Source organism: Quercus robur, chromosome 1, assembly GCF_932294415.1.
Source record: "Quercus robur chromosome 1, dhQueRobu3.1, whole genome shotgun sequence".
Classification (NCBI taxonomy): Eukaryota; Viridiplantae; Streptophyta; class Magnoliopsida; order Fagales; family Fagaceae; genus Quercus; species Quercus robur.
In genome coordinates, this window is record NC_065534.1 from 32,660,699 (window position 1) to 32,804,877 (window position 144,179).

General features: G+C 35.9%; 8 protein-coding genes, 1 non-coding gene and 1 pseudogene across 44 annotated transcripts in view; 8 read left to right on the plus strand and 2 right to left on the minus strand.

The window, feature by feature from the left end:
• Positions 1–7,188: 7,188 nt before the first annotated feature.
• LOC126731573 (probable disease resistance protein At5g43730) lies at positions 7,189–40,314 on the plus strand. Of its 7 annotated transcripts, none has more exons than XM_050435063.1 (3): positions 7,189–10,037; positions 10,175–10,228; positions 40,012–40,314. In XM_050435063.1, the coding sequence occupies exon 1, from the start codon at positions 7,242–7,244 to the stop codon at positions 8,250–8,252; it is 1,011 nt and encodes a 336-aa protein (XP_050291020.1). In that variant the 5' UTR covers positions 7,189–7,241; the 3' UTR covers positions 8,253–10,037; positions 10,175–10,228; positions 40,012–40,314. The 7 variants fall into 7 exon arrangements, 6 of the variants coding, with proteins under 6 accessions (XP_050291020.1, XP_050291021.1, XP_050291017.1 ...); XM_050435064.1 differs by having other exon boundaries at positions 10,181–10,228; XM_050435060.1 differs by lacking the exon at positions 10,175–10,228 and adding an exon at positions 39,825–39,878.
• Positions 8,419–10,034, plus strand: LOC126701685 (putative disease resistance protein At4g10780). The gene is made up of 2 exons (XM_050400018.1): positions 8,419–9,125; positions 9,470–10,034. The coding sequence occupies exons 1-2, from the start codon at positions 8,419–8,421 to the stop codon at positions 10,032–10,034; spliced, it is 1,272 nt and encodes a 423-aa protein (XP_050255975.1).
• LOC126701825 (uncharacterized) lies at positions 23,387–27,457 on the plus strand. The gene is made up of 3 exons (XM_050400253.1): positions 23,387–23,812; positions 23,989–24,231; positions 26,285–27,457. The coding sequence occupies exons 1-3, from the start codon at positions 23,387–23,389 to the stop codon at positions 27,455–27,457; spliced, it is 1,842 nt and encodes a 613-aa protein (XP_050256210.1).
• Positions 29,634–63,541, plus strand: LOC126731345 (disease resistance protein RPV1-like). Of its 22 annotated transcripts, none has more exons than XM_050435048.1 (11): positions 53,331–53,854; positions 54,097–54,705; positions 55,421–56,543; positions 56,688–56,957; positions 57,085–57,879; positions 57,976–58,934; positions 59,278–59,409; positions 60,516–60,729; positions 61,171–61,272; positions 61,823–62,136; positions 62,863–63,541. In XM_050435048.1, the coding sequence occupies exons 2-6, from the start codon at positions 54,158–54,160 to the stop codon at positions 58,882–58,884; spliced, it is 3,645 nt and encodes a 1,214-aa protein (XP_050291005.1). In that variant the 5' UTR covers positions 53,331–53,854; positions 54,097–54,157; the 3' UTR covers positions 58,885–58,934; positions 59,278–59,409; positions 60,516–60,729; positions 61,171–61,272; positions 61,823–62,136; positions 62,863–63,541. The 22 variants fall into 22 exon arrangements, with proteins under 22 accessions (XP_050290997.1, XP_050290993.1, XP_050291014.1 ...); XM_050435047.1 differs by having other exon boundaries at positions 61,829–62,136; XM_050435040.1 differs by lacking the exons at positions 53,331–53,854; positions 54,097–54,705; positions 55,421–56,543; positions 56,688–56,957; positions 60,516–60,729 and adding exons at positions 29,634–30,161; positions 30,404–31,012; positions 31,728–32,850; positions 32,991–33,260; positions 33,386–33,559 and having other exon boundaries at positions 57,259–57,879; positions 61,171–62,136.
• Positions 63,542–87,468: 23,927 nt separating this feature from the next.
• On the plus strand, positions 87,469–88,028 carry LOC126731645 (histone H4). Its single transcript, XM_050435065.1, has one exon. It carries the CDS (start codon positions 87,560–87,562, stop codon positions 87,869–87,871), a length of 312 nt encoding a protein of 103 aa, XP_050291022.1. The 5' UTR covers positions 87,469–87,559; the 3' UTR covers positions 87,872–88,028.
• A 1,262-nt stretch (positions 88,029–89,290) lies between these two features.
• LOC126731682 (ACT domain-containing protein ACR9-like) overlaps positions 89,291–144,179 on the plus strand; it is a 71,940-nt gene continuing 17,051 nt past the window's right edge. For 2 of the 6 annotated variants that reach the window (XM_050435071.1, XM_050435072.1), the window contains exons 1-4: positions 89,319–89,731; positions 90,432–90,650; positions 90,751–90,856; positions 91,568–91,919. In XM_050435071.1, coding sequence (XP_050291028.1) covers positions 89,578–89,731; positions 90,432–90,650; positions 90,751–90,856; positions 91,568–91,919 — 831 coding nt within the window. In that variant the 5' untranslated portion in view covers positions 89,319–89,577. Of the gene's footprint in view, positions 89,732–90,431; positions 90,651–90,750; positions 90,857–91,567; positions 91,920–92,799; positions 93,085–93,416; positions 93,838–94,946; positions 95,250–144,179 lie in introns of those variants that run through there. The other 4 variants (XM_050435069.1, XM_050435068.1, XM_050435070.1 and 1 more) reach the window with 4 other exon arrangements.
• LOC126731748 (uncharacterized) lies at positions 109,066–119,003 on the plus strand. 4 transcript variants are annotated; one of them, XM_050435076.1, is made up of 11 exons: positions 109,066–109,298; positions 113,302–113,386; positions 114,084–114,280; positions 115,669–115,751; positions 116,691–116,736; positions 116,845–116,901; positions 117,214–117,268; positions 117,346–117,446; positions 117,586–117,649; positions 117,744–117,877; positions 118,570–119,003. In XM_050435076.1, exons 1-11 carry the CDS (start codon positions 109,218–109,220, stop codon positions 118,741–118,743), a joined length of 1,077 nt encoding a protein of 358 aa, XP_050291033.1. In that variant the 5' UTR covers positions 109,066–109,217; the 3' UTR covers positions 118,744–119,003. The 4 variants fall into 4 exon arrangements, with proteins under 4 accessions (XP_050291033.1, XP_050291031.1, XP_050291034.1 ...); XM_050435075.1 differs by lacking the exon at positions 109,066–109,298 and adding an exon at positions 112,537–113,022; XM_050435074.1 differs by lacking the exons at positions 109,066–109,298; positions 113,302–113,386 and adding an exon at positions 109,462–109,663.
• On the minus strand, positions 121,685–125,435 carry LOC126731795 (THO complex subunit 4A). The gene is made up of 5 exons (XM_050435078.1): positions 125,103–125,435; positions 124,835–124,963; positions 123,564–123,632; positions 123,286–123,467; positions 121,685–122,327 (listed from the first exon to the last, which is right to left on the minus strand). The coding sequence occupies exons 1-5, from the start codon at positions 125,265–125,267 to the stop codon at positions 122,156–122,158; spliced, it is 717 nt and encodes a 238-aa protein (XP_050291035.1). The 5' UTR covers positions 125,268–125,435; the 3' UTR covers positions 121,685–122,155.
• On the plus strand, positions 125,509–125,582 carry TRNAV-AAC (transfer RNA valine (anticodon AAC)). The gene has a single exon. It is a non-coding gene; the product is annotated as a tRNA-Val (tRNA).
• On the minus strand, positions 131,285–136,523 carry LOC126692097 (cytochrome P450 714C2-like; annotated as a pseudogene).

Below are 144,179 nucleotides of genomic sequence, written 5' to 3' on the forward strand. Positions count from 1 at the left end.
CCTCGCCACCACGCTGATCTAGAAATCCAATCTGACGTGAGCTTCGAGAGAGAAGTTTGACAATGGCGAGAGAGAGAGAGAGAGAGGGGATGAGAAACAGAGAAGGAAGAGAGAGAAAAGAAAGAGAAAAAATGAGAGAGGAGAGAGAAATTGCTAGGTAAAACGTGGAGAGGGCATTAATTTTTTTTTTTTTTATACCATTCAACTACAGTACCATCTTACATTTGAGATGGTACTGTAGCTAAATCTCAAATTTTTTTTGGCTTTTCCCATATGGCATTCCAGTTGATGAGCATTTGTTGGGCTTGTATGCCAAATGTATCTTACATTTGGCATATGGCAAGCCCACTACTGATGCTCTTACAACCTATTATTTATTCATTAGATGCAAACCAAAAATAATATATTTTATTCTTTTTCTCTCTCTCTCTCTCTCTCTCTCTCTCTCTCTCTCTTATATCAGTTCTCTGCATTCTCTCTTCCTTCTCACTTCTCTCTTCTCCCTCATCCCCTCTCACTCTCCGTATCTCTCATCTCTCAGCTCGTCTCCCTTGTAAATCATATTTTGCTCACTGTAATTAAAAACAATTCAGTTATGGTTGTTGTTTGGTGGCTTTGGGTCGACGATGATGGTTTTGACAATACTGACGGGGATAGACCGACAACGATGATGGTTTCGACTGACGATACTGATGGCGATGATGGTTTCGATGACGAGGATGAAGTTTTTTAGTGGTGGGTTTTGCTCTAGTAGTGGTTGTTGGCTTCTTGCTTTGGTGTTGGGTACTTGGGTCAGGTTGATGGTTTTGAGTTTGGTTTTGGATTGGACCGACGATGAGGATGGAGTTTTTCAAGGGTGGGTTTTGCTTCGGTGGTGGATGTTGGGTACTTGGGTTGAGTTGTGGGTGTTGATTCAGTGGTGGGTTTATGGTTCAATGGTGGCAGTGGGTGGTTCGATGGTGGCTGGTGTTTTTGGTGGCAATTTTTTTGGGTAATTTTGGTGGTGATTCTGGTGAAGAAATGATGGTGGAAGGTGGCTGTGTGGGTATACTAGAGCGAGAGGAAAAGGAAGAATGGAAGAGAGGAAAGAGAATTGATTTTTTTTTTTTTTTTATCAATATCTATTATCTATACTATTATTTAAGGGGCTTCCTCTATTTGGATTTCTTATTTTTCAGTTCAAAAATGCTCCTATACCCTATATTTAAGTAGAGACAAAATTAAAGGATAATTTGATAAAAATACAACTCTAACTTCCACTAAAACATTGCCTAAAAAATAGAGTCACTCTTCTGTTGATTTTCAAATTATTTATCCACTTATAAATTAAATTTTAAAAATAAAATTTATATATATAAAATAAAAACACTTTTTTTTTTTGCTACAAAATAGGACCACTAAAAAAAAGCCTCACTTATAAATTAAAATTTCAAAATAAAAACATTTTTTTTGCTACAAAATAAGACCACTAAAAAAAAAAGCCTTATTTTACGCGCAAAGCGCGTGTGATGAGGCTAGTCTATACTATTATTTAAGGGGTTTCCCCTGTTTGGATTCCTCATTTTTTTTAGTTCAAAAATGCCCCTACAACTCCTATGTTTAAGTAGAGACAAAACTAAAGGACAATCCGGTAAAATACAACTCTAACTCCCACTAAAACATTGCCTAAAAAATAGGACCACTCTCCTATTAATTTTCAAATTGATCTATTCACTTATAAATTAGATTTTTAAAATAAAAATTATATATATATATAATAAATAAAAACACAGTTTTTTTCCTACAAAATAAGACCACTAACAAAAAAAAAAGACTCATCGCATGTGTGAAGCGCGTGTGATGAGGCTAGTATTATTTAAGAGGCTCCCATGTTTGGATTCCTTATTTTTTAGTTCAAGAATGCCCCTACACCCCTATATTTAAGTAGAGACAAAACTAAAGGACAATCTGGTAAAAATGCAACTCTAACTCCCACTAAAACATTGCCTAAAAAATAGGACCACTCTCCTGTTATTTTTCAAATTGATTTTTTTTTTTGAGAGAGTTTCAACCTATGGTGTCCGCTCCTGATGATAGCTTTTTATCATCTGACCAAGACACTAATCAGTTTTTAGTGTAAGCGGGGATTGAACCCCAAATCTCTTATACAACCTTTAGAGACTTTACCAGTTGAGCTAACTATAACCCACCAAATTAATTTATTCACTTATAAATTAGATTTTTAAAATATAAATTATATATATAATAAAAAAAACACAATTTTTGTTTTACAAAATAGGACCACTAAAAAATAAAAATAACAAGCCTCATCACATGCGCTGCCCTTCCGGTAACTAGTATCTACTTAAATTGACTAAATGGTTAAGATTAAGATTTAATGGACAAAATGTGGGTGACTACCATACCCACTAAAAAAACATGGGGGTACCATAAAATAACCCCAAAAAGAAAAGTCGAAAACCTGTCAAACAGCATGGGAGAATTTGGACACAAAAGTTAAGAAGTTTAAAGTTAATTGTCCGCTTGCCAAAAAAAAAAACAAGGTTAATATATTGTCCATATATAATAATATGGCTGCGTTTGGTTGAATGTAAAATATTTTCCGAGTGTAAAATATTTTCAAGTGAAAATATTTTCAGGAAAGGAAAATATTTTACATTCCAAAAAATGTTTTGGAAAATATTTTCTAGTGTTTGGTTGTGTTGTTGAAAATAATATAGAAAACACATTTTCTACTTGTTCCTCACATTTTCTCTGCTTCCAAACAAATATATAATATCATTTCTCAATAGATAAACACAAAAGAAACAAAACCCAACCAAAACAAATTCATCAAATCTAGTCAAATTGAGAGAAGAAGGAAGAGAGAGTGAGAGATAGATCAGTATCAACGGAGGACGGCGACACCAGATCGGGAAAGAGAGAGATCGGTGCAATCTCGATGTGATCCTGGGGTGCGATTGGTGCGATCTTAGTGCGAATCTCGCCGGAGCTTGGCGGCCTTGGCTTGGCTGGGCAGCCGGAGCTTGGCGTCAAACTGTGTGTGGAGTTGAGGTTGGTGCGTGGGTTGGAGCTGAAATGAGGTTGGTGCGTGTGTGAGGAGTGCGTAATTCCGGAAATGATTTGAAGGTAAAATGGGAACGGAAATGATTTTACGGGTTGGCAAGGAATATTTTCGGTCAAGCTCCGGCGACACCAGATCGGGAAAGAGAGAGATCGGTGCAATCTCGATGTGATCCTGGGGTGCGATTGGTGCGATCTTAGTGCGAATCTCGCCGGAGCTTGGCGGCCTTGGCTTGGCTGGGCAGCCGGAGCTTGGCGTCAAACTGTGTGTGGAGTTAAGGTTGGTGCGTGGGTTGGAGCTGAAATGAGGTTGGTGCGTGTGTGAGGAGTGCGTAATTCCGGAAATGATTTGAAGGTAAAATGGGAACGGAAATGATTTTACGGGTTGGCAAGGAATATTTTCGGTCAAACTGAAAATATTTTCAGTTTGACTTTATTTTCAGGTGGTGCCAAACATGGACCCGGGTGTAAAATATTTTCTAGAAATTATTTACACCCAAAACAAACACAGCCTATATGACAAAGCCAGAAAGTTGAGGTTGAAAGGAAGTGGAAGAGAACCGTAAGTTAAATAAGCCAAATGGCTTGCTTTGGGTGGAAAAATTTGTAGGCCATATTATTTCACTTTAAGTAGTGTACAAGTTAAATATTCTCTGTTTACAAGTAACCACACTATGTTCCATTCTATATAATCTGTTAACATATTGTTTTTGTTTCTAATTTTAATTCCAGTTCCTTACAGTATGTGTTCTTGTTTTAAAATTATAGCGAGGAAATTTCAAATGCACTGATAGCTCCGTTGGAGTGGAGGCACAACTTAGTAATTTGGTTGCAATTACTCAAGTTATAGATCCAAAACTTCATTAGCACTTAGGTATTGCCTTCAAATTTTGTTTTCTCATTCTTTATATTTAGCTCATAATCAATGTCATATATCAGTTAATAAAGCTTTTGTCCCTGTCAGTATAAACATTATATTGCAGTTGTTGTTTTGTAACTCATTGTTATTAATAAAAGATATAAGAGTTTGGTTAAATGAAGGAACAATTGCTCTTTCTTGTCAATTAGTTGACTATATTTGAATATGCTTAGGAAAAAAAATATGACTTCACTTTTATAAGCCTTTTGTAAGCTGCAAATCATGGCTTCACTTTACTTAGATGTCATCATTCCCTCTTGTTTGAATGATGAAAATTTCCATAGTAGTGCTACCACTATACCCTTCAACCTATTTGTCAAAATCTTAATTATGCATTTGTACACTATGTTGTAGCAAAATATATGCCTAACATCTGCCATGTAGGATGGATTAGATACTAATCAAGAAACTTGGCATGTCAAATTTTATAGTCCTCACCACAAATTTTATCTAAAGTGCACTGTGAGTTAATTGCAAGAGATATTACTATGCATGCAACAAGCTGGAATTTTTTGTATGTGTGACAGGTTTGTAAAACATAAGCAGATTTGTAAAACTCATCTGCCTAGAAAAAGGAAATAAAAAGGAAAAAAAAAAAAAAAAAAACTATAGCCTCGTTTTTAAAACGCGGCTATAGACAAATTCCTAACAGGAATTCAGGGGTCTTAGGCCGCACTTTTTAAATGCGGCCTAAGGGTCTGGTCTTAGGCCACGTTTTAAACGAGGCCTAAGGTTAAACCTTGGGCTGCGTTTAAAACGCGGCCCAAGACCACAACCTTAGGCCGCGTTTAAAACGTGGCCTAAGACCAGACCCTTAGGCCACGTTTTAAACGGGGCTATAGGACTTGGTCTTGGGCCGCGGTTAAAAAGTGCGGCCATAGGACTGTCAGTCCTATAGTCACATGTTTTAGGCCACATTAGAAAGCGCGGCCTAAAAAAACGCGGCTATAGGCTATAGCCACGTTTTTTTGACATATAGCCGCTTTTTAAAAACGCGGCCATAGAACCTTTTTTTTGTAGTGAGCGTTAACCCCCAATAATGATCTACCGACAGAAGTGAAGGAAAGAAAAAGAAATCCAAAGTTGAAGTGTTTTCTTAGCATGTTCTACAAAGTTTCTCTTGACTTTGTTGCCAATTTCCCATTTTCTTCAGTCATCAGAAAAGCTAGTTTCCCATTTCCTTTCCCATTTGAATGCCTTTTGCTTCACTTATTGAGTCTTCTACTCTAAATCAAGAAAGAAAGAAAAAAAAAATATTGCATTTAGATTGGAAATTTGATGATCTTTGTTACCTTCTTGGGGTTACTTTAATCGGTATCTTTGAAGAAATATCGGGTACTCAAGCCAATCATATTGCCATTTCTATAATCCAGGTATATATACTGCCACTTCTTTCTAATCTCATTCGTTTTCCCAGTAATTTTCCTTCTAAAAGCTCATGCTACTGATTTTTTATCGTGCTTATAAATTGTGATGAGATTTTTGTTTTTTTTAATGCTAACAGTCAGTAACAGACCTAATGCTTATTGTACTGAGATTGGATTGCTTATATATATATATATATATATATATATTGGTTTAAACGATGTAATAATATATACATATAGTTTACTGTAAAATTATATTTCATGACTACCTTATATTTTAAAACAAAATTATTTTTAAAAAAATTATAATTGCCTAATAGGGGCCTGTATGTTCTAAACACATATTAATTCTTCCAAAACCAAAGTAATAGAAAGTGATTAAGATTACAATTCGAGCAATTTGAATCCAAAAGGTTCAATTATTGTGAATATTCCATCAATCACATATTTAGATGTTAAGTGAAAACAAGAAGAAAGAAAATGTTGCCCCAAGGGGAGATTAATGGGTATAATCAAAGAACAATGTACCCTCTACTCTCATAAATGGTTATTTTAATAAATTAAATAATGAGACCTATCGGTTATGTGAGATAAGGAAATACCACATTATTCTACTTACAAAAATTATGACTAAGATGATGCATATATATAAAGAGATACTGCTCCACTCTCTAGCCAAATGTGAGATTTTTACATAACAACTCTCTTAGTGGCTACTCGCATATTTGTTATAATGCTTTCGATGATGCTCATGAATCATACAATACACAAATGAGTATCATATGAATCATATCGTATCTAGAATGATAAATATCAAATGATACATAGACATATGGGTTTACATTAGGGATTTTCTTTTGGGTTAAAATTTGTGCTTCGATTTGAGTTCGACAAGTTATTAGATTTTTTTTAATAAAAAAAAAAAATTAATACGTCACTTGATTGAGCCAAATAAAATAACATCTCTCTCTCTCTCTCTCCTACAACATTTGGCCACATCTGCAAATGTATTTTCTATACTATGAATAAGGTATTAACCAACAATATAATTTTTTTTTTTAATTTTGTTATTTTTTGTAAGTCTAAGAATCTATAATGTTGAGAAGAAATATAAAGAAAATGTTATTAAAATAAAAGAATAAGAAAATATAGTAAATATTGCTGATGATAAAGAAATTGTCAATGAAGAAATAATTTTGCAAGATGATATACATGATGATAATATTGACTTAAATGAAGTTGATTAGACAAGCTTATGAAAACGATGAGAAATGAATTATTATTTTGGCTTATATGCCACCTATTATCACTTTTGAATTTACAATTTATTTTTGAGTTTACAATTTTGATTTTAGATGTTATAAATATACTTTAATTTGATTTATTTAGTTAGTTTTGTTAAATATTATTATATAAGTTATGCGGTAGTGAAGTGGTGTTGGTTAGGGCAGTGGGCATGGAGTAATAACCAAAATTTCTCAGATTTGTTTAGAATAATCTTTGATTTCTATTATTTTGTTTCTTCCATTCTTCATCTCTTCCTTTCCCTTTTGCAATGTAGATTTTATGTTTTCAAGATTTTTATTTTTTATTTTTTACATTTTAAAAAAATCCATGATTGTATGATTCTTTATGTCCTATCAAACCTAAAGGTACTTATTTTCAACAACTCAATATTTTGATGAATTATATTGACAACAAATCCAAATTTGGAACTTAAATGCTTTCTTTCCTTTACAATTAATTTAATTTTGTACGTGAACAAAATGTATAACGTCCATATTGGTATATATATTATACAGGGACTTGCCAATGGAGATGGTAAGCCTAATTAAGTGATATGGGCTCCGATTCGCAAATATTACAATTATCACAGACGTGCCTATAAACATATGGAAATTCTCGAGGAAAAATGGGAAGCATTAGAATGTCGAAAGGAGGCCATAGAATCACAAATGAATGCACAACCAGGAAAGAGCCCAAAAATAGAAGTTAAAAATTGGCTCCAAAAGGTAGAAAAAATGAAATCGGAGATAGAAAACATTAAACAAGAAGCTGACAAAAGGATGTGTTTCTCACGTATGAAACTAGGAAAACTTGCATGTGAGAAGAGACAAAAGGTTGAAGAACTTCGTCAAGGAGGTGATTTCAGTGATGGTTTGGTAGTTGATCCACCTGTAACTGTAAGCCATGGAGAAAAATTGTCAACTACAACATTAGTGGGAGAATCTACAGCCAAAAGAACAAAGGAAAAGATTTGGCAACACTTACTAGATGAAGATTCTAGAAAGATTGGTGTTTATGGCATGGGAGGCATTGGAAAAACAACGATCATGAAACAAATTAATAATGATCTATTAGAAGAGAAAAAGTTCGATAACGTAATTTGGGTGACTGTATCAAAGCCATTTAATGTTATCAAGCTTCAACAGGATATTGCATGCAAGTTGAATCTAGATCTCTCAAAGTTTACGGATGAAACTACAAGGGCAAGCAAGCTAAACAATGCATTGGAAGATAAGAAAAGGTATGTGCTAATTCTAGATGATATGTGGGAAGCATTTCGTCTTGAGGAAATAGGGATTCCAGAGCCTACTCCATCAAACGGATGCAAATTAGTATTGACAACTCGAAATATTGATGTTTGTAGAAAAATGGATTTTAAGAACATTAAGATGGAGCTTCTTTCAGGAGATGAGTCAAGGAATTTGTTTTTTGATACAGTGGGGAGTAATGTTTTGAATGTTCAAGATATAAAACCAATTGTGGAGGAAGTTGTTAAAGAAAGTGCTTGCTTGCCTCTTGCAATCATCACGATAGCGGGAAGTTTAAAAGATGTAGTTGATGCTTCAGAGTGGGAGGACGCATTGTATAAGTTGAGGTCAACAAAAAAAAGTCCATGAAAATTTAGATGCTGAAATAGCTGAGAGGCTTCGATTCAGTTATGACCGCTTAAAAGATGAGAAACTTCAACGTTGTCTCTTGTGTTGCGCGCTATACCCGGAAGACTACGAGATTAGCAGAGATGAGTTGATAGAGCATTTGATTGATGAGAAAGTAATAGAAAGTATGAAGAATAGGAAAGCAGAGTTTAATAATGGTCATGCTATGTTGAATAATCTTGAAAATGCCTGCTTATTAGAAGGTGGGTCTAAAGATTTTAGAACCACTGATATTTTAGAAAAAAGGCGTTTTGTGAAGATGCATGATCTAATAAGAGACATGGCCCTCCGGATTGCAGATGCTAAGTTCCTGGTATCAGACTATGTTCCAAATGAAGAAGAATGGGGGAATGATGTTGAAAAGGTTTCTTTGATGTGCAAACGTGGTTCAAAATTTCCTAATGTGTCACCAAAATGTCCTAAGCTGTCGACCTTGCTTCTACGAGGATATGTAAACATCATCCCAGATTCATTTTTTGTGCACTTGCATGGACTCAGAGTTCTTCATGTAGATTGTCTTGAGTTTGAATCTTTACCAAATTCAGTCTCTGACTTGAAGCATCTTACTTCATTAAGGCTTATTAATAGTTTTCATATTAGGCGTGTGCCTTCATTAGCAAAGCTTACAGCATTAAGGAGTTTGGATCTTTCGGGAGGATCACTGGAAGAAATACCTCATGGTTTGGAAATGTTGGTCAATTTGAGATACCTTAATGTTGATAGTTATAACATGAACCATAAAATGATGCCACCAGGGATTTTACCCAAACTCTGTCAACTCCAAGTCCTCAAATTGCCTTTTTCTGGTTTAGAAGTTAATGGAGAGAGGAGATGGTAAGGTTGAAGAAATTAGAGTGTTTTGAAGGCCAATTTAATGGCGTTAAAGGCTTCAATACATATGTTGAATCCTTAGAGGAGGGAGGACCTAGCCATTACATATATGCCGTGAATAAAAAAAAGCCAGCTAGCCAGGTGGGAGTTGCCGAGTTTGGCGAAAGTGTAATTTTAAGTGACTGCAATATATGTCTACTCCCAAAAGACGTTCGTGCCCTAATAATTTGCGAAGGTCAACGTGGCAGTGTGTCTTCGGACCACTGGAAAAAGACTGTTTGGTTTAATAAGGGGTGTGAAGAAATAGAATACCTTAATTCTTATTTTTACACCTTTTCTCTTCAAAGCCTTGAGATTCTACTTCTCTACGAATTGAATAATTTAAAGGGACTGTTTAGAGAAGAGAAAGTCGCACCAGCACCGGTCGTCCCCCTCGGCACCTTTTCCCGCCTCAAACAATTTTCAATATGTGATTGTCCGAATATAAAGAAGCTCTTCACGCCTGGATCGTCGATGCAAAACCTGGAACAGATTAAGGTCTATGGCTGTGAACAATTAGAGGGAATAATAGGTGGGGCTGAAGCATCTGATGATGAAGTTGAAGAAGAAGAAGCAGAAAAAATTGTGGAAATATTCCCCCAATTGAGGAAATTGACATTACAGTATTTACTGGAGCTGAAGACCATATGCAGTTGCAGTAATGTAATACTTTGTGATTCTCTCGATTTTATTATGATAGAGGATTGTCCGAAGCTTAATAGATTACCTCTTTCTCTGCACCTTATTGATGGAGAACTATCTTCTCCTCCTCCTTCATTACAAATCTATATAGAGAAAGAAAGGTGGGAATTGCTGGAATGGGACAATCATGATATGAAGATGGTCCTTGAACCTCTCTGTCAGTTCATTTAATGGGTATGACTCTCTCTATTCACTTTACATCTTTGTTTTATTTGAAACGATTCAATTTGTTGGTTATCCATTTCTCCTCCTCGCTTTCTTTCTAATCTCTTTTTCCTTTTTCTTTTGGTACCCTTTACACCACCCCGCAGTGGCAGTGAAATCTCAAGGTGGGGGGAGCAGATAATTCACATGACTCTTCCTCTGTAAGTCAAACCCCGAACATACATGCCTATCCATTTTAATTATTCTTCCTATTAATTTGTTTTCATTGGTTTGCTTTTCTTTGTTGGTTTTTTTTTTTTTTTTGAAACTGAACCATTCATGTATTAATCAAATTAACCAGCATCCCAGTACAAAGCATCTAAAGCAGGTGGAGGAGATTCCTCCATCCAAATAATGTCCTCAATTACATTTCTAGCATATCTGGCCAGAGAGTGAGCCACACCATTTGCATCCCGGTGTACACAGGTAAAGTGCACAGAGTGTAGCCCAGAAACCAAGCAGTGAATGTCCGCATACAAGTGTCCTAATCGAGACAGCCTTGGCCATGCTCCAGCGATATTCTTCATAACAGAAGCATTGTCACCTTCAATTACCAATTCTGTGAACCCCGAGTCAATAGCCAGCTCCAGTGCTTTTCGACACGCTAGAACCTCTGCTTCTTCGCTGTCCACGACTTGAGGACCTTTAGCAGCCAAAGACACCATAACCTCCCCACAGTCATTTCGGATTACAGCCCCAACACCCGACGCATTGATGTCGTTGAACACCGCTGCATCAAAGTTTAGTTTGAAGAGGCTTCGAATTGGTGGAGACCACCTTTGTTGGTTCCTGGTGGTTGGTGGTGGACGGGATAACTGAATTTGCGCTTGTCTAAAGTCCCCCAAAAAGTCTTTGGCTCGTTGCTCCAGTCTTGATGGATCCTGTATTATTCCACCATGGGTAATCACATTGCGCTGGGACCAAATTAGCCACAGCTGCACCAGAAATAGTTCAAAGACTTCCACAGATAGCTTGCTCATCAATTCCTCAAATAGTTGCATGATATCAGCTTGGCCATTCCCATGCTTCTGTAACTCTCTTGAACACCCAGCCCACACACCCTTCGCAACACTGCATTCCCATAATGCGTGGATCACAGATTCATTCTCTCTTTGGCAGAGCTCACAGGTACCATCAGTTACAATACGTCGACGAGCTAGATTCTCGCGGGTAGGGAGACTATCATGCAAAGCCCGCCATGCGAAAACCTTTATTTTGTTAGGCACATGTAACTTCCATAAGCTCCTCCATACAGCACCTCCATTCACTACTTTAGAGCACTCACCTTCATCCTTATCTTCCCTCATAAGTTGTCTGGCTGTCTGATACCCTGACTTAACTGAATACTCCCCATTTTTGTTGTAAAGCCAGAACAGAACATCCTCACCATAGCTATGACTCAACGGAATGCGCAAAATAGCCGCTGCATCTTCTCTGTGAAAACTCCTTTCAATTTTCTGGCGGTCCCATACACAGCAATTCCAATCAATTAGCTCTTCAACCCTCCATTCCCACTCCTCCACCATAGGTGGGTGAAGCACTCTGTTAGTAGGATGGTTGGGAAGCCATTTATCTTGTAAAACTCTTATTGTAGACCCGTTCCCCACTCTCCAGCAGCAGCCTTGCTTTAAGATGGGTTGAGCCGCAAGCATACTTTTCCACACATATGAACTATTTGGCACATCCCCTGCATCCAAAAAGCTACACCTAGGGAAGTATTTGGCCTTGAAGCATTTGTGAACCAGCGACTCCTCATGTTGCAGCAACCGCCATCCTTGCTTTGCCAACATTGCAAGATTAAAACTCCGGATATCCCGGAATCCCATCCCTCCTTGTTTCTTTGGTTTAGACAAAAAACTCCAACTCTTCCAATGTATTTTTCTTTCATTGCCCACTTGACCCCACCAAAAGTTTGCACACATTGAGTTAAGCTCGTCACATAGCTTCACCGGTAATTGAAACACGCTCATTGTATATGTTGGAATTGATTGAGCCACCGCTTTAATAAGTACCTCCTTCCCCGCTCTTGACAACATTGTTCCTTTCCACCCTTGCAATTTTTTCCACACCCTATCTTTTAGAAAAGAGAAGGTTTGATATTTTGAGCGACCAACAAGAGTAGGCAGCCCCAAATATGTCTCAAACTTATCCACCTCCTTTACCCCCAAGCAATTTGTTATCCACTCCTTATGATCAGCCCCCATATTGGTACTAAAGTAAATGGATGACTTCTCAAGGTTTATACATTGTCCGGACGCCGTGGCATATAATTGCAACATCTCCTTGACCACTTTCACCTCCTCTCTACTAGCTTGACAAAAGACCAAGGAATCATCCGCAAAGAGTAAGTGCGAGATGCGAGGAGCCCTCCTACATATGGACACTCCATGTATCTGCCCCTCCCCTTCCGCTCTTGCCATTAAAGATGTGAAGCCTTCTGCACATAAAAGAAACAAATAAGGAGATAATGGGTCTCCTTGTCGGAGCCCCCTAGAAGGAGTAATGTTACCATAGGCTTTCCCATTGATACAAACTGAAAATGATGGAGTAGAGACACAACACATCACACGGTTAATCCAAATTTCAGGAAAACCCAACTTCACCATTATACCTCGAAGAAAGTCCCACTCCACTCTATCATAGGCCTTACTAATGTCCAATTTCAAAGCGAGAGATCCTTTTTTACCCTTTCTTCGACAATGCATAGCATGTAAAGTTTCATAGGCAACCAATACATTATCTGTAATGAGGCGACCAGGAACAAAAGCACTTTGGGAAGGAGCAATCAACTGTGGAAGAATTAGCTTCAGCCTATTTGCAAGGACCTTAGAGATAATTTTATAGATGACATTACATAAACTTATTGGCCTATAATCAGACATTTTCTCCGGTGATTTTATTTTAGGAATAAGGACAATATGAGTGTAATTAAGATCAGGTTCCATATATCCCGTATTCAAAAATTCTAAAACTGCCTTAACCACATTGTCACCCACAATATGCCAAAATTTTTGATAAAATAGAGCATTCATACCGTCGGGTCCTGGAGCCTTTGTTGGTCCCATCTGGAACAATGCCGCTTTTATTTCTTCTGCACTATAATCCCCGGTTAGAATTGTCTACATGTCATTAGTCACCTTGTGTGGGACTGCAGCGATGCAATCATCCATTCTATCACATGTACCTGCCTTGAACATATTCTCAAAATACTTGATGGCCACATCTGCAACATCCTCTATCTCCTCTAGCCAAATATTATCTTGGTTCCGGATCCCTTGAATAAAATTTCGACGTCGCCTCTGTGATGCTTTCGAGTGGAAATACTTGGTGTTTCTATCCCCATGTCTCAACCATGAAATACGGGACCTCTGTGCCCAAAAGATCTCTTGTTTAAGTAAAAGATCATCTAACTCCTTGCTGACCAAGACAAACTCAGCTTTTGTTTCTTCTGTCAGTTCAGACTTGGTAAGTAATTCCACTTGTTTTTGTAAAGCTTTAATCCTTTCTGTATCCGGATGTGTTTTAGCTGCCCCCCATGCTTGCAATTCGGCCCCACACTTTGCAATTTTTCCTTGTACATCACCAAGAGCTGAGAGAGCTTCTCCATTCGAAATCCACGCCTCCCGGACCACGTCTTCACACTCAGCCCAGAGCAACCATGTTTCTTCGAACTTAAAGCCCTTTTTGCTCCTTAAACTTGTGCGCCTATCAGTCTTAGTCTGAAGGATGATAGGCAGATGATCAGAGGCGTGAGAAAACAAGTGTGTGACCGTGCTAGCTGTGAACTTTGAACGCCACTCCTCATTCGCCACAGCTCGGTCTAGTCGTTGCCTCGTGTTTGCATGTCCAGGACGCTTGTTATTCCAAGTGAATTGGTAACCCAAAAAACCCAGATCAGCCAAGTTGCACCTCTCCAACGCATTCCGAAAGTCATCCATTTGAACATATGAGGGGGGCCTGATGCTCTGTTTCTCAAAGGAATGTAAGATGGCGTTGAAGTCTCCTATACAAAGCCACGGCCCATCTACAAACGTGGTAAGGTGAGATAAGAGAGCCCAAGAGTTTGCCTTCTGGTTATGTTCAGGCCAGCCATAAAAACAAGTCAAGTACCATTGAAAACCATCTTCCTCTACCACTGTAGCCAATATGTGATGTTCAGTAAAATTAATGACGTCTAGTTTCACTTCCGCTTTCCACAAAAGAGCCAAACCACCACCAGAGTCAGGCTTCTTGACAATGAATTTGTTAGGAAAAGGAACCTCTTTACAGTGCTTCGCAAAACCCTTTCTGTCTAAACGCGTTTCCATTAGAAAACACACCATGGGAGCTTGATCCTTCACCAGTTTGCAAAGGCTTCGAACTGTCCAAGGGTTCCCAAGCCCTTGGCAGTTCCAACTTAACAGCCTCATTGTGATCGGCAAGGGTGGTCAGACACCCCCGCCGCTGTAATGTGAATTTGATCATCTTGGACACGTCCCCTCTTTTCCACATGCATTTCCTTATCGTCCCCTGCCTCCTGCATGTTAAACTGTGATGAGTCCCTCTTCCCTAATATTTCTTTTTGTTGACATTACTCTGCAGGCCTAGGCCCACACTCCATCCTAATCACTCTAGTCCACTTGGGCCTGGCTGTGTGATTTCCCACAATGGGCCCATTTTTAGTAATTTCACCGCCAGCCTGCAACTCCCCACGTGTAGCTGGCCCTTCCAGAATAGTCTCCGAATTAATAGGAGATATGTTATCCGTAACTGACGTTTTTTCTTCATTGCTTGGTTTGATAACCGCCTGAAAATCAGTACCGGTCCCTTGATCCTTGCTCTTTCCTTTTTCATCATTTACTCCTTCAGTAGGGTTTGTAGTTTGAACACCAACCGCCGCCGTCATCTTATCTCCGCCGCCGTTCTCAGATGCAGAAAACTGACTTGGTTTTTTCTTAGACGGTGACGCATAACGAACTCCCACAGCTTTCAGCCAATCCCCATATTGGCATGTCACCTCCTTTTCATTCTTCAATGCCGCATAATGGCCAGCACAGTGGCGAATGTCATGTCCGAGAACACCACAATAGTGACAGAGCAAAGGAAGCCTCTCATACTTAAATGTAACCCAAGAACGTCCTCCATCTGATCCTGCAATATAACTACCTCTCCGGAGTGGTTTAGATAGTGGAAGAGAGACTTTAACTCGCATGAAAAGACTCTGTGCTTCCTGTTTTGGCCTTTTTTCAATCTCTTCCACGACTCCCATCCTGCTTCCCACTTCCCTCGCTACCTTGGGAGAAAACATATCAAATGGTGCACCCCAGATCTGGACCCATAAGGACAGTGAATCAAATTTTACGTTGCTCGCCGTCATACCTTTCTGCCACTTGCGCAACAGAAGCGCCTGATTATCAAATGTCCAAGGGCCCCCACTTAGCACCCTTTCCAAGTCAAATTCCGTTTGGAATTTGAATTGGAACAAACTTGCCCCCACTTCCAAAATCTGAACCCTGTCATCCAGGCCCCATGCTCTTCTCAGAGTATTCTGTGCCGCCCTCTTATTGAAGGGCTTACATGTAAGAAATTTCCCTATCAAACTCAGGTTGCAACTCTCTATTTCATCTTTTCGACCTTCATCCGGAACCGTGATCACCTCCTCTTCTTCGGTTGTTAGCTTCATATTCTCCAGACTGTTTATCACATCTTCGGCCATAATTGTATGAAAAAAGGAAAAAGAAAAGGCAAGCCCTTAGGGGAATCTAAGGGAGAGAAAATACTCGATAACGAGAGGGAGAGCTCCTACGTAGAGAAAATACTTGATAACGCGTTTCTTTGTTGGTTTGATATATTAAAAAATAATAATTTTGTTGTTGGTTTGATATAGGATACGTCATCAAGCCAAAGCCGACTCAAGAAATAATTGTGTGGCATGGTCCGCGTGGACCCGCAACTAGATCTTGGCTCTCAAATGTGTTTCCGTGTAATTCTTAGCTCTTTTGGTTCTGATTTGCTTTTTATTTGAACTTTGTTGTGTTATGATTTATGAACATGTGTTCTTCTCTTTGGCTGAGTGGGATGATCTTCTGTAATAAATTGATACTCCATGTTAATTTGTTTAGTAATTGTGAAAGGATTCAAACATTGTCTGTTTCTGCTTTAGAGATAATGTGAACTATATAAACTGTGAGTGTGCAAATGTTTCCAATTGCATAAGAGCGCACACATCCTTTTTTCTGAACTCGTAACCCAGTTAGCAGCTGCATTGGCTGTTCTTTTTATTAGATACCACAACTTGTGCTATTATTTAAGGGGCTTTCCCTATTTGGATTCCTCATTTTTTAGTTCAAAAATATCCCTACACTCCTATGTTGAAGTAGAGACAAAATTAAAGGACAATCTGGTAAAAATGCAACTCTAACTCTCACTAAAATATTACCTAAAAGATAGGACTACTCTCCTATTAATTTTTAAATTGATTTATTTACTTATAAATTAAATTTTCAAAATAAAAATTATATATATAAAATAAAAAAACGCAATTTTTTTCCTACAAAATAGGACTAACAAAAAAAAAAAGACTCATCGCACACGCGAAACGCGTGTGATGAGGCTAGTATTAGGTTTTGTTGTAGTTTATATTATTTTAATGAGTTAGACTTAAAAATAAAAACTAGGATGTGGAGTAAGTTATAAAATGAGATAGTAAAATAGATAAAGTAAGTTTTTAAGGTGTAAAATAGAATTTTTTTGGTGTAAAATAGAATTTTTTTTGACATCCCAAATGCTAGTGCTCTAACCAAATTACATTCATACAGTTAGACTTAACATGATCAATTCATAGGGCATGTTTTCATCTATAATACAAATTCCTTTAACTGATAAGGGAGGAAAGAGGGCGAAATGATCCAATTGTGGGCTAAGGCTTATCTTTTTCACAAAGTAGTTTTTTATGCCCAAAAGAGAATAGACATCTTTTGTTGCATTGGGCCTTCAATGTGGAAAGAAAAGCCTGAAAAATTTGAGCCTAGTTTCGGCTCATCTACCTTAGGGTACCTAACATAATTAAAATTTTATGATTATTTCAAAAAATAAAATATGCTAATGTTAATATGTAAATTATATCACTCGATTTAATTAAATAGAAAATATTCATTGACGGATTTATAAAAATTAGATCCACCTACCATATATATCTTTATAAGACAAGTTAGGGCTCATTTAGTTGGAGATTTCTAGTATTGTTGTTTAAAATGATGTGAAAACTGTGATTTAAAAAGTGTTGTGAAAACACGTGTTTACAATGTTAATAAAGTAAAAATATTTTTAGAATAGAACCATGTTTCAGTATGTAAAAAAACATAATTGTGTGTTTGATATGTGTTGTTTAACCAAGTGAGCCTCATGTTTTTCAAAATATTTACAAAAGTGTTGTTGAGCAACGTTATTTGAAATCTAAAATCTAGTAAGAGGAGTTTTCCTAATTCAGTGTTTAAACGTCCTAAAATGAGCAACATAATTCAAACACTCTTGAAAAAACCCCTTACCAAATGCGTTGTTTTTTTTTTAGAATCACAGTTTTCATTGTTTAAACATTAAAAACTGTTGTTTAGAATCACATACCAAACAACCCTTAATCAACCACTAAACCAATTGTATTTCCTGCCATTAGCAAAATGGTTTAGTTTTTTTATTTTTTATAAGAAATTGAAACTTCATTCAACTAGAAAAAGAAATTACATTATGGAGAAGAGATTGCTTTATAAAACAATGACTCCCTTCAATCCAAACAAAGAAATCATCAATGCCAAAAGCATATTAGCAAAATGGTTTAGTTTCTTAATTTTACTTTCAAGCCAACCTACCTAAACACTTTTGACTTGATTCAATCTTAACCGCAACATATTTAATAAATAGGACAGTGCATCTACAGGACCGTAGAATGATAAAGTTGCGTTACACTTTCAGCCATCCATTAAATGACTCAACTCTCCTTACAAAACCCGTGGTCTTTTGGCCCATACTTACTTCATGGACTCACGAGAGTGAACTTCATCTTGAAATAAAATTACAAAAAGAAAAACAAATTAAAACATCCAACATATATATATATATATATATATATATGTGTATGTGTGGCATCTTTATGTTATCACTATTTACATATTGCTCAATTCAGAAAATTTTTTTTACAAGCTTACAATTGTTTGTATTTGTTTTTATTTTTTATTAATGTGTAACCCGTGCATATGTACGGGTACAATTAAAAACAATCACAATTAGACTGTTCAAATTATATATATATATATATATATATATAAAGAGTTTCAAATTATACATAGTATTAGTTTACATTTGTTTTTAAACCATACATTTCTAAAATATGTAATAGTTTCTCATTATATATATATATATATACATATATATGATTTAGAATTTAATTGTTTTAAACTTTTCGGTTTTTACACCTAATAATTCACTTACCACAAAAATTAAAAATTTAGATAGACACATGGCAAAAAATTAGACTCTAATTGAAATCTAATTTAGAATTTAATTGGATTTTCTCTAATCTTTGGCTATATATATATATATATATAGATAGATAGATAGATAGATAGATAGATAGATTTGAGTACTTTCGTTTCAAATGTTTCAGAAAATTATAATATTTAAGTTAATCTGTATTGTAGAAATTTATTTCACAAGTAATAGGACATAGGAAACATAAACATCACCATATACATATGTTTATATAAGTCCTATATTTGCTTATTAAGGTGAAATATAAGTTGTGATAAAAGTCATCTTAATAAACAAGAGGAACAAATTCCACAAAAAATTTCATCAAATGACACAAAAATATGAATTTTGACGTAAATCTAATTTTTTACAATTGCCCCAACATGAATACTTGAGAGGATGAAAATATACATTATTGGAGTATAAATAATTGCATATTATGGTTAGCTCAACACAACAACTTTAGAAGCTCCATTCATCATTGATTTTGTGAATATTCTAAGGTGCATTGTGTCGACGCTTGGCCTCGATCAGAACAGTGGTGGAAAAACTGCCACCGTCGTCGCAGGCCCTCGTTCGACGACCCACCGTGGCGATAGCTCCCGCATGCACGGGGCCCCGTTGGAGGGCCACTCTCGAATGATGGTGTTGTGTTCGTGTGGAGCTTCGCGTGCTCTCTCTCTCTCTCTCTCTCTCTCTCTCTCTCTCTCTCTCTCTCTCTCTCTCTCTCGGTGGAGGAAGGTAGGTCTACCTTTGGCATTATGGCAGGAATCTGGGCTAAACTTTAGGTGATTACCAAAGGTCAGTAAAGTCGCCACTAATCATTAGGTTTTTCTAAGGTGTGATTGGTCACCTATTTCTAGTTGATTTTATTACCAATCCTAGGTTAAAAAAAAAAGGAATTTTTCCTAATCTAATGTGGATGGCAAAAACCCTTGATTCTTAGGTTCGGAAGTTTGGTTACATGCGGGGAAGGTGTTAGACACCCCACAACGCATGTCCAAGGACAGTCCTTTGTTTTGATAAAACCTTAATGTTTGGCAATTGGTAGTAAAAACATGATTTTTTAAGGTTTGGCTTTTAAATGGGTGTGGACCCAATCTATGCTTTCCTAAGGCATTCAAGCAAAGTGCCAGATTTTCACGAAGAAAATCCGACGACATGTCACCTTACTTTTGCGGCGAAAATTAGGCATTACTTGCCTTAGGTGACACGGACTGTGACAATCACACCGGAGAAGGGCGAGCAGGTATATATATATACATACATCATGCACAATGCATGCACACAGAGCAGGAAAGTAAATGTTTGCATCCCTATAGCATGGCCCAAAATATAAGTTCAGGAAAATAAACAGGGGTCACCATACTCTAGAGATGAGGACGAATGGTACACGGCATGATATACCTAATACAAACCATCTAGCGGAGAAAGGGAGGAGGAAGGAAAAGGGTTTAAAAGAGTACATAACCAAATGGGAAAAGCTAGACCCTAAACCTACTGACTACCGCCGCTTGGCTTGTATAGAAATGCTTGCGCCTGCGCCCTTTTTGCATACGCCTGGGAGACCGTGCCCTAGCTCCATGCATCCTCGCTCCATGTGTGTACATGCAAAGGCAAAGACAAGAAATCAACAGACAAGCAATGGAAGGAAAAGATGTGGGAAGCATATGAAAGAAGCATAAAGCGGATAAGTAGGGTAGACATGGCAAACACAAAAACAAGGATGTGAGCAAACAAGCGAAAAGGTAAACAAGCAAGCAAAGAAGCAAAAAGGCAAACAAGCAAGAGATCAAACAAAAGGTGGTGTCCGTGAGAGACAAATGTAGGTTTGGATTTAATATCCATAACTTCATTGTGTTGAAGCATGAACGACACACTAGCAAGAAAGACTCATGCATGGACATGTAAGCAAGCTTGTAAAGATGCATAGAAAGCCAACAAGTGGCGCAAACAAACATGTAAGCATAGCATTGCACAGAGCGGGAAAAGGGGAGAGGTATGCGCTAAGCAATCGGCATCATGGCGATGCCTCCCGAATGGCTACATCCAAACTAGGCCTCATGGGCATCGGATGTAACCACATAACCATAAACCCGTTGAGGGCGTCAAACGTGGCAAAGCCTAGAACAAGAAAGGCTAGCACAAGCATGGAAGATAAAGCATAAAGGCAAGCAAGCATAGACACGCAAAATGGGTGATCCAAACCTTTTGATATGGGCCTCTGTGTACGGACAATGACAAAAACCATAGGGTCTAGATCAGGTCCTAACCATTAGGCCAAAAACACAAGAAAGAAAGATAAAGCGACAAAAGGGCTACAATAGCACATGGCATGACAAACAAGGCCTAGGTCTAAGCACAAAAACATGGTAACAAGCATGTGGAAGATAGCATAAAGTATGTAGAGAGCATAGATCTAAGCACACAAGCATGTGGAAACCTGGATCTAGACATATAGGCATAGAAATGTGCATGCAAACATGTAGAAATTTAGCACATGGACATGGTGGAACATGAATCCAAGCATATGGACATGTATGGATGTAGATCTAAGCATGAAACATGGCAAAAGGCGCATAAACACATAGATCCAAGCAAGGCATGACAAGCATGTGAGCATATAACCCTATCATCAACATAGAGCAAGAAGAGGAACGAAACAAAGGAAAGCATGGCTTAAAACCCTAAGCATGTAAATCTAAACATATAAGCATGTAAGGATGTAGATCTAAGCATAAAGCATGGCATAAGACATAGCAACCAAGAAATCTAAGCTAGAAACACACATAAAACAAGAAACATGCCTAAGAAAGCAATAAAACATGTTATTCAAGCAAGACAAATGCTAGAAAAAGATTTAGAAGGTTAGGGGTGTGGATGATAGCTAGAGAAGCTACATCCACACCCCCAAACCCCAAATCCAAAGTGTGGAACCAAGGAAAGGAAGATTGGGTATAAGAACAATACCTTGTGTTTTTGGTGAAGAGAGAAGAATAAAAAAACTTTGATGTGTTTTTTGGGTGTTTGGAAGAGAGAAAAAACTTGTAGAGAAACTGGGCAGAGAGCCAAACTTAGAAAATGTCTTCCTTTTTTCGTCTGAGGGGTGCCTGGGGCTATTTATAGCCCCGATGCCCCTTTCGAGGTGGCGACCCTTCAAGGACCACCAGCCTCAAAAGGCCTCTGATTGAATTGGTTTTGACTCCCCTGGAAAGATTTTGACTTCCTGTTTCCAAAAAGGTATGGATCTTGAAAATTCAATAGTATCAAAAGTTATGGCTCTTGGAAGTTAGCGGTGCATCAATCGGTGCGTTATCGTGGTTTTCGTGATATCTTGACCATTCTAACTCCGATTTTGACCCATGAACAGTGGTTGGAATGAGATTTGATAATCTTCGCGATGGTGTTGGTTTCAACCCATTCTGATAGTCGAATCAAAATCATGGTTTTTGGGCCCACCCACAACCGACTTCGGGTCAAACTTGGTCAAAGTTGTCAAAATTCTCTGAGAAGCTCGAATTTGATGTAAAACTATGAAAAATGCTGTTTTGTGAGGGTTTTGACCTTGTTTGACCTTCGGTCAAACCTAGGGCTAACCATGGGTATTTTGGTCATTGTAGTTGAAAAAGACACTTCGGGTGCTCCGGTGCCCGAACGAGTTGCGCCATGTTGTTCTAGATGTTCTAGCTGCCCCATGGAGAGAAAATGATATTTTTAGATTTTTAGAGTCTGGCACACAAATCAAGAGCAAACAAAATACGGTATCAACACATTGGACATATAAGTCCTATGTTTACTTATTAAGGTGAAAATATTAGTTGTGATAAAAGATGTCTTGAAAAACAAGAGGAACAAACTCCACCAAAAATTTTATCAATTGATACAAAATCCAATTTCTTACCACTACCCCAACGTGATTGCCCAAAGGAATGAAAATATACATTATTGGAGCTTAAACAATTGCATATTGTGGTTAGCTCGACATAACATCTTTAGAAGCTCTGCTCATCATTGCTTTTGTGATTATTCTAGGGTACATTGGACATTCTTCTCTTTCTTTCTTCTTTTTTTATTTTTATTTTTTATTTATTAATTCTATTTACAAATACGGAGGAAAAAAAATGATATACTATTGGTTGTAATTTTTCATGCCCAGTCCTTCATATCGTATTGCTCTTTGTAATTAGTGATAGAAGTTAAGGAGGACTATTAGTGAATTTATTATCAGTCCTTACTATTCCCTCTAATTAAGTAAAACAGCTTTACCTACTTGCAGAGAGATTGAAGATTCTACACTAAAAGGAGACTTGTTCTAGTTGTGAAGGTTTCATCGATTCGCCGTTTCTTTGAAGGTTTCATCGATTCACCATTTCTCTGAAGGTTTCATCGATTCGTTCTACATCTACTGCGTACAGGTAAGTTCTCCGTCTTCTTTATGATTCTCTCAGTATTTCGGTGTCTACTTCTATTCTCTCTATCTTCTTAGTTCATATGTGCTGTGTGCTGTGTTATGTATTTGTTTCATTAATTCCAACATTTAGGCTAAAACCATATGTACCAAAGATCTAATTCCAGCATTTAGAATTTAGAATGATAAAGAGTGAGGCGTGGATTCACAAGTGTCTCTGTGTGTGTGTTAAAGTTAAACCTATCAGTCACAATTTCATGAAACCATAAATATATATATATATATATATTAATAAATTGTTTGCAATAATTCTTGCTTTTGTGCATTCAGATATGTATTTGATTTTTTATTTTTGGGGGGCTCTCTTTGGACTACCTAAATTATTTTTATCTACATATCTATTTAGAGCATGGACTCAAGACATTATTCATCGTCCACTAATGTCTTATGGAGGAATATTAATCTTGAGGATGAACTTTTCGATGTATCTGAAAGTAGTCCCCTGTTAGTTGAAGATTCTCCACTGAATGATGAAGTTGCCACTTCTAAGAAAAAATCAACACGTGGTATCAACTTCAGTGCTGAGGAAGACAAGCTACTTGTAGCAGCATGGCTCAATACCAGTGTCGATTCTGTGTATGGTAATGAGCAACATAAAACAACATTTTATGGCAAAGTTGCAAAATACTTCAAGGACCATAAGACTGATTCTACAAGTAGTGTTTCATCCCTAACAAGTCGATGGGGAACAATTAATAGGGAAACAGTTAAATTTTATGGGTCCTTAGCTAAAATTGAAGCAAAGAATGAAAGTGGAACCACGGCTGATGACAAAGTATAAATTTTGCAATGGTCTTTAATTTTTTTAGATTTACAACACAAATAAATTGTTTGAAGAAACTAATTATGTTATATTTATTTAATTTTTTTTAGATTTAAAAAGCAAGGGAATTATTTAAAGAAATTCACGGTTACTTTTTTCAATATGAACATTGTTGGCTAATGTTGAAGGATTTTCCAAAGTGGGCAACTACTATGCCTAGGGAAGATTCAAGAAAAGAAATGCCTCAAACTCCAGATTCAATAGATCAAGGAGGGGGGGTTGACGGCACTATGGTTTTCGAGAGGCCAATAGATGGAAAAGCTGAAAAGGCTAATCGAAAGAGAAAAGATGATGGGAAAGATGTTGCAATGGAATATTTGAAAAAGAAAAAGAAAATTCTTGAAGAAGGTTGTGCAGCCGAAAAAGAGAAAGTAAGTATCAAAGCGGAAAAGGTTCGCTTGCAAGAGTTGAAAGAGAATGAAAGAATTATGATGCTAGACACAAGTGGCATAAACGAAGACCAAAGAACTTTTTATGATGGACTCAAAAAGGAAATCCTTGCAAAACAAAGATCAAGTCGTTCATTTGGATGAGATGATGTTGGTGACATCTTGTTTCAACCTTATTTTGGTAGTAACTTATTTTAGGCGTTGATAAGTATATTTTGGCATTTTTTGGGTGTTGCTGATTTTAGGCCTTGATATGTATTTTGTGGCATTTTTTGGGTGTAGCTAATTTTAGGCCTTGATATGTATTTTGTGATCTTAGCAAAAAGTCTTGACTCTTTTATTATGTGATCTAAGTAATCCTAACATTTTAGCTTATATAAAATGTCATGTATTTTCTATATTTGATTTTATATTACTATAGAATTTATATTACTGTCATGCTTAATGCTGGTGCTGTGCTATTGACGCTGCTGATTGGGCTGAGAGGCCAGTGTGTAAGTGCCCTGATTCTGCTTTGGTGCTATATGCTGTATGCTGTGTTAGTGACTATTGCAGTGCTGTTTGGCATTGGTTAAGGTTGTGTAGTAGGTATTAGATATATGTGTGTGCTAGATGATAGCAAATGGGGGATATTGCCATGTATATACAGTTTCAAACCTCAAATCATTATGTGGTTGTTTACTGCTATTTATGTGTTTCTTTGGCTGCCTGAAGTCTATTTTCAATTATATGCTTCTGAAGTCTAGTAGCTGTTTATGTGGTTGTTTGCTGCTATTTATGTGGCTGTGAGACAAGTTTCTTTCTTCAATTATATGCTTCTGAAGTCTAGTAGCTGTTTATGTGGTTGTTTGCTGCTATTTATGTGGCTGTGAGACAAGTTTCTTTCTTATATGTTGCACTTTGTTTTATTTTCTTGTTCTTTTCTTTATTTTCTTGATTGTTTTGATGGAAATTTGTTTTTTATGTTCTGGGTATATGTGCTAGTGTAAATTAAGTTATGAATTGTTGTTCTTTTTTGTGTATTTTGGAGAACTTTTGGCTCAGTTATTGATGAGTGTAAGCAATTTATGTATAGTTTAGTTCGTTTTCGTTGTTTATGAATGATCTTGGGTGGTTTATGAACTAAAAGGAGACTTGTTCTAGTTGTGTGTGGTATATTTATAGCTACTACTTATTAAAATTTCATTGCTCTGGATGGGTTTTGGTATGGAAGGTTATTACAATGTAAATTGGGCGTGGTTAAATTTATCAGGCTCTAAGGACTAAGATAGATATACATGCACCTGCTTCAAACCTTTGATCTCTTTAATTGGTTACAATATAGACTAGGCTTTATAGATTCATTTGTGTGCATTGTCTCTATATGCAGCAATCTAAGCTCTTAAGGTTGAAAGAAGTGCCAAGGAAATAATAGAAGACAACAAAATATGTCTTATTGATAGTCTACTCTAGATGGTAATGAGATAGGCATTAGGGTACACTTTGTTTCAGGTCCCTCTACTTGAGGGTTACACTTTATTGCCTACAAATCAAGTTAAATGATTTTTTTTTTTTTTAAGACTTAATGGGATTTGGAAACTATCATTCTAGTCTGCAAATTGGGTTGTTGTTCTAGATATTTGTCAAACTTTTTTTCCCTTTCTTTCTATAAATTTTTGTTTGTCTTCCACAAAAAAGATAAAAGAAAAAGAAGAAGAAGAGTAGCACTTACCTTTATATATACTATGTTATTACTGAAGAGTCATCCCACTGCTTAATGACATAATCAGAAAAGTTTTTACTGCTTTCCCTTCTCCCCAGAACTCTCAGACTGATCTGCAACATTCTTCATTTTTTCTTTCCTCTTTGTATATATTTTTTCTTTTGGTCTGTACAACATTCCAGCTTATTCAGCACACTTCTGAGTATATAATGACAATTAAACCTGCAATAACATCTTAATTACAACCAAACCTTCTTTTAAAGTTATTGATTTCATTTCATATTATGTTTTTTGCATCTATATTGATAATTGTTTTCTAATGTTTTCTTCTAGTTTATCTCCATGGGTCGTTCTTTTTTTCGTGAATTGCTTGATGATAACTCAAATGAAGATGAGATAATTATAAAACTTCTCATGGGTTCGACATCACAACGTAAGCATCGTCAGTATATCGACCGTAATCATTTGGCAGGCCATAGAAGGCTTTATGATGACTACTTTGCCGAAGAACTTGTATATCCTCCCAAATTATTTCAAAGGAGATTTCGAATGAGACGTTCTCTTTTTCTCCGAATCCTATCTAAGGTAAAAGCTCATGAACTTTGCTTTATCCAAAAAAGAAATGCTGCCAAAAAGCTTGGTCTATCTCCCCTTCAAAAGATGACCGTTGCACTTAGAATGCTTGCTTATGGAGTAGCAGCTAATTTTATGGATGAATATATGAGAATAGCAGAAACCACTACAATAACCAGTATGAAAAAAATTGTTGCAGCAGTGGTTGCTATTTTTTTAGAGGAATACTTGAGGTCACCAAACAATGAAGACATCGCTAGATTGTTAGCCCATGGCCAAAACCGTGGATTTCCAGGCATGTTGGAAAGTATTGATTGCATGCATTGGAAATGGAAAAATTGTCCAACTGCATGGAAAGGGATGTATTGTGGTCATATTCGTGAGCCAACTATTATTTTGGAAGCAGTGGCTTCATATGATCTTTGGATATGGCATTCATTTTTTGGGTTACCTGAGTCAAATAATGATATTAACGTGTTGGAGCGGTCTCATGTATTTTCTGAGCTTGCACAAGGACATGCTCCTGCAGTTAATTACTCAATCAATGGTCATGATTACACAATGGGATACTATCTTGCCAATGGCATATATCCAAAATGGTCAACATTTGTGAAGACAATCCCATCTCTATTAGGACCAAAAAGAAAATTATTTGCAAAAGCTCAGGAGACATATAGGAAGGATGTAGAGCGTGCATTTGGAGTGCTTCAAGCACGATTTGCAATTGTACGTGGACTTGCACGATTTTTCTATCATGAAACACTACAAGACATTATGAAAGCATGCATAATTCTTCATAACATGATTATTGAAGATGAGCGAGATGAAGCTAAAGCAGTGGACTTAGATTATGAACAAATTGATGAGATTTCATGTACACCAATGTCACATGAGCCGACTTACGGAGTTCATTCAAGTTCATCAATGCATTAGGGATCGAGAAGTTCATTCTCAACTCCAAATGAATCTTGTTGAACATTTATGGCAATTACATGGAGAGTCATGAAAACTTTTGTTTTTGTTTATTTGTCTCCTCTTCTTTATGGAGTTGCCATTAAAACTTTTGATTTGGTTTATTTCTTTCATTTTGTTTATGAAGCTACCATTAAAACTCATTGGCTATGTTGTTTTGTTGTGTTAAGTTTAGTATTAGCCAATTGTTTTGTTGTGTTAAATTTAAGTACCATTTGTCATCAAGGAAGTGGCAAGCTCAACTATGTTTAATTCAATGGGTTCTATGTGAGTTAATATTATTGGATATGAGTTATTTGTGTAAGTTTTCTATGGACTACATTGGTAGTTTAGTTCAGTTGAAACAACTTCAACTTGATAGGTTGGCTTTTAGATTGCATATGTTTTTGGCTTTTGATATGAGCCTTGACAGGTTCAACCTTTTTTTTTTTTTTTCGAAGGTGACAGTTTCTAACTTTTTTTATTTTCATTTTTTAAAAAAATGCTTAAGAAAATATGGATATATATATATGATAGTTGAATTATGAGGATTGTTTGAAAATGCTACCGTTAGAATAAGAATATTTGAAAATATGACTCTTTAGGAATAAATATTACCGTTAGGAACAAATAATAAAGAAAGAATTAAAAAGAATTAAATAATAATATTTAAATGAAGTGATAAAAATATAGAACATCTGATAAATGAGATATTGTAAAATGATGTGGTAAAATAATAAAGTGGGTTTTTGGTGTGTCAAAATGAAAATTTTTTTTGCCACATCTGCTACGGATGCTTTATGGCTTCAGATAGAGATGGCATTAGTTGTATTTGAATTCTACTAACCCTGTCCTTGTTTTTCATTTTCACTCCCAAATAATGTCGGGGGAAGAAAATGAAACAGCCTCCTATATTTTCTAGTGTTCCTCTCAGCCAAAAAAAAAAAAAAAAAGATAGCTAGTGTTCCACAAAAGTAAAAAACGTGTGGGGCTTTCTTTGGACTAAAGTGGGATTGCGTGGAAGAAGATATTCTTATTCCTTATTATCACTTGTCTACTTTAGTTTTCTCTAAGATGGATGGGATATTATTTATATATTTTATTATATAAATTTTATAAATTAATGTATCATCAATAATGAAAAGTAATTCACTCTTATATCTATTATTATGTCAAAATGACACTAATTATATGCAATGGCTCATCATTTTGTGATTTTTTGTTATAAAATTTGTAATAATATTAATATTTTGACACAATCACATTCACTACCACATCAATTTATAAATTATTTGTTCTAAAAATTTTAGTGATTTTAGCTAAAGTTACAAATTTTACTAAAAATTATGAATAAACTAATGTGGTAAGAACATAATAAATGACACTTATAAATAACATAATAAATGAAGATTGAATTACTTTTTATTTTTATTGGTAGCAATGTTAGTTTGTTAGGCTTAAATAATAAAATTTGTAATATCTTTATAAAAAAAATTGCAATATCTCTAACAATAATATGATCTTCGTATAGGTGGGTTTATGGTTCACTCCTCCTAACATTACTCTCTTCTTTGTATGGTTTGGGTTTATTGTCTACCTTTAAAAATAACATTATTTTGTTTTTCCCTAGGGTAAATGTATGCTCACCTCTCCTATTGTCGAAGTACTGACATGGGAAGTGTTAAGCGTTCAATAGATTTCTTACAACTCACCTTCGATTCCCTAAAATTACTCATAAGAAGCTATTTACTATCTATTTACTGTTCTCAGAACTTGAATTGACTATCAAGTTTTGAAGTGGAAGTGTCAACATTAACAGTTTTCCTTTATATTTTCTTAGAAGAATCGTTATCATGCTTAGGAAAATAACAAGAAGCAACATGTCAGTGATTGGCCCTTTGCAAAGAAAAAGCCGTGCGGTGCGGAGCAAAGTGTTCCCCTTTTGCATATCACTGACGCTAAAGTTAAGGTAGTTGTTAGTAAGCCAGCCAATAGCTATAACAAATCACCAATATACAATGATTCGAAATGAAGACCATGGGAAAAGGTAGTCTTCCACTATAATAAAATTACCAATATATACTGATTCCAACGAAGACCATGTGAAAAGGTTGGTCCTCCACCATAAAAAAATTACCAATATACAATGACCATAAATGCTAAAATTTTTAATAGTTTTGACGGGAAAGGTCTAAGAAAGTAGTGTGAAATGTTTGACGGCAATCACTGGAATGGTTCTATGAAACTTCCATGATATTGCAATGTAAAAAGCATTAGTTGGCACTTGAAAGTTTATTAAGAAGATGGTCACACCGAAAAGCGAGGCTACATTATAGTCTCCTTTTGCTTGCATTCAGTCACCTTATCTGTCGTTCACTTTCCTTATATCTGAGTTTGCCTTCGTTCCAGCAACTTTAAGTTTTCCAAATCCCCCATCTACCTCTTTCTTCAATCACTCTTTAACTCCAATTCCCTCTTCCATTCGTCAACCCTTCATAACCTTACCAGATTTCACCCCAATCGGTTAAACCCATATCCAATAATTCCACAAATCTTTTTCTTTCATTCACCCACTCCCTAATAATCCAACGGTGGAGACATCTCTCCCTTCATCAGGTGGGGGCTGGGACCGTGGAACATTGAGGGATTCCCTCTTATCCTCAAACCTTGGCATCAGAAACTCTAGGTAAGAGATATTGACTTCTCTTTCATCCAATCCAATTGTGGGTCCAAAATTCATATTCTACCTAGTGTGTTAGGGTATCAGATTTCTGTTTTAAGTGTGGGAGGTTAGGACATGTAAAGCGTTCAATAGATGTTACAGCTCACCTTCGATTGCCTAAAATTACTGGCAAGAAGCTATTTACTATTTACTGTTCTCATAAGTCATAACATGAATTCACTATAATGTCGTTTTTTTTTTTAAAGGCCCAGTTTATGTGTGAGGAGTTCCTCCGGTAAAAAAAAAAAAAAAAAAAGCTTAATCCGAATGGCGCTTGTGACCACCAAAGGAGCCTCATCTTCCTCTTCCTCTTTCACCCACCAACCCAAGAACTTCAATGTTTTTTTGAGTTTCAGAGGTGAAGACACCCGTTTTGGTTTTGTAAGCCATCTGTATCACGCTTTGTGTCTCCAAGGTATTCACACCTTCATCGATAATGATCTTGAAAGGGGAGAAGAAATTTCTACAGAGCTTCTCAAAACCATTGAGAATTCAACGTTGTCAGTTATTATATTTTCTGAAAACTATGCATCCTCCGCTTGGTGTTTGGATGAACTTGCTAAGATTATTGAGTGTTGGGAAAATATTCAATCGGTGTTACCAACTTTTTACAAAGTGGATTCATATGGAGTTCGTAAATCGGTGTTACCAATTTTTTACAAGGTGGATCCATCTAAAGTTCGTAAGCAGCAAGGAAAGTTTGGGGAAGCACTAACTAGACATGAAGAAAATTTTAATGATAAAGAGAAAGTACAAAGGTGGAGGAAAGCTCTACTTAAGGCAGGCGGAATTTCTGGATGGCACTGCAATAACAGGTATTTATTTAGTGACTATTCTTGCTCGTTGGTTTTTAAGGATCTATTTGGTTGGGAGAAAAGTAATTATTACTTTTTCACTCTTCAAACAAAAGGGTAAACTAAAATTTTTTCTATCCTTCCACTTTTTTGTACCTTTCTCATTTTTTATCTTCTTATTTTTTCCATCCTGCCAACTAAATGGAACCTTAAACTTTTAATGATTTTGGGATGACCACTAAACTTTAATGTTAAATAACAACTACAGTTAATTGTTTTCTACTTTTTTTTTTCTTTAAATTTTAATGAATTATGAAAGTATTCTATTCGTGTCATAACTAAGCTAGTTAGCTACAGCTTAGCGATAGAAATAAAAGAACATAAAATTAGATTATCTTACCAATTATTAATTAGGAATTTGTCCCGCTCATTAATTAGAATACTTTAAAAGTAAAACTTAATGCATTTTTCTAAAGAAGTGGGATCCCAATAAGATTATATCCTCATCTAATCGAGCTTTTCATGCAATTTTTCGTGCTAAAAGCTAATTTGCTACCCCTGAATAAGTGACAATAGAATAATATTTCTTCAATCCATGAATTGCATACTACTTACTTTACTTCGCAATACTTCAGTTGTGATGTACAAATTAAACACCTTGCATTTAATTTACATTCTTATTTTATTTTTAAATTATCACGAGTTAAATGTCGTAAATTGCTTTGTGAATTGGCAGCAGCAACGAATGTGAACTTATCCAAGAAATTGTTAAAGAGATCTCAAAGTCTAAACTAAATCAGATGGAATTACATGTTGCTAAATATCCAGTTGGAATAAAGTCTCGTGCAGAGGCTTTAATAACACATTTATATATTGAATCAAATGAGGATATTCACATGGTAGCGATCTATGGCCTTGGTGGAGTAGGCAAAACTACAATCGCAAAAGATATTTATAACAAAATTTCACATCATTTCAAAGCAAAAGTTTTTCTAGAGAATGTTAGAGAGAGGTCACAGACAAATGAAGGCATAATATGTCTACAAAAGATACTTCTTTCTAAGATCTTAGGGAGCAGGAATTTGGAAGTGTGTAATGTATCTATTGGAATCACTATGATAAATGAATGTCTTTGCCAAAAGAGGGTTCTTATCATACTTGACGATGTGGATAATTTGGACCAAATAGAAAAAATGCTTGGAAAATGTGATCAGTTTGCTGCTGGAAGTAGAATCATTATGACAACAAGAAATAAACGCTTGCTTGGAACTCTTGGAAATGGTATTTCAACCTATGAATATGAGGTCAAGGAATTAAATGAAAATGAAGCTATTGAACTCTTTAGTAAGCATGCTTTCCAAAGTAACAAACCCAATGGAGATTATTTGGAACTTGCGCACAAAGTTATACATTATGCCAAAGGCCTTCCACTAGCTCTTGTAGTAATGGGTGCTGATCTGTATCGAAGACCAAAACTTGAATGGGAAAGTGCTCTAAAAAAGTATGAAAAAATTCCGAATGGAGATATTCAAAAGATACTGAAAATAAGTTATGATGGATTAGATGAAAATGAACAGAATATTTTCCTTGATATTGCATGTTTCTTCAAGGGATATTGCATGAATTATGATAAGGTTGTGGCTATACTAGAAGGTTGTGATTTAGAACCAGTAGATGGTATTTCAAGACTTATTGATAAATGTCTCGTGACTGGTGATCATTATAATGAATTGTCAATGCATGATTTGCTACAAAGAATGGGTAGAGAAATTGTTCGACAAGAATCACCACAAAATCCAGGAGAACGTAGTAGACTATGGCATTGTGAGGATGTTCTTGAGGTATTAACTGAAAATACGGTATGAGTTGTTTTGATTCATCTTCTCTATTTTTTTATATAATCACATTATTATTATTATTAGTAGTAGTAGTAAGGTTTTACCCATTATTTAGTAAGTATTATATTTTTGGTGATTTACTTTTTACGTTTTTCAATTAGGGGTCAGATATAATTCAAAGCATAAGGTTGGATCCGTCTGAGCCAATAGAGTTGCAATTGAATGCACAAATATTTCGTAAGATGAAAAATCTTAGATTGCTTACAATTCACAATGTACGTTGCCAAGGACACCTTGAATATCTTCCCAATGGGTTAAATCTGCTTGATTGGCCTGAATATCCATTCCCTCTGCTTCCATTTCATTTTTCTCCTAAAAATCTGGTCGTACTCAACATGGCCGGTAACCAATTAGAGAAAACATTCAAGCAGGTATGGTCTTTTTTCTTTTTTTTTGATAAATAATTTTTTAAAGTTTAAAAAGTGTGTGTGTATATATATATGTTTTGAGAATCAAAAACGTATAATTTAATTTTTGAATTTTTTTTCATCAACAGGTTTTTGCATTCAAAACCTTGAGTTATGTGGACTTCAGTCGGTGTGAATCCATTTTGAAAATACCCGACTTATCAATGAGCCCAAACATAAAGGAATTGAAACTTGCGCACTGTAAAAATTTAGTTAAGATTGATGACTCCGTGGGGCGTCTTGATAAGCTTGAAGTGTGGGACCTTAAGGGTTGCGAAAAACTTGAAACTCTTCCGAGTTGTCTCTCGATGAAGTCTCTTAGATCTTTTAATCTTACTTACTGCGAAAGCCTTAAGATGTTCCCCCCCAATATTTCGCAAGAAATGAAAAGTTTAAAGAGGTTATATTTGTACGGGACTGGAATTAGTGAGTTGCCTCAGTCATTTGGGAATCTCACTGGGATTACTGATTTAGATCTAGGAAACTGGACGGGACAGCTACATTTTCCAGGTAGCATCTATAACTTACAACGTCTTAAGACTCTCAATCTTATTGGCGAATTCACATTTCCGAAGGACGAGGAGCCACTGTGCAATTCTTACGGAGGCTTTTCCAAATATGTTTTTCCAAGCTTGAACCATCTATCTTTTTGCGATTTTTCAAATCTCTCAGAAATGGAATTTATTTTGAATTATTGTTGCCCCCCTACATTGGGAGAATTATATTTCAGTAGTACCAATTTTGTTAGCTGCCGCCCAAAACGCATTGACAGATTTCAGAGTTTAAAAGTTCTCGAAATCATAGATTGCGATAAAGTTCAGCAAATTCCAAGCCTTCCACAAAGTGTAAGATATGTATCTGCACCAGCAACCGAAATATTGGTTCAGGTATCTCTTATAGTTATTAAGAAACAGTTTCTTTTACCTTCACAAATACTTGTTGACTAATTTTGCTAAAATGTAATTTGTTGAATTCTCATGCAGATTCCAGAAATATTAAGGCTTCCACCAAATCTACCACCTTGTTTAGGTGTGAGAAGCCACATGTTAATAGGTCCATACCCCCACTCATCTTCTACAATATCCCCAGTGAGTGTCCCCAAGAAGTATGTCTTCCTTAGTGACTATAACTTTGTGGTAGATTTAATTTGGGATGAGAATATTGAGATTCCAAATTGGTTAAACCACCAACGCAATGGAAATTCAATATCATTCTTCATTGGTCCAGAAATTCCAACAATTACTGTGTGTGTTGAGATTAAAATTACAGAGGATGATCATCGCCATTTTAATTATCATGCTGTCATTTCCATCAATGGTAGTGAACGACTATTCGAAAGCTCATGTTTTAGTTATAAATATGATGACCTGCTGGTGTGTTGTTGTAGACTTCAGAGCTCATTGCAGATACTATTTGAGGACTTGAATCTAGGTGATCGGAATCTTGTTCAGATTTTTTGTGAAGCCTCAAATGATACTGGAAATTTTGTTCCTGAGATTAAATGGGTAGGGGTCCATGTAGAATGCATTTGTTCTCCTCAAAAATCACAAAAAGTTAGCAAAAAGAGAAACTGGCCCCTAGAATCAAGGATCTGCACATGTTTGTGTTTAGCACAAACCCATTGCCAGTGTCCAAAGCAGCTTTGCTCCACATATTCAACAGGACCAACTTCAGTGCATTCAGGCTATTCGGACAATTGTATTATCTCAAGTGCTATGGATGGTGGCGGGTCATCCTCGAGTTCTTTGTCATCTAATTCAGGGCTTTCTATGGACGTGACAAATGGGTCTGAATTTGATTTTGGATTTCAATCAACCCTTGGTGATGGGTTTGACATGGGTTCCTCCTCTTTAATAGATGATTCTGACTTCAGTCCATATCCACAGTCAAAGAAAATGAGACCCTCTTGATCAAATTTCATAAAAAACATTTTAAGGTATTGTTATTACTTTGAAACTGTTTTCCATTGTATTGCCTTTGTTTGATATCTTTTGTGTTTGTTATGACATTGAAATATTCATTCCATAGCTCATTGATTCTAATTTTTTTTGATTGCTTAACCTTCATTGAGTTGCAACAATTCTATTTTTGGTATGATTTGGGTTTGTTTCTTTGAATATGGTCAATAGCTTGCAGTCAATGTATATGGAGCAGAGAAGCTCTAACTAACAGGCCATCTACCTTCTTTTTTGCTCTCTTCCAAAAAAGTAGAAAAACAAAAATAAAATTAATTCTGGAATTTGACTTAATTATTTTTTTAAAAAAATTACAGGGTTGGCAGTGGCACACCATGAAGGACCATTGATGACGAACAGGGCAGCAGCATTGGCAAAATGTCTAGAAAATGTTACTAGTTGTCACACCCTGGAGGATCGTTGTGATTAAAAAAACCAAAAAGAAAAAGGTTTCTGCTTAAGTTTACCTTAATTCTGCTTATAAAAAATAAAAATAAAAATGATGTTTGCCTTAAATCATTGTTGGAACCTTTCTTTGGTGGATATTGATGATATCATGCTATTCAAGAGCTGAATATAGGTGTGTTTTTATATCCTGCCATATTTTGCAGAAATGTAGCTTTTGTCATTGGCATTGAAACGTTGCTATCGGTATTATGCTTATATTGACCCTGCTGTGCATAGTGATAAATTTGGCTATGCGAAAGATCTATTTATTTCTTTATTATTTTTATTATAATTATTATTCTTGAAACTTGAAAGTATGCTTAAAACAAGAAAGAGTCGTAAGCAACCACCCCCCCCCCCCCCCACCCTTCTTTTATTTTGAATCAATCCAAACATAGATGGCTCTTTTCCCACTTGAATTTATTATATTTTGAAGAAAATTGCCTTTTGGCTTCTCCAAATCTATATACTAAAGGGCAATCATTCATGGTCTGCTTTGCACAAGAATCAGTAATATGCTTATAGTTTATTGTAAGCTAAGAAAATTATGACCTAACTAGTACCTAATGAAAAGACATGTTTTGCAAACCTGTCTTTATTATATGAGAGAAATTACCAGCCCAATAACACAAAAAAAAGGTAAAAAGAAAAGTGTTGTAGAGAAATGAGTACGAGGTATTTGACTTTGCAAATACTTGATTGATTGGACTAGTCTTGATGGTCTTTTTTCTTTTTTGCTTGTTTCTGGAAGTGATTGTAACTTTTTTTTTTTAATTTGTTGCTTTTTTAACAAAATAAGAACTAAATGCATTATGACTGATTTAAATTATATTGGTTATGTTTTAGCTTGTGGTGAGGTGTTTTCAAGAAGTATCATCTATTTTTAATGAATAAAAATTAATTACCAATTACGTGTTACAACGATAGCCTTGTCCTCGCAAGTGTATTCAAGTAAAGAGCACTATGAATGTTTTGATGAATGAATAGTAATCTCCATGAAGATTTTATTGGGACCCAATAGATTTATCATTCTCGATAGTGAATGTCTGAGAATGAGCTCGACATCAAGTAGTCATCAACAATGCATCATAACCTCATTGATTTGTTATGAAACCAGGTTCTTAGAGGGAATAAAGTCGGTCATGGACCTGTTGCCAAGGCTTGGAATGAAATGGTCAAAACTGTTCAATGGGACATTGGTCTCATCATGACAGAGCTGCTCTGAGGCATAGATACAAACATTTGAGAAGGCAATATAATGACATTAAGGTTCTTCAATATAGTGGGTTATCTTGGGAAGAAACAGGAGAAATGGTAACTGCTGAGATTATGTGGGTTCTTATACCTAGGTGAATTGCCATTTATCCATTCTTGTATCATTAGATAATTTGGTGTCCTATTATGTTGCTTATATACAAACAAATCCAGGTGCATCCTGATGCTTGGCCTCATAGAAACTAATATGTTCCAAGTTGTCACAAATTGTTGTTATATATGTTGAAGGGGTTTTAATGAATTTACAGAATTTCTTCATGCAATGCAGATTTTAACAATGAAGACCCAATTTGATGATTACAATGTTTCTTGTTTCAACATTGAGATCTTTGCATAATTTAAGAAAGTTATTGTCTACTTATATTGGCTTATTTTCATTGTGTTGTTCCTTTACCTAGAATATCGTTTGCATTTTCTCAATTTTTTTCATTGCTATCCAAAATCTGATGTTGTAGAATTTATAATTATGCTTATTTCTACTTGATTTATGGAAATCCAGCTTCTAATGGAGGGTATAACCATGTGGGTCAAGATATTGGTTGCATATAATGGAGTCAATGAGATTTTCTTTTCACAAGCCTATAACAGGCCACAACATTTGGTGAGATTTTTGGATTCTTCTGAAGATGCAAAATTTCAAATAACTCTCGTAAGTTTCAAATTAAGTTCTTATGAATAAATATACCATAATAGAACTCTCCTAAATTACAAATATTTGTTTTTGATACACGGAAATGACAACACTGATGAAAGGAAATATTACTAAAGTCACACTCTAGACATTGAGGACTATTGGCTGGGATTGATGCTCTCTCTCTCTCTATACCATAGTTGTCAGTATCGTACGATACGCGATACGTATCGTACGATACGTATCGTATCGTTTGAAAAAAGTGTTGTATCGTTGATACGTATCGTAGGTGCATATGAATCGGACGATACAGTTGTATGTATCGTACGTATCGTGCGTATCGTACGATACATAAACAATTGGCTTAAATAGGTTTTTTTAACAAAATTTCAGCCCAAATTTAGCCCAAAACGTTTTTCCATTTTTTTTAAAAGCAAGTTGGGCTATTTTGGTAGTTTGGCCCAATACAAAAGCCTTCTTAATTTTTTTTTTTTTTTTTTAGCCCTAAAAAAATTGAACCACAATTAAATCTATTTACCCACCACATAGTCGCACCAGTCAATAGTCACTCACACGTTTTTTCCTTTGTATCTCAATTCTCAAGCTTTCAACTTTCCCAAAACCCCTTTGGCTTCCTCTCTATTTGTTTTCATCATTTTACCTTTTAGATCATCAAGTTTCAGGAGATCTCTCATCAAGGGACCACAATCTTGTCTTTTTCTTCTATTCCTTTTCCTAACCCAAAAGTCCCACACTCTCACATGTTACTAGAGCAAGATAACAACAACAACAAGTGCTGCCTCACATTGGGTCCATTGTGTGTGTAAGGTTAGTTTTTCTTTTTTCTTAGTAAAATTTTTTGATTAATTCTTTATACTAAAAAATTATTGTAATTATTTATTGTTATTAACCTATTATATTAGTTAATTTAGTTTAATATAACCGAGTGACTTATAAAAAATTAGTTTAGTATAACTGAATATGTATCAATGTATGTATATGAGTGTTTATATATAAATATTATATATATATATATATAAATATATATATATATATGTATGTATTTTGTAATATTAATATTAATACTGTGAATTTGTGATAGTGTAACTGTGACTGTGATGCTTAATTTGTGTACATAAAAATTGTTGATTGACTATAAATTCATGTGTTCATATTTGCTTTTAGGTATATAAAAAAAAAAAAGGGTAATAGGAGGAAAAGAAATAAGGAGAAAGATCCCACTTGGGATCATTGTCTACGTATCAATGATGATAAGACAAGTAGGCTTAAGCTTAAATGTAATTATTGCTCAAATGAATATTGGGGGGTAGTCATAAGAATGAAAAACCATTTGGCACATACACATAAGGATGTTAAACCATGCTTGAAGGTGCCTAAAGATGTTAAAAATTATTTTGCCAAACTTTTGGAAAACATTAAAAAAAAAAATGAGCAACTTGATGATGAGTTTGATGTTGAATGTCTTCAAGAAGATTCTACTTCTCTTCAAAGCCTTGAGATTCTACTTCTCTACGAATTGAATAATTTAAAGGGACTGTTTAGAGAAGAGAAAGTCGCACCAGCACCAGTCGTCCCCCACGGCACCTTTTCCTGCCTCAAACAATTTTCAATATGTGATTGTCCGAATATAAAGAAGCTATTCACGCCTGGATCGTCGATGCAAAACCTGGAACAGATTAAGGTCTATGGCTGTGAACAATTAGAGGAAATAATAGGTGGGGCTGAAGCATCTGATGATGAAGTTGAAGAAGAAGAAGAAGCAGAAAAAATTGTGGAAATATTCCCCCAATTGAGGAAATTGACATTACAGTATTTACCGGAGCTGAAGACCATATGCAGTAGCAGTAATGTAATACTTTGTGATTCTCTCGATTTTATTATGATAGAGGATTGTCCGAAGCTTAATAGATTACCTCTTTCTCTGCACCTTATTGATGGAGAACTATCTTCTCCTCCTCCTTCATTACAAATCTATATAGAGAAAGAAAGGTGGGAATTGATGGAATGGGACAATCATGATATGAAGATGGTCCTTGAACCTCTCTGTCAGTTCATTTAATGGGTATGACTCTCTCTATTCACTTTACATCTTTGTTTTATTTGAAACGATTCAATTTGTTGGTTATCCATTTCTCCTCCTCGATTTCTTTCTAATCTCTTTTTCCTTTTTCTTTTGGTACCCTTTACACCACCCCGCAGTGGCAGTGAAATCTCAAGGTGGGGGGAGCAGATAATTCACATGACTCTTCCTCTGTAAGTCAAACCCCGAACATACATGCCTATCCATTTTAATTATTCTTCCTATTAATTTGTTTTCATTGGTTTGCTTTTCTTTGTTGGTTTGATATATTAAAAAAAAAAAAAATTTGTTGTTGGTTTGATATAGGATACGTCATCAAGCCAAAGCCGACTCAAGAAATAATTGTGTGGCATGGTCCGCGTGGACCCGCAACTAGATCTTGGCTCTCAAATGTGTTTCCGTGTAATTCTTAGCTCTTTTGGTTCTGATTTGCTTTTTATTTGAACTTTGTTGTGTTATGATTTATGAACATGTGTTCTTCTCTTTGGCTGAGTGGGATGATCTTCTGTAATAAATTGATACTTCATGTTAATTTGTTTAGTAATTGTGAAAGGATTCAAACATTGTCTGTTTCTGCTTTAGAGATAATGTGAACTAGATAAACTGTGAGTCTGTGAGTGTGCAAATGTTTCCAATTGCATAAGAGCGCACACATCCTTTTTTCTGAACTTGTAACCCAGTTAGCAGCTACATTGGCTGTTCTTTTTATTAGACACCACAACTTGTACTATTATTTAAGAGGTTTTTCCTGTTTGAATTCTTCATTTTTTTAGTTCAAAAATACCCCTACACTCCTATGTTTAAGTAGAGACAAAATTAAAGGACAATCTGGTAAAAATGCAACTCTAACTCCCACTAAAATATTACCTAAAAATAGAACCACTCTCCTATTAATTTTCAAATTGATTTATTCACTTATAAATTAAATTTTCAAAATAAAAATTATATATATAAAATAAAATAAAAAACACAGTTTTTTTCTACAAAATAGGACCACTAACAAAAAAAAAAAAAAAAGACTCATTGCACGCACGAAGCGCGTGTGTCGAGGCTAGTATTAGTTTTTGTTGTAGTTTATATTATTTTAATGAGTTAGACGTAAAAATAAAAACTAGGATGTGGAGTAAGTTGTAAAATGAGATGATAAAATAGATAAAGTATATTTTTAAGGTGTAAAATAGAATTTTTTTGACATCCCAAATGCTAGTACTCTAACCAAATTACATTCATACAGTTAGACTTAACATGACCAATTCATAAGGCATGTTTTCATCTATAATACAAATTCCTTTAATTGATAATGGAGGAAAGAGGGCGAAATGATCCAATTGTGGGCTAAGACTTATCTTTTTCACAAAGTTGTTTTTTATTACCAAAAGAGAATAGACATCTTTTGTTGCATTGGGCCTTCAATGTGGAAAGAAAGGCCCGAAAACTTCGAGCCTAGTTTTGGCTCATCTACCTTAGGATACCTAACATAACTAAAATTTTATGATTATTTCAAAAAATAAAATATGCTAATGTTAATATGTAAATTATATCACTCGATTTAATTAAATAGAAAATATTCATTGACGGATTTATAAAAACTAGATCCACCTACCACATATATCATTATAAGACAAGTTAGGGCTCATTTAGTTGAAGATTTCTAGTATTGTTGTTTAAAATGATGTGAAAACTGTGATTTAAAAAGTGTTGTAAAAATACGTGTTTACAATATTCATAAAGTAAAAATGTGTTCAGAATAGTACCATGTTTCAGTATGTAAAAAAACATAATTGTGTGTTTAATATGTGTTGTTTAACCAAGCGAGCCTCATGTTTTTCAAAATATTTACAAAAGTGTCGTTGAGCAACATTATTTGAAATCTGAAATCTAGTAAAATGAGTTTTCCAAATTCAGTGTTTAAACGCCCTAAAATGAGCAACGTAATTCAAACACTTCAAAAAAAAACCCCTTACCAAATGCGTTGTTTTTTTTTTTTTGAGAATCATAGTTTTCATTGTTTAAACACTGAAAACTATTGTTTGGAATCACATACTAAACAACCCTTAATCAACCACCAAATCAATTGTATTTCCTACCATTAGCAAAATGGTTTAGTTTTTTTATTTTTTATTTTTTATAAGAAATTGAAACTTCATTCAACTAGAAAAAGAAATTACATTATGGAGAAGAGATTGCTTTATAAAACAATGACTCCCTTCAATCCAAACAAAAAAATCATCAATGCCAAAAGCATGTTAGCAAAATGGTTTAGTTTCTTAATTTTACTTTCAAGCCAACCTACCTAAACACTTTTGACTTGATTCAATCTTAACCGCAACATATTTAATAAATAGGACAGTGCATCTATAGGACCATAGAATGATAAAGTTGTGTTACACTTTCAGCCATCCATTAAATGACTCAACTCTCCTTACAAAACCCGTGGTCTTTTGGCCCATACTTACTTCATGGTCCGAACTCACTAGAGTGAACTTCATCTTGAAATAAAATTACAAAAAGAAAAACAAATTAAAACATCCAACATATATATATATATATATATGTGTGTGTGTGTCATCTTGATGTTATCACTATTTACATATTGCTCAATTCAGAATTTTTTTTTTACAAGCTTACAATTGTTTGTATTTGTTTTTATTTTGTATTAATGTGTAGTCCCGTGCATATGCATGGGTACAATTAAAAACAATCACAATTAGACAGTTCAAATTATATATATATATATTAAAAGAGTTTCAAATTATACATGGTATTAGTTTACATTTTTTTTTAAAACCATATATTTCTAAAATATGTAATGGTTTCTCAATATATATATATGATTTAAAATTTAATTGTTTTAAACTTTTTGATTTTTGCACCTAATAATTCACTTACCACATAAATTAAAAATTTAGATAGACACATGGCGGAAAATTAGACTCCAATTGAAATCTAATTTAGAATTTAATTGGATTTTCTCTAATCTTTGGCTATATATATATATATATATATAGATTTGAGTACTTTCATTTCAAATGTTTCAGAAAATTATAATATTTAAGTTAATTTGTATTGTAGAAATTTATTTCACAAGTAATAGGACATAGGAAACATAAACATCACCATATACATATGTTTATATAAGTCCTATATTTGCTTATTAAGGTGAAATATAAGTTGTGATAAAAGTCATCTTGATAAACAAGAGGAACAAATTCCACCAAAAATTTCATCAAATGATACAAAAATATGAATTTTGATGTAAATCTAATTTTTTACAATTGCCCCAACATGAATACCTGAGAGGATGAAAATATACATTATTGGAGTATAAATAATTGCATATTATGGTTAGCTCAACACAACAACTTTAGAAGCTCCACTCATCATTGATTTTGTGAATATTCTACAGTGCATTGTGTCAACGCTCAGCCTCGATCGGAACAGTGGTGGAAAAACTGCCACCATCGTCGTGAGCCCTCATTCGACGACCCGCCGTGGCAACAGTTCCCGCATGCACGGGGCCCCATTGGAGGGCCACTCTCGAATGATGGTGTTGTGTTCGTGGGGAGCTTCGCGTGCTCTCTCTCTCTCTCTCTCTCTCTCTCTCTCTCTCTCTCTCTCGGTGAAGGAAGGTAGGTCCACCTTTGGCGTTATGGCAGGAATCTAGGCTAAACTTTAGGTGATTACCAAAGGTCAGTAGAGTCGCCACTAATCATTAGGTTTTTCTAAGGCGTGATTGGTCACCTATTTCTAGTTGATTTTATTACCAATCCTAGGTTCAAAAAAAGGGAATTTTTCCTAATCTAATGTGGATAGCAAAAATCCTTGATTCTTAGGTTCAGAAGTTTGGTTACATACGGGGAAGGTGTTAGGCACCCCACAACGCATGTCCAAGGACAGTCCTTTGTTTTGATAAAACCTTAATGTTTGGCAATTGGCAGTAAAAACATGATTTTGGCATTGACTTTCAAGGCTTTTCATGCATGGCGGTTTTAAGGTTTGGCTTTTGAATGGGTGTGGTCCCAATCTATGCTTTCCTAAGGCATTTGAGCAAAGTGCCAGATTTTTACGATGAAAATTCGACAACAATTCACCTTACTTTTGTGGCGAAAATTAGGCATTACTTGCCTTAGGTGACACGGACTGTGACAATCACACCGGCGAAGGGCGGGCAGGTATATATATATATATACACATACATCATGCACAATGCAAGCACACAGAGCAAGAAAGTAAATGTCTGCATCCCTAGACCATGGCCCAAAATATAAGTGCAGGAAAATAAACAGGGGACACCATACTCTAGAGATGAGGACGAATGGTACACGGCATATATACCTAATACAAACCATCTAGGGGAGAAAGGGAGGAGGAAGGAAAAGGGTTTAAAAGAGTACATAACCAAATGGGAAAAGCTAGACCCTAAACCTACTGACTACCGCTGCTTGGCTTGTATAGAAATGCTTGCACCCGCGCCCTAACTCCATACGTAAGGCAAAGACAAGAAATCAACAGACAAGCAATGGAAGGAAAAGATGTGGGAAGCATATGAAAGAAGCATAAAGCGGATAAGCAGGGTAGACATGGCAAACACAGAAACAAGGATGCGAGCAAACAAGCAAAAAGGTAAACAAGCAACCAAAGAAGCAAAAAGGCGAACAAGCAAGAGATCAAACTAAAGGTGGTGTCCGCGAGAGACAAATGTAGGTTTGGATTTAATGTCCATAACTTCATTGTGTTGAAGCATGAACAATACACTGGCAAGCAAGACTCATGCATGGACATGTAAGCAAGCCTATAAAGATGCATAGAAAGCCAACAAGTGGCGCAAACAAACATGTAAGCATAGCATTGCACGGAGGGGGAAAAGGGGAGAGGTATGCGCTAAGCAATTGGCATCATGGCGATGCCTCCCGGATGGCTACATCTAAACTAGGCCTCATGGGCATCGGATGTAACCACACAACCATAAACCCGCTAAGGGTGTCAAACGTGGCAAAGCCTAGAACAAGAGAGGCTAGCACAAGCATGGAAGATAAAGCATAAAGGCAAGCAAGCATAGACATGCAAAATGGGTGATCCAAACCTTTTGATATGGGCCTCTGTGTACGGACAATGACAAAGACCATAGGGTCTAGACATATAGGCATAGAAACGTGCATGCAAACATGTAGAAATTTAGCACATGGACATGGTGGAACATGAATCCAAGCATATGGACATGTATGGATGTATATCTAAGCACGAAACATGGCAAAAGGCGCATAAACATATAGATCCAAGCAAGGCATGACAAGCATGTGAGCATATAACCCTATCATCAACATAGAGAAAGAAGAGGAACGAAACAAAGGAAAGCATGGCTTAAAACCCTAAGCATGTAGATCTAAACATATAAGCATGTAAGGATGTAGATCTAAGCATAAAGCATGGCATAAGACATAACAACCAAGAAATCTAAGCTAGAAACACACATAAAACAAGAAAAATGCCTAAGAAAGCAATAAAACATGTTATTCAAGCAAGACAAATGCTAGAAAAAAATTTAGAAGGTTAGGGGTGTGGATGATAGCTAGAGAAGCTACATCCACACCCCCAAACCCCAAATCCAAAGTGTGGAACCAAGGAAAGGAAGATTGGGTATAAGAACAATACCTTGTGTTTTTGGTGAAGAGAGAAGAATTAAGAAACTTTGATGTGTTTTTTGGGTGTTTGGAAGAGAGAAAAAACTTGTAGAGAAACTGGACAAAGAGCCAAACTTAGAAAATGTCTTCCTTTTTTGGTCTGAGGGGTGCTTGGGGCTATTTATAGCCTCGATGCGCCTTTCGAGGTGGCGACCCTTCAAGGACCACCGGCCTCAAAAGGCCTCTGATTGGATTGGTCTTGACTCCCCTGGAAATATTTTGACTTCTTGTTTCCAAAAAGTTATGGATATTGAAAATTCAATGGTTGGATCAAAAGTTATGGCTCTTGGAAGTTAGCGGCGCATCAATCGGTGCGTTATCCTGGTTTTTGTGATATCTCGGCCATTCTAACTCCGATTTTGACCCATGAATAGTCGTTGGAATGAGATTTGATAATCTTCGCGATGGTGTTGGTTTCAACCCATTTTGATAGTCGGATCAAAATCATGGTTTTTGGGCCCACCCACAACCGACTTCAGGTCAAACTTGGTCAAAATTGTCAAAATTCTCTGAGAAGCTCGGGTTTGATGTAAAATTATGAAAAATGCTGTTTTGTGAGGGTTTTGACCTTGTTTGACCTTCAGTCAAAAATAGGTCTGACCATGGGTATTTTGGTCATTTTAGCTGAAAAAGGCACTTCGGGTGCTCTGGTGCCCGAACAGGTTGTACCATGTTGTTCTGGATGTTCTCGCAACCCCATGGAGAGAAAATGATATTTTTAGATTTTTAGGGTCTGGCACGCAAATCAAGAGCGGACAAAATACGGTATCAACACATTGGACATATAAGTCCTATGTTTGCTTATTAAGGTGAAAATATTAGTTGTGATAAAAGATGTCTTCATAAACAAAAGGAAAAAACTCCACCAAAAATTTCATCAATTGATACAAAAATCCAATTTTTTACCACTACCCCAACGTGATTGCCCAAAGGAATGAAAATATACATTATTGGAGCTTAAATAATTGCATATTGTGGTTAGCTCGACATAACATCTTTAGAAGCTCTGCTCATCATTGCTTTTGTGATTATTCTAGGGTACATTGGACCTTCTTCTCTTTATTTCTTCTTCTTCTTCTTCTTTTTATTAATTCTATTTACAAATACAAAGGAGAAAAAAAATGCTATACTATTGGCTGTAATTTTTCATGCCCAATCCTTCATATCGTATTGCTCTTTGTAATTAGTGATAGAAGTTAAAGAGGAGTATTAGTGAATTTATTATCAGTCCTTACTATTTCCTCTAAGTAAAACTGCTTTACCTACTTGTAGAGAGATTGAAGATTCTGCACTAAAAGGAGACTTGTTCTAGTTGTGAAGGTTTCATCGATTCGTCAATTCTCTGAAGGTTTCATCGATTCGTTCTACATCTACTGCATACGGGTAAGTTCTCCGTCTTCTCTATGATTCTCTCAGTATTTCGGTGTTTACTTCTATTCTCTCTATCTTATTAGTTCATATGTGCTGTGTTCTGTGTTATGTATTTTTTTCATTAATTCCAGCATTTAGGCTAAAACCATATGTACCAAAGATCTAATTCCAGCATTTAGAATTTAGAATGATAAAGAGTGAGGCGTGGATTCACAAGTGTCTCTGTGTATGTGTTAAAGGTGAACCTATCAGTCACAATTTCATGAAACCATATATATATATATATATATATTAATAAATCGTTTGCAATAATTCCTATTTTTGTGCTTTCAGATATGCATTTGATTTTTTATTTTTGGGGGGCTCTCTTTGGACTACCTAAATTATTTTTATCTACATATCTATTTAGAGCATGGACTTAAGACATTATTCATCGTTCACTAATGTCTTACAGGGGAATATTAATCTTAAGGATGAACTTTTCAGTGTATCTGAAAGTAGTCCCCTGTTAGTCGAAGATTCTCCACTGAATGATGAAGTTGTCACTTCTAAGAAAAAATCAACATGTGGTATCAACTTCAGTGCTGAGGAAGACAAGCTGCTTGTAGCAGCATGGTTCAATACCAATGTCGATCTTGTGTATGGTAATAAGCAACATAAAACAACATTTTATGGCAAAGTTGCAAAATACTTCAAGGACCACAAGACTAATTCTACACGTAATGTTTCATCCCTAACAAGCCGATGGGGAACAACTAATAGGGAAACAGTTAAATTTTGTGGGTCTTTAGCTAAAATTGAAGCAAAGAATGAAAGTGGAACCATGGCTGATGACAAGGTATAAATTTTGCAATGGTTTTTAATTTTTTAGATTTACAACACAAATGAATTGTTTGAAGAAACTAATTATGTTATATTTATTTAATTTTTTTTAGATTGAAAAAGCAAGGGAATTGTTTAAAGAAATTCACGGTTACTTTTTTCAATATGAACATTGTTGGCTAATGTTGAAGGATTTTCCAAAGTGGGCAACTACTATGCCTAGGGAAGATTCAAGAAAAGAAATGCCTCAAACTCCAAATTCAATAGATCAAGGAGGGGGGTTGATGGGTTTTTGAGAGGCCAATAGGTAGAAAAGCTGAAAAGGCTAATCGAAAGAAAAAAGATGATGGGAAAGATGTTGCAACGGAATATTTGAAAATGAAAATGAAAATTCTTGAAGAAGGATGTGCAGCCGAAAAAGAGAAAGTACGTATCAAAGCAGAAAAGGTTCGCTTGCAAGAGTTGAAAGAGAATGAAAGAATTATGATGCTAGACACAAGTGGCATGAACGAAGACTAAAGAACTTTTTATGATGGACTCAAAAAGGAAATCCTTGCAAAACAAAGATCAAGTTGTTCGTTGGGATGAGATGATGTTGGTGATGTCTTGTTTCAACCTTATTTTGGTAGTAATTTATTTTAGGCGTTGATATGTATATTGTGGCATTTTTTGAGTGTTGCTGATTTTAGGCCTTGATATGTATTTTGTGGCATTTTTTGGGTGTAGCTGATTTTAGGCCTTAATATGTATTTTGTGATCTTAGCAAAAGGTCTTGACTCTTTTATTATGTGATCTAAGTAATCCTAACATTTTAGCTTATATAAAATGTCATATATTTTCTATGTTTGATTTTATATTACTATAGAATTTATATTACTGTCATGCTTAATGCTGGTGCTGTGCTATTAACGCTGCTGATTGGGTTGAGAGGCCAGTGTGTAAGTGCCTTGATTCTGCTTTGGTGCTGTATGCTGTATGCTGTGTTAGTGACTGCTACAGTGCAGTTTGGCATTGGTTAAGGTTGTGTAGTAGGTATTAGATATATGTGTGTGCTAGATGATAACAAATGGGGGATATTGCCATGTATGTACAGTTTGAAACCTCAAATCTTTATGTGGCTGTTTACTGCTGTTTATGTGGCTGCCTGAAGTCTGTTTATGTGGCTATTTACTACTATTTATGTGTTTCTTTGGCTGCCTGAAGTCTGTTTTCAGTTATATGCTTCTGAAGTCTGGTAGCTGTTTATATGGCTATTTACTGCTGTTTATGTGGCTGTGAGACAAGTTTCTTTCTTATATGCTGCACTTTGTTTTATTTTCTTGTTCTTTTCTTTATTTTCTTGATTGTTTTGATTGAAATTTGTTTTTTATGTTTTGGGTATATGTGCTAGTGTAAATTAAGTTATGAATTGTTGTTCTTTTTTGGGTATTTTGGAGAACTTTTGGCTCAGTTATTGATGGGTGTAAGCAATTTATGTACAGTTTAGTTCGTTTTTGTTGTTTATGAATGATCTTGGGTGGTTTATGAACTAAAAGGAGACTTGTTCTAGTTGTGTGTGGTATATTTATAGCTACTACTTATTAAAATTTCATTGCTCTGGATGGGTTTTGGTATGGAAGGTTATTACAATGTAAATTGGGCGTGGTTAAATTTATCAGGCTCTAAGGACTAAGATAGATATACATGCACCTAGTTCAAACCTTTGATCTCTTTAATTGGTTACAATATAGACTAGGCTTTATAGATTCATTTGTGTACACTGCCTCTATATGCGGCAATCTAAGCTCTTAAGGTTGAAAAAAGTGCCAAGGAAATAATAGAAGACAACAAAATATGTCTTATTGATAGTCTACTCTAGATGGTAATGAGATAGGCATCAGGGTACACTTTGTTTCAGCTCCCTTTGCTTGAGGGTTACACTATATTGCCTACAAATCAAGTTAAATGATTTTTTTTTTTTAAAGACTTAATGGGATTTGGAAACTATCATTCTTGTCTGCAAATTGGGTTGTTGTTCTAGATATTTGTCAAACTTTTTTTCCCTTTCTTTCTATAAATTTTTGTTTGTCTTCCACAAAAAAGATAAAAGAAAAAAAAAAAAAAAAAAAAGAAGAGTAGCACTTACCTTTATATATACTGTGTTATTACTGAAGAGTCATCCCACTGCTTAATGACATAATCAGAAAATTTTTTACTGCTTTCCCTTCTCCCCAGAACTCTCAGACTGATCTGCAACATTCTCCATTTTTTCTTTCCTCTTTGTATATATTTTTTTTTGGTCTGTACAACATTCCAGCTTATGTAGCACACTTCTGAGTATATAATGACAATTAAACCTGCAATAACATCTTAATTACAATCAAACCTTCTTTTAAAGTTATTGATTTCATTTCATATAATGTTTCTTGCATCTATATTGATAATTGTTTTCTAATGTTTTCTTCTAGTTTATCCCCATGGGTCGTTCTTTTTTTCGTGAATTGCTTGATGATGACTCAGATGAAGATGAGATAATTATAAAACTTCTCATGGGTTCGACATCACAACGTAAGCGTCATTAGTATATCGATCGTAATCATTTGGCAGGCCATAGAAGGTTTTATGATGACTACATTGCCGAAGAACCTGTATATCCTCCCAAATTATCTCAAAGGAGATTTCGAATGAGACGTTCTCTTTTTCTCTGAATCCTATCTAAGGTAGAAGCTCATGAACCTTACTTTATCCAAAAAAGAAATGCTGCCCAAAAGCTTGGTCTATCTCCCCTTCAAAAGATGACCGCTGCACTTAGGATGCTTGCTTATGGAGTAGCAGCTGATTTTATGGATGAATATGTGAGAATAGCAGAAACCACTGCAATAACCAGTATGAAAAAAATTGTTGCAGCAGTGGTTGCTATTTTTTCAGAGGAATACTTGAGGTTACCAAACAATGAAGACATCGCTAGATTGTTAGCCCATGGCCAAAACCGTGGATTTCCAGGCATGTTGGGAAGTATTGATTGCATGCATTGGAAATGGAAAAATTGTCTAACTGAATGGAAAGGGATGTATTGTGGTCATATTCGTGAGCCAACTATTATTTTGGAAGCAGTGGCTTCATATGATCTTTGGATATGGCACTCATTTTTTGGGTTACCTGAGTCAAATAATGATATTAACGTGTTAGAGCGGTCTCATGTATTTTCTGAGCTTGCACAAGGATGTGCTCCTGCAGTTAATTACTCAATCAATGGTCATGATTACACAATGGGATACTATCTTGTTAGTGGCATATATCCAAAATGGTCAACATTTGTGAAGACAATCCCATCTCTATTAGGACCAAAAAGAAAATTATTTGCAAAAGCTCAGGAGGCATATAGGAAGGATGTAGAGCGTGCATTTGGAGTGCTTCAAGCACGATTTGCAATTGTACGTGGACTTGCACGATTTTTCTATCATGAAACACTACAAGACATTATGAAAGCATGCATAATTCTTCATAACATGATTATTGAAGATGAGTGAGATGAAGCTGAAGCAGTGGACTTAGATTATGAACAAATTGATGAGATTTCATGTACACCAATGTCACATGAGCCGATAAATGAATTTACGAAGTTCATTCAAGTTCATCAATGCATTAGGGATTGAGAAGTTCATTCTCAACTCTAAATGAATCTTGTTGAACATTTATGGCAATTACATGGAGAGTCATGAAAACTTTTGTTTTTGTTTATTTGTCTCCTCTTCTTTATGGAGTTGCCATTAAAACTTTTGATTTGGTTTATTTCTTTCATTTTGTTTATGAAGCTACCATTAAAACTCATTGGCTATGTTGTTTTGTCATGTTAAGTTTAGTATTAGCCAATTGTTTTGTTGTGTTAAATTTAAGTACCATTTGTCATCAAGGAAGTGGCAAGCTCAACTATGTTTAATTCAATTGGTTCTATGTGAGTTAATGTTATTGGATATGAGTTATTTGTGTAAGTTTTCTATGGACTACATTGGTAGTTTAGTTCAGTTGAAACAACTTCAACTTGATAGGTTGGGTTTTAGATTGCATATGTTTTTGGCTTTTGATATGAGCCTTGACAGGTTCAACTTTTTTTTTTTTTTTTGAAGGTGACAGTTTCTAACTTTTTTTATTTTTAAAAAAAATGCTTAAGAAAATATGGATATATATATATATATATATATATATATATGATAGTTGAATTATGAGGATTGTTTGAAAATGCTACCGTTAGAATAAGAATATTTGAAAATATGACTCTTTAGGAATAAATATTACCGTTAGGAACAAATAATAAAGAAAGAATTAAAAAGAATTAAATAATAATATTTAAATGAAGTGATAAAAATATAGAACATCTGATAAATGAGATATTGTAAAATGATGTGGTAAAATAATAAAGTGGGTTTTTGGTGTGTCAAAATGAAAATTTTTTTTGCCACATCTGCTACGGATGCTTTATGGCTTCAGATAGAGATGGCATTAGTTGTATTTGAATTCTACTAACCCTGTCCTTGTTTTTCATTTTCACTCCCAAATAATGTCGGGGGAAGAAAATGAAACAGCCTCCTATATTTTCTAGTGTTCCTCTCAGCCAAAAAAAAAAAAAAAAAAGATAGCTAGTGTTCCACAAAAGTAAAAAACGTGTGGGGCTTTCTTTGGACTAAAGTGGGATTGCGTGGAAGAAGATATTCTTATTCCTTATTATCACTTGTCTACTTTAGTTTTCTCTAAGATGGATGGGATATTATTTATATATTTTATTATATAAATTTTATAAATTAATGTATGGCTCATCATTTTGTGATTTTTTGTTATAAAATTTGTAATAATATTAATATTTTGACACAATCACATTCACTACCACATCAATTTATAAATTATTTGTTCTAAAAATTTTAGTGATTTTAGCTAAAGTTACAAATTTTACTAAAAATTATGAATAAACTAATGTGGTAAGAACATAATAAATGACACTTATAAATAACATAATAAATGAAGATTGAATTACTTTTTATTTTTATTGGTAGCAATGTTAGTTTGTTAGGCTTAAATAATAAAATTTGTAATATCTTTATAAAAAAAATTGCAATATCTCTAACAATAATATGATCTTCGTATAGGTGGGTTTATGGTTCACTCCTCCTAACATTACTCTCTTCTTTGTATGGTTTGGGTTTATTGTCTACCTTTAAAAATAACATTATTTTGTTTTTCCCTAGGGTAAATGTATGCTCACCTCTCCTATTGTCGAAGTACTGACATGGGAAGTGTTAAGCGTTCAATAGATTTCTTACAACTCACCTTCGATTCCCTAAAATTACTCATAAGAAGCTATTTACTATCTATTTACTGTTCTCAGAACTTGAATTGACTATCAAGTTTTGAAGTGGAAGTGTCAACATTAACAGTTTTCCTTTATATTTTCTTAGAAGAATCGTTATCATGCTTAGGAAAATAACAAGAAGCAACATGTCAGTGATTGGCCCTTTGCAAAGAAAAAGCCGTGCGGTGCGGAGCAAAGTGTTCCCCTTTTGCATATCACTGACGCTAAAGTTAAGGTAGTTGTTAGTAAGCCAGCCAATAGCTATAACAAATCACCAATATACAATGATTCGAAATGAAGACCATGGGAAAAGGTAGTCTTCCACTATAATAAAATTACCAATATATACTGATTCCAACGAAGACCATGTGAAAAGGTTGGTCCTCCACCATAAAAAAATTACCAATATACAATGACCATAAATGCTAAAATTTTTAATAGTTTTGACGGGAAAGGTCTAAGAAAGTAGTGTGAAATGTTTGACGGCAATCACTGGAATGGTTCTATGAAACTTCCATGATATTGCAATGTAAAAAGCATTAGTTGGCACTTGAAAGTTTATTAAGAAGATGGTCACACCGAAAAGCGAGGCTACATTATAGTCTCCTTTTGCTTGCATTCAGTCACCTTATCTGTCGTTCACTTTCCTTATATCTGAGTTTGCCTTCGTTCCAGCAACTTTAAGTTTTCCAAATCCCCCATCTACCTCTTTCTTCAATCACTCTTTAACTCCAATTCCCTCTTCCATTCGTCAACCCTTCATAACCTTACCAGATTTCACCCCAATCGGTTAAACCCATATCCAATAATTCCACAAATCTTTTTCTTTCATTCACCCACTCCCTAATAATCCAACGGTGGAGACATCTCTCCCTTCATCAGGTGGGGGCTGGGACCGTGGAACATTGAGGGATTCCCTCTTATCCTCAAACCTTGGCATCAGAAACTCTAGGTAAGAGATATTGACTTCTCTTTCATCCAATCCAATTGTGGGTCCAAAATTCATATTCTACCTAGTGTGTTAGGGTATCAGATTTCTGTTTTAAGTGTGGGAGGTTAGGACATGTAAAGCGTTCAATAGATGTTACAGCTCACCTTCGATTGCCTAAAATTACTGGCAAGAAGCTATTTACTATTTACTGTTCTCATAAGTCATAACATGAATTCACTATAATGTCGTTTTTTTTTTTAAAGGCCCAGTTTATGTGTGAGGAGTTCCTCCGGGAAAAAAAAAAAAAAAAAAAGCTTAATCCGAATGGCGCTTGTGACCACCAAAGGAGCCTCATCTTCCTCTTCCTCTTTCACCCACCAACCCAAGAACTTCAATGTTTTTTTGAGTTTCAGAGGTGAAGACACCCGTTTTGGTTTTGTAAGCCATCTGTATCACGCTTTGTGTCTCCAAGGTATTCACACCTTCATCGATAATGATCTTGAAAGGGGAGAAGAAATTTCTACAGAGCTTCTCAAAACCATTGAGAATTCAACGTTGTCAGTTATTATATTTTCTGAAAACTATGCATCCTCCGCTTGGTGTTTGGATGAACTTGCTAAGATTATTGAGTGTTGGGAAAATATTCAATCGGTGTTACCAACTTTTTACAAAGTGGATTCATATGGAGTTCGTAAATCGGTGTTACCAATTTTTTACAAGGTGGATCCATCTAAAGTTCGTAAGCAGCAAGGAAAGTTTGGGGAAGCACTAACTAGACATGAAGAAAATTTTAATGATAAAGAGAAAGTACAAAGGTGGAGGAAAGCTCTACTTAAGGCAGGCGGAATTTCTGGATGGCACTGCAATAACAGGTATTTATTTAGTGACTATTCTTGCTCGTTGGTTTTTAAGGATCTATTTGGTTGGGAGAAAAGTAATTATTACTTTTTCACTCTTCAAACAAAAGGGTAAACTAAAATTTTTTCTATCCTTCCACTTTTTTGTACCTTTCTCATTTTTTATCTTCTTATTTTTTCCATCCTGCCAACTAAATGGAACCTTAAACTTTTAATGATTTTGGGATGACCACTAAACTTTAATGTTAAATAACAACTACAGTTAATTGTTTTCTACTTTTTTTTTTCTTTAAATTTTAATGAATTATGAAAGTATTCTATTCGTGTCATAACTAAGCTAGTTAGCTACAGCTTAGCGATAGAAATAAAAGAACATAAAATTAGATTATCTTACCAATTATTAATTAGGAATTTGTCCCGCTCATTAATTAGAATACTTTAAAAGTAAAACTTAATGCATTTTTCTAAAGAAGTGGGATCCCAATAAGATTATATCCTCATCTAATCGAGCTTTTCATGCAATTTTTCGTGCTAAAAGCTAATTTGCTACCCCTGAATAAGTGACAATAGAATAATATTTCTTCAATCCATGAATTGCATACTACTTACTTTACTTCGCAATACTTCAGTTGTGATGTACAAATTAAACACCTTGCATTTAATTTACATTCTTATTTTATTTTTAAATTATCACGAGTTAAATGTCGTAAATTGCTTTGTGAATTGGCAGCAGCAACGAATGTGAACTTATCCAAGAAATTGTTAAAGAGATCTCAAAGTCTAAACTAAATCAGATGGAATTACATGTTGCTAAATATCCAGTTGGAATAAAGTCTCGTGCAGAGGCTTTAATAACACATTTATATATTGAATCAAATGAGGATATTCACATGGTAGCGATCTATGGCCTTGGTGGAGTAGGCAAAACTACAATCGCAAAAGATATTTATAACAAAATTTCACATCATTTCAAAGCAAAAGTTTTTCTAGAGAATGTTAGAGAGAGGTCACAGACAAATGAAGGCATAATATGTCTACAAAAGATACTTCTTTCTAAGATCTTAGGGAGCAGGAATTTGGAAGTGTGTAATGTATCTATTGGAATCACTATGATAAATGAATGTCTTTGCCAAAAGAGGGTTCTTATCATACTTGACGATGTGGATAATTTGGACCAAATAGAAAAAATGCTTGGAAAATGTGATCAGTTTGCTGCTGGAAGTAGAATCATTATGACAACAAGAAATAAACGCTTGCTTGGAACTCTTGGAAATGGTATTTCAACCTATGAATATGAGGTCAAGGAATTAAATGAAAATGAAGCTATTGAACTCTTTAGTAAGCATGCTTTCCAAAGTAACAAACCCAATGGAGATTATTTGGAACTTGCGCACAAAGTTATACATTATGCCAAAGGCCTTCCACTAGCTCTTGTAGTAATGGGTGCTGATTTGTATCGAAGACCAAAACTTGAATGGGAAAGTGCTCTAAAAAAGTATGAAAAAATTCCGAATGGAGATATTCAAAAGATACTGAAAATAAGTTATGATGGATTAGATGAAAATGAACAGAATATTTTCCTTGATATTGCATGTTTCTTCAAGGGATATTGCATGAATTATGATAAGGTTGTGGCTATACTAGAAGGTTGTGATTTAGAACCAGTAGATGGTATTTCAAGACTTATTGATAAATGTCTCGTGACTGGTGATCATTATAATGAATTGTCAATGCATGATTTGCTACAAAGAATGGGTAGAGAAATTGTTCGACAAGAATCACCACAAAATCCAGGAGAACGTAGTAGACTATGGCATTGTGAGGATGTTCTTGAGGTACTAACTAAAAATACGGTATGAGTTGTTTTGATTCATCTTCTCTATTTTTTTGATATAATCACATTATTATTAGTAGTAGCAGTAGTAGTAGTAAGGTTTTACCCATTATTTAGTAAGTATTATATTTTTGGTGATTTACTTTTTACGTTTTTCAATTAGGGGTCAGATATAATTCAAAGCATAAGGTTGGATCCGTCTGAGCCAATAGAGTTGCAATTGAATGCACAAATATTTCGTAAGATGAAAAATCTTAGATTGCTTACAATTCACAATGTACATTGCCAAGGACACCTTGAATATCTTCCCAATGGGTTAAATCTGCTTGATTGGCCTGAATATCCATTCCCTCTGCTTCCATCCCATTTTTCTCCTAAAAATCTGGTCGTACTCAACATGGCCGGTAACCAATTAGAGAAAACATTCAAGCAGGTATGGTCTTTTTTCTTTTTTTTTGATAAATAATTTTTTAAAGTTTAAAAAGTGTGTGTGTATATATATATATGTTTTGAGAATCAAAAACGTATAATTTAATTTTTGAATTTTTTTTCATCAACAGGTTTTTGCATTCAAAACCTTGAGTTATGTGGACTTCAGTCGGTGTGAATCCATTTTGAAAATACCCGACTTATCAATGAGCCCAAACATAAAGGAATTGAAACTTGTGTACTGTAAAAATTTAGTTAAGATTGATGACTCCGTGGGGCGTCTTGATAAGCTTGAACTGTGGGACCTTACGGGTTGCAAAAAACTTGAAACTCTTCCGAGTTGTCTCTCGATGAAGTCTCTTAGATCTTTTAATCTTGATTCCTGCAGAAGCCTTAAGATGTTCCCCCCCAATATTTCGCAAGAAATGAAAAGTTTAAAGAGGTTACATTTGTACGGGACTGGAATTAGTGAGTTGCCTCAGTCATTTGGGAATCTCACTGGGATTACTGATTTAGTTCTCGGATACTGGGCGGTACGGCTACATCTTCCAGGTAGCATCTATAACTTACAATGTCTTCAGATTCTCTATCTTATTGGCGATTTCACATTTCCGAAGGACGAGGAGCCACTGTGCAATTCTTACGGAGGCTTTTCCAAATATGTTTTTCCAAGCTTGAACAGTCTATTTTTTTCCGATTTTTCAAATCTCTCAGAAATGGAATTTATTTTGAATTATTGTTGCCCCCCTACATTGGGAGAATTATATATCAATGGTAGCAATATTGTTAACCTCCCAAAAAGCATTGACAGATTTCAGAGTTTAGAATTTCTCGAAATCGCACGTTGCTATGGACTTGAGGAAATTCCAAGGTTTCCACAAAGTGTAAGATATGTATCTGCACCAGCAAGGGAAATATTGGTTCAGGTCTCTCTTATAGTTATTAAGAAACAGTTTCTTTTACCTTCACAAATACTTGTTGACTAATTTTGCTAAAATGTAATTTGTTGAATTCTCATGCAGATTCCAGAAATATTAAGGCTTCCACCAAATATACCACCTTGTTTAGGTGTGAGTAGCCACATGTTAATAGGTCCACACCCCCACTCATCTTCTACAATATCCCCAGTGAGTGTCCCCGAGAAGTATGTCTTCCTTAGTGACTATAACTTTGTGGTAGATTTACTTGGGGATGAGATCATTGAGATTCCAAATTGGTTAAACCACCAACGCAATGGAAATTCAATATCATTCTTCATTGGTCCAGAAATTCCAACAATTACTCTGTGTCTGTGTGTTGAGATTAAAATGATAGCGTATGATATTTATGATGTTAATTATCATGCTGTCATTTCCATCAATGGTTGTGAACGACTGTTTGAAAGCTCATGTTTTAGTAATAAATATGGTGCGCAGCTGGTGTTTTGTTGTAGACTTCAGAGCTCATTGCAGATACTATTTGAGGACTTGAATCTAGGTGATCGGAATCTTGTTCAGATTTTCTGTGAAGCCTCAAATGATACTGGAAAAATTGTTTCTGAGATTAAAAGGGTAGGGGTCCATGTAGAATGCATTTGTTCTCCTCAAAAATCACAAAAAGTTAGCAAAAAGAGAAACTGGCCCCTAGAATCAAGGATCTGCACATGTTTGTGTTTAGCACAAACCCATTGCCAGTGTCCAAAGCAGCTTTGCTCCACATATTCAACAGGACCAACTTCAGTGCATTCAGGCTATTCGGACAATTGTATTATCTCAAGTGCTATGGATGGTGGCGGGTCATCCTCGATTTCTTTGTCATCTAATTCAGGGCTTTCTATGGACGTGACAAATGGGTCTGAATTTGATTTTGGATTTCAATCAACCCTTGGTGATGGGTTTGACATGGGTTCTTCCTCTTTAATAGATGATTCTGACTTTAGTCCATATCCATAGTCAAAGAAAATGAGACCCTCTTGATCAAATTTCATAAAAAACATTGCAAGGTATTGTTATTACTTTGAAACTGTTTTCCATTGTATTGCCTTTGTTTGATATCTTTTGTGTTTATTATGACATTGAAATATTCATTCCATAGCTCATTGATTCTTTTTTTTTTTTTTTTTTTGATTGCTTAACCTTCATTGAGGTGCAACAATTCTATTTTTGGTATGATTTGGGTTTGTTTCTTTGAATATGGTCAATAGCTTGCAGTCAATGTATATGGAGCAGAGAAGCTCTAGCTATCAGGCCATCTACCTTCTTTTTTGCTCTCTTCCAAAAAAGTAGAAAAACAAAAATAAAATTAATTCTGGAATTTGACTTAATTATTTTTAAAAAAAATTACAGGGTTGGCAGTGGCACACCATGGAGGACCATTGATGACGAACAGGGCAGCAGCATTGGCAAAATGTCTAGAAAATGTTACTAATTGTCACACCCTGGAGGATCATTGTGATTAAAAAAACCAAAAAGAAAAAGGTTTCTGCTTAAGTTTACCTTAATTCTGCTTTAAAAAAAAATGATGTTTGCCTTAAATCATTGTTGGAACCTTTCTTTGGTGGATATTGATGATATCATGCTATTCAAGAGCTGAATATAGGTGTGTTTTTATATCCTGCCATATTTTGCAGAAATGTAGCATTTGTCATTGGCATTGAAACGTTGCTATCAGTATTATGCTTATTTTGACCCTGCTGTGCATAGTGATAAATTTGGTTATGCGAAGGATCTAATTATTTCTTTATTATTTTTATTATAATTATTATTCTTGAAACTTGAAAGTATACTTAAAACAAGAAAGAGTCGTAAGCAACCCCCCACCCTTCTTTTATTTTGAATCAATCCAAACATAGATGGCTCTTTTCCCACTTGAATTTATTATAATTTGAAGAAAATGGCCTTTTAGCTTCTCCAAAATCTATATACTAAAGGGCAGTCATTCATGGTCTGCTTTGCACAAGAATCAGTAATATGTTTATAGTTTATTGTAAGCTAAGAAAATTATGACCTAACTAGTACCTAATGATAAGACATGTTCTGCAAAACTGTCTTTATTATATGAGAGAAATTACCACTTTTTAATCCCCCAGCCCAGTAACACAAAAAAAGGTAAAAGAAAAGTGTTGTAGAGAAATGAGTACAAGGTATTTGACTTTGCAAATACTTGATTGATATGACTGGTCTTGATGGTCTTTTTTCTTTTTTGCTTGTTTCTGGAAGTGATTGTAATTTTTTTTTTAATTTGTTGCTTTTTTAACAAAATAAGAACTAAATGCATTATGACTGATTTAAATTATATTGGTTATGTTTTAGCTAGTGGTGAGGTGTTTTCAAGAAGTATCATCTATTTTTAATGAATAAAAATTAATTACCAATTACGTGTTACAACGATAGCCTTGTCCACGCAAGTGTATTCAAGTAAAGAGCACTATGAAATGTTTTGACGAATAAATAGTAATCTCCATGAAGATTTTATTGGGACCCAATAGATTTATCATTCTCGATAGTGAATGTCTGAGAATGAGCTCGACATCAAGTAGTCATCAACAATGCATCATAACCTCATTGATTTGTTATGAAACCAGGTTCTTAGAGGGAATAAAGTAGGTCATGGACCTGTTGCCGAGGCTTGGAATGAAATGGTCAAAACTGTTTAATGGGACATTGGTCTCATCATGACAAAGCTGCTCTGAGGCATAGATACAAACATTTGAGAAGGCAATATAATGACATTAAGGTTCTTCAATATAGTGGGTTATCTTGGGAAGAAACAGGAGAAATGGTAACTGCTGAGATTATGTGGGTTTATACCTAGGTGAATTGCCATTTATCCATTCTTGTATCATTAGATAATTTGTTGTCCTATTATGTTGCTTACATACAAACAAATCCAGGTGCATCCTGATGCTTGGTCTCATAGAAACTAATATGTTCCAAGTTGTCACAAATTGTTGTTATATATGTTGAAGGGGTTTTAACGAATTTGCAGAATTTCTTCATGCAATGCAGATTTTAACAATGAAGACCCAATTTGATGATTACAATGTTTCTTGTCTCAACATTGAGATCTTTGCATAATTTAAGAAAGTTATTGTCTACTTATATTGGCTTATTTTCATTGTGTTGTTCCTTTAACTAGAATATCATTTGCATTATCTCAATTTTTTTCATTGCTATCCAAAATCTGATGTTGTAGAATTTATAATTATGCTTATTTCTACTTGATTTATGGAAATCCAGCTTCTGATGGAGGGTATAACCATGTGGGTCAAGATATTGGTTGCATATAATGGAGTCGGTTAGATTTTCTTTTCACAAACCTATAACAGGCCGTAGCATTTGGTGAGATTTTTGGATTCTTCTGAAGGTGCAAAATTTCAAATAACTCTCATAAGTTTCAAATTAAGTTCTTATGAATAAATATACCATAATAGAACTCTCCTAAATTTCAAATATTTGTTTTTGATACGCGGAAATGACAACACTGATGAAAGGAAATATTACTAAAGTTACACTCTAGACATTGAGGACTATCGGCTGGGATTGATGCTCTCTCTCTCTCTATACTACCTGTAGTTAGAAAGGATTTGTACATTCAATTTATGACCTCCCAGATAATTTATGAGCATTTGCATAATTATACATGAAGGCCATGTAAAAAGTCGAGCATAGGTTCATGTAAAAATTTTGACTAAAGTATTGTTGTCATAAGTTTTAATTTCCCAATAATGCAATTATTGCATTTAGTTTTCCTGAAAGTGTCATATAAAAACAATGAAATCTCCCCATTTCCAGTAATGTTTGAGATTGATATGAAACAAAATAATTATTCAAATTTTTCTTTGGTACCCTTGAGAATAAATTTTTGCATGTAACAAGAGTTATTTTGAAGTTGTAGGTGAAGAGGATGACCAATTCTTCACTAGTAGTGTTTCTCATGGATGATATTAACCTTGAGTTAGGCAATTGCACAGAAGGAATAAAATTGGTCCTTCATGCTATCCTCAAGCTTCAACCTGGATGATTGCATCATGCAGTAGAAGATTTGGCGTTCTATGTGGCAAAGATGCACTAAAAGATCAAAATTTAAGCTTGATGAAAGATTACAAGGAAATAAAGGATCTCCCAGTTCAGAATGGCTTTGCTGGTGATGAAAATTGCCAAAAACTGACAGCCAATGTTGATCTTTGGGAAACTTATATCAAGGTGACATGCTTTCTCATTAGTAATGTTGCTAGGATAGAGGATTTTCTTGTTTTGTTTCCTCTGGTTGTCATTAAAGAGTACCCTGTTGCATGGACGTGTGTGCACACACACTTTTCTTTTCTAACATATATTTTTTCCTTTGATGAAATGATGTTCACACTTTCTTCATGAAGTAAATAAAATGTTATTGGGTAACATAGGTTGTATAACATAAGTCATATTTATCATTTAACATTGAACAGGATAATTTTGAGTAGCTTTCATTTTAAAATGGCTTTTTCCTAAGCATCCGGATGCAATTGCATGCAAAGATAGGATCTCAGATTTGTGATTTGGGATTGATTTATAGTATTGAAAGTCAAATGGTAGATCAAGATATTTGGAGATGAAGCAATATCCATCTTGGAGTTTGAAAATCTTATCAGAGAAAAAAAAACAGTCTGCAACTTTATAAGCCCCAACCCAGCATGTTCTCAAAAAGTTCAGAGAGCCATCAAGGAGTAGTTGAGGAGAGGCCATGTATACTCAAAACATATGTGAATATTGAGGAGTTGGGGAAGCTTGCTAACTGGTATAACCCCAGAAGGCAAAACGTTGTTGACTTTAATTTCTAATGCACTTTCTAAAGAGTGATTTACATAAGCACTCTCTACTTATAAATTGTAAAAAAAAGATAGAAAGCTCTATCTAATCTGTCCAAATACTATCTAAGTCTTTGTTTTGCAGGTACTCAAGTGCTTTCAAAACAACTCAGACTTTGCAACCTCGGGATCAAGGACCAGAGAGGCCTGTTGTGCACATCTCCTGATAGTTGGCAGTTGGTGATCACTGCTAAAGGGTTTTGGCAAGCTTCTTCCAAGTTGGAGAAAGCAGGGTAGGGGGTGATGACAGCTTTTGTAGCCAAATCACATGAAGAACTGTTTACTGGTTGCTTCAGCTGCAATACATCAAGAAAAAAGACTGTTAAGATGTTTGGCAATCAAAAATTTTATTTTGACAGCTAAGTGAAAAGGATTTTCACACCTATTGCAAGTCATATATTGGAGGATATCTACACAACGAAGAGAAGGCTTCCTTGAAGATTAGAAGTGATTGTGAAAGACACTTCTGACTTGCTAAAGCAGGGATGCAAGTTTTTTTTTTGCAGTTCATAACGGGTATTAATTGAGGCTAGGGTTCTTCATTGTACCAGACCTTTTTGTTTTATCAATAGAAAAAAAAAATAATTAATTAACTGTATATCCATTCTATTTAATGTACTTTTTAGGTGGGCTTAGGCTTACACTTATAAACTTTAACCCAAGAAGATAAGAACATCCTACAGTTGTAAATGGTTAAAAGATCAAAGATTAATTGTATGTCATTTCATATCAAATTACTCATCTCAAGGTGGATTTTGACTTAAGTTGAAAAGCTTTATCTATCCTAAATGAGGTATAAGCTTATTATGATACATCATTATAAATTTGATATAACTTTTGTGGGGGATCCAAAAAGCCCAAAGACCTCTTAAGCAGGGTGAGGTGAGGGAGAACAAAATCATGGTTGAATTCCACATCGCTTAGGCAAGATGAGGTCTTATGCTTTATTAAGGAATGCGGCCCAGAGGGTACCATAAAAAAAAAACGCATGACCCTAACAATATCTACAAGAAAAAAACCTATAAAACTTTGACTTTTTGCTTTTGTACCTGGCATATTGATATACGATAAATGATAAATCTACAGGGCCGAATCTATGAATGGAAAATTTTCACTCGTGCCCCATTTTAGCAGAATTGGTTTTGCGGATTATCAAGGAAAGAGATTTTTCTTCACCACAATTCTCGTGAGTAGAAGTGGTAAGTATTAGGTAATGTGAAAGGTGGTAGGAAAAGGTTCTTCACTTGATATCTGAGTCTGGCGAAAGATAGTTATTCCACAAAAGTAAAAAACGTGTGGGGCTCACTTTGGACTTTTTTTTTTATTTTTTTATTTTGAGAAACAGTACTATCATTAAATTAGGAAATGTCAGCTAAGTCAGCTTGGTAAGAAGGCATTATATCAGGTGGAACATCTTCCATCCAAATTACACAACTTATACAATTAGAAGCTAATTTTGCCAAATTATGTGCTACTGTATTGGCCTCTCTCTTAGTGTGAGAGTAGGACAATTTTGTGAAACCTGAAGAAAAGACTACAGAATCCTGTAACAACAACCCAAACGGAGCTAGACCAAAATTCTTAAGCTTCAAGGCTGACATCACCATTAGAGAATCACCCTCCAAGACTGCATCAGTGACATCCAAATCTCTTACGAACTCAAGGGCTTTGGACGCAGCTAGTGCTTCGATCTCCTCAGGCCGGAGTTGCTGTGGGATCCGAGCTGCCATGGAGGCCAAAACAAGACCCTTCCCGTTGCGGATCACAATTCCCAGTCCGGAGCATTTTTCCTCGGCGAAGATAGCGCCATCAAAGTTGATTTTGAGCGTTCCCTCGTCTGGAGGTTTCCATCTTACTCTTCTCAACTGTCAACTGGGTAATGGTGCCTCTTTCAGCGCTTGAAACTCACTGAAACAGTCATGTGCCCACTGGGAAATTTGGTGTAAGGGACGATGAGCTTGTTGAGTCCAAAACTGGTTCCTTTGGTGCCAAATGGACCAGATAATGAAGGCAAACAGACTCGGTTTCCTTTGATGATCAAAGACCCAGGCCAAAAGCTCACTAAAACTTGCAAAGCTCTGTTGATTCCGAAAATTCCACACACTGTTTGCTCCCCAAACCCCGCCCAGTTTTTTGCAACTCCACACTGCATGCAACATGTCTTCAAATTCTTCCTTGCATCGATCACAGTAGTGTTCTGTAATAACCGTCCGTCTATATAGATTGCACTTAGTAGGGAGAGAGTTACGGCTAGCTCTCCAGATGAGATTTTTTATTTTATTTGGACAGTCAAGGGCCCAAACCTTCTTCCATAACCCTTCCTCATGCTCTTGGTGCACAGACACTTGAAAACCGATTTCATCTTCCTTCAAGAAGCGATAGCCCGTTTTGCAACTATACCTCCCATCATGCTCCCACGGCCAATACAGAGAGTCTTCAGTGACTTCTCTAGCCAGCGGGATGTTCTTTATTTCCTCAGCTTCTTGTGGAGCAAAAATTCCATCTATCATAGCAACATTCCAAGTTCTCGTTTCCTCATTAATTAAGCAATCCACTGTGGCTTCTTCCATTGTTTCCACCATTGGAGAGAGGATCTTGGTTGGATGTTTTCAGGGCAGCCAATGGTGTTGCCAGATTTTTATGGACTTTCCATTCCCCACCCTCCAACAAGCACCATCAAGGATAACATCACGACCGTAAAGAATACTCTTCCAAGCATAGGATCCCGAACTTGTTTCCTTAGCTTCTAAGAGAGAAGTGTTGGGGAAGAACTTGGCCTTGAAAACTTTGTAAAAGAGGGTTTCCTTGTTGTGCAAAAGCCGCCACGCTTGTTTCGCCAAAAGGGCGTCATTAAAATGAGCCAAGTCGCGAAAACCCATTCCACCCACCATTTTGGATTTAGTCAATTCGCTCCACCGAATCCAGTGAATTTTTCTTCTATTTCCTCTTTGCCCCCACCAAAACTTCTTAATCATTGCTTCAATATCTTCACAGAGCCCCAATGGCAATTTAAAGCATCCCATGGCATAAGTAGGGATAGCTTGGATCACAGCTTTGATTAAGACCTCTCTCCCGGCTTGAGATAACAATTTACCCTCCCATCCTTGGAGTTTCCTCCAAACCCTTTCTTTTATGTAGTTGAAGCTAGCCTTTTTTCCCCTCCCAACAAAAGAGGGGAGCCCCAAGTATTTCTCGTAGGACTTCACTTCTTGGACTTGGAAGAGGTTCTTTATGCTTGATTTTGCTTCATCCGTGGTAGATTTGCTAAATAAAATTGCGGTCTTTTCTTTGTTAATTTTTTGCCCTGACCAAGCCTCATATTCACCCAAAATCTTTAGCACATTATGGCAATCCTCAGGAATTGACCTACAGAAAAGCAAGCTATCATCTGCAAAAAATAAGTGGGTTAGCTTTGGGCCTCGTTTGCACAAGGAAAAACCCTTAATATCCCCATTCCTTGCCGAGTGTTTTATGAGAGCATGAAGTCCTTCCGTACATAAAAGGAAAAGGAAAGGAGATAGTGGGTCTCCTTGTCTAATTCCTCTCTTTGGATGGATCATCCCAGTTGGCTCACCATTCACCATGATAGAATACGACACTGATTTCACACAACTCATCATAAGAGCTACCCATCTATCACAGAAACCCATTTTCTCCAAAAGCCTCTCCAGATACACCCATTCCACCCAATCATAAGTTTTACTCATGTCTAATTTGATAGCCATAAACCCATGCTTCCCTGAATTATGTTGCTTCATATGGTGAAGGGTCTCAAAAGCAACCATAATATTGTATGAAATAAGTCTTTCCTTGGCAAAGACAGATTGATGTTCAGTAATTAAGAGAGGTAAAAAAAATTTCAACCTATTTGCTATGACCTTAGAATAAATCTTGTAAAGGATATTACAAAGACTAATGGGGCGAAACTCAGACACATGTTCAGGATTAGCAATTTTAGGAATGAGAGTAATGAGAGTATGGTTAATTGGTTCGGGTAGGGTACCTGAATTCAACCATGAGAGGATGGCTAAAGTAACATCATGCTGCATCATCGCCCAAAAATGTGGTAAAACAACGGAGGCATACCATCCGGACCCAGAGCCTTTAGGGGAGCCATCTGATTCAAGGCTTCCTTGACTTCCAATTCTGTAAATTCCTTCATCAATTCCACATTCATCTCATTAGTCACCCTACATGGGATTTTCTCTAGAGATTCAGCTACAAGGATCGAATTGGAGGTGGAGAAAAGGTCTTTGTAGTAACTTTCCATCACATGCCCTATTTCCTCTTGGTCGGTCAACCAGGCTCCATTTCGATCTCTTATCCCTCTGATTAGATTCTTTCTAAATCTCTTTGTAGCCTTGCTATGGAAAAAAGCTGTGTTGTTGTCCCCTTTGCTTAACCACAGCACCCTTGATCTTTGACACCACATCCTTGATTCCCGATCTTGTAGAGAGTTAATCTCCTCTCTCAGCCTTCTAACTCGAGTATTATTCCCACTCACCATAGCCTCATTCTCGACCAATACAAGTTGTTTCTTCTTAATCTCTAACTCCCTTCTCACGTGCCCAAAGTTGTGCTTATTCCACCATGTTAATTCTTGTTCACATTTAGCCACTTTTTTCAGAATGGCTATGCTTAGATTCGGCTACCTTGTATTACTCCAGACTTCCTCGACCGTTTCACCACATGTTGGATCCAATAACCACATTTCTTCGAATCTAAAACATCTCTTCTTCCTAGGTTCAGGCAACCCTGACAAATTGATCAAAAGAGGAGAATGATCCGAAGACATACAGCTAAGATGGTGAATTCTCGTACCTAGGAATTTTTGGAACCAAGAATTTGTTGCCAAGCACCGATCCAATCTTATTCTTATAGAATGCCCATCAGCATAGTGTTTCGCCCATGTGAATTTAGGCCCCACATATCCCATATCCATAAATTGACATTCATCGATCACATCTCGGAATAGTTGCATTTGATTGTGATCTCTAGAAATCCCACCCCATTTTTCCTCTTTACGAACAATTTCATTAAAATCTCCACCACAAATCCAAGGAATATTCATTCTAGAATTTAGGCCTCTCAATTTGCTCCATGCCTCACTCCTCCTATGGGTTTCGAGCTCGCCATAAAATCCGGTGAATCGCCAAGCATTTGCAGTGTTCCCATCAATGACCGTGTCAATAAAATACCTGTGAGAATCTATCACATCAACATTAATCGAATTTTTCCAAAACAAAACTAATCCACCGCCTCTATTTTGCCTTGGAACCACCCATTTCTGATCAAAATTAATCTTACTCAAAGTACGATCTAGCCTTACTTCATCTGCCCATGTTTCGGCTATAAACACGACAGAGGGATCTTTTGCCTGTATCAAACTGACAAGCTCATTCTCTGTACGTGGGTTCCCAAGCCCACTAATAACAGACTCATTGCTTCTGGCAGGGCTGGTTACCAACCTCTGCCAATATCTTATTTTTTGTTGCACCTCCCTGTGAAACCCTTCTTTTTTTGGGTAACTCAGTTTGGTTTGAGTCACTGCCTAAACTTCTTTTCCCTCCCACTACCTCAGACATACATGACTACCTCAGACATACATGCATCAGCTACCAACCCAATTCTAGTAATTCTTTTCCATGTTCCCTCCACAGACCCGTGACTGACAAAGGAGTTTGGAATCTCTGCCAAAGGTACTCTAGGAGAAAAAGACAAGTGGGCTGGCCTTGATGGTGTACACGGCAACATGGCTTCCTTGATATTCGGCTGGCCCACAAGATTTTCCTTTCCCATGTTAACTTCAGAACCTACAGCCCCTACACTTCTAAAATCATACTTTCCTATTTCTTTATCTATCACCTAATACCTCTTCAAAAGGCTGTCCTGACAACATTTCTTTGGCTGACCCAGGATGTTGTATTGTCACATCTTCCTTTTTTCCTCCCATAGTTGACTGCCTTGTATCTTGAATATTTGCTCCAGTAAATCCAGCTCTTTGTTTTCTGCCTTGTGAACATCAAAACCTTCCTTTTCCAGCAAAATACTCTCTGGTGTTGTAAAAATATTTTCGGACCTCACAATTTTCGGGGCAAGCTTGCTTGACCGGACCACCACCACCGATGTTTGCTTCGCTAATCTGGACTTTGCCGTCGCTGCATCAGCTTTTTTTGCATTGAAGATTCCAGGCACTTTCACCACATACTTCCTAGACGGGACAAATGGTGCTGCCTTCAACCAGGGGCCGAACTGCTGTGACTCAGGCAGGAGACTTCCTTCACTTTCCACCCATAGTTCGCAGTCCCTATCTTCATGCCCCAAGCATCCACACCAGAAGCACAAACTTGGAAGCCTCTCATACTTAAAATGCACCCACAATTCCTTACCACTGTCAAGTAAGACCACTCTTCCTCTACTCAAAGGTTGGGTGATATCTATTGTAACCCGAACCCTCATGAAATTATCTCCCTCTGATTCTACTTCAGCAATCTCTTTATTCACCTCACCAATCGCTTCACACAACTGTTCGGCAATCTTTTTTGTCCGGAATCTTATTGGAAGATCATGAACTTGCACCCAAAATGTCACCTTTCTAAACTCCATATCTCCTACGTCCATTTCCCTTCCATACCGTTGCAAGACCATTAAACGTTTATAAAACCACATGGTCACTTTCCTTTTTAATTCTGAAGCCGTTTTTCGATCTCCAAAGGGGAGTGAAAGTCTTTGCTATGGCGTCTGTTAATGTATATTATATTATATTATGGGCTTTAGGCCCAATTACCTTACTTGTACAACATTTTACTTGTACCGCACACTTACGCCTCCTATATAAGGCTCTGATGTATATTCTCTTATTATGAAATACAATACAATCTTCCAGTATTTCTAACATGGTATCAGAGCCACTGCTCTGACCTTTTCTTAGCAGTCTTGTCTTCATTAGTGTGGCTTTCTTTTTAACAACGCTTCCGCCATCACACTGCCGCCGCAGCCTCTCGCCGTTGAACTTCCGACGTCATCCAGCCGTCGTCCTTGGGTTCCGGACCTGCAGCCGCTGTCGTTAAGGAGTTTCACACTGCACAGACCACTGCTCCGCTGCAATTATTGCTCCGATTACGATTTTGAAGGTACCACTGAGATCGTCCAGCGCCGATCTACACACTCGTGGAAGCCTCGTCGCCATCGGAGACTGCACGCGCCCCCACGCGCCGTTCAAAGTTGTTGTTCCGCCGATCACGCGCCACACGCGCCACCACGCGCCACAGCTTCTTTTCACGCGCCTCCACGCGCCGTCACGCGCCTCCACGCGCCTCAACAGCCTCGCTGACGTCAGCCCTAACAGCTTGCTGACGTCACTGCTTACGTCATCCGCTGACGTCACCTTCTGAATCTGGATTTGACCGTTGACTTTAGGCTGACCGTTGACTTTGACTGGCCGTTGACCGTTGACCGTTGACCGTTGACTTTTCCAGGGTTGACTTTTTCAGTCCAGGTTCTCCTTACCCAGTTTTTCGCGTAGATTTCATTTTTGCTGTCTGTTTTTGCATATTGTGTCTCTAAATGGATAAAAAGGATAATTTTGTTCCTCGCCCCATCAATACTGTATTGGAGGGGAATAAAAATTACTTATCTTGGTCTCAAGCTATGCGCAGTTTTCTTAAGGGTCGCATGCTCTGGCATTATTGTACTGGTGCAATGACTATTCCTGTCAAGGGAGCAAGTGAAGAAGATGCTGTTTTTCTTGGTCGCATGATTGAATGGGATAGTCATAACCACATGATCCTCACATGGATTCGAAACACTTCCATTCCCTCTATTTCCAATCTGTTGGGCAGCTTTGATGATGCAAAATCTGCATGGGATATGTTGGCCAGAAGGTACTCCACTACTCATGGATCCATGAAATATCAATTAGTGGTTGAATTGCATCAACTCAGGCAAGAACCAGGGCAATCCATCAATGACTATTATGATCAGCTTCGCTACATTTGGGACCAAATTGACCTTTCTGATCCAACTTGGGCATGCTCAAAGGATGCTCAGCAATATGCTTCCATCAGAGATGAATTTCGCCTCTATGAATTCCTGATGTCACTTCACAAGGACTTTGAGCCCATTCGAGGTCAGCTTCTAAATCGCAGTCCTGCTCCCTCTCTTGATACTGCTGTGAATGAGTTAGTTAGAGAAGAAGCTCGTCTTGCAACCCTTCAAGCCCAGAATAAGCTCAATGTTTTGGCTATTACTCCATCTACTCCACTCATAGAGCAACCTCAGCAATCAAGTGATTCCTCTGGCTCTCACAATCGTCGTAAGTAGTCCAACAAAAAAGTCTGCAACTATTGCAAGCGTTCTGGCCACACCATTGAGACTTGTTTCCGTCGCAACAAATCTACTGCTGCTGTTGCTAATACTGAGCCTACTCCGCCAATGGCTTCCACCTCAGCTGAGTCCCAGTCTTCTGGATCCACTATCAACCTCTCCCCCACTGAACTACAGGAAATCATAGCTCAGGCTGTTCATATGGCTGGTAATGCATCTCTTTCCACTGCCCTATCTGTTCTACCCGGTAAGTCTCAAACTTGGCTTTTTGATTTTGCCTGCTGCAATCACATGACACCTCACTCATCCTTATTCTCCAAACTTGACCCTGCACCACATCCTCTAAATATTCATATAGCTGATGGTTCCACCATGCATGGAAATAGTTTAGGTTTTGTTTCAACCTCTAACCTTTCTGTTCCTGGAGTCTTCCATGTACCTGACCTATCCTATAATTTGTGCTCTGTGGGACAATTAGCTGAATTAGGTTATCGCCTTATTTTTTACTATTCTGGGTGTATTGTGCAGGATTCGAGGACGGGACAAGAGCTTGGGACCGGCCCTAGAGTTGGGCGTATGTTTCCCGTGGACAATCTTCATCTTCCACCTGTTGCTCCTGTTTCTGTTGCTGCTGCAGCTGCTACAGTTTCTTCCTTACCATCTCTTGCACTTTGGCATTCTCGTCTTCGTCATGCATCATCTTCTCGGGTACAACAGTTAGCTTCTAGGGGTCTGTTGGGTTCTGTGTCCAAAGACAATTTTGATTGTACTTCATGTCAGTTAGGAAAACAACCAGCTTTGCCTTTTAATAACAGTGAATCCATTTCTAATAGTATTTTTGAGTTAATTCATTCTGATGTTTGGGGACCTTCTTCTGTTGCTAGTATTGGTGGATCTCGATATTTTGTTGTCTTTATTGATGATTATTCTCGTTATAGTTGGATATTTCCTATGAAATCTCGTTCTGAAATTTTACCAATATACAGCAACTTTGCCAAAATGGTTGAAACCCAATTCTCCAAACGTATCAAAACTTTTCGTTCTGATAATGCTCTTGAATATACTCAATATGCTTTTCAAGCTTTGTTACATTCCTATGGCACTGTGCATCATCTAACTTGTCCAGGTACCTCTCAGCAAAATGGTCGAGCCGAAAGAAAACTTCGTCATATTCTTGACACTGTTCGTGCTCTTCTTCTTTCTGCCAAAGTTCCTGCCCCATTTTGGGGTGAAGCTGCTCTTAATGCTGTTCATGCGATTAATCGCATTCCAAGTGCTGTCATCCATAATCAGACTCCGTATGAGCGTCTCTTTGGGTCACCTCCTGATTATCATCACCTTCGATCCTTTGGATCTGCTTGTTTCGTTCTTCTTCAGCCTCATGAGTACAACAAACTTGAGCCTCGATCTAGACTTTGTTGTTTCCTTGGTTATGGCGAAACTCAAAAGTGGTATAGGTGTTATGATCCTGTCTCTCATCGTCTTCGTGTTTCTCATAATGTTGTCTTTTGGGAACACCGATTGTGAGCTCTCTCACTTTCGTTCTTCCTTGACTAACTCCTCTGTTTTAGAAATCTTTCCAGACGAGTCTCTTGTTCCTTCTACAAATACTTTTGATCCTTCTTTGGACTTCTCTCCAGATATTTTTGATGCTTCTCCTAGACAGGTTGAAGATGAACAGGTTGATGACGAGCTACCCCACCTTGAGCCTGGGTCCCCTGCTCCTGCTCCGCCTGAAGATCCTCCACAAGACATTCCACATCGCCACTCAACCCGGGTAAGATCCATTCCTACACATTTACTTGACTATCATTGTTACACTGCCCTTGCTACACTTCACGAGCCTCAAACCTATCGTGAGGCCTCCACTGACCCTTTATGGCAGATTGCAATGAAAGAGGAACTTGATGCATTAACCAAAAATCATACCTGGGATCTGGTCACTCTCCCTCCTGGACAGTCTGTGGTTGGTTGTAAGTGGATCTATAAGATCAAGACTCGCTCTGATGGGTCCATTGAGCGCTACAAGGCTCGTCTTGTTGCAAAAGGTTTTACACAGGAGTATAGGATTGATTATGAAGAGACTTTTGCTCCAGTTGCTCGTATCTCATCTGTTCGTGCCCTCTTAGCTGTTGCTGCTGCTAGTAAATGGGATCTTTTTCAGATGGATGTTAAAAATGCTTTCCTTAATGGGGATTTGAGTGAAGCAGTCTATATGCAACCTCCTCCTGGTCTCTCTGTTGACTCAAACAAGGTTTGTCATCTTCGACGTGCACTTTATGGTCTTAAACAAGCTCCACGAGCTTGGTTTGCCAAGTTCAGCTCCACTATCTTTCGCTTGGGTTACACTGCCAGTCCGTATGATTCTGCCTTATTTCTTCGTCGTACTGATAAATGCACCATTTTGCTTCTTCTATATGTGGATGATATGATCATAACTGGTGATGACCTCAGTGGCATTCAAGAACTCAAGGATTTTCTCAGTCAGCAATTTGAGGTGAAAGATCTTGGACATCTCAGTTATTTCTTAGGTGTTGAAATTACTCATTCCACAGATGGTCTTTATATTACTCAAGCCAAGTATGCTTCTGACCTTTTATCTTGAGCTGGACTCACTGACAGCAAGACTGTTGACACTCCGGTTGAACTTAATGCGCATTTGACACCCTCGGGGGGGAAACCATTGTCTAATCCTTCTCTTTACAGACGATTGGTTGGCAGCCTAGTTTATCTCACAGTTACTCGTCCAGACATCTCCTATGCTGTTCATCAGGTGAGCCAGTATTTGTCTGCTCCACGATTTACTCACTATGCTGCTGTTCTGCGCATTCTTCGATATCTGAAGGGCACTCTCTTCCATGGCCTTTTCTACTCAGCTCAGTCTCCTCTTGTACTTCGTGCATTTTCTGATGCTGATTGGGCAGGGGATCCCACTGATCGCAGGTCCACTACAGGTTATTACTTTCTCCTTGGTTCTTCTTTGATTTCTTGGCGAAGTAAGAAACAAACTTTTGTGGCCCGCTCTAGTACTGAAGCAGAATATCGTGCCCTTGCTGATACCACATCTGAGCTCCTTTGGCTACGATGGCTTCTTAAGGATTTGGGTGTGTCCACCTCCTCTGCTACTCCCCTTTATTGTGACAACCAGAGTGCCATTCATATTGCTCACAATGATGTCTTTCATGAACGGACTAAACACATCGAGATTGATTGTCATTTTATCCGTTATCATCTTGTCCATGGTGCTCTTAAGCTCTTCTCCGTCTCCTCCAAAGATCAACTTGCAGATATCTTCACCAAGTCACTTCCTAAGAGACGCACTCGTGATTTAGTTGACAACCTCAAGTTGGTCTCACATCCACCTTGAGTTTGAGGGGGGCTGTTAATGTATATTATATTATATTATGGGCTTTAGGCCCAATTACCTTACTTGTACAACACTTTACTTGTACCGCACACTTACGCCTCCTATATAAGGCTCTGATGTATATTCTCTTATTATGAAATACAATACAATCTTCCAGTATTTCTAACAGCGTCTATGTTAAGAGCTCTTTTAGTTAGGAATTTAGCTGCTAAAATAAACTCCGTTTTCGCCTCCTCCTCCTTGATGCGAAAGTTTGATCCTTCACATTCCGAGAGGGTTAGGCTGTTCCAAGTTTTTGTGAGTTCTTCCATCCTAATCTATTATTTGTTTCCCAAGATCCCTGAAGAAAAAAAAAACCAACAAAGCCTTAAGGTAAACTTGTTACCTTAAGGGACATAGACACCTTCAAAAGAAGGGACACCAGTTCTACACTCTAGGGGAGGGTTGGATACCACCCTTCACTAGCAGAGAGAAACCCTTTTTTTTTTGTTCCACTTTGGACTTAGAAGGACTGCGTGGAAGAGGTTATCCCTTAGCATTACTTGTCTACTTTACGCTGAGATGTAAGGGTATTTACATTTTATTATATACTAGCGTTGGCAGCATGTGCATCTGCTACCTCTTAAATAAGAAAATTAAGATAAATTTTATATATAAAGAAGTACGAAACTATATACATGAAAAATGTATGTCATACAAAGTTAATCTCACTAGTTACTAATTTGTGCGATGCACGGAAAAATTTTGAATGTATTGTTTTACTCATTTCTTCCTAATGCAATTATTGAAATAAAGTTGCAGCATTTTTACAGTGATCAAACATCTTCTTTTCTATTTTAGCACTTTTGTTGTATCCAAATAGAGAATAACACTAAAAAATAATTAAACCATCCCAAAGCCTATAATTCTCAAAGTTAAAAGAGAGTCCTAAATTTCGTTTAATTCCATTAACTGCTTAAGTCAATAGGCACATTAGTATGAATAAAGAAATGAATGGCATCCGTGTTTATTTAATTATCAACCATATATCTTTTATAGTAATTAAGGTGATTTATAAATTTCAACCAATTTGTTTTGTAACACCTTTTTTTTTATTTTGAGATACCAGATAGAATGACTTTTATTCAAAAATAAAAAACCATGTACAAAGGTAAAGACTTGGGCATACAGCCCAGGCTAGTTTGTTAGCCATACAAATTATGAAAAAAAAACATACAAGGCTTCCCTCTGAACCAACAAAACAACGAAGACCCTTTTGCACCATAATCATGTTTGCTTAAGTGGCCGAGAGCATCTGATATGTCACCAGCAATGCTAGAGCTACATCCAAAATGACTTTAGGTTGTGTCTGAACTTTCTCAAAGTATGCTTTGTTTCTTGCATTCCAAATTGCCCAAGTCGTTGTGGCCCACAGTTCCAACTCCTTCTTTGACAGTTTAGCTCCTTTGTTTTGTAACACCTAATTTACTATAATTAGTAAAAATCTTAACTCAAGAAGATTCAATAGAAAGTAGGAACACATTGATATCAATTTAGTTATTAAAAAAAAAGTCTCAAATGATGGCAATTATAAAACAACATTCTTCTCAATGAGTTTATAATCAAACATATCTATCGTAGAAGCAAGCATATATGATGTCTTGGAAATAAAATTGATAGCCTTCTTCATGGACATGCAAGGCCCCAGATTTTTGGGTTTTACATGCTGCCAAAAAAATAAACATTCTTAAGGTATATTACAGAGACAAATCATTATGATCTTTTGCAATTCAAAATCACTTGGAAATGATTTTTTCTTTACATTAAATTTAAAAATCATAAAATTATACATAGACAGATTGGATATTGTACTTCCATGCAGATATTTAACAATTTCACTAATACAAATCTGCAAAAAAAAGTGTTATCATACAACCACAATTGAATTGAAGGATAGTCAAATTAGCATGTTGTGTCTCAAGAGTCAAGATATCACATAATCATTTGGTATCTAAGAATTGTATAAATATTGAACTAATAGATGCATTTGTATCAATCTTTATCAAAAAAATATAAAGTATCTGGAATATGCAGAAGAAAAATGTAGTTATAGTACATTTGAATTCACCAACAATTATCATTTGAATAATAGTACTGACTTTATAGTTTTTATTTATTTATATCATGTAATATATGCATAGATGTCTAAAAATATGGTAGGAGAGTAAATCAAAAACTAAAATATGATGATGAAACTCATTTGACAATCCCAACTCTTTTTAACAAATCAAATAGAAGCAAAAAAATAAAAGGAAGTAAATTTCGTGTTGCTGATCTTGCCTTCTTTATCCATCTTTGGGTGTTTAGAACTTTTCTCTACACCTACACATCAATCATTATGATTAACCTATCACTGATTGTAATTGGTCAAAAATCTAACAGCCCAAGAGGATTTAACCATATGCCAAAAGAGTAACTTCGGTTCCACCTACGGGCAACTTTACTTTGTTTAACCCAATTGTAGTGTTTTTTTTTAATATCCTAGAACTTTTTAAGAACACCGGCTAATCCAATAAGTTTCATATAACTTTAACCCAGCATGAGATCAAAAGAATAAACAATGCTTGCAAATCAAGAGGCACAAAACCAAAGTCTATTGAATTTAATTTATAGAACCAAAATCAGCAAAATTAAATCTCAATACAAACCATGACAGAGCAAACAATAACAAAAGTAAATCTCAACACACTGTCCATTACATAACCAAAAAACTTAAATTAAACATGTATAATGACCCCTTTCAAAGTGCAATTTACATTTCACAGTTACAATTTAAAAATTTTAAGAAATTCTCACCCTAAAGTTAGGTACTATGTAATCAGAGATGATCATTAAAAAATAAAGCTTCATATGTCACACAACTATAAGCTACTACAAACGTATGTGATTGCAACTAATGAATTTTGACAATCACCTCAAGTAGAAGTGAAATCGTAAAAAGATGCTAATACTAAATGCAATAGGAGTGCAATTAACTAACAACACAAAATATACATCAAAATTGGATCTCACATCAAACATTCATTTTTAAATTGCTACTCTTGCCATTTTCACGGTATTTATTAAAAAATACTTAAACCTTGAATTAATACCTAGTCCGAACCGAATAGAAAATTCCTTTTAGAATAACCTCTGATTGAATCCCTTTTTAATGCCTGCCTGTCATGAATTCCCTCCCAAAGACTGGAGTTGATTAATGGATATTGCTCCACCCTTAGCCACTGGACCTATTCCTATCTATTTTAGCCATTCAAATATTTTAGTTGACTGAAAACAAAGAAATTGTATTTGTAAAGAACCTGTGATTGGCTACGAGTAACACAGCAAGCTTCATTATTAATAAATCTCCATCATCAGCCATTGATTTCAAGATTCTAGAAGAGGTTTGGTCAAGTAGACCAGTTGATTATTCAAGTCTAAAAATCTTTGATTGTCCTGCTTATATGCATGTGCAGAGTGGAGAGCATTCTAAATTGGATTCGAAGTCAAGAAAATGTGTATTTCTTGGTTTTGAAAAAGGTGTTAAAGGCTACAGGCTTTGGGATCCAATCTCAAAGAAAACGGTGACCAGCAGAGATGTCATATTTGATGAAGCCTTTATGTTGAAACAGAATGAAGCAGATACTTGTGATGATAGTACATAGGAGAAATTAACAATTGAGGTGGAGTTTGACAAGAATAGCTCACCCAGTGATAAGGGTGATGTTGAGATTGATCCACAGCAGCAACAAGAAGAGCCTTATTCAATTGCTAAAGGTAGAGAAAAGCGGGTTCACAAAGCACCACAGAGATATGGCTTTGAAGACATGGTTAGTTTTGCTCTCGTAACTAGCGGTGGAGATCCATTCACTTTCAAGGAGGCTACAAATGGGAAAGACAATGATAAATGACTTGTAGCAATGTCAGAAGAAATGGAATCACTACAGAAGAATAAGACTTGGGAATTAGTGAAATTGCCTAAGGGAAAGAAGGCTATTAGTTGCAAGTGGATATTCTACAAGAAAGAAGCGTTGTCAGAAAAGGAAGGTGAAAAATTCAAGGCACAGTTAGTGGCTAAGGGTTACTCACAGAGAGAAGGAATTGATTATAATGAGATTTTTTTCACCAATTGTGAAGCACACCTCAATTCGAGTAATCCTAGGATTTGTGACAATGCATGACATGGAGTTAAAGTAGCTAGATGTGAAGACCGCATTCCTCCATGGAGATTTAGAAGAAGAGATTTACATGCAACAGCCCAAAAGCTTCAAAGAACCTGACAAGGAAGATTATGTTTGTCTGTTGAAGAGATCATTATATGGCTTGAAGTAGTCTCCCATGCAATGGTACAAATGGTTTGATTCATTCATGGTCACACATGAGTACATGCGTTGTGATAGAAATTCACCGAGATAGAGGGGCTGGTAAATTATGGTTATCTCAGAGGGGATATCTTACGAAGGTGTTAGAGAGGTTTAGTATGCTTGATGCAAAACCTGTTAGTGCATCGCTTTCTGCTCATTTTAAATTTTCCTCACAGTTGTGTCCAAGTTCAGATGAGGAGTCAGAGTATATGTCTAAAGTGCCATATGCAAATGCAGTTGGGTGTCTTATGTATTTGATGGTGTGCACTAGGCCTGATATTTCTCATGCAGTCAGTGTGGTCAGTAGGTATATGGCAAATCCAAGCAAAGAGCATTGGAATGTGGTGAAGTGGATCTTTAGATATCTTACAGGCACTCGTGATTTCGGTATCCTATTTGATCAAAGAGCTAGTACAGAAGTTGTGGGTTATGTGGATTCCGACTATGCAGGGGACCTTGATTCTAGAAAGTCCATGATAGGCTATATGTTTAGGTTTGCTAGTGGTCCAATTTGCTAGAAGTCTACATTGCAAGATGTAGTTGCTTTATCCACTATAGAAGTAGAATATATGGCAATGACAGAGGCAAGAAAAGAAGTCGCTTGGCTTAGTGGACTGGTTAATGAGCTTGGTTTCAAGCAGGATAGCATGGTGTTACATTGTGATAGTCAGAGTGCAATTCATTTGGCGAAGAATCAGGTATATCGTGCAAGAATAAAGCATACTGCTGTGCAGTATCACAAGATCAGAGAATGGGTTTCGTCTGGTGATATTTCTTTGTTGAAGATTCTCACTAGTGAGAATGCCTCTGATATGCTAACAAAGCCAGTTCCAACAGACAAGCTCAAGCACTACTTGGAGTTGATTGGTGTTTGCAGCTTGTGAGCCCTTAGAGGCTAAGGTGGAGGCGATGAAGGAGTTTACTTGTGTAGCTTGATCAATTCAAGCCAAGGTGGAGATTTGTTGAAGTGGGCCCGTGTGTGTGGCTTGAATTGCCACAAGCCCAAGTCAATCACAAGTACACCGAATTCAACTAGGAATATAAATCCTAGTACATCCAAGCATCATCTTCAATTTTCTTTCAAAATTTTAAATGGGGATCAACATCAAATCTATTCAAGCTTATCTAAGAGGCTTATCCCTTCTCTTAGCTTCAGAAGAGAGCTTTTTGAAAAATAAGTTGGATAGAGAAACAGATACATCCTGTGAAAAATTTCAAAAAACAGAAAAATGCTAAAAAAAACGTTACTATTTTCAGCAGCAATTTGAATTGCATTTTTGGCCTGAAAAACGTTGAAATTTGGTTTTCTCTATTTTTGGAAAATTTGTGGAGAAATGAATTTCCTTTCAGAAAACACTAATCTTGAATCAATTAGAATTTTGAGCAGAAAGTTAGAACCAAAATACGAAACAGGTGTAGAAGATAACTCAAGTTCAGCATCATCTTCAACTTCCTTTCAAAATTCAAATGGGGATCCACACCAAATCTGTTCCAGCTCATTTAAACAGTTTTATCTCTTCCCTTGACTTCAGAAGAAAGCTAATAACTTAGCTTTAAAACTAAGCCATCCCTTCTTCTATAAATAGAGAAGATCTCTTCCATTTTTTGCACCACATTCCCTCTGGAGAGCTAGTGAGAAAACATAAAAGAAAAGCTATTGTGCAACCATTGTTCTTACTTTGGTTGTAGTTTAGTACTTCCTTGCTTTCTCCCTAACTCTTTAAGTAATCACTTCCCCCTTTAATTTATGCTCTATGCTAGTAAGTAGTTAATTGTGTCCTTTAAGTTTTTGCACATGCTTGAATAAATGCTTCCAAGTCATTATTTGTTACTTTCATGATATGCTTGGATGAACATGCCTATGTATCTCATTGACATTCCTTTTACATGCTTAGATGAACACTTCTAGGCTAATACACAACTTTCTCTTGAATGCTTAGATGAACATGTCTAGGTAGTTGTTTTACCTTTTTTAAATGCTTAAACAAACATGTCTAAGTATTTTGATTTTCTCAAGATGAACATGTCTAGAGAAATAGCATGACAATTCTCTGCTTTCCTTCACATGCTTGGATGAACACTTCTAAGTTATTATTTGCTTTTCATAACATGCTTAGATGAACATGTCTAGGTAATTGTTTTTCTCTTTTTTGAATGCTTAGACAAATAGGTTTAATTAACATTATGGTTTTCGCTTAAATACTTGGATGGATATGTCTAGATGATTTTCTTTGTTCTTCTCATGATTGCTTGGATGATTGGCAGGCCTAAAAATAAACTTTCTTTTGCAATTATGTTGATGACAAATAACATGACAACTTCGTTTTCCTTCACATGCTTAGATGAACATGTCTAGGCTAGAAATTTTTTGTTTACATTAATTTCTTGGATGAACATGCCATTACTTTCATACTTTCTTTACATTTACATTGGTATCTAACAAATTTCTCTTTTTGTTTCTCTTTATGTTAAATTCCCAACACATATTTGTTTACAATTCTTGCAAATTAACATGTTTATATGATACTATATATTATTTGTATTTGTTTGATATGACATGATATTGACCACCTTAACCTAGGAGACCAGTTTTACTGGGCGAGATGGGTGCTTAATCCCTTCCCATCTCGTAAATTAGCCGTCGAACCAAGATCAAGGGTTCTAGACTAGGCTCTTGTATATGCAATTTTACATTTTTTAGAATGTAAGTAGGAAACAAAACAATGTAATTTACTTTCTTAGATTGTATCTAGGATAAAAAACACACTGTAAATTTTGTTACAAAATTAATGTAAATTGTCAAATATATTAATACAACAGAAGCATTTTTTTTTAGAGTGAAGGTTTTCTTATTTTTCCATTTAGATTAAATAAGTGGCAACTCCATGTAAAACCCTCAATCTAGGGGGGAGTACATTTTATAGTGAATTCAACATTTTAAGCATCACGATCCCACCCGTTCGCTTGAGTTAGGCCTAGTTTGAGAAAAAAATTGCCAGGCCGGGGTCACGGTCGCTCACATGCACTGAGGTATATTTCTTCAAGGAAAGTGCACTAGGGTGTGGAGATTACATTTGGACTTTGAAGTTGAAGTATATTCAACGACAAAAATGTAAGTACCTTTGCCATTCAGTATTTACTCTCATTTACTCTATCGTGTCTCTCTCTAAAACTCAACGCAGCTGCTGCTTCTTCTTCTGCAGGACAATGTTACGTGTGTTGCTAATAAATCAAGAAACCCACTTGTTTTTATAAATGAAGACTATATGCGGGATTGATTCATACGACCGTATTTTTTTTTTTTTTTTTTGGGCTAGATCATCTAGATCCTCTTATCCAAGTATTCCCAACCATGTTGAAAAATGAATATGATAGGAATAATGCTAAAGATACAAACTATTTTACAAAAAATTTTACAAACTGCTGATATGATGAGTGATTATTGTTAAATGAAAAAGTGATATTATTGGTGGGCCTAGATGAAAACCAATAAAAGGTTGGCTACATCAGAAGTTTGTAAAAATGTTGTGAAATAGTTTGCAGCAGTAGCATTACTCATATGATAGACTTGCAATCATCATATGCGAGTCAGAAAAATTGTGTGCCTTTTTTTATGCTGCGTACTAATTTATATTTTCTATATTTGATTTATATTTGGTTTCCTTACTTTGTTAGTATTATCCTTTCTATTGTTAGCATTATATTTGGTTTCCTTTCTTTTCTTTTTGAATCTTTCCTTTTCTTTTATTTGGTCAATTTGATGAGTGTTTAATATTTTCTCCAATTAATGAGTTTTTTTTTTAAAGAGTGAGAATGATTTATATTTTTGTATTTATTTATTTATTTATTTTTTTGTGGTTACCAGATTTGACTCATTATTTTCGTGTATGTGTTCTAAGGCTGCGTTTGTTTTGGCTTCAAACCATTTCAGGAAATCATTTTACACCTTATCGTGTGTTTGGTTGCGCATGGAAAATAGAATTTTCCGGAAAAACATTTCATTTGACCGTAAAATAAAGGCCTTGACCCGGAAATTATTTTACGTTTCTATTTTCACTTCAAACCATTTCCAAACTCAGACGCGCAAAGAGAGAGAGAGAGAGAGAGAGAGAGAGAGCCTTCGACTTCGCGCAACCAAACACGCCGGCGAGATTGCGCCCCAACCCTAGATGCGTCGGCGAGATCGCGTGTCAACTTCACGCTGCCGAGATCGCGCCTTAACCAGTCTCGTCCTCCTTTGGGTCAGATCATCTCCTCCTCTGGGTCGATCTCGTCGTCCGCCACTCGCCGATCTATCTCCTCCTTTAGGCCGATCTCGTCGCCAATATGCTTTCTCTCTTTGATCTTTGATTTTTTTTTTTTTTTTGTTGTTGTTGTTGTTGTTGTTGTTGTTGTGGTGGTGTGGGTGGTAGCGTTTTGGTGGTTTCTGTGTTGTGTGGTGGTGGGTTTTGTGTGGATAGTGATGGATTTTGTGATATAAAATTTGTTTGGAAGTTGAGAAAATGTGAAAAATTTGTAGAAAAATAGCATTTTTAGAATGTTACCAAACACTGAAAATTGTTTTCTAATATAATTTTAAAATGCAACCAAACACTAGAAAATATTTTCCTTTCCCGAAAATATTTTACACCCGGAAAATATTTTACACTGAAACAAACATAGCCTAAGTGGTGCTCTCTTTTCCTCCTATTAATTATGTTTGTTGTTTTTCTTACATTTAAGCTATACTCTCTATTTTTTTTTTTTAAAGGGTGACATATCAACAATTTTGTTAAATTGCATAGCAGGCACATTGGATGAATTTGGGTGAGCAAAGTGGTAGTCAATTTATCAAGTAGTTGTTAAAGACCATTTTTTTGTAAATATCCTACCATATGAAATTTAATATTGTCTTTTGTTGTGCCTTTCATTACACATTTGATGATTCTGTAAGCAATTGCTATATATGTAAATTTGCAGAAAGAAAATCGTGATGAAAACTCTTCTAAATAATAAACTAACTTTTAGGGGTAAAACCTAAAACGTGGGTTTTTTTTTTTTTTTCCTCTTTTCTTTAAAGATAAAATTATAAAATCATGGAGAAAATTGCTTCTAAATAATAGACAAACTTTTAGGAATAAAAATACCTGGGTAAAAAACTAAAACATGAGTTTTTTTTTTCCCCTCTTTTCTTAAAAGGTAAAATTATAAAATCATGGAGAAATTGCTTCTAAATAATAGGCAACACAGGTTTTTTTCCGCTAAATGGCACTACTTCTTTTTCAGTATTAAGATCTGAGGAAACCTATAGAATATCAAGCATGTGATTATTATGTGAATATGAAAATACATTCAACTATCTCTAAGGACCAAGATTATCACAAAAACTTATACACATACCATGTCGAGATAAAAAAACGCAGCAATCCTGAAAACAATTGTTAGCAATCCAATAAGCAACCAAGTCAGTCTGCAAACAAAACTAAACCAAAATCAATGTAAATGTGTAGTTTTGATTACTCTGCAAGTAGCAATTTTGTTATATTTTAGTCTATCACGTGCTTATAGATAAAGAGGTGAATTTGGAGGTAGTTATCCAAATTCCAAACTGTTTGGTTAAGTACCTAATTTTAAGGAAAATGATAAGCATTAAGGAGTACATAGATCAAAGAGTTGGAGATAGAAGAGAAAATTTTCAATTAGTTTAGAATTTAGTAATTGTAATGTGGGTTCAAAAATTTAAAAGAGAGGAAACCGGATGAGTGGGATGAAAGAGAGGAAAACCTGAGATTAGGGATTAATGAAACTGAAATTATGAATAAAAAAAATAAATAAATAAATCTTGATAAAGATGCTAAATTTTAGGGAATAGAAAAGATGAATGTGACGAGAAAAAAAGAATGCTAAATTTTAGGAGTTCTTTTTTTTTTTTTTTAAATTTAAAATGAAATTTGTTATTTGACATTTATGACCCATACCTTTTATTAATGAGGGTATTTTTGAGTAATTATAATTTTGTGTGTATCTATGAGGTGTTTATTTATTTATTTATTTTTATATAAAAAAATTAAACGGTTTTTTTAATATCCACTCAAATGTATTCAAAAGCTACTAACCTTTCCATATTCAAGGTGTTTTAAAAAATTTAATAATTTATTTATTTTAGTTATTTTTATGGATTTTTGAATTAAGTGACTATCTTTTAAGATTATAAACTAGCTTCTGAGCACGCCCTCACGCGTGTGCTTAGTGGCTTTTCTATTTCTTTGGAAAAAATTAATATTTTGTATCCATTATAATTTGAAATTACTACATTATTTAATAACAAAAAAACCTAGAGATGTGATGAAAAAGTATTTCACCTGCAAAAGCATAATACTCATCACACCCTTAGGTTTTTTTGTGATTGAAAAATGTAGTAATCCCAAATTATAATTGATGCAAATTATTAATTTTTTTCCAAAAAAAAGATAAGTCTCACGCACATGCTCAGAGACTAGTTTCTCTCTAAAATTGTTGTGATAAATATTTCTTAGTAGGTGTAATAATATCTAAAACTAATAGATTTTCAAATAAACAAAATTTTCATCTATCTATACTATATATAAGAGAATTCCCCTTATTCAACTTGATTTTTTTTTTTAAATGCCCTCATTAATGAAGAGTGGCTTCATTTAAAAATAGAGTCATAAATGTTAAATAACAAATTTAATTTTAAATTAAAAAAAAAACTCCTAAAATTTAGGATTTTTTTCCCTTCACGTTCAAAAAAGAAATTACAGTTACTACTTATCTTTAAAGTTTATCATTTTTATTTGTTTGAAAAATAAATAAAAAAATTCTAAATTATAATAGATGCAAATTATTAACCTTTACCCCAAAAAATAGAAGAGCTTCTGACGCGCATGCTCAAAGGTTAGTATACATTTGAAAAAATTTTTAAATCATAAAAAATAACCCATTTCTCTCTCAATTCAAAAAATATTATTTTTAAGAAAATATAATTGTATGAGTAAGATATTTCTTAAAATAAATCTTAAGGTTTATTATAATGTTACAACTTACAACTCATAACTAAACTTATGAAAAGATTTAGTTATTTATTACAATATATTTGATTCCCAATAATAAAAACTAGCCTCATCACACACACTTCGTATGGTGAGACTCTTTTTTTATTTTAAGTTTAATATAATTTTTTAATTTGAATTTATCTATTGTTAGAGAGGTTATACAAGAAAATATTTTTATAAAACTAAAATTTAGGATTTGAAATGGAATAAATTACTGGGTTTAGTGTGTACTAGTTTTTAGGAAAAAATATTGTATTAAACGTATGTGAGATATATATATATATATTGATGATGCCGTAATATCACCAGTGAGCAATACAATCTATGCTCGCTCCCGCTAGCAACCTGCAAGAAGAAAAGTGATCTCGCCGTGGGCACCAGTGTGGTGTCGACCAAATACCCTCCGACGGTCAAATTAGAACTGTTCTCAACTCTAGAGTGCTAGAGAGGGTAAATTATGCGTACCTTAATTTGCGAGGGTGTTGAAGCTTTTATAGTAGAAGAAAATCGACTTCCCTTCCTTGGACTAGAAATCTTTTCCTCATGGGACTCTTCCTCTAACAATCCCAAGCGTGATGGACAAATATTTCCTTGTAAAGTGGGTTTTTCATTAAGGCGGATCTTCTAGAATTATCTTTGTGCGAACATCCTGATTTTCCTAGGGTTCCCTCGAATTCCAAATGTGTACACCAAGTATTTTAAGTGACGCTAAGTTCTCGGCCCACGCTTAATATTGGCCCATGAGTCCGAATCCGTCAGGCCCAATGTTCCGCGATTTCTTACCCCTTCATATATATATATATATATATATATTTTTTTTTTTTTTTGATAGATATGTTTAGATAGAGAGTATGCTTATTTTTAGGAAAAAAGTTTATCTGATAGTTTTTTTTTCCTTGTTTTTGAATTTTGTCAAATTACAATTTTAACTCTATTTTTTATTTTTTAAGATAAATATTATTTAATTAGATTATGAATATTTTTGACATTTTTTTGAAATCATTACTAAAATTTTTTTAATTTTCTTAATATATAGAGAAGAGATTACTATTCTTGTCGGTATTTTTATTCACAAATGCAAACAAAGTTATTATGTAATAACCATAATCATAATATTTCATTTTAGCATTTATTTATATAAAAATTGAAAATATGTACTTACTGTAAACAATTTTTGGATGTGGTTTTACAATTTCAGCCAAAATATAGAGTTAAGTAGGTGCCGACTGCCGCGCCCTCCTCCTCACCCACCCAAATTTGCAAAATACTCAAATCGAAAAATTTCACTGCACATTGGCTCCTCCTCAAACCCGCGAAAAGAAACACAAACACATTTCACAAATTTTTTTTTAAAAAAAAGTACAATCCGTAATCACCACACTCACGACTATCCTCACCGTCCATTTCCATCTTATCAACGGCTCACATCGACCTTCACCAAGTCACGCGGATCGAGTCTCTCAGCCATCGATAAAGTCCCGAAATCCAACGACTCTCATTAATCCCCGCCCAAACTTCAAACCCCAAATCCAAAACACCCCCACTCTATAAATACCCACGCAAATCACACCATTTTCGCATCAAAAATCAAAGCTGATTCCAATTTCAAATCTCAAATCCCAGAAAACTCTATTCTTCTTTCAATTTCTCAAAAAAATGTCTGGGCGTGGAAAGGGAGGCAAGGGTTTGGGCAAGGGAGGAGCGAAACGACACCGTAAGGTTCTTCGCGATAACATCCAGGGAATCACGAAGCCTGCGATTCGCCGTTTGGCTCGCAGAGGTGGAGTGAAGCGTATCAGCGGTCTGATCTACGAGGAGACACGTGGCGTCCTCAAGATCTTCTTGGAGAATGTGATCCGTGACGCCGTGACCTACACCGAGCACGCAAGGAGGAAGACCGTGACGGCCATGGATGTCGTCTATGCCTTGAAGAGGCAAGGAAGGACTCTCTATGGGTTCGGCGGTTAAGAATCTTGAGATTATGATTAGATTTGTGTACTTAGTTAGTTGTGGTGGTTGTTCTAGATCTTGCCTCTAGATCTGGATTTCGTTCGTTGTTTTTAGGTTGTATTTCTGTAATTTGGTACTCTGAGATTCAAGTAATGAAATTTGCTGTTTTTTTTAATTCTGTTTGTGTTGTAGCTGTGGATTTTTCCTGTTAGTATCTCTGTAGCTTGGAAAGTAGATTAATTCTCTGATTAAATAATTTGAATTCGGAAAATTTGGAGCTCAAGCCAATATATTGAATGTGTAATTCTCATCTGAAGTATAGAACTAGCTCTGAGCGTCTTGAAGTATAGATTTTATTTCCCTGGAAAATGTGTTTTGAATGGTGGTGTTTCTTGTATATTTTGTGAGTTCCTATTGTTTTATTTGAAGTGAGGTTGTAAACATTCAATGGCCTTTAAACAGAATGATTTGGATGTGTATTGAATTTTAATCTCTTTTCTTTTATCGAGTGAGATTCCTTCCAAGCAGGAGTGCAAATATACAATTTGTTGTTTTACTTAAGTTGTATACATTTGAGCATTTGAAATGTAAGTTAAATTGTCCAATATCCAAACTGACAGTGTATCAAATTAATGTCCACATGTTGGGCGAAGTGGTACATTTTTTGTTATAAAGGCTTGGGGTTTTCCATGGTGTGCTAGTTTGAGCAATGGGGTGGGCTTAGATATTAGGAATTTCATACACATTTAAATTAATGGTGGATTATTTTGTGTTTTTTTTTTTTTTTTTTTTTGGAGTGGGTTAAAGCAAGCAAGTGTTGGATTTAGTATTTTTGTATATTGGATCCATTAAAATGTAAATAGTAAATACGGGACAATTATTTGACATATCTTTAAATCTTAACAATTTTAGTGTACATGATTAGTGGACCTAAGTTGCTAGTTGGTTTCGATTAAAACATACTTATATTTAGGAAAAAAAAAAAGAAAAGAGTTTTTAAAAAGTTAAATATATAATTTTAAAAGTGGGATAATTGGGCTGAGCTCTTAGCCGCATTAGTTGGGAAATTGACATGGGTGTAACAATGGTGACTTCACCCTTAATTTTCGAAGATAAAGTTGCAAATTTACCTAAAAAAGAATGATCTCGAACTATCGGATTACTACCCGGCAACTTTACCACGGGATTTCATATATAGGATAAGCATCAGGCTTTCATGGACACTGCACCTTGCACATTTCCTTTCCATAATGACCATATAAAAACATCATACGGTTTCTAAAAAGTTCCTTCACGCTTTTATTATATTATTTCTTTCCTTGGCAAAATTGCTTCATGTATTATTTACTCTTTTCCAGCTATACGTGACAATAGCAAGTTTCACGAGAAAAACGACAGCGAGGTAGGCTTTGTAGTTGTACGTGTCCATCTCCACCCGGCTGCAAGAAGAGTCTTTTTTTTTTTTACAATCATTAGGATTCAGGGCCACCACCACTCCGTCAAAACCTTGAACGCTGACGTGGAATTCCCTATCAAAACCAACAAATAGACTTCTTTCTCTCTCTCTCTCTCTCTCTAGATTAAAGTAGAACCTTTAATCACCTCCACGCCTCGCTCACCAATCCTTAAAATATATCCACCTGGTACCGGACCTCTGAAACCTACTACTGCAGCCTTTGACTTCTTCTGCAGTACCACTGTAACATTTTTAGGCGGTTGCCGGTATGGGAGTAACGAACGACGACGTCGTTGTGATCCAGAAAGGTAGAAACCCAGGCGAGCCTTGCTGTGTCACAGTCAATTGCCCCGATAAAACCGGCCTCGGATGCGATATTTGCAGAATTATCCTCGATTTCGGCCTATACATCACTAAAGGAGGTATGTACATAGCTACGTTCCTCTAAACAAAGCAAATCATACCTTCTTCCTAGCTCAATTTTTACAATTTTTGTTTTTTTTGCAATATTTGTTTTTGCTTTCTGTGATGTATTTTTCCTGTTAGATATGATATCCAAAGCTAATTTTTAGAATTGTTCTAATCGCATTTATGATTTTTCGGACTTTTCTGTTATTAATTGTTCTATTATTTTCGTGTATTCCAATTAGCATACGAGAAAAGTCTCTCGTCTATGGAACCTAGTTCAACTGATTCTCAAATGTGATATATCTAGTTAGCTCAGCTGATTAAGTCTCCTAGCCTTGAAGTATGTATCGAATTCAATAAAACTGGATTTATTGTATCTGTCGAATACGATATCGTAGGAGAAGAAACGCTAACTTAAAAAATTCTGGTAGGTGTTTTGTTTGAGGTTGCTGTAGGGAATATTCTTTTTTAGTACTTTATTTAAGATTAATGAGGAATCAAATGGAACTTTAAGTTTTGCTTTTGTAATGTGTGGCTAGAAAGGTCTTTCAAACGATTGTGATAATTGAGTCTTTTTTTTTTTTTTTTTTTTTGGGAAATGTGTTATGTTAACACTTTATTGTGGGGTTTTTGAGGATTGTTTTATTTATTGTTAAACTTATGTGTATGCTGATGCACTAGATTTGTTCTCTTTGGGGCCATTTTTGGTTGTAGATGTTTCTACTGATGGGATATGGTGCTACATAGTATTATGGGTGGTTCCTCAATCCAGTTCGCTCATCTTGAGATGGTCGAATTTGAAAAATCGTCTTGTATCTGTATGCCCATCGTGTATAGTGTCATTTTACTTGGACCAATCATCGACGCACTCCACGTCTTCTGTGGTTTACCTATTGAAGTTTTTTAGCCTTCATCGAAAAGGATTACTACATGGTAATGGCAATTCTCTTTAATTCTTCTAGTGTCCTTTGGTTGTTTTACTTGTGTGTCAGTGTGGTTCTAATGCAGCTATATATATATATATATATTTTAGATGTTACACAGGTTCTCTGTGAGCTTGAGCTTACAATTCAGAGGGTAAAAGTGATGACGACCCCGGATGGCAGAGTTCTTGACCTATTCTTCATAACAGATAACATGTGAGGTTTTGTTTTGGGGTTTGTTGTTATAATTATTATTATGATGATGATGATGGTGATGGAGATACAAGGTGGAATTTACTCTTGATATGCATTTGATTTGATTATGAGGAGTTATTAAAGTCATCGACTGCATTAGCAGACTTCTGTCACATAATGAACATCATGTCTAGAATTTCCTCCCTCTGGGCCATTTAATAAAATTGTTCACTTTTGGCCTAAAGGAAATCGATGTGATGTGGTCTGTCATTTTCTCACCATTGGATTGGATGCTCACTTCGCTGATTCCCATTTTTATTTGTGGTTCCCAAATTAGCATCCAAATATATTTTAATAAAGTTGTATTATCTTTTTTGTCTTTTGACATCTAGGATTTAGATCTAAGCTCCCTAATGTCAATGGTACAGTATTTTTTTTTTTTTTTAACCTATCCTCCACTTTTTTCCTCTTTCTCCATGTTCAGTTTTTAAACTTTTCTTTCCACTTTTGCTCACCAAGTAATTATTTTTCCTGGGAATCTGGAAATAAAATAGACCATATGTGTCAAAGAAATCAGGGAACTGACCAGAATTGATGGGACAAAATTGTTGTCCTCATTCTGACTGATTAGAGCTTATTATTATTGTTATTTGTTGTTGTTGTTCAAATGTAACAATCACTCAATGTGAAACTTGATGGTTTTTTTCACTCACATCTACTATTTTAATTCAGGGAGCTTCTACACACAAAGAAGAGGCAAGATGAGACACTAGAACAATTGCATGCTGTTTTGGGTGAATCATGTATCAGCTGTGAACTTCAGCTGGCAGGTCCTGAGTATGAATGCCTTCAAGGAATTTCTTCTCCTTCTCCTGAGGTAGCTAAGGAGCTATTTGGGTATGAATTATCAGACAAGGAAATCCGCTCTCAAGCTCTTAGTCCAGATATGTCAAAATTGAAGAAAGCTAGTGTCACAGTAGACAATTCATTGAGCCCAGGTCACACATTACTTCAAATACACTGTGCTGATCACAAAGGTCTCCTATATGACATCATGAGAACCTTGAAAGACTGCAATATCCAGGTATGGATTTATATCTTTCGCCAAGATTATTTTGACAGACTACATTTTAACTCAAATCTGTTGTGGGGATATTCTAATGTTTCAGTTTGGATCCTAGGTATCCCTGAACTAGGCTGGCCCTCCTCCCATGTTGTTTTACTTTATACAGAAATACATGACTTGGTTTGCTATAATTAAAGTTGATAGATTAGCCATTGGCCTAGGGCTCCCATGTAGCTTAATTGGAAAGAATTAAGCTACCTACCACCTTAATTGGCTATTTGGTAATTGAAGCTATTAGACTGCAATCTTGTAGTCCCAGTGTCTTTAACTATGATTAGATCTCCTTGGTTATACTATCAAGGTTAGCTACTGATATGGTTTTGTCATGTGGTGTTAGCAAACCATGAGTGAACTGTTCCAAATATCTGTTGCTCCTGTGAGCCAACAGTCTGTCCAACTTGCTTTTAGGGTCACCATTTTCATTCACACTAATAAATAATAATCAAACAAATAAAAGACAATGCACTGATTTTGAATTATTTTTGCTTGAGAGAGAGGTAGAGGTCAACTAGATAGTAGTTAACTGGGTGGTTTGTTTTCTTGGGCTCAAAATGTATTTATGGTAGAATCTTTACCATTACCTCCAAAACTTGAAATGGTTGAATAAATTTATAGTCCTCTTCCTATAACCACCGTGTAAGTTTGGATGTCAAATTTTGCTGACAAATGATTACATGTTTGCAATCTTTACGATTACCTCCAGAACTTGAAATAGTTGAGGAAATTTATAGTCCTCTTCCTATAACCATCGTGTGTAAGTTTGGATGTCAAGTTTTGCCAACAAATGATTACATGTTTGCAGTTTTCTGATATTTATTGTATGTTGTTTCTTGTTCAGATAGCTTATGGTCGATTCTCACCAAATTCAATGGGTTATCGTGATTTAGACCTATTTATTCAGCAGAAGGATGGGAAAAAGATTGTGGATCCAGAGAAACAGAGTGCACTATGTTCTCGTTTGAAGGTAGAAATGCTTCATCCATTGCGTGTCATCATTGCCAACCGAGGACCAGACACTGAACTGCTGGTTGCTAATCCAGTTGAGTTATCTGGAAATGGAAGACCACGAGTTTTTTATGATGTTACGCTTGCTCTAAAATCACTTGGGATCTGCATTTTTTTGGTATGAATGCTTGGCATTAGAAATTAAGTTATTCAAAAAACTCATCAGCACATTGCCGCTACCAGGATCTTCAATCTTAGATGGTTAAATGAATATTACATTTCCAGCAAGTATTGTGCTAAATTGGGAACCATTGCTTTCTTATATTGCTAATGCCCTTCCACTCCACATGGTGGCATGGGTAATTGGATATTGGCTAGCACCTAACTATGGTACTTGCTTTTCCACACAAACTTGTGCAGTGCTGATGGGATTCTTGAATCGCTTCTATATTGTAAATTACCTAGTCAAATCTTGAAATACTTGTAACACTTTCTGTCTTGGGTTTTTAGGCTGAAATAGGAAGATATTCAACATCAGAATCAGATCATGAATGGGAGGTCTACAGATTTCTTTTGGATGAGAACTGCAGGTTTCAGTTATCAAGTATGGTAGCTAGGAATCAGATTGTAGATAGAGTTAGAAGAACATTGATGGGCTGGTGAGTAGATTTTTTCGTATTATACCATGAATCTAAGTTGAATTCAACTTTGTTAGCTTTCCTCCCTCCATCCTTTTGGGCTTAAATGATCAATAACCTGGTGCTTTAATTTCCGGTTATCTAATGCACAAAGTTTGTATTCTCAAATTTCCCCAAGCCATGACTGTGTGTTCAGTGTAATCCTTCTAAATGGGAATGGCTTTTTGCTTCTCCGTGTAGGCTTTGTAAGCTTTTCACTTTCTTGTATTCTGATTGACATGTGTTTCTGCTTAGCATTTTCTTCGTATTGGTTTAGTTTGAGTTTCAAGGGAGTAAGTTTTACAGTTTGCATAGGAAACTGGTACTCTAATGGTTTGGTATCATATTACTGTAGCTTATTTTTCTCCTGCAAAATACATTTCAAGGAGAATATATTGGCTTCGTTACAAGAAGACTATCACTATATTGGTTTGGTCATATACTCCCATTTGATCCAGAAGCCACTTAACCTTGAGGCTTGTACTTCATGGCCGGAGGGAGAAAAAAACTGTACCAGAAACTATTACACAACTTCTTTGTCATAATTGTAATGTGTCAGAGTGTGAGTGGTGAAGAGAAAATAGTGGGTTTATGTGTAAGTGATATCCAACTATTCACAATTTGCCATGTCAAAGTTGTGGCAAAAAAGTTGTGAAATAGGTTGTGGTCCTAGAATCAATTGGGAGGAGGGGATGGTTCTAACCTCCAAGGCTTATTTTCCAAATTTTAAGGAGTTGTGGAAATCAAGAAGCAAGAGTGTCTTTAGACAGAATTTACTATAAAATCAATTTGTTTGTAGAATACCATTTTCTCATTGATATATTTTGTTAATTACGCAATGCATAAAGTAATTAAGTTTATCTTTAGTTTAGTGAAACATTTCACAAAATCGTTAGTTTGTGAATCTGTGTCCTTTCTTGAATGTTGAACATCTTATAATATTGGCAAGATACAAATAAACTGGGCACGGTGATGTTCTATATATTTGTGAGTTCAATATGATAAAATGTACAAATTAAGAAAATAGTTAAGGGTATGCTTGGGGAGAGGAGAGTTTCATCTTATTATGCTGCGGTTTCATGAAGTCACTTTCTCACAATATGTGTTTTTTTATATATTCGTGAGTTTCACATGCTAGGAGAGAGGATGGTCTCATAGAATTGTTCCATGAGTTACAGCCTAAGAGAGGAGAGAAGAGAAAAGGAAAGGAGTGCCTATCACATCCCCTCTTATTTAGCAAAATGAATGTGTAATCAAACAAAAGCTTAACAAGCATTACCTCCTTCCTCATTGTCAACTCTTATGTAGTTTCTCTCAAATTATTCTAAGGACCAATATTTTATACTACATTGTTATGATTCAGAAAGAGGGAGGAGATAAGCATGCATCAGATAAGGAGGGAGCTGATAGGGAGTTGATGGCTATCTGATTGTTATTTCAAATGCTATTTCAAGTTGTTGATTAGGATGAGTTGTTGATTAGGATAAGTTTTTGATTAGGATTGTTATTTGTTGTTTACGATGAGTTGTTGGTTAGAATTAGTCATGATTTGAATTTGCTACAGAACTATCAAGTTGTAATTTGAATTTCCTAGTTGGGCACCCTGTTTGAGACTATTTTAGAGTAGAAGCAATCAATAAGAAGACAGCAAAAGTTTAATCCAAAATTCTCTTCTCTCACTCCCATTTAGGAGATTGGTTATCTCGAACATGACTAAGTTATCATTTTAATTTTCCAATTAATAACATACATAGTCACACTTATGATTGATAAACTATAGTTTTAATCATTTTATAAAGCTCTCTACTTGTATTCTAATTCAAAGTGTAATCTATCATTTTCTCAAAAAAAAAAAAGAGAAGAAAAAAAAAAACAAGTGTAATCTATCATATGACAATAATTTGGATAAAAGATCATCCAATCTATTGCTATACGACTCAAATAAACAATCATATATACTTTTACTTTTGTCGTTTATTTAATAGTTATTTATGACTTGTTTGAATAACTTTATAGAACCATCAGACTCATTAGTTTAGATAGTACCTACCTTTGCACTAAATGCATGGAATTGTCATAGCCTTGGTTCAAGCCACATGGGGCACGACATATTAATAATTATTATATCTAATTATTTTAAATAGTTATATGATCTTTCTTCGTCTTGATTTGGAAAAGGAAAAAAAAAAAAAAAAAACTATTTTCTCTCATTTATTTAATTTTTTTATTAAATAAGACCTATATTAGTCTAATCCTAACAAGCGCTTGGGTGCTTGTTAACATATTTGCCATAAAAGAGAGGGTCCCTAATAGATTAGGATGAAGTTTTCTATAAACTGTTTTGGACAATTATGTCCTTAAAATGGAAATAAAAAGAGAGAGCTTTCTTATAAGCAGTAACTACTAACTATCAAGTGATCCACAGTGAGAGTCCACCAGTGGGCTTCATACCTATCCCGCAAGTGATGCAATAATAACTTTACATCACATTCCCAACTTCAACCTCAAAAAAGCGCCCGCCAAAATTAACCCAAAAACAAAATTACGTGGCAATGAATGAACTTTTGATCAGATCACATGGTCACACCCCAAAGATTATCCAAAACAAAACAAAACCAACACGTCTACAATGCCCACTACCCACTAGACCACTACACACTACACACCAACCCCACCACTCCATTTCTCCTCGTTTAAATCGCCACGTTTCCGTCCAGACAATTAAAATAGAATAGAATAACAAACAATCAACACCCAGTTTCAATTAATTGTCCTCCCCGCCACGCTACGACACCATCACTGAATTATCAATAATATTTTGGGGTTTCTCATTTGTTTGTGTTAAGGGTCATCAAATAGTCCATGACCCATGGGTTGGCCCAGTACCCCGCTAGCCCATCAGGCTAATGGGCAGCCCAGCCCGGTAATATTGAATCCCGTGTGCAGCCTAGTAGCCCAATGGGACAGGCTATGGGTTGGTTTCTTTACCCATGGGCGCCCGTGGGCCGGCCCGTTAGCCCAGCCCAGTAGCCCGACCCGTTAGCCTGACTCATTACCCAAAATTTATAACAAAATAATTTGGGGGTTGGGTGGGTGAGGGATTGAACTTTAGACATTATAAAAACTTTAAGACCACACACCTAACCACTAAATACTTGGAATGATTGTGATACAATATGCATAATAAATATATATTTTGGTATTAGTCTAGTAGCTTTGATTTTTAAAACAAAGTTACTAAGATGACGGTTGCCCTACCTCTGTGCCTCTGGAAAGAAAGTCATTATTTCCTTTGATAAATTCCAATTCTTTCCTTACAAGTTACAATTATAGAAGAAATTCCTTAAAAAAAAAAAAAAAAAGCTTACCATTGGTTGGAAGAAATTCTTTCTTTAATGAGTTGATATTTGATTCTTCATATATTTCCTTTAAGAATTGATATTTTATTCTTCAAATATTTCCTTTGAGAGTTGATATTTAATTCAATGTACTTATTTATTCTTATCAATAAAAGTTAATTAATCTTATTTTAGTACCTTTTTAAGAGGTATGTCTTAGTATTTTTTTTAATAGAATCTTTTTAGTAGATTTAATTGTTCAATTTGATAGTTTGTAATAATATATAATTATAAATTTTTTTTTGGTTAAATTTTTATAACCCCATTGAAGACTTGTTAAAAATGCCCATGGGTAACCCATTAAACCCACCTCACTAGCCCAGCCCGCTAAAGCCCAAATGGGCATTGCCCATGGGTAGGGCCATGGGCTAGGGTTTTTCCATCCAGTCTGGCCCGACCCAGCCCATTGACTAGTCAACAGCCCGTTAAGCCCAGCCCATTAGACCCATGGGCCAAGTAAAAACGGGTCGGGCCGGCCCGGCCCGGCCCATTGACGAGGCCTAGTTTGTGTCTAACCATGTTGGCGGTAAATTCTCAATAACGTTGAATTATTTAGTAGCTTTTATCGTATCGCAACTATTTTGTTTAAAATTTTTATCACAGGCTTATACTTTTTATTTATTGATTTATTGAATTATATTGGGAAGTACCATTTGAACAATAAAATTTTTTATATAGATTAATAATATTAGTTAAAGAATAATAACCACAATATTTATTTTAAAAATGCCCAAGATCATGGTTTTTAATATCGTAAATTAGCCCCTGCACATTATCACGCACCCTTAGCGTGAAATGGTTATTCCACAAGTATAAGTGTCTGTGGAGTGTGAGGGGCAAAAACCGGAGTTCAAATCTTCAGGAGAGAGTTTTACACATATATACACTTAGATTAAATTAGAGTAAATTTTTTATCTTGTATCAAAAAGCCAAATTCACTTGTATTATTATTATTATTATTATTATTATTATAGTAATAGTAACCCTTTTTTTTAGAAGGTATAATAATAGTAACTTTATCCATTTCTTAAAAAGAAAAAACTTGGATGCATATAAAAAATCAATGTCTAATTTGCTCTTGAACGCTGTGAAACATTACCTTGAGTCTACATTTTATACCATGCATAGATGATAGAACTTATTCAACCATGGATTCGAAAATATATATGACGAGTTGTTTGTCTATAAATTCAATATAATATAATTTGAAGTTATTAAGTCTTCATGAATTTTTTATTTTAACTTAATTAATAAAGACTTATCGCAAAACAATGAAACTTTTTTTTTTTTTTAAGACTAAGACTAAAGTTAAAATATTCATGAATTTTTGTTAATGATATAAACCTCATCATAGAATAATGAACCTAAAAGCTCAAACGGAAACTCTAATTATAGACCCAAAAATCCTATTGCATTTGAAAAAGAAAAAAAAAAAGTCATTTATTAATCTAAGAGAGGTTTATAATGACTTATTCAAATTTATTTAATGAAACAAATCTTGTAAAAATTTTAATTTGTTAGATTAAATTGAAGTTTCTAAGGCAAATAAATTGAAATTTACCATGTGAGTAACGTGAACTCAATCTATTAATTATGTTGTTGGTAAGAATTAGAAACACACGATTATGTTGTCGGTAAAGTACAAACCTACAGAAGAAACTGCAAAAACTTTGTAACCAGATTTCATTTTGATATCGCTCCGAATCAGTAAGGTGGATGGTCTGGCTTCGGTGGGCTACTGAAGCGGTTGAAGGCCTACAAAAAGCAAGCGCAGTCAAAGAGGGGACCGGATAAGACCGGCCAAACCCCCTCCGATGGCAAAGTTAGTTTCACAGGAATGAAGTTCCAAGTATTTGGGAGTCAAGTCTCAGAAAAGTTCTTACCTCTCTCGGGTTCAGACCGGTCATTTATATAGAGATCCTAGGGACGGTTATTTGTCTAATAACCTCCCCAAGATTTGTGGAATCCAACGAGTCCGGAGTTAACTTCCTCAACGGCTACTAAAATTGTAACCGCTAACGAAAGTTAACTTATTTGATGGATTCATGGCGATAGTTACGGGTTTAGTAACCGCTACAGAGAGTTGAAAGTTTTCCAAGTGTTGCGTATTCGTCCGTCTGGTGTAGGACAGTTTGGTCGTCCATGGACATCTGATGATCGTCGATGGACGACCTTCATGGACGAGTTTATCGTCCATGGGAGACTTCACTGATCAAGAGTAGTGTTATTGTCCATGAACATTTTTCCTTCTTCTGGGGTGATTCTTGGTCCAACTTGCTCTATTGGCTCTGGACGATACCTTTGGACGAACTGGAGTTGGACTAATTTTCTGCTTCCCTATCAGTTGCCCCTTTGTTCAAAGGGTCGTCTAGGATATTGTTGGGATTTTAATAAAATTTCATTTTTTGTGAGCCACGTGTCGCGAAGCTATTGGTTGGCCAATCGTGTCGAACCCGTTTCCCAAAGGAATCGCCATGTGTCAATTTTTGAGTGGCGAACGTCGTTTCAGTGACCCTGTTGCTGGGGCCTATAAATAGTGCATTCTCTTTCATGCCCCTTACTTTCCTCTCATTTTCCCTCCTGTCATCTCGTCCAAGAGCATCGTCTAGCCCTCGTCCTAGTTCTATCAGGTATTTTCTCTTTCTTTTTAGGTTTTCATCTTAAATCTTTCTTCATTTCAACCATGTCTTCGTCCAGTAGTATAGAGAGGGAGATAGACGAGTACCAGGACGTTTCTTCTGGGAATGAGGGTAGTAAGGATAGTGTAGATAGCTTGTCCTGTAGTGATTTCTCAGACGAGCATTACTCGTCTGGGGTCCATGGCATTCCCTTAGAGGAATTTCAGGAACTACAACGTAGGATGGCTTCTGGATCTGGGGCTAGTTCGTCCAGACAGCCATCCAGCCATCCTCAAGACGAGGAAGAGGACGAGAAAGACGTCATTTATAGTTGTGCCCCAAAGGTAGCATCCACCTTAAACGCTGCCAAGTTAAAAACTCTTGTAGATAGATATCAAATTCCTAAAGAGATTAACCCTCGTCTACCCAAGGCTGGAGAATGGTGTTATTCTCCTTCCTCTGGTTTAGGAGTATATACTTCTTACCTTTTAGCTGGCCTTAGGTTTCCTCTAAATTCCTTCTGCAGAGACCTCTTCCAAAGGTTGGGTATTGGACCTAACCAGCTCAACCCCAATGGTTGGAGGACGATAGTCGCCATGCAAGTGTTATGGCGTGAGGCACTAGAAGGGAACCGTCCAATTACGGTGGACGAGTTCCTTTACTGTTATAAGCCCTCGGAGATAAAGAAATCTGCTGGTTTTTACCAGTTCTCGTCCAGGGGCTCTTATTACAGTTTAATTAAGGGCCGTAGCTCGTCTGACCGACTTTGGAAAAAAGAATTTTTTGTTATTTCTGGAAATTGGGCTGGGGACCCAGCTGATGTGGGTAGTCCCCCCTTCCCACCTTTTACCAGCCCTCTAGGTCGTCTTCATCCTGAGGGTATGTTTTCTTTCCATTTTATTTCGTTTATCCTTACATTTTTCCATCTTTCAATCATCTAACACTCTTGGTGATGCAACTGTTGTTCATCCACGTTTGGACAAATTTTATTTGGACCGGATAGACGTGGTTCGTACCTTCCCTGGGAGAACCTTCCACGACTTGGTAATTCTCAGTTGTCTAGCAGCTTGGGGACTTGGCCCAGTGCCTACTGTAGAGAACCTTAGTCACGAGGAGACTACCCGTCGAAATAAGTGTCGTCCACTTTATTTAATTTCTTTTCTTTCTCTCTCTTTTTTTTTTAATTAATTTTTCTCGTCACAGGGATAACTACAATGAGGGAAAACAAAGAAAAAACAGTAACTAGTGGGGACGAGGATGTTGCTGCAACCCCCAACTGTCCAAGTGACTTCCGTCCAGGCTGGGAAGAGGAAGTCTAAGCCAATATCCAGTGTTGTGGACCTGGACGACCTCCCAAGTCGTCGAGGCCCTAAGAAGCAAAAGTCGGATAAGACTTCTCTTCCCAAGGTCCCCAGGTTTGTACCTCCAACAGTGAACTTGGACGAACCTTTGGTGGATGTGGAACCCGTCCAAACAATCCATCCTGTCTAGACTGATCCTCCCCCTCCACCTAAAACTTCTCGCAAGCCTAGCTCGTCGGAGCCCTCTGAATCTAGTTCTAGACGAGGGTTATGCATGGAGGACGTTCAAAGGAATCGTCACTGATCGTGAAGTGAATGAGTGCTATAACATGTCAGTGAAGGAATTTGAACGTTCCAGCATCCATGACCTTTTTAAGGTAAGTCTTTCCCTTGTCCTTGTGTGTAAAAATTTTTTAATTTGAATTGGATGTCTAACTCCCTTTCGTCCATATGCAGGCTATGTCAAAATTTTATACAGCGACCTGCCAAGCTAAGGAGCTTGCTACAGAGGCTAAGACGGCTAAGGACAAAGCCAAGGAGCTAAACAATGAAGTTCTGCTAAAGAAGGGGAAGGTCCTTAGGTTGACCGAGGATTTTAATCGTCTACAAGGAAGTGAGACGAAGCTAAAGAATGAGGTGGAAGAGCTTAAGGCTAATAACTTAGAGAAGGATACATGTATTGTCCATCTCGAAGGACAAGTCTCAGAGTTTGCCTCGTCCTTAGAGAAAGCACATGAAGAAGCCATTATAGCCTTTAAGAAGTCTGACGAGTACAAGAATCGTCTAGACAGCCACTATGCAGCTGGCTATGAGAACTTTCGTGCTAATGCTAAAGAGGCATATCCTAACTTGGACTTCAATTCTTTTAAGCTTCCCCTCGCTACTGAAAGTTCCTTGTTGCAAACGAGCTCTGAGGACGTCAACATAATGCACGATGCTAACACTGAGGTGACCAAGGACGACCCTAAGACTAGCTTGCCCAAGTGAAATCATTTTCCTTAGAAAATTTACTTTACTTTTATTTACCTTTTCCTGGAAGTGCCCGTTGTTTTGGGCTTTTTACTTCTTTTATTCAAGTTCATACAAGTACAATTGTCTCGTCCAAGATTGTGGACAAGTTTTATATACAATTAGTTTCATTTTCTCAACTTAAGGGGTTTTTGGACGTGGGTCATCCACCCTTCTTTAAATTTCATGAAAAAATGAATATTTTCTATTTTCACCTTCCATTGTGTTCGAATACATACATTTCCAGCTTTATGTATGAAATTTTTATTTTCATTAGTCATATCATTTGTGGCTATGTGGTTCGTCCACCCAGGAATTCAGTTTGCCTCATCTTAAGTATGAGGGTGAATTTTTTATTACATCACCAAGATAGAGCAAATTGAATCCTTTTAGCTTATGTATAGTTCGTCTATGAATGACTTCCTTTTCGATTAGATTTTATTCATCGTTCAAATTTAGGGACGATCATTTTGTCGTCCTTGATAAGACTTCCCAGCAATTTCTCGTTCATGCAATGGATTGTTACGCTGGTTTTTGCAGTCTTTGTTAGTCCATGTTTTGGTCGGCCACTTTTCGGATTTCATCTCGTCTTGAGCTTTAGACGGATATACCCTTAACTCAGGTTTCATCTCGTCTTATGCTTTGGACGGATGTACCTTGCTTCATTTTTAACTCAGGTTTCATCTCGTCTTAAGCTTTGGACGGATGTACCTTGTTTCATTTTTAACTCAGGTTTCATCTCGTCTTTAAGCTTTGGACGGATGTACCTTGTTCCATTTTTCCTTTTGAGGAAAGCTTATGGACAATATATCCTTGCGTCCAAGGATTTCATTTGTCCATGCTTATTTTTCTTTTTTCGTGGATCAGTCTGAATGAATATACAAAAATAAAGGATTCCAATAATATACTTGAAAATACATCATATATATATTTGAAAATCCAAACTTATGTAAACATTCGTCCACAGGCATGGCACATGCTCGTGAGCTAGTGCCTTATTGAATTAAAAATACAAACCAACTCGTCCATGAATAGCACAAAAGTGAAAACACTAATGTACTTTCTAGGGGATTATCAAAATACTTAAAACGCATAATAGTAGTAAATAAACATGAGATACTTCTGCTCGTCCAGCTATCTCGTCCAATGCCACTTTTGTTAAGAGTCGGCACTTATTGATGGTATTTCCTTAGGTGCTCAATATTTCAAGGGTGTTCTAGCCTCCGCCCATCCAAAGCTTCTAAATAGTAGGATCCTTGCCTCTTGCAATTGATAACCCTATAAGGTCCTTCTCAATTTGGTCCAAGTTTCCCGTAGGCCGGGTTTCTTGTTGCCAAGGTAACCCTCTTCAGGATGAGATCCCCGATGTTGAAGCGCCTAGACTTCACCATGGCATCATATTGTCTTGCCATAAGATTTTTGTACCTCGCTGTTCTCTATTCTGCATCCATCCTGACTTCGTCCATAAGGTCAAGGTTAAGACGGAGTTGTTCTTCGTTTTCTTCAGCTTGATACTTCCTCACCCTGTGGCTCGTCATGTGTACTTTTGCCGGTATAACTGCCTCATTTTCATAGGCTAGTTTAAAAGGAGATTCCCCTGTTGGAGTTCTCACTGTCGTTCTGTAAGCCCATAAAACACCTGGTAACTCATCCGGCCATACTCCCTTTGTCCCTTCGAGCCGAGTCTTGATGATCTTCAACAAGGATCGGTTTGCTACTTTTGCCTGGCCATTGGCCTGTGGGTGGGAGGGTGAGGAGTAATGGTTCTTCATTCCAAGCTGTTCACAAAATTCCTTGAAATGTGCGTTGTCAAACTGTCGTCCATTGTCAGATACTAGTACCCTAGGTACCCCGAATCTGCATACAATGTTCTTCTAGATGAAGTTCTTGACATTCTGTTGTGTAATTTTTGCTAAGGGTTCGGCTTCCACCCATTTTGTAAAGTAATTTATTCCTACTACCAGAAACTTCATTTGCCAAGTTCCAGTTGGAAAGGGCCCCAAAATGTCCAGTCCCCATTACGCGAAAGGCCAAGGGGCCATCATTGGCGTGAGATACTCTGCTGGTTGTCTAGGAATGTTGCTGAAGTGCTGACATTGATCACATACTTTAACATATGCCTTAGCATCAGCTTGGATGGTTGGCCAATAGAATCTGCTACGGATGACTTTATGGACGAGTGATCTGGCTCCCGAATGGTTATCACATGCTCCTTCATGAACCTCCCTCAACATGTAGTTTGCCTCGTTCGGAGCCAAACATCTTAAGAGATGCTGGAAAAAACCTCTTTTGTATAACACTTCGTCCATAAGTATGTACCTGGCTGATTTGACCTTGAGCTTCCTAGCTTCGTCCTTCTCTTCTGGAAGCCTTCCATCCTTCAAGTATAACACTATTGGGGTCATCCAATTTTCGTCACCCTCTATGTGCAGCATCTCTGGAAGGTCTATACTTGGCATGTATTGTACTGCATCCAACTCGTCCACTGCTTCATTCGCAGATGCTTCCTTTACTAGAATATTTGCTTCCACATTCTCTTCCCTTGGGATTTGAATGAAATCAATTTTTTTGAATTTCTTTACAAGGCGCACTACCTTCTTTAGATATTTCTTCATTCTGTCTTCCTTGGCTTCACATGTCCCATTTACTTGGCCTATGACCAACTGAGAGTTTCCCAAGACAAGTATTGAGTCTGCTTCTACAGACTTAGCCAACTCCAACCCCTTTAAAAGGGCTTCATACTCCACTTCATTATTAGTAGTCTGGTATTGTAAACGAGCCTTGTACTTTAACTTGTCTCCTTCTAGCGACTGCAAAACAACTCCAATTCCTCCAGCATATAATGTAGACGATCCATCTACATAGACGACCCATTTTTTATTGTACTCTCCTTCCCCAAGATCCTCGTAACTTGGAGTGAACTCTGCAATGAAATCTGCTAGGGCTTGAGCCTTTATTGCATTTCTCGGTTGGTACCGAATGTCGAATTCACTAAGTTCCACCGCCCATTGAATCAGCCGTCCTGCAGCTTCCAGTTTGTTCATTGCCTTCTTGAGTGGATGGTCCGTCGTGACATTGATGACATGAACTTGGAAGTAATGTCTAACTTCCTAGAAGCTGTTATCAGTGCAAAAGCCAATTTCTCTATAAGCGGATACCTTCCCTCTGCTCCTCTGAGTGCTCGGCTAGTGTAGTACACGGGTTTTTGTACTTTCCCTTCCTCTCTAATTAGAGCTAAACTTACGGCGTGTGGGGACACCGCTAAGTATAGGTACAATTCTTCTCCTTGCACGGACGGACTTAATAATGAAGTTGTAGTGAGATAGTCCTTCAAGTCTTGGAAGGCCTTTTGACATTTGTCTGTCCATTCGAATGCCTTCCTGAGAACTTTGAAGAAAGGTAAACATTTGTTTGTGGCTTTCAAAACAAACCTGTTCAAAGCAGCAACTCGTCCAGTGAGGGATTGGACTTCCTTGATATTCTTCGGTGGCTCCATGTCCAATATGGCTTGGATCTTGTCTGGATTCGCCTCGATTCCTCTTTGCAAAACCATGAACCCCAGAAACTTTCCCGACGATACTCCGAATGCACACTTACTTGGGTTCAATTTCATCTTGTATCGCCTAAGTGTTTCAAAGGTTTCCTGTAGATCGTCCAAATGGCTTCCCTCATCTATGCTCTTCACAAGCATGTCGTCGACATAAACCTCTACATTCCGTCCTATCTGTGGACGAAACATGTGATTTACCAACCTTTGATAAGTTGCCCCTGCATTCTTCAAACCGAAGGGCATCACTTTGTAGCAAAACAAGCCTTGGCTGGTAATGAAGGAAGTCTTTTCCTGATCAGCTTCATCCATCTTGATCTGATTATATCCTAAGAAGGCGTCCATGAAGCTCAGCAACTGATGGCCAGCCGTAGAGTCCACCAATTGATCAATGCGTGGCAAAGGATAACTATCCTTGGGACAAGCCTTGTTCAAGTCAGTGAAATCTACGCACATTCTCCACTTGCCATTTGCTTTCTTCACCATCACCACATTGGTTAACCAATCCGGGTAATAGACTTCCTTAATGAACTATGCCGTGGTCAGTTTCTGAACCTCTTCCGTGATTACCTTATCCCGCTCAGGAGCGAATACCCTCTTCTTCTGACGAACAGGCTTAAAAAAGGGGTACACATTCAATCGATGAGTGATTACACTTGGGTCGATTCCCGGCATGTCATCATGACTCCATGCAAAAACATCGATACTCTTTCTCAGGAACTGGATGAGGTCTTTTCTTGCCTTCTCCTTCATACCTGTTCCAATTCTGGTGAATTTCTCGGGATCGTCTTCTTGCAAAAGAACATCTTCCAATACTTTTGTGGGCTCTGCAACAACCCTTCTTTCCTCAATGCTCATTGTCTGCACCTGTTCGTCCAAAGCCATCATGGCTAAATAGCATTCTCTAGCTGCCAACTGATCTCCTTGTGCTTGCCCTATCCCGTACTCCATAGGGAATTTGACTGATAGATGGTAGGTAGACGTTATCGCCTTCCAACTGTTCAGAGTTGGTCTTCCAATAATGGCATTGTATAAAGACGAACAGTCCACCACGAGGAAATTGACTTCCCTAGTTATCTGCTGCGGGTATGACCCTACCACTACTGGTAATGTAATGGTGCCTACGGGCTGCACCTTCATTCCTCCAAACCCTATCAATGGTGAGCAAACTGGATGAAGTTGATCCCGCCCAAGCCTTATCTGTTGGAAGGCAGGGTAGTACAATATGTCTGCTGAGCTTCCATTGTCAACTAACACTCTCTTGATTGTATAATATGCAATAAGCAGAGTAATGACAATTGCATCGTCATGCGGGTGATGGATCCTCTCAGCATCTTCATCGGTGAAGGAAATGGCCGGCTCGTCCAATGATCTCGTCCTTGGTGATCGTCCAGAGAGCTGGACGTTTTGCACCACTTTGAGATACGTCTTCTTCGACTTGGAAGATTGCCCCATCGAGTTTCCTCCAATGATAATCCTTATCTCTCCTAGTGGGGGCCGAGACGATTCCTCCATTTTTCCTTTCAACTTCTCATCTCTATAATCCCTTCCAACGAAGTGCCTCAACTTTCCTTATCTAATAAGATTATCAATTTGCTGTTTCAGTTCATAACATTCATCCGTGTCATGCCCATGGTCCCTGTGGAAACGACAATATTTACTCTTATTGCGCTTATTGGGATCTCCCTTCATCTTCTCTGGCCATTTTAGAGAAGGGTCATCTTTGATTTGTATGAGCACCTGATCAAGTGGAGCATTTAGGGGCGTATAGTTCTGGCTTCTTCCCAAAGGACCCGTCTTCCTGTTATCTCGTTCCTTCTTATCTTCCGTCCGTCCCTTCTTTGGACGAGGGCCTTGTTCTGAGTGGCGTGCTGGGTGTGCTTCCATCCTTTCAGCTCTTTTCCTCTTCTTGGCTATGATCGCATCTTCTGCATTCATGAAGTTCTAAGCCGAATGGACGAGCTCAGCCATGGTTTGAGGCTCCTTCTAATATAGCTTGTGGATAAATAGATCAGAATTAATCCCGTTGTGGAAGGCCACCAATAGAAGCTTATCGTCTATCTCGTCCACACTAAGGGCTTCTCTGTTGAAGCGAGTGATGAATGACCGTAGGCTTTCGTTCTCCCCTTGCTCTATGGTCAGCAAGCTGGACGAAGAACGCTTGTGTCTCTGTCCCCCGATGAAATTGTTAACAAACAATTTGCTCAACTCTTCAAAAGAACCTACAGAACTTGGGGGTATTTTGCTGAACCAAACTCGTGCCAGGCCTTTAAGGGTGGTAGGGAAGGCTCTACACATGATTTCATCAAGGACCCCTTGAAAGTGCATCGTTGTCTTGAAAGTAGCAATATGGTCAAATGGGTCACGCATTCCATCATACGAATCCATGGAAGACAATTTGAATTTTGATGGTAGAGGATGACCGTTGATGGAAGCCGTAAAGGGAGAGTCAGTTCTATGGACCAAATCTTCTATAGGATTCGTCCTCCTCATGTTCTCTTTCATTTCCTCCATGACTTTCTTCATGTGGTCCATCTCTTCTTTCAAGTGTGGTACCGTCCGTGAAGTGGTGTCTCTTAACCTTGTGTTTGTCCTTCTCCTTCACATTCCTCACGTGTCTGTCTTCTCTGATTGATCTTCATTCTTAACTCTTGGTTTTGGCGAGTCAATTCCGCCATTGCAGCCGCCATAGATTGCACATGCTAAACAGACGATGTCTGCATGACTGGTGCAGATTGGCAATCACGTTAGGGATCGCTTGAAGCGCCTCTGCTTCCCTGACGGCCTGGGCTAGTAGCCCTCGATCTGGTCCTGACCATCCTAACCCTTTGTCGCGGAAAAGAAAGTTGCAAAACAATCTCTTCCCACAGACGGCGCCAACTGATATCGCTCCGAATCAGTAAGGTGGATGGTTTGGCTTCAGGGAGCTACTGAAGCGGTTGAAGGCCTACAAAAAGCAAGCGCAGTCAAAGAGGGGACCGGAGAAGACCGGCCAAACCCCCTTCGATGGCAAAGTTAGTCTCATAGGAATGAAGTTCCAAGTATTTAGGAGTCAAGTCTCAGAAAAGTTCTTACCTCTCTCGGGTTCAGACCGGTCCTTTATATAGAGATCCTAGGGACGGTTATTTGTCCAATAACCTCCCCAAGATTTGTGGAATCCAACAAGTCCGGAGTTAACTTCCTTAACGGCTACTAAAATTGTAACCGCTAACGGAAGTTAACTTATTTGATGGATTCATGGCGATAGTTACGGGTTTAGTAACCGCTACAGAGAGTCGAAAGTTTTCCAAGTGTTGCGTATTCGTTCGTCTGGTGTAGGACGGTTTGGTCGTCCATGGACATCTGATGATCGTCCATGGACATCTGATGATCGTCCATGGACGACCTTCATGGACGAGTTTATCATCCATGGGAGACTTCACTGATCAAGAGTAGTATTATTGTCCATGAACATTTTTCCTTCTTCTGGGGTGATTCTTGGTCCAACTTGCTCTATTGGCTCTGGACGATACCTTTGGACGAACTGGAGTTGGACTAATTTTCTGCTTCCCTATCACATTTCATTTTTTCTCACACAACCACTCTACTTGCTCTCTATCTCTGTGTACGAAACTAGCTCTTTTCTTCTCTTCTCTGACTCAGCTCCTACTACTTTAATGCGTTATTCTAAGGCCGTACGTGCTTGGATCGCAATTAGGGTTAGGGTTTGAGTTTGAGTTTCTATCAAATGCTATTATTGTTCTTGCTGGATTTTCCATCAGAATGCCAAGAAGTCCCACAACGCCTCGTAGCTCTGCTTATCTCAGTGCTCTCTCTCAAGAAATTGAGAAGAAACTCCAGCGGGTTCGCTTTTCTTAAATTTTTCTTTTCTTTTCTGTTTGGTTGCTAATAAAATGTTAGGAAAGTAAGAAGGATAATTGAAATATTGAACTGACTTTATTTATTTACTTAATATCTGTGTTGCATTTATAGTCTGTGTTTTTTTTTTTTTTTTTTTGCTTGCTTGTGAGAGATTGAATCAATGCAATATTTGCCTTTGAAAGCAAAAAAAGAAGCAGCAAATGGTAGCTACATGTATTTGATATTTGAAAGAGAGTGCTTATGTTTGCTTAATTTGGCACAGGCACTAGCTTCTCATTCACAGAGACCTAACTTGTTGCAAGAGTTGTTTGCTGACATTGCTTTAGAGGTTGATGAGAGAGCAAGAGGTGAGTCAAGGTTGTGCTTTAGAGGTCGATCACATATTGACAAGCATTACCTCCTTCCTCATTGTCAACTCTTAAGTCTTATGTAGTTTTCTCTCAAATTATTCTAAGGACCAATATTTTATTGTACATAGTCACCCTTATGATTGATAAACTATAGTTTTTAATCATTTTATAAAGCTGTGTACTTGTATTCTAATTCAAAGTGTTTTTTAGTTATTATTTAACTATTTAAAATGGTTAGAAATAGTAATTACTAATATGTCGTGCTCCATGTGGCTCGAACCAAGGCTATGGCAATTCTCATACATTTAGTACGTAGGGAGGTACTATCCAAACTAATGGGTCCGGTGGTTTTGTAAAGTTATTTAAACAAGTCATACAGAGACGGATCTACGTTGGGGCAGAGGGGGGCCATTGCCCCCCCCCCCCACATTAAAAAAAAAAAAAAAAAACTAGTATAAAAAAATTAAGATTTGCCCTTATATATATATATATATATATTTGTCTCTCCTCCTCTAAAATATTTAGATATTGACCTACAAGAAAATAAATAAATAAATAAAATTCATGTCACTTTAACTACAAAAACAAAATAAAAAAATAAATATGGACTAAACAAAAATCGCGCACAAAATAAGAAACACTTATTTTGTATGTTATACTTTGTTGATGTGTTTTATAATATGAAATGTTTAAAAAATACTTATTTTGTATGTAGTATTTTGTTAAATATGAAATAGATGCTAGTTTTTATTTTCATAATTTTTTTTTTTGGTTTTAAGCTTTGCCCCCCTCAGGTATGAATCCTAGTTCCGTCCCTGAAGTCATATATAACTATTAAATAAATAACAAAAGTAAAAGTATATAAGAATGTTCATTTGAGTCGTATAGTAATAGATTGGATGATCTTTTATCCAAATTATTGTCTTCATATTGGAAGATATGATCTTTCTTCACCTTGATTTGGAAAGGAAAGAAAAAAACTATTTTCTTAAACAAAAATAAAAGAGGGGTTGTGTTAAGTAAACAACAATTTTTTTCAATTTTATAGGTTGTAGGGCCAGTTACATAGAGAAAAATAAAATAAAATAAATTGTGGAACCAGTTTAATGTTTTTCCCTCTCATTTATTCAATTTTTTTTAATTAATTAAGACCTACATTAATCCAACCTTAACAAATATTGCACGGTACTTGTTAACACATTTGTCATAATAGATTAGGATGAAGTTTTTATAAACTGTTTCGGGAAAATTATGTCCTTAAAATGTAAAGAGAGAGAGAGAGAGAGAGAGAGAGCTTTCTTATAAGCAGATAGCCAACTAGCAAGTGATCCACAGTGAGAGTCCACCAGTGGGCTTCATACCTATCCTGCAAGTGATGCAATAAGTACTTCACATCACATTCCCAACTTCAACCTCAAAAAAGCGCCCGCCAAAATTAACCCAAAAACAAAATTACGTGGCAATGAATGACCATTGATCAGATCACATGGTCACACCACAAAACTTATCCAAAACAAAACCAACACGTCTACAATGCCCACTACACACTACCCACCAACCCCACCGGTCCATTTCTCCTCGTGTAAATCTCCACGTTAATCAACACCCAGTTTCAACGTCTTGTTCCTCCCGCCACGCTACGTCACCACTCACCATCACTGAATTATATAATACTCTCAATATTTTGGGGTTTCTCATTTGTTTCTGTCTAATCATATTGGCGGTAAATTCTCAATAACGTTGAATTATTTAGTAGCTTTTATCGTGTCACTAGTATTTTATTTAAAAAATTTATCACAGGCTTATACTTTTTATTTATTTATTTATTGACGGATAAGAATTACATTGGGAAGTACCATTTGAACAATAAAATTCTTGATATAGATTAATAATATTAATTAAAGATTAATAACCTCAATATTTATTTTAAAAATGCCCAAGATCATGGTTTTTAATATATTAAATTAAATTAGCCCCTACACCTTATAGGGATGAGCCAAATTCGCCTTAAAAACTGTACTATTATTATTATTATAGTAACTTTTTTTTTTAGAAGGTATAATAATGGTAACTTGATCCATTTCTTAAAAAGAAAAAGCTTGGATACATATAAAAAATCAATGTACTTGGATGCTAGTTTGTTGAATGATTGAATGAATTATCGTTTTTCCATCAAAAAAATCATTGTCTAATTTGCTTTTGAACGCTGTGAAACATTACCTTGAAACTACATTTTATACTATGCACAGATGATAGAACTTATTCAACCATGGATTCGAAAATATATATGAGGAGTTGTTCGTTTATCAATTCAATATAATATAATTTGAAGCTATTAAAGTCGGTTTGAGAGCAGTTTATTTAACTGAAATTCTTTTTGTTAAAAATATTGTAGATAAAATTAAAATATAACTGAAATAGTACAGAGGAAAAATGAATAGTACCAAATAATACAATGAGACCTATGAATAGTAAAAAAAATAAACTAAATAGTAAAAAGAGCTGACTTTTTAAGCCAATGCTAAACACACCCTTAGAGTTTCCATTTGAGTTTTTAGGCTCATTATTCTATGATGATAAGTCTTTATCATTAACAAAAATTCATGAATACTTTTTTTTTTTTTTTTTTTTTTGAGAAAGAAATTCATGAATACTTTAACTTAAGTCTTAGGTTCATTGTTTTGCGATAAGTCTTTATTAGTTAATATAATATAAAAATTCATGAAGACTTTATAAACCCAAATCCTATTGCATTTTTAAAAAAGAAAAAAAAAAGTCATTTATTAATCTATGTAACTTTTTTGGGGTATACATCCAGGAGAGGATTAGAATGACTTATTCAAATTTATTTAATGAAACAAATCTTGTAAACATTTGAATTTGTTAGATATAAATTGAAGTTTTTAAGGCAAATAAATTGAAATTTACCATGTGAGTAACGTGAACTCAATCTATTAATTAAGATTCGAATATAGGTAAGAAACAGTAAGAATTTTTTTTTGAAACCGCAAACGCAAAAAAAAGAGTCACGCAATTATGTTGTCGGTAAAGTACAAACCAACAGAAGAAACTGCAAAAACTTGGTTACCAGATTTCATTTCATTTGCTCTCTATCTCTGTTTCCGAAACTAGCTCTTTTCTTCTCATCTCTGACTCTGCTCCTACTATTTTAATCCGTGATTCTAAGGCCGTGTTTGGATCGCAATTAGGGTTAGGGTTTGAGTTTGAATTTTCTCTCAAATGCTATTATTGTTCTTGCTGGATTTTCCATCAGGATGCCAAGAAGTCCCACAACGCCTCGGAGCTCTGCTTATCTCAGTGCTCTCTCCCAAGAAATTGAGAAGAAACTCCAGCGGGTTCGCTTTTCTTAAATTTTTCTTTTCTTTTCCGTTTGGTTGCTGAGAAAATGTTAGGAAAGTAAGAAGGTTAATTGAAATATTGAACTGACTTTATTTATTTACTTAATATCTGTGTTGCATTTATAGTCTGTGTTTTTTTTTTTTTTTTTTTTGGCTTGCTTGTGAGAGATTGAATCAATGCAATTTTTGCCTTTGAAAGCAAAAAAAAAAGCAAATGGTAGCTATATGTATCCGATATTTGAAAAAGAGTGTTTATGTTTGCTTAATTTGTCACAGGCACTAGCTTCTCGTTCACAGAGACCTAACTTGTTGCAAGAGTTGTTTGCTGATATTGCTTTAGAGGTTGATGAGAGAGCAAGAGGTGAGTCAAGGTTGTGCTTTAGAGGTCGATCATATATTGACATTGCTTTAGAGTTGTTTGTAGACAACAATAGCTGAAATTTTGGGGTCGGATATGGACACTGAACAGATCAATTAGGGTCAGCCACATGTATTTGTTTTCTCCATTCTATTATGTGACTCGTACTTTGAGTTGTTTGTTAGACAATGAGGAATAAACCATTGAAAAATGTATTTTCACTTTGGCTCAAGTGGCAAGGAGTGGGGTGGGTTAGAGTAGGTTACTATGTTCAAATCCAGTTAAGTTGGTAAAAAAGAAATTGTATTGATTGGTAGCAATGGAAAATCATACTAATAGTAGTATGATTTTCCATTCTACTGACCAATACAATTCTTACTTGAATTTATACTACTAGTTTGTTTAAGATTGAAATATTAAATTGAGTTGAAGTTAGTTATATGGTAGCTTATATTTAAGTTGGGTAAAAATGAATTGTGTCTAAAGGATAATATCTTCATACTACTTGTTTGTTGATATAAGATTAGAGATTAATTTAGTTAATGTATGTTGTAACTAACCAAACTTGAATCTTATAGTTTTATCTAAATTTATGTTGACAATGCTAGGTGTTACAAACTACTATTGTGTATAAGGTTCTCTCTCTCTTTTTTTTTTTTTTTTAATATATTTTTTTTTTTATAACTGAAATTGAAAACAGATATAATCTGTAACAGAGAAGAAGATGCAATTTCTCCTGCAGAGGATGGTATCCATGGCCCATTATGCTTTTTTGATGTACTAGCTGATTATTATGTTCAAGAGCCTGAGAATGGACAGCCGATCCTTGATTTAATTGTCACGCTATGGAGCCAATCATTTGCATGCCACATTTTTACACTTCTGTTCCACAAATGGGTATGTGAGATTGCATTTAATGTGTTTTTTTGTGAATAGATCCCGATTGTATTTTGTTGTTACCTCTATTGATTGATATTTGTTGTTCCCCCTTCATGGATTTGGCTAAAGTAAGTTTAAGGAAGCTTATTTTGTAAAAGAAAGAAAAAAAAAAGACTGAATGAGTAACTTTTGGCCAAAGAAATTAACAAAGAAATTTCAATTTCTGGTGTCAAGGGAGGTTTTACAGTTTCAACTTTCATTTGACTGTCAAAGAGGGGGAGGTTACTTACTAAGCTGCAGAAAGAACATCTGCTGCTAAGAACAAAACTGATTCTTCTAGTAGAGGACCTCCACTTACATAAAGATTATTATGTTAAATTTATTCCCGCTGACTGCTGATTCTTAGGCCCTATCCTTTACTTTCCATTCAATTGTTTTCGTACGTTCCTATTCTATCTCCCCTTACTTTTCCCACTTGATCTGCCCTGCATGTACTTGGGGAATTTCTGGATTTAGAATGGTTTATTGGTTGTTGGCTATAGCCCTGTGGAGGCATGAGGCATGAGGCATGAATTTGGTGCATATTCAATATTTTTAAACATGCAAATATATTCTCAAAATGGTGTGCTTCTTTTTGACCTGTAGTAGCACCACTGCGATTGGTGGTTTTTTTTTTTTTTTTTTTTTTTAATTAATCTATAAATTAAAAAAAAAATAAAAAATAAAAAACTTCTCAAATTGCGTCCATCCTGAATTCTACAAATTTCAGTATTCGTCTTGTATCATAAATTTGGAAATGTTATTCTTAATAATATTCTTAAAACATGGAAACCATGTCTGGCACGTGTTGAGATTCCCAGACATTCTTGATTGATGTTTTAAGACTTGTGAGTTTAGATCAATCCTGGTTGCTATAGACTATTTTGTTTTGCAGAATTTTTGGGAGTGCTTATTTCTTTTTCTTTCTTAACCTCCAACCCCCTGGCAAAAATATAATAAAATAAATAAATAAATAACATTTATGTTACCTTATCCCTATTATATGTTTAAAGCTTGGGTTCTTTATTTCTAAGGGCATAGGCTTTATTATTGTTACAAATATTTAATGGTCCTATTGTTTTCTGTTGACTTCTAATGGGATCTTATTGTCTAGTTATTATTGAACTCTTAGTGTGCCATTCAGGTTAAGGTATGTGCTGTAAGGCTTAGAGATTGATGCAAGAATTCACACTTGATGGTTTGCTCGTTTGAGTAGCCCTGTGGAGCTTAATTATGATGTTCTGTTATATATGAACCCCAACAAATCTGATTAAGTTATTGAAGGCTTAGGATGATTACTTATCTATTTCTTAACACTGATGTTCCTATGATGTTGAGCAGTGCACATGTCTGTGTTTCTTTTACAGCTATTTGAAGTTCAACTTGACAATTCTGAAGTCCTCCTTCGTTACTCATCTGCTCTTGTTCAAGGTGCTACAAATGTTTTCTGGTATGAATATTAGTTAATATGAGTGAATCATAATGGTTGATATTATCAAGCTGGTTACAGATGACTTTTGGAGTTACATGCAGATTTTGCAATTTCTATTTTATGCTGAGTGTTTGTTTAGGTCATGCTTTTGGAAACATATACTATTAAAATTTAGTTTCACACTGTCCTTTGTGCTCTAGTTGACTTCCGAGGTTTCAGAGCGAAAGATAGTTTTGATGTTGTCAACTAGTCCAAACTTCTATTTTTGCCTTTTCTCTTCTATCTCTTTATAGGAATGAGTGTTCTTGACAGTAACACCAGAACGTAAAATGTAATATTTAATAGAGCATTTTTTTTTTTTTTGGATTATTAATGGAGCTTTATCTTATTATTATATTTTTAGATGCTTTGGAAGACAGTATGCTTGCTTGTACTGTTCCTTTCCAAGATCAAGCATTTTTTTCCCCCATATTACTGTTTCTGCATATTCATAATGTTTTGTAGTGAAACATGATATTTGATGTAATGTTCATCATTGCCTGTCACCATGTGCTCTCTAAGCCCTCTCCTGCCCTGATGACAATGTCCCTTGAAATACAGAAGGATAACAGTAAATTTATCTCAGTGCTGTAACCATTTTAGTAGTTATCAGTAGTTTATTTCATTTGGTCATAAATGGCGTATAAGATTCGTTCTGTGTGTGATTTTCATCACAGTTGAGATTTGGGGTTCCAACAAATGGATTGGAACCTTGCATGGGAACCACAAAAGTTTTGAATTTAATTTTCATTGCAGTTGTTGTTGTGTTGTTAGTCAGGTCTCTTCTTCTTTTCAAGTAATCATATTTTGACAGTATTCATCATTCTTGACAGTATTCTTTCTATAGGCTCTCACTGTTTCTGATTAATGATAAGTATGATTTTAACATGTTGCAATGACCATTGTGGTTATTTTCAGGATTGATATCCAAACAAATACTCGGCGTTTTCAATCCCTCTTCCATGTAAGAGTTTTTTCAAGGATGAAATATTAATTCCAACATCTATTGGTTGAACAATGTCATAATTTTCTTTTCCTTTTTCCGTCCTTAATTCTTGGCCCTTGAATTCAGTACCTTCTTGAAGAAGTTGCGTTGGAGCCGACACGGTTAAATAAGATTCCCATGCAGGTCAGTCATTGGCAATGTCCTTTTATATCTTCATGCTGATCCGCTCCACAATTTTTGTGTGGTTGCACTTTTATGCATAATCAAACAGATTTGCCAATGAATTTTTGCTCAAATGGTACTTCACCCTCCCATAAGAATGGGTGGAGGGTGAAGTCAGTATTTTTTTTTTATAAAATAAAAAATGTATGCGTGTGTACTTACCAATAAAAGAAAGTATAATCAGACATACAAGACAGACAGTGAAACCATTGTCCAATTATTATCTGTAGTGGGTGTTTTCCTTAATGTTGCCAGTTCTTCATCTAATCTCAGGCCCAGAGGGATCTGTATCTTTTGCTCTCAAGATTCATAATCTTCTATAATTCAGGTAGGCTTTACAATACAGCAAATTCTCTCTTTAACAAAATAGTGCATATTTCCTCATTATAATTCTGATATATGCAGTTGACAAGCTTGAAAGCTTCTTAAAGCACTTTCCAGTTTTTCCAAATGCTTTCTTGGTTGGCAGTCCTGCCGACTTTTTCGTCATTGAACTTGCAGATCAGGTAAAGCTGATCAACCATCTTAACAGCATATATCGTTTTGTGACCATCTCTTTAACTATTGTATTTTAGGAAAAGAAAAAAAAACATTGTGCATGTGTTATTATCATTTTAATATAGTGTTTTATTCTTCCACTATCAGCTTCAAAAGTTAAAGGTGGAACCAGTACTACTACACTACCTTTCACACATTAAAGCTCTCCAGGGTATTTTTTTCAGCCATCTCTGAGGTCTTAAATGTTTTGTATTTGACTTTTTTTGGCTGTTTTTCTCATCAATGTGGTTGATTTATTTTTGCAGGCATGGAACTAAGAATGGCCACAAGTACAAGGTTAAAGACTTGTTTATACAGCTTCACATCTCCTGGTGGTCCAATGTATCCAACAAGAGCTGTTCGTCATGCTGCCTGGAGTGCATTAGATTTTCTTTTTCCTGTGAGTATACTTTTCAAACTCAATTTGCTCAATGATTTGATAACTTCAAAATTGCAAAGTTATTAATGAAGTTGTCATACTGGTATCAAGCTCTGAATGAGATATTATTTTCATTTAGTACTATGTGAATTTTTTTGTCATTCAAAATAATATACTGTTGGAAGGTGATGAGTGTATTTAAAGAGTGTTAGGTTTTGGTTCAGTATTTATAGGATTCAGAGATGCTTTTAGGTTTGCTCAAACGAACCAAGGGTAGATGACTAATGTCAGTTTCAGCAAACTAAGGGAAGCTTTCAAGGTGCCCTAAGAGTCTTCCCCCGTATGTGGCAGCTGCATATACACAATATTTTTCGCTTATGCTGTTTTACTGAATCTGAATGAACTACCCTGTTAACTTCTTCTTCTAGGGCTTGCTGCCATAGGTCTAGGCATGCTAATTTTTGGGTAAAGAAGTCATCTTCATGAGGGGAATTACCAACAATAAGTTACAAAAGTAGAATGTATCCATCTGGGTTTAATTACATTTTGGCAAGAGTATCATTTAGGCAGATGATTGAGACCAAGTTGTTTTGTTAGAGTTTAGTCCCTTGCTTAACAAAGTCAGTCAGCACAATTCACCATTTTTCCCCTTCATAACTTTCTAATTTGCCTCGAGGATTGTACTGACATAACATTAAAATGCTGTGGTACAGGTTGGGCAATACCCTCGGCATCTTATAAGCCTGTTCTTCAGATTGTTATATCCATGGTATTGGCCCTCTTCTTGTTGGAACTTCATTCTCTCTTGTATAAAGGCAGTACTGTATTCTCTGTTAAGGTTGGTATTTTCTAGTTGGGAGAAGCTGAAAAGGCCAAAAGAATACTAAATGACCGCCAGAGTCTCTTGAGACCCAGCTCGTGTAAAGTCAAAACTGAAAATCCACTTAAAAGGTTAAAAATGTGCAGCATCTCAAATTAATAGATGTGAATTGTGTGTGCGCCTTTTGTTTTGCGTACAGCCTCATATTTTACTCAGAGGTATCCGTCATACTAGTGTTTCATGTTAAAATACTTTGTACACAGAACCATCAGCTGGTTTCTCCGTTTCAGCATCAACTGGTATCCATCATACCAGTATTTTTTTTTTGTTTTTTTTTGTTTTTTTTTTGGGGAGTATCAGGGATCATTTTTTTATGCTTTGCACCACATCTAATTTCTCCCTTGTCAAATATAAATGTGTAAATTACAATTTACGCCCTTAGTTTGACCTTACAACGATTTAGTTTGTAAAGTTTAAATTGCTACATTTTTAAATCTCGAAAGTTTGGATCAAAATGAAATATTGGGGTAGAAAATGAATATGATTACAGTGCTTGTTTGTCGTGGGTAAAAAATATTATGGGTTTTCCATCTGGGGAAGCTGACATTTCTCCCACTTGAATTTGTAGTTCACCTCTTTTCCACTTGGAAGAGTAATTTTTGGATGGTGAATTTAGTTGTGTAAATTGTGTAATGTCAGTGCTAAAACCAGACGATTTTGAGGGCGTGAGAGTGAAGCCTATTTTCTTTGATTTTCTCAGTTCCTTGGCAGCTAAACAGGGAATGGGTAAAAAAATATGTATTTTGTATGGCAATGAGCGCAAAATATCTCGCATGGATTTTGTTAAAAAAATTCAACAAACGGATGTCATTTTGTTCTTTGGATACTGTTTTTTTTTTTTTTTTTTTTTGGTTGAAACTAAAAAATTATTACTAAAAATATTGTTAAGAAAAATAAAAGTTAATTGAAGTAGTACAGGCCATAAATAGTGTAAAAAAAATGTAATGAGACCATGAATAATAATAAAAATAAGCTAAATAATGAAATAATTTTAATTTTTCTTTTCAATCCAAACACCCTTTGTAACCGGTTATCTTCCCATGTGTGACAGACTATGCAGTACCAGCAAACAAATCATTAACACTTCAACAGGAACATGTTTAGAAGGTTAAATTTCAGTCAACGAAAATTCTATGGCCACATAAAACACAGCTTTTGCCACACCATGTGGCAGACTAGAAAAAAGTATAGGGTCCTAGTTGTGACAATGCTACAAATTGGCCTCATTGCTTTGTAAAAACTGACGCGGGGGATCCTTTCCCATTTTAATTGTTCCTCGAACATTTGAGCATATTTATGCCAGTATTTATTGACTTGAAATTTAAGCCTACTTAGATACACAAAAGACAGACGTTTACAAAAAGTTACGAATTTGGTGTTTAAACCTTGACCTCCGCGTTGGGTGATAACAATTTGAGCAACGAAAACAAACTTGGAACCATCCTCGTTTATGACATACTTGTGTTAACATAATATAATAACCGAACAGAATTATCTAATAATTAGACTGAAAGTCAAAAGAAGCATTTCTGGCATTGCCTATTCTTTTTTTGGATTTCAGTTTGGAATACCGACAAGCTCAGAATGCAGATGCAGCGTCAGTCATTTCAGGGCATGTAGTACTAAACATGATCCTGCAGCTACTGAAACCGATCAGAAGCAGAGCAAAAGCTAAGCAGGTTCTTGCTCTCATGCGAGTCTGTTAGCATCAACCACTGAAGCAATTCGGAGCCTGCCTCAGCCAGGCACATAGAAGTCACTCTATTCCCATTAAAGAAGCCAATGGATTGACCAACGAAACAAGACATGAATCTTTCGATGGACTAACATCCAGTGACTGATCAGAGTTGACTCCTCAACCAAGACAGCATTACTAAAACCCATACCACCTTTCACCATCAAGCGGCAAAATATGGAAGAGTGTTGGCATTGAAAATGCTGCAGTGTGGGTATTTTAATACCTAATGATTTACAAGCCCGCAACAAATCTTGACCCCTGATGTCAGTGTGAATGGAGTATATACTTAAAAACTGCTTATTTTCACAAGAATCCTGGCATTGTCACCTTCAATAATGAAGAGACATGCAAAACTCCTTCCACAGACAAACCCTTGGGCTAATGCATGATTCTGAATATCAATGTGTGAATGGAGTGCGTACTTTAAAACGGCTTATTTCAGAAGAATCCAAACATTGTCACCTTCAACCATGAAGACACGCACAAAACTCATTCCACAGACTTAGGCTAGTGTGCTTGATTCAGAATATCAATGTGTGAATGGAGTATATGCTTAATCACAAGAATCCAAGCATTGTCACCTTCCACAATCAAGACACATATAAAGCTCTCCCAGACAAAAAGCCTTAGGCTAGCGCATGATTCTGAACATCAATGAAACTGCTCCAACTTGCTCCTGTAATCCTTAAACGTGACCTGGGCTCCATGTTCAATCTGTACAGATGTCAAACCCCACAGTGTGTTAAGTTGAACAGGGGAACTAGTGGCGTTACCTCTCCCAACCCCACAATGGAGCTTGTCCTCAAAAACTGTTGATTTTCACTAGAATCCAGGCATATACAAAACTCCTTCCACAGACAAAAGCCTGAAAGTGGCGCATGATTCTGAACATCAATGTAACTCAAATCTGTAATCCTTACTACTAGACCCAGGTTGCAAGTTTGATCCTACAGATATCAACCTTGTTACATGTACCCATGTCTCCCCACCAAAACTGCATTAAGTTGAACTGAAGCAACAAGATTCCACATGATACTATGATAGATTAAAGATCCACACTAATAAACACAGGGAACGTTAACTTTCCCTGGGAAGAATATAAAAAAGACGTAATTCAATCAAACTAAAAAGCCTAACCAACAAAATCAACTGCATCATACCAACTCGGGACAAAACTTTAGCAGTTATAAGAGTGCAGAGACAAGGAAAATCATAAAGAGAGCTACCTCAATTGAAGTCTCCCAGGTTTTATGATGCAGTCGCAACCAAAAGACATTGTAGCAGTGGGTGATTCAGCAAGGCTCAATTCTCCCACAATGCAGCCAAAGTTTACTTTGCATATGGAGTAACCAGAGAGAAAATAGTTCCAGCTTCCAAACTCCAACTTGTTGAAGGAAACAGGAAGACTAAAGAAGCTAATGACACCAAAAGTAAGGGTACAGATTACATACTGACAGCTGTCCATTAATTTATACCAAATCAAAGGGACAATCGACAATAAAAGACCAAACTCCTTATAACAAAGATTCTAAAAGTTCTCTCTAGGGGTAGTTTTTCCTCTTTTGTCTAGGTAGTAGGATTTTGGTAAAGTTACACAAAATAGACGAGGTTGTTGCATCACCAAACAGCAAACGGCCACAGAATATTGTAATAGCCAAACAATAAAAAAAGATAAATGCCTTCAATTATTCTGCTTTGCTTCCTCATGATACTTCTCCAAATCAGCATCAAGATCTTCTTGAGATACCTTTTCACCACGGCCTCTTCCCCGTCCACGTCCACGACCCCTTTTAAAACCACGGCCATTACTGCCGCCACGTGGCCTTCCTAGTGCACCGCCCCTCCCTTGTCCACTGCTCATTAACCACAATGAACACGTTAATAAGGACTGCCATATCATTACCATCAGCAGGACAAATGATATACAAATTCTACAAGATGTAACATAAATGAAGTGCCACATCCAGAATGCCAAAAGAAAAAAGGTATCCAGATTCAATGAGTGGATTAAGATCACAAAAGAAGCATAGCATAGGCTTAATTCTTGTCCATCTTCCACAAAAATCTACCAAGCCCAAGGTACTCCATCCACATGTGGACCATAGGTAATAGTTGCAGCATCACTCATACAATCATACCATCATATTGTAATTCTAAAAAAGGTTTATTTAAGCTCTAGATGCATTTTAGGTATTAATAGTATTTTTAATGTAAGCTCTCAAACTCTCATATGCCACAAAAATTGTTCTGTAATTGCTTTACAGTTAATTCTACATAAAACCATTGCAATAAACAAAGAACTACCTCTTAATTTTCACATATTTCCCAACAAGGTAGTACATAAGCAAAATGCATGCTCCTACTACACTGAAATGCGTGTGCACCAACAGCAGAATCTAAATCATGGACATTTAAAAAATAATAATAATAATCATAACTGTCTCCCACTGAATTGACAGCCAGATATTCCCACTTTCAGTTCAAGAAGCTATGAGTAGAATATAATTATTCAAAATATATAAAAAAACATGCATACCATGTACTCTTTATGCCAAAAAGATCATTAGAGCAAAGACAACCTTGTTTTGAATTCTAACCAATATGCATTTCAAGCATACCCTCAGGAGATGAGAAAAATTTATAATGATAATGAATAAGCAGACGGGTCATGCCAAATAAAGCAAGCAAGACAAAAAAAAACTTGACATCATATGGGCCATCCCAAGCAAAGCAGACGAGACAAAAACCTGACAACACAAGAACCAATATGCAAAAGAACATTAGCAGAGTTATTTGTTAGATCGTGCGTACCCTCTGGGAATCCCATTTAAATTTCCAACAGTGCCATTAGCTGCTGGAGCTACAGTAGGTGTTGCAATGTTTGTACCCACAATCTCTATCTTCATTGGTTTCCCATCAAGCTGGACGTTGTTGTACCTCTTGACAGCAGCCACAGCATCTCCTCGTCTGGAGAAGACTACTTCGGCCGTTCCCTAAGAAAAAAGTTTTTTTTTTTTTTTTTAATGAACTACAGCAGAGCAGAAAGAATTCATCAGAAGGACCTAATCATGCCAGAATTGACAAGATACCTTTGATCTCCCACTCCTGTCATAATGAATTGTATAACGTTTCAGGTCACCAACTTCCGAAAACAGTTCCTGCACATAGTTCAAATAAGTTTTAGGAAAAAGAAAAAACAAACAACAAACTTTTTTTGAATTAATTTTCTCAAAGGAAGGCCCTGAATGTATCAGATCATGAGAAAAGAAAGATTCAGAGAGAGATATTTTTGCACATTGAGATGATTTATTTTTTGTGAATATAATGTAATTGATATAGGGAAGAATCTTATCAAAGTATGCAAATACCCTCCTAGGAAGAAATTCATATGCTTCAAGATGCCTTTCAATTGTGAAAACCAAACAACCAAATGAAATTCCCACTTCTGACCATCTCAAATAAATATATAGAAGAGGGAAGAAAGTCGTTGGAATCATGATAAAAGAACATGCAAACATTCAATGGCAGATTCATAAAGCCTACACAACAGAATCAGCATAAGATAGATCCCAATTCATTAAAAAAAATATTAAAAATAGACAAACACAGGCATATAAAAAGATGGACAAACAAGGTAATATCTCCATTAGGTAAATACCTTAAAAGAAATATATCTAAAGTAAGTGTAATTACTCATCAATCATTGCCAACAAAAACCCACTTAAAAGAAGTGTTTTTAAACATGAACCCAAATAAAGAAGAGAAATGAACTTTTATGAAGACCATACAAATATAATTTGGTATTTTTACCACATCCTTGCAAGCAAAATAAAAACAGTCAACCTAACATGTATGGGGTTGTAATAATGCATATAACCAAAACCGAAAACCATCGGATACTCCGACCCCCAACTTTCAAAGATAACAACAAATAACAATATTCGAAACTAGTTACCAAATCCTTAAACAACTAAATAAACTGTCAAACAACAACCAACAAAAGCTTATAAATACGCAATTCAGATTAATCTCCAGATAAACCAAAACACAAACACACGCGCATAAAACACTGTTCTTTTTTTACATTAATTAATACTAAAACATACGCACAAACACAGTTTCAAGGAGCAAACTTTAGAACCAAATAACAATATTTGAAGGCAGTTTCGGAAAGTAGTAACTGAAAAATCTTACAGCTAAACAAATTGTAAAAAACACAACCAACAACTGAATTACACAACGTAATTCAGATTAATCACAAGATAAGCCAAAACACACAAAATATACACGTATAAAACAGTAATAACAGTTTGAGGGAGCAAACTTAAGCACCAAAAAGAGGAAATGAAGTAAAAATTACCTTAATGTCCTCGTTGGAAACACCGTAATCAAGGTTGGAGATGTAGAGCTTGGTACCGGTCTCAATAGCAGAGGCTCGCCCCAAATTCTCTTCCATAAACAAATCGTGCTGCCACGTCGACTCTGGAGCCTATAATTAAACCCAAACAAACACAAAAAAAATTAACTTTGAGATCAAACTTGTAGCAAAGTTATTTAAAAATCAAAGCTTTATAGACATAGAGAGAGAGAAACAGATCGGAGAACTTTTTTTTTTTTTTGGTTTATACCTTAGGAGTAGAATAGGGACCCGTACGGTTGGCGGAGCGGTTGGACAAGCGGCGAGCGGGTCCGGGTCCGGAGGAGGGTCGGGCGCGGCCTCGGTTGGAGGATCCGGAAGATTGCTTGTTGGTCTTGATGATGTCGTCTAAGGCCATATCTAAAGCGGTAGTCATGTTTGTAGAGAGAAAGAGAGAGAGAGATTCAGATCTGAGAGATTTGGATAGGAATCAAAGACAAGAGGAGTCGAATGAAGATTTGGGATTAGATAGACAGGGGGGGACGCACGCAGACAGAGAAGGAAGCTTCTTCACGCGGTTTTATTACTATCTAATATCTACTACTTTAGGTCTTTGCCCTTTCATTACACTTTGGACTTTGCTGTGTTATCAAACAATCTAGATATTTTAGCATCAAGGTGTCGTGGTGTAGTTGGTTATCACGTCAGTCTAACACACTGAAGGTCTCCGGTTCGAACCCGGGCGACGCCATTTCTTTTCTTTTTCTTTTTTTTTTGTCATTTCTTGGTTTTTGGTGGAGGCTCTCTCAAAATTGCATTTTTAAGATTATTATATAGAGAGAAAAATAATTGATAATATAATAATCAATAAATGAATGATAAAATGTTTCACTAACAAAAATTTGTAAGCCTTAAATAAATATATAAGCATCCTTAACATCATTCAACATCGCTTGCTATTCTTCTCCCAAGAAACAATTTTGGTATCATGAATTAATGGACTTGACCTTGCAAAGCAATTAATTGAGTCGAGTATCAAGTATCATGATATATTTGAGCCAAGTATCAAAAAGCAATCTTGAGCTTGCAATCAAAGAGCAGTGGAATCTCGTCTGTTTTGAAGGAGATGCCAAGGTCTATTTTGACCATCTATCATCCCCTGACTTTCCTCCTGATTGGACTATTAATACCATCATCAATGATATCCGCAATCTTACTCTTTTTTTCTTTTTCTTTTTTTTCTTGTTGCAATTTCGTTTGGGTCAGGAGAAGTTATAATGCAGCAGCTCATGCTAATGTCAAGTTTGCTTTACTTTCTAGTCCTTTTTTGTGTTTTAATAAGGGTAATCTTCCTAAGGTCATCGAGTCTGTTTGTAAAAAAGATTACCCCAATTGTTATGTTTCTTAAGTTTCAATATCATTGCAGATTATCAGTATATATATCAAGTTTAATGATATTTTGAATCATCAATTTGAATAGGTTGTTTATTTGAAATTGTTAGAGATATATATTAGACATATTAGCCCAATGTAATAGGCCCAATCCCATTCCTGCTTGTACTAGTAGTCTAGGGTTTAGTCGTCTATATATACTCATGTTAGGGATCATTGTAACACAGGTTATTGTACTACACTCTCATACAATAAAGATGTAGCCCTTAAGGGATTCCTCCGTGGATGTAGGCCGTAAGGCTGAACCACGTAACCCTCGTATTCTCGATGTTCCTCTGCTATGCTTCCCCTTTCGCATCCACTCTAACATATTCAACATGGTATAACACATCGCGTTGCTAATATTTAACATGGTATCAAAGCCAAACTCCGTTCTTGGCATCAAACAAACATCTCTAGCAAGCAAAGAAGATTCTCACGTGCACACCACCATCAAAAGTCATATGCTTGTCGGCTGGATCTAGACTCCACGGCATCTCGCAGCCGCTATGGCTCTCACTGCTGTGTCCAGATCTTAAACCCAAGCTATCAGTGTCTCTCCCTATCAGATCTGTGCACATCAAGCCTTCGCCTGATGAAACCAACAAGACATACGTGCTCCACGGCATATCGCGACCAAAACCCAGAAACCCGACCTCCAACGGCAGCCGCACGCGCCACCACGCGCGACCAATGGCTCCTGGAACTCTCACACGCGTCGCCAAAGATTCTCGACTCCCAGCTCGGATCTCAGTCACACGCGCCGTCAAGCCGGCCTTGTCGTCCACCGATCCACTTAGCCTGAGAATCTGGTAATCATACGAACTCTCACGCGCCTCCACGCGCCGCAGTAGCCTCTGGAAAATCTCCCACGCGCAGCCATAGATTCTTGACTTCTAGACCGTCTTCTGGGCGCACGCGCCACTCTGTCGGCTTCCACGTCCGCCGATCTACGAAACCTGAAATTACGGGCCTCAACCGAGCTTACACGCCCCGCCACGCGCCTCACAATTTTCCGGTATCTCCTCCACGCGCCGGTGAACATCGCACGCTCCTGCCAGGCGCTAGAAAACTCTTGCTGATGTCATCTGACGTCATCACTCCACGTCAGCAGCCATGCAAGCAACTCCACATCAGCCTAGTCCACGTCAGCAAAACGTGATCAGCCACGTCAGCAGTGTCGTCTCGTCAGCACCACGTCACTTAGCTGACCGTTGACCCAGACCGACCCGACCCGAACCACCCGGATCTGACCCGTGAGCACTTTGACTTTCGCTTTGACTCTGGACCAGTTGACTTTGACTTTTTGCGTTGACCTTTGACCAAAAGTCAAAATTTCCAAAATGGCCTATCTTGCTCAGTTTTTCGCGTAGATTCCGATTTTAGGCTTCGTTTCTGCATTTAAGACTCCAAAATTAGTCAATTGGCACATTCTTCATTATGGTTTCTTCAAAGGCATTCTTCAAGGCATCTCCAAGTGATCTTCTCATGCTTATCCAACCTCAAGCCTTCATCGAGCTTCCGCCTTGAGTTTGAGGGAGGGTGTTAGAGATATATATTAGACATATTAGCCCAATGTAATAGGCCCAAGCCCATTCCTGCTTGTACTAGTAGTCTAGGGTTTAGTTGCCTATATATACTCATGTTAGGGTTCATTGTAACACAGGTTATTGTACTACACTCTCATACAATAAAGATGTAACCCTTAAGGGATTCCTCCATGGATGTAGGCCGTAAGGCTGAACCACGTAACCCTCGTGTTCTCGATGTTCCTCTGCTATGCTTCCCCTTTCGCATCCACTCTAACATATTCAACATGGTATAACACATCACGTTGCTAATATTTAACAGAAATTTTTGATTGGTACGCATTTAATGAAAATAGTATTATACTAGTCAATAACTTATGTAACGGAAAGGTTTAACATAAATTTTTTTATTTTTTATTTTTTTGTCTAGATATAAAATTTGATCATTATATTAGTTATTAATATAATTTTTGTTTGTTACAATAACTTAGAGGGTTATACTTGGGCCTTATGGAATGCTCAAAATAACTAGTAAATCAAATCGAGGAAAGCGGTTCAGCTCAACTGTAGTGTTGACCAGCTTACTTGGGTTTCTAAGGATCGACTTGCGAAGTTCAATTCTGTCCAGCTTCCCTAACAAACCTGACCTCTCAAGCCTCAGGTTTCAAGGAAACCGCCAACTTCGGAGTTTTATAAGATTAATTTTGATGGCGCTCTATTACAGGGGGAGAATAAGTCCGGCGTTGGAGTGGTCATCCGTAACTCCTAAGGTCTAGTCATTGCTTCACTATCCCAACAATTTCTACAAAGCTTCCAGGCGGTGGAGATTGAGGCCATTGTTGCTAGCTGTGCTCTTGAGTTTGGTTTAGAAATTGAGATTGCTCAAGCTATATTGGAAGGTCACTTTATGGTGATTATGAATGCTCTAGAGGATGATGAGTTGTCTTGAGCTTTCTTTGCTCTTCTGATTCAAGATGCCAAGGTATTCTCTAGGTCTTTTACTCAATTACTATACTCTCATATTAGGAGAGAAGGTAATAATCTTGTCCATAGTCTAGCTAGGTATTCTATTAATGTCTCAGATTATACTGTGTGAATGGAAGATGTTCCACTATTTTTTCATTCTGTTCTTTATACTGATATAGCCAATTCTTTTTAATAAAATCTTCAGTATTTTTTCTCCAAAAAAAAAAATCGAGGAAAGTGGTGATTACACCTTTTTAAACCACAAAGTTCTTTTTTAATGAGTCTATCCCTACAAATCTTCAAAAAATTATTTAGAGTACAAGCGATTATGGTTCGTGCAAACGAGGAGTTCATGAAGAAAATACACAGTTAGATTCCAAAAGTTTGACAATGTTGTAGTAGGAAGGCAAGCAAGGCATTTACAAATGTAACAATAGTGAATTTAGTTGTATAAAGGTTTTGTAAGTAAATTGTTGTAATTGCTCTTTTGTTGTGGATATTATATGTCGGATCTCAAGAGTGGATTTTCCATTGAACAATTTTTTCATTGGTTTTCTACTTCATTTTATCAAATTGGTGTGTATTTTTATTATTTTTATTTATTGATATTTCATTATTGTTATTGACTTAATCGTCTTAGTTTTGGTATTTGATAATTGATATTAGCATATAACTAATAAGTTTGTGTGTTGATTAATAAATAAATTGTTTAATTGAACAATTAATTCAATTATTCCACTAAATAAATATTTAAGGTCAAATAAAAATTTTCAATTGCTATCAAAGTATTGAGAGGACATTGGGGTCCAAAACAGTTACTTCATATTTACAAATTACAAGTTTGCAGTGTAAAAGTTTTGTGGCTAAGTGACATTATCTGGTCTCTCCTAAAAGGGGAACCTAACTTCAAAATTTCCCTCCATTTGTTTTAAGTGATTAAAAAAAAAATACCAAACACATCTACAGTAACATTAGTTCACATGATAAAGTACAACAATAGATTTTGTTATAAAAAATAATAAAATATATATAAAATAAGACCTTTATGTTGGAAAACATAATTTTACATCTCATACAAAACAAGCAACGGAAATTAATAGATCTACTTCATTCATATGAGAAACATGGAAAATCTGAATTTTATAAACAAAGAAAAGCGTATCTTGATATAGTGAAATTCAAAACAAAAGAAGATTGAACTTAGGAAGAACTTCAATCTTCACTCTAATTCCACATATGTCTAAAGTGTATGGTCTCTCAATCAGTTTTGTACGCACTTTTTTTTTTTCACAGAAAAAACTTGTTCTATTTCAAAAACTATTTTCTTTTGTTTCACTTGTACTTAGTAATAACTACCTTAGCAATTATTTTATTTGATAACTCTTATTAATTAATTAACTGATTATCTAATTGGGTTGACCTTTTGGACCAGTCCAATTGGACTATAGTGTGTGGCTTGGGATGGAACCAAAGAGACAAATAAAACTCCAACTTCAATAGGCTTTGGGCTTATCTGTCAACTCTTAACAAACCCAAAATTATCATTAATTATATTTAATATCACTATATAAATATAATTGCACTCTAGGCTTTATTAATAAAATTAAATCTCAAGACTTTATTATCTAAACAATTAACATATTCATGAAAACATTCATAGTAATACAAAGTCATAATATATAACTGTCACTTTGAAAATTATTGCCTCTTGATCCTTGAGTACCCAGTTTAATTCTTTAAGTTCATATATTTATTAAATCAAATTTCACAAAATATAAACTTTAGTAACTCTTTACTAAAGTGGTTAGGCCTAATACTCTTAATAACTAAACCCATTAAATTTATCGCAAAAGAATATTTTATATCTCTATAAAGAGGCTATGAATTCTATCTTTAGAATATGTGTTCTTTCAACACTACGTGTAATTGCCCAACATATTGAGATTTTGACCTTTAGATTAGATCTCACTCCTGATATATCAAAACAACCTACATTGAGAGTTTATGTAAATGAAAGTCATGAGATTTATTATTCAATTAACAATTGTTAATAGAATAATTAATCTCACAATAGTTCAATTCAATATGTCTTACACACTTAAGACACATTAACATATCAACTAAAAGTCTCTACTTTCATGATCAAGACAAATCAACTTTGTTGACATGTTATAGTATTTACAGATGAAATGCCCAATTATATCTTCAACTAAGAACTAAAATTTTGAGTTTACAAAGAACTTGTAATTTATATTTTCTGTGACTAAATCACATAAATAACATAAAATGCATCTCAAGGATTATATGATAATGTTCAAATATTCATGCTACCATTATTTTAGATAATAAAACAACTTTATTATTTATAATATCATGTCATACATGGTATCATACAATAGGATTTTAGGGCACCAATCCTAAGTTCTTAACACTTTATTCATTCAACATCTATGGCAACACTAATTGACATGATCTTTGTTCATCCCATGAAAAGGAAAACTCCACATCCTTTTAAAGTTGGCATGATTCATATATTTTTAACGAGGAGATTCACCCCATGTTCAGGCTCTACAAGCAAACCAAATCGAGGTGAGTGGCGATAATTAGGAGAAATGTCGAGACTAAATTTGGATACGACCATAGCAAACAAGACCTTCAGTTCTGTTATGGCTAAGTTTTGGCCAGGACACACACGAGCACCAACACCAAATGGTATATAGGCTTGTGGAGACTTGCATGCCCCAGAAACTCCATTAGCAAACCTTTCGGGATTGAACTTGTCTGCATCAGGTCCCCATAGTTCAGGATCTCGATGCAATGCCAACATCAATATCCAAATATTAACACCCTTTGGAACACATGTATCACCGATTCACCAAGTTTCAAATCTTGCAAGGCCTGCCTTGACACAAAAGCAACTCCTGGGTAAAGTCGCAATATCTCTTGAATCACCATTCTTAACTGCACAAAACCAACAATAATTTTGGCTTAAATAAGGATCAATGTGTTACATACCACGCCCACCCACGCCAAGAGCCTTATAGCTCAGTGTCATTACTTGATCTCATAGAGAGCTAGAACTTTATTTCAAATTCACGCCCACACTTACTGCAAAAATAAATAAATAAAATGTGCAACATACCACTTTCATTTTGCCAAGTATATTGGCATCCGGGGGTTTATCCCCACAAACTTCTTGAACCTCAGATCGAACGCGGGCTTGCCACTCAGGATGCGAGGCCAATAGCATTAAACCCCATATTGCAACAACGGCATTAGTTTCAAAGGCTCCAAGGTATACGTCCTTGCAGTCGTCAACTATAAATTGGTCGGCTGTGGATGGCCCAAGCTCACCATTCATGGAACCCGCCATAAGTGTTTGCAACATGTTCTCCGAAGTAGTTGCTTTATTTTTCTTCACTATATCCATAATTATTGCATAAATCTCTTTTTCTAATCCCCATACCACTTTATTCTTCTTAGTGGGAAGAAACCTGATCCAAAGGATACGAGAATTTTCAATAATGTCACATTTATACACTATTAGATACAATAAACAAAATCTCAGTAATGAAATGGAGACAATTCTTGTCCGATTGTAATAAACTTCGCATGTGGGCCATTTGTCTATTCAAATTTAATAGACACAAACTCTTTTTTATATATGTTAGAAAACACTACTCATGAAATGGTCATACTATTTATTAAGGGACGATAGGCCTATGGCTATGGGATTTAGGATTCTCTCCATTTTTAAATGGAAATATTTCATATTAAAGATTATAAATTTAGACGTTTTACAATGTCACATTATTTAAATCTTAAATAACGTAACACTTTATACACTGTTAGATTCATAAAATAAAATCCTAACGACAAAAGTTTTATTATTAATTTCAATCATTTTGGTTTTCTCAATCACACAAGTGGCCTTACATGAAACAAATTTCAATACGCTCACACGAGACATCACGAAACTAATATCTAAGTTATCTAACAATTGATGCATATGCTTCAGAAAAATGATGTAATCAACCTCTGTACATGGGGAGTCACACGTATTTCACACTCAAAAATATTTGTATATGTTTTAGGATTAAAAATAAAAAAGAACTTACGAAAAATAGAGAAATAACGTACCTAGAAAACGGAACACCACTAAGTAAGGTCGGTGTGCTCATGACATCAATAAGAGTTTTAAACTTTGGAAACAACTTCATTCCTTCGAAAAAGTTGTTCCCAAACATCATCTTCTGCTTTGACTACATTGTCCCATGATTTAATCAGTGTACGTGCAGATTCAACAATTATGTCCACCGTGTCCTGAAACCATATGATTCTCGTAATATAAATGGTGCAAGTGTTTTGGTAATGGCATGTTGAGAATTGAGATATATTCCTACTTATTACAAATTGTGACACTGTAATTAAGAAGTACGAACATTCCAAAATTCCTAAAATATTCGTATTGAACACTTTAGGAGCACTCTATATATGTGTCCTCAAAGTGTTGGTTGGTAGGATTTTTTTATTTTTATTTTTTTGAATTTCTTTTATTTTAGATATGTTTTAAAGATTTTATAATTGTTATTGTTTTGGAAACAAAAATTATGCATACAAATAAATAAATAAAATACACCTAAAGATGATTATTGATTAATGAATTAATTGTCATATTTTACTATATTGTGTCATGATTTTGATAATTTTCATATTTTATCATGTTTTAATAATTGTCATTGATCTGTTCATCAAAAAAAAAATTGTCATTGATCTGTCTTGTATACTCATATCTGTTTTAGTGTTATATTCATGTTTATTTTTTTATTTATTAGAGAACAATTTTACCTTAACCTTCTCCATGTACAATTGGGGACCTATCGTTTTTCTTTGGTGGGACCAAACTGCACCATTTGTTGATATAAGGCCCTTGCCAAGTAAAGGTCCCCGATCTTTCTGAAGATAAGCAGGCTTTCCCAAATCCCATGACTTAAATATGCTTATTTCTTTAACAAGTTTAAGATCAGTCACATACAAGAAGTGTTGCCTTCCCAGTGTAAACATGAATGTTCCTCCTATAATAAGAAAGAGATAGATGACCATCAAGCAAGAGCACGATAGTAAGACAAAATGAATAACCAAAAGAAAAAAAAAAATATATATATATATATATATATAACAGATTTTTATGTGTTCCTATTATAAATATAAATAAATAAAAATTTTATAAAAATATAAACTATAACATCAAAGACATGAGTAATACTAAAGATACAAATTTTTTTATAAAAATTTTTACAAACTGCTGATGTAGTGAGTAATTATTGGTAAATGAAAAAGTAATGTTAATAGTGGGTTTAGATGAAAACCAATAAGAAATTGACCATATCAACAATTTGTAAAAATATTGAAAAATAGTATGTGGTTATAGCATTACTCTAAATACATTACAGATTACATTAGATAGATTTTACAAATTGATTTGCCATTAATTATAAAAATATAATTCAAACATTTATACATAGTAAACTTGAATTGTACTTTTAGCATTTTCCAATATAAATATAAAATTGAAACATCCATCTATAAATATAAAATTGAAAATTTTGACTTTTTGTTGACTAATTCTAATGTTAACACATAAGTTTTTGAAATCTCACCATTTTTCATGTCGTTATTTTAATATATATATATATATATATATATTTAATTGAGTTTAAATTCTATAAAAATTCTCTATAAAACCTGATATTTACACCAATTATTATAAAATTGTCACATCGAGTTTGATAATTTTGTTTGGAAAAAGTCTAGGATTACAAAAATTTCACAACAATGACATGACAGAATGTGATTAGTAAAAATAATAATAAATTCATATGTAAGTGATAATTAACTACTCACAAATTACCATATTAGGGTTGTGACAAAAAAAGTTATGCAATAATTTGTACATCTACAGCTACTCTTTTGTTTGAGGTAGGGGTGTCCAGGCAAACCGGCGACCCGGCCAACCCGTCCAACCCGCCGCCACCCGATCCGACGACTCTAGCGATCGGACGCGGTTTCCAACTTTGCTAACCCAACACCCAGCAGGTCGGTTATCGGTTTTTCAGTTCAAAACCCGTGAAACCCAACCAGAACCGAAGTTCATGCAATATCCGGCCATTTTTTCCAGATTCCGGCCACTTTTTTCACTTAAATCCGTCGATTTCTGGCACAATAAACACCGGATTTAGCCGAACCAGTGATTTTTTATCACGATTTGTCAGAAATCTCGCCGGATCCAACTAGATCTCACCGGATCTGGCGAGATCTTGCCGCGTTTCGAAGAATTCCGGTGAGATCGATTTCACCCGAAACCGACCACCACCCGCCGGCGACCCGAACCGACGAATACATTACTGCTGCGGGTCGATTGCAGGTTGAAAAACCACTCACCTGAACTATTACGGGTCGATTGCGGGTTAGGCAAAAACCCGACCCGCCCGACCCATGGATAGCCCTAGTTTGAGGAGATTGTGGTCCTATGAGGCTACAACTACTCTTTTGTTTGAGAGCTGGGACATCGGGAAACGTGAGTAATCTGTAATGAAATTTTTTAGTTATTTTAAAATAATAATTTAAAAGCGAAGTCTCCATCCCATCAACTTGACTATTTCCTTTTCTTTTCTTTTTTTTTTCTTGACCGGATTATTTAGACATGAAATATCATATTTAATTATGTAGTATATTAAATGTTTTGAGATATTATCATATCATACAAATATATCAAACTACTGTATTTTAAATATTTCTAATTTTTGTAATTGATTATAAAAAATATCTCTTATCTTAATTAAGACATTCTTGAACATTATAAATAATGTTTATAGGTAAATTTGTTAAATTGTGTACATTAATTTTATTTATTTTCATATATTTATTTTCATATTATTCCTTAATTACTAAAATTATTACTACATTTCACAACTAGACCTTAGTTCAACCTCAAAAACTTTGAATTTTTTTTTTTTTCAGTTTTATGAACAAATTTTGAAATCATGCATAACATTACTCCTAATTCTTATACACATTAAACACAATCTTAATAAATAGTCATATTACTTTTAGCTGACCTCATATTGTGACAAATATTTTTTTAAGATCTCTTAACTTTACACCTCCCAAAATATATATATATATATATATATATTCTACTCTATATTTAAACCCTCTAATAAAATCATGGTAAATCATAATAAATGCCATTATTTGGAGAAATAAAAAATGTGAAAAATCATATTATATTAAACTTTTGTAATTTCCTGTAACCAAATAATGTAAATTTGTCTCCCTCAAAAAAAATAAAACGGTGTAAATTAAATAGTAAAACTAGTTCACATATAAAAATAATAATTAAAAAAATTAAAAAAGAAAATAAAAGAAGAAGAAGCAAAACTGGAAAATGATAAGCAAAAATTGTGTTCTAGGAAAAATTTATAATGCATACCATACTGCTTTGTCCACTGCTTGAAATATGGGAAGAGATTTAAAGAACAGTAAAATGGTGAGATATCCTTCGGGTCTTTATTTGCAGGATCAGAATTTGGAACCACTGACATTATCTGCTTTATTTCTGGAATGTTACCCGTTATAAGAGAAGGCAAAGGACCTATGATCCCTTGCCTTCTAAACTTTAGTCGAATATTTTCAAGCTTCAGCCAAAAGAAAAGGCATAGGCAAATGAGCAAAATGAACATGAGAATCAATAGCACTTGTTCCATTGCTCTTGTAGTGTAATGCTCACAATGCAATCAAAAGCAAGGCTCACAGTTATTTATATAGGTCCAAGGTATAGATTCACCTAGTAAATGTCCTGACAAAACAACAAAATTAACACGTTCAATAGTTTCTTAAAGGCAAATATCCACAAGCGTCCAAATTTAGAAGGAATGGATGATTAAGAAGCTTACAAAACTGCCAACTTCCTACACATCATTAACTACCAACCATATAGACGGTAATAATGCATTACAACAGGCTTAAGGAGGAGCATTTAGATCCTGCCATACACACACACATATATATATATATACACACACGGTAATAATGCAGTCAAATAGGATTATGGAAGCATTAGATCCTGCAAAAATTATCTTATATCATACATCCATTCCCCCTTTTACAGCACACATGCACAATGCATATATCGATTCCCAGTTTTACAGCACACACAATACATGAGATACATTCTCCAAGTCACCAACCGTTTGTCAACACTTCATAGATTGATTGAGACAACTCCAATGGGTCCCATGCATTGTTCACGGGACCCACAAACCTATTTTTTCACCAAAACTTTCATTAAAAATAAGTTACACATTTAAAAATTATTTTGTTATAGTGTTTTCAATTTTCAGCAAAATAAGCAGTATCCAAACACACAAAATGAGTTATATGTGCTCTAATCTCAATACTCATATCTTTACCCACATGTGGGTTCTTAACATTTATTTTGTTATTTTCTTTAGCCACATGCCTTAAATAGAATTATATTAAAACCACTAAAGAATTGTCATTTATTATTTTCATAAAAATAATGAATTTGAGTGGGGTTTTTATAAAATTTGTTCCTGACTCAAACCCAATAAATACAATACTTATCAAGAGCAAGGATGAGAAATATTTTTATTATACCTACTTTCAAAAACAGCTCTATGGTATCCATCCAAAAATCTTGATTTTGATAAAGGATGCTCAGCCACATGCATTTAGTTGGCACTTTAATTGGTTGCACATATTAGTAAAACTACAACTTTTGATAAAGCAGTACTCTTCAGTCATTCATACGCAAGTTTAGAATTAAGCAAAGTCCCATCACCTATGTGAACAGTTCTAATGTTCCACGGAGTAGCATTTTTGCTCCCAGACTACCTTCCCATTAGAGCATTCCCATTGGGACTGCCAAATGGGAAATATTGGGATGATTTAGCATTAAAGCCCAAATTGTAGAATGGCACGGTAGCTCAATGGTAAAACAAAATACTAATATTTTATTCATTTTCATTGTTTGTTTTATCAACTCCTCTCTCTCTCTCTCTCTCTCTCTCATCTCATCTCTCTTTTTATCTTTTTCTTCTTTTTCAGTTCTAATTCTCTCATTCAATCCCTCCCCCTCTCTTGTCCCTCTCTTCCCTTTCTTTTTTTTTACTTTTTTTTGTCTCTCTATTTTCCCTTCAATTAAGGGTTTGATGTGGTGGCAAATGCGGCAGCGTGTTCATGGGTTTCCAGTGTGGTTTGCAGCGACGAGATCGGCATCGGTATGGTGATGGATTTGGTTGTGGATTTCTCTATATTTGCTATTCGTGATGGTGGAGGTGGCTAATGTGGGTTTGTTTGATTATTTTTTTAATGGGTTTGTAGTTGGGTTTGTGGGTGTTTTTTGGTTGGTTTGTGCCTGGATATTTGGTGGGTTTTTGGTCATGGTGGTTGCTGTGTGGTGTGGGTTTGGTGTCATGGTGGTTGCTGTGTGGTGGTGACTAGGTTTTTTGATAATTTTTTTAATGGGTGTGGTTGGTTTGCTGGTTGATATTTGCTAGGATTGTGGTGGGTTTGGGGTCACGGTGGTTGGTGTGTGGAGGTGGTGTGGATGAGAGGGTGGTTTGTTGTGTGAAGGTATGGCTGACAAAGTGACAGAGAGATAGAAATTAGAAATAAGTGGTAGATAATTTTATATTATTTTATTGTATAATTTATGTTATTTTAGTGTGTAGTATTGTAAAATAAAAGTTGAGATGTTTGGAGTATTGTAAAATGGTATGGTATAATTGATAAAGTAGCTTTTTGAGATAGTAAAATAGGATAAGATAGGATTTTGGGATGGGGGTGCTCTTATTGCTTACCTACAAAAAATTTGCCATTACTTACCAACAAAAAGCCATACATCAATTGCATCTAACAGGTTCACAACCAACAAAAAGCAAGCCAGGACGGCGTAGCCAGAAATTTTTATTTGGGAGCCAACTTATGATATTAATTTATTAGCTTATACAAACTTCCATAAACATGCACAAACACAAATATTTATACACACCTATAACTTAGTATGCTCCATAATGAATCCTTAAAGTTTTCATTTTTAATATAAGTTAACAAATTATCAACCAAAGTGAGTAAAAAAAATTTCAATTGAACTAATGAAGTATTCAAAGACACGAATGATTCAAAACTTTAACAGACACAAGAACACATTTTACAATAAATAAAAAAATGAATGTGAAAAAAAAAAAAAAAAAAAAAACATTCTCTATAACACTAGACCAATTGGACAATTTTTTTAAGAGTATCATTGCACTAGCTCAAATATTTGGGGGGCCAAGTCCCATTTTTGTAGGCTAATAATTAAAATGTTAAATACTTATATTTATAGTGTGGGGCTAGAGAATTTGTGACTCTGGCCCACTCTACATTGGGGCCCAAGGCCCGAGCCGAGGAGAGACAATGCCGAGGACATACAACGAAAGTCCAAATGGCTTAGAGATATAGCCGAGGACGACTCTGTCCTCGGCATCTCAAAGCGCTCTTAGAGGAAAGGGCGAGTATGGTATAGGAGCGGTTCATGGAAAAGCTAAACACCTCTGCAATGATGGGGAAAGGACCCCTGAACAGTGTGGCGACAAAGGACAAGGGAAAGACTGCCATTACTGCAATTAAGTACTCTGCGCCTGACAGAGCAATGCTTTTTAGTTTTACAATCACCCCCAACCACTTTGGGTATGGGCTGATAGGACAAGTATCAGCCCTGGAAAGCTGGACCTACACGTGGACGTTGGAGAGAGGGTAAAGGCTAGTATAAAAGGAGAAGGAAGCAATCCATAAAAGAGGCTGGGAAAAAGGCCAAGAACCAGAGCCTCCTAGGCCGTGCTGAGTAGAAAGACTTCTTGGGCAAGCACAGTTCACTCTATGTGTCCACCATGAACACCATGACTAACCATTATCCTGTGACCAAGGCCTAGCCTTTTAATCCACTCTCTACAAATTTTATTGTTTGGGCCCTTAACGTTCGCACCCAATACCATTTTGGGGTCGTTACAAATTGAGTCCTTACATATAGTATTAAAATATTTTTAAAATTTTTGGGGGAGCCATGGCCCCCTCACTCATATATGTAGGTCCGCCCCTACAAAAAGCAATTATTAATTCTAATTTGGGCCTAATATTGATATCACTTTTTTAACTCACTTATAACAATATTTGTTTTTAAAATATTGTAGACATAGCATTACTCCAAAAATAATTTTGGCCCCTCAAACATAATCCTTAACCCCTTGTCGGAGCTGTTTTCAAGTGTAGCCACATGTTTTCCGTTGGAGGGGTGACTTTGCTAGACCCGAATTTTTTTAGGGAGTTCAACCCGGAACTCGACATTAGGCTGCATAGACCAATGGCTTCCAGTGCATTTTAAAGCCTACAACATAGATAAAACTCAAAGTCTAAGAATCATGATAATGGTTAAAGTAAATAAATAATATATTTAGCATAATAGTTTTGATTAAATGATGAGTTGAATATCATTACTATATATATATATATATTAAGTGATGTCCAATATTAAAGAATAATTAATTAAATGTCATCTGTCCGACAATGGGATGAGTCCAAAATAGTTCATATCCAGCTGCGGTTCATGGTCCATGTTCAACATAATAAGATATATCCAACAATGGTCTATGTCCAAATAATGTATGTCAAATAATTTATTTCCAGCCGTGGTTCATGTCCAAATAATATACGTCTAGCGGTGGTTTATGTCCGAATAATATACATCTAGTGGTGGTTTATGTCCGGTAGTAAGATTGATTCAATTTATTAATATATATGTTCATTAATGAAACATTAGTGAATCCATGTTTATTAAATAGTGGGATAATATTAAAGTAGTTTGCATCCAGTGGTATAGTAATAATGAGCAGGGGCGGCTTGATGCATTTGGGGGCCTAAGGCGAAAATTGATCATCTTATTTAGATGCAAAATTACTACTAATTAACATGAACTACATAGAATTTTTTTTTTTTTTTTTGAATTTTTAAGACAAAAAAAATTTGACAAAATTTTTCATACTTGTTGATGTGGTAGATTGATAGTGGTAAGTAAAACAGTGGTGTTAGTGGTAGATTTAGATGAAAACTAGTAAAAGTTTGCTAATTAAACTCTTATTATTATTCTTTTTTTTTTAGAAGTGCAACATTCACCATATTTTTTACAACAAATCCTAGATTTTAAACTGTTTTTTGTTTTTTATTTGAAAATATCACTATAATTATTTTTTTGCCATCAACAATAGGCTGTAATAACTTGCTACTTAGCATTAGTTGTACAAGTGTTGTGAAAAATATTGTGGACGACGTTGCATTTTTCTCTATTTTTTTTATTTTTTTTTCATCTAATAAAAAAATTTATTTTATTTATTGATTATAAATAATCCTATTGGTTAAAATTTAGGAGCCTTTTTTTTACTTGGGGCCTTAGGCGGTTGCATTTTTTGCTCCACCATAGAGCCGGCCCTGATAATGAGTTAACATATAATTAATAATATGATTTCAAAGATAAAGAAATGTTGACTTATCTTAGTATGGTTTGTGGTTCCAACTCACTTTATATGGTTTGTGACTCCAGCTACATAGTGTCAGTGAGCTGATAACATTTCAGCAACATAATAACATAAGTCTAGCGGTACAATGATAATGAAGTAAATATATTCAATAATGTAAATTTAGAGATAAAGACATGATGACTTATCTTTATGCGGTTTGTGGCTCTAGCTGTATAACATCAGTGGACTTATAACATTTCAGCAGCATAATAAAATGAGTCCATCAGTAAAGGATGATATTATGAGTCATTTCATGGTGACTTCATGATTGAAAATAAAAAATGGGTGCAACTGGAGGGAGAGAGAATATGTCCAACTGTGTGCATAGGTTAGTTAAGTTTATCCCCTTTATCATATACTTAAATGATTTTCCCCATATAACGCTCTTTTAGTTTTTAGTCAAATATGAGTAATATTGCCTTCCATGAGAAGGACTTTTAATATTATAAGTTTGTGTCTTTCATAAGAATGACTTTTTAACATTATAATTATATGTCTTCCATAAGAAGGGCTTTTGATAAAATGTTCTTGAAGGAGTGTTTGACATGTTTTAAGATATATGGAAATAGTAATATATATATATATATATATGTTTGTGAGATATGGCGTTTGTAATATGTATAGGAAGTATGTATAGATATTTTGTGAGAAAATGGATTTGCAAGATGTAAAGAGTTGTAGTGTTTGTTTACAAAGAGATTTTTGTAAGAGAAATGGAGAAGAAGATGTTTAGAGATATGGGCAGCAAGATAGACGAGTAATGTTGTCTTTTGTTGTGTTGTTATCTAAGAAGAGAGATTTTGTAAGAGAGATAGAGAAAGAGATGTTTAGAGATATGGGCAGCAACATGATGATATTTCAGAATAATAGAGTGTGAGAGAGATGGGTAGTGGTGTTATGGGTAATGGTGTATTATAATGGTGTTATCTAAGAAGAGAGATGGAGAAGTATGGATTTGTGTATATGGCGGCAAAATGAATGAAGTTTCAAAATAAGAGAGTGTGGGAGAGATGGGTAGTAGTGTGGTGTGTAATAGGTGTTATTTAAGAAGAGAGATTTTGTAAGAGAAATAGAGAAGTATGGAACTGTTTAGAGATATGGGCAGCAAGATGATGATATTTCATAATAATAGAGTATGGGAGAGATGGGCAGTAGTGTTGTGTAGTAATTGTTGTCTAAGAAGAGAGATTTTGTAAAAAATATGAAGAAGTATGGAAATGTTTAGAGTTATGGGCAGCAAAATGATGATATTTCAGAATAATAGAGTGTGGGAGAGATGGGTAGTAGTGTTGTGTAATAGGTGTTGTCTAAGAAAAGAGATTTTGAAAGAAAGATGTAGAAGTATGGAAATGTTTAGAGATATGGGCAGCAAGATAATGATATTTCAGAATAATAGAGTGTGAGAGAGATGGGTAGTAGTGTTATGGGTGTCTTGGAAGAGTGTTGGCTTTGTCCTTTTTATATAGAGCCAGGCATGTAACTATGTTTAAATTAGTTGAAGGGAAAATCAGCAAATAAGGAAAGATCTTTAACAAAATAAGTGATTTCTTTTGTGGGTTTTTGGTTTTTAGCCAAAAGAATAAATTTTGAGATTTAAGTTTGCTGCTGCAGCTGTACAGTAGCTAACACATCAATACAGTAGTAGTTGCACAGCAATAGCTGCTACATAGCAGTAGCTATCCTGACACAACTGGATGATGTCAGTTGTATGTCGCTATTCATGGTTTGGCTGAAAATGGTATGATATCTTTTATGTGATCTTTCTATTTATGGTGTTGCAAATGGAGGCTAAGGATCTATTCTTAAAATAGTAGGATTTCTTTTATGGGATATTTGCTTCTTTGGGTATGGGAGCAAGCTGCTAGGATTGGGCATTAATGGTTTGATGATGTCACTTTTGGATATTTATCAGTTGCTGGAGCTGTTGCAGCTTCTGCTGGAGTTAAAGCAGTTTCTGTTAGAGCTGTTACTGGTATTTTTGGTTAAGTTTCCTCTTTTGGAAAATTATATATTTAGTCCATGGGTTTATTACAATATAATTTTGGAAAGTAATTGACTCATTGGTTGATGTTTGATGAGCTTTGGAGGTTTAATTATGGTCTCTTTATATTATGACCAAATCTTGAGAAACAAGGAGGGCATTTAATGCTAGATAAGATATTAATTAGATTTTTTATATCTGAAATAGCCAATAAGATTTAGGCATATGTTTGGGATTGATGAAAATAATAATATAATTTATATGAAATAACATAATTAGATTATATGATGAATATTAAGTTTTAGATAAAGAACAATGGGGAGTTTTATCATTTTAAGTGTTATGTGATATAAGAGGCTTACCAGATGTTACTTATTACACACTGACTCGTCAGAGTTCAAGGAATTAGAAAAGACATGTCAAGCAACATGTTTTCTTTATCAACTTTGAACCGCTGGAGCTTTACTGAACATACTTCTTGGCCCTCCAAACCACGACTCCCAAATTCCCCTGATGAGACTCATGAGCTGAAAAATAAGATGATGTACCATGAGCTTTGATGAGATAATATCACCATGGGTGTTGGACCATGGGCTTTGGCATCGTTTTTTGGTAATTATGGGCTCTTTTGGGCTTTGAAATATATTTACCCAAAATCCATGATAATATTGATGTGGTGTGGGTTGCCAATGAAATAAAGTCATGTGGTGTGAAAATTTTTGTCCTCAATACCCCTTAAACCAAAAAAAAAAAAAAAAACCCTTAAATGACAAAAAAAAAGCTCAAATAACAACAAAAATAACACA

What these genes read in the sequence shown, in the direction of transcription:
- LOC126701825 (XM_050400253.1), top strand. Translation starts at nt 23,387, where the DNA reads ATGGACTCAAGACATTATTCATCGTCCACTAATGTCTTATGGAGGAAT. An exon ending in GAACCACGGCTGATGACAAA is followed by an intron (nt 23,813 to 23,988) that starts GTATAAATTTTG and finishes CTAATGTTGAAG; the next exon opens with GATTTTCCAAAGTGGGCAAC. An exon ending in GTGCAGCCGAAAAAGAGAAA is followed by an intron (nt 24,232 to 26,284) that starts GTAAGTATCAAA and finishes GTTTTCTTCTAG; the next exon opens with TTTATCTCCATGGGTCGTTC.
- LOC126731748 (XM_050435074.1), top strand. Translation starts at nt 109,477, where the DNA reads ATGCAATATTTGCCTTTGAAAGCAAAAAAAGAAGCAGCAAATGGTAGC. An exon ending in GGTGCTACAAATGTTTTCTG is followed by an intron (nt 115,752 to 116,690) that starts GTATGAATATTA and finishes GGTTATTTTCAG; the next exon opens with GATTGATATCCAAACAAATA. An exon ending in CATAATCTTCTATAATTCAG is followed by an intron (nt 117,269 to 117,345) that starts GTAGGCTTTACA and finishes TGATATATGCAG; the next exon opens with TTGACAAGCTTGAAAGCTTC.
- LOC126731645 (XM_050435065.1), top strand. Translation starts at nt 87,560, where the DNA reads ATGTCTGGGCGTGGAAAGGGAGGCAAGGGTTTGGGCAAGGGAGGAGCG.
- LOC126731345 (XM_050435040.1), top strand. Translation starts at nt 30,465, where the DNA reads ATGGCGCTTGTGACCACCAAAGGAGCCTCATCTTCCTCTTCCTCTTTC. An exon ending in GGATGGCACTGCAATAACAG is followed by an intron (nt 31,013 to 31,727) that starts GTATTTATTTAG and finishes GTGAATTGGCAG; the next exon opens with CAGCAACGAATGTGAACTTA. An exon ending in AGGTATTAACTGAAAATACG is followed by an intron (nt 32,851 to 32,990) that starts GTATGAGTTGTT and finishes TTTTTCAATTAG; the next exon opens with GGGTCAGATATAATTCAAAG.
- LOC126731795 (XM_050435078.1), bottom strand. Translation starts at nt 125,267, where the DNA reads ATGACTACCGCTTTAGATATGGCCTTAGACGACATCATCAAGACCAAC. An exon ending in GTCCCTATTCTACTCCTAAG is followed by an intron (nt 124,964 to 125,102) that starts GTATAAACCAAA and finishes GTTTAATTATAG; the next exon opens with GCTCCAGAGTCGACGTGGCA. An exon ending in TTTCCAACGAGGACATTAAG is followed by an intron (nt 123,633 to 124,834) that starts GTAATTTTTACT and finishes AACTATGTGCAG; the next exon opens with GAACTGTTTTCGGAAGTTGG.
- LOC126701685 (XM_050400018.1), top strand. Translation starts at nt 8,419, where the DNA reads ATGAAGAATAGGAAAGCAGAGTTTAATAATGGTCATGCTATGTTGAAT. An exon ending in GTTAATGGAGAGAGGAGATG is followed by an intron (nt 9,126 to 9,469) that starts GTAAGGTTGAAG and finishes TTCTCTTCAAAG; the next exon opens with CCTTGAGATTCTACTTCTCT.
- LOC126731573 (XM_050435063.1), top strand. Translation starts at nt 7,242, where the DNA reads ATGGAAATTCTCGAGGAAAAATGGGAAGCATTAGAATGTCGAAAGGAG.